A 144179-nucleotide genomic window follows, 5' to 3' on the forward strand; every position below is an offset into this window, starting at 1 on the left:
ATAAATATGCTGTGAGTACACCAAGTTATTGAGCTACCATTGTTTCTCAATTTCTCCCACATGGGTCCCATTCTTTTACGGACCACACAATGGCAGGAACCAGCCTCTGGACATACACGTGGACCAGATTTTCCCCACAAGCATGAGGAATCCCTGACAGTTTCATTTCTCAGCAGGATGAGGTCCTAGTTGCGCCTGTCACATGAGTCAGAGGTTCCTGACTGAACATGTTTCCCAGCACAGGGCATTCTGTGTGTAACACTCACTTTCCTCAGGATAAGCAGCCATCCAGCTCTGCAGATCCTACTGCATGCAACTTCTGGTGGGGTATGTGAAAAATCTGTGCTCTCCCTCTGCCTATGAGCCTGGCTATGAGCTTGAGGAAATGAAGAAAACACCAAGCAAGGCAGGGAGACTTCAAATGTCAAAGCATGCGGAGTCAGTGTCGCAGGGAAGAATGAGATCTTCTTATGCATCACAAACTGCAAATTGGCCCCTTGATATTTGCAAATTATGTAGTCTGCCTTGAACTGTCTCACATTTGTTGTAATAAACCATGGAGCAAAAGTTTCATAAGTGAAAAAAAATAAGTTTCTAAAATCCAAGGCTTTTTTAAAAAAAGTTTATCTATTTATTTTGAGAGACAGAGAGAGAGAATGAGAGAGCGAGCATGAGTAGGAGAGGGACAGAAAAGAATCCCAAGCAGGCTCTGCACTGTCAGCCCAAAGCCTGATGCAGGGTTCAAGCTCATGAACTGTGAGATCATGACCTGAGCGAAAAACCAAGTCAGACACTTAACCGACTGAGCCACCCAGGTGCTCCCAAAATCCAGGCTTCTTGATAAAAATATAAATGCATGAAACTGACCACAACCCCCCATCCCAGGTAGCTAATTCTAGTGGAATTTTGTCTTATTTTTTAAATCAAAAGAAGGGGCATTGATATATTAAAAAACCCAGAGTTTGGAGATAAACAGACCGGTTTCTAATTCTTCCTCTTCCATTCATACTTTTTAGAATGACCAGTGGGTTATTTAACTTGCAGGAGCTTCAGTATCTTCTCCAGTAAAGCATACAACAGTATTTACCTCAAAAGATTCTTACCATGGTAAGGTATATAAAGGGTAAAGGCTATATAGCACTGCACCATTTAAAACAGTAGAAGCTAGCCACATGTAGCTATTCAGAACTTAAAATGTGGCTTGTCAGAACTGAGATGTGTTGTATGAAATATACACCAGATTTTCATGTCTTATTATGAAGAAAGAATGTAGGGGCACCCGGGTGTCTCACTTGGTTGAGCATCCAACTGACTCCTGATTTTGCCTAGGTCATGGCTGTGGGATCAAGCCCATCAGGCTCCGTGTGGAACCTGGATCCTGCTTGAGCTTCTCTCTCTGCCCCCCCTCCCCCACTGGTGCACATGTGTGTGCACACATACCTCTCTCTTAAAATAAACATTAAAAAAATGTAAACCATCCCTTTACTTAAAATATTGATTACATGTTGAAATTGTATTTTGGATTATATAGAATTAAATAAAATATATTAAAAGTTTATAAACATGCACAATCAGATATAGATCTTATACTAGAGACCAACAAAACAAAAATAGTTTGTGTTGCCAGGTTAACTTATTTTTGTGCACACCTTAAAAATTTCTGCTGCTACCCATCAATCACTAACAGGTGTCCCCAAAGTGTTGACTTCATGTGCTTTTTAGGTTGTTTTCTTGAAAGGCTGTTTACTGTATTTTCTATTTTTACTTTTAAGAGAGAGAGAGCGAGCGAGCATGAGTGGGGTAGACACAGAGAATCTTAAGCAGGCTCCACACACCAGCACGGAGCCCCATGAGGGTCTCCATCCCACGACACTGGGATCAGGATCTGAGCCCAAGAGAGGCACAACTGACTGAGCCACCCAGGAGCCCCAAAGTTGTTTAAAATCAGCAGTCGCACTCTTGGTGGCATCATAACGATCTCCATATTAGAGAACTAAAAACAAAAAAGCAACTTGATGCAGACACTGACAGCTATGATCCATAGCCCTCATAAACTCCAATAGCAAGTATCAATTTTCACTGTTTAATCTTTGAAGAATGTTACAAATTTGAATTTAAAATGGATCTCTTTTCTCTGTTTTATATATTGGCATTCCACTGTTTAGGTTAGGTTGAAAATCCAACATAGACCTGGGCCTGGGAACATACAATGATTTCTGACAGTCTAAAGGGTTGACTAAATGCAGAAAGCCCTCTGGGACCACACAGCCTGGTCTCAGGTCCAACAGAACTTGCCTATTTCCTGAGGTGGGAAAGTCTGCAGGATTCATGAGTGGAGGGTGTAGAGTTCACTGGGGAGACAGCTGCATTACTGGGAAAGAGAAATCAAACAGGGTGTGCCTTCCACAGTAGAGGCCCTGGAAAGGGAGCTCTGTGGGGCAGTGAACACATCCGTGTGTCCTGGAGAATGTTCTTATCTATGCCATCACCTATCCCATTTCTGCTGCAGACAAGAGGAACTCTTAGGGTTGTTGCCTAAATATTTATTTGCTCAAAAAATCCATTCATGTTTACAAGGAGTGCCAAAACCATTTTGTTTGTGGGTTCAAGAATATTCTCAAATGGCTCACGGACTGTTAACCATTCTTGTATCTAGTCTCAAAACACCTCAAGTGATCTCCTCTACAACCCAATGAAAACAGCCTCAAGGGCATGGACTGGCCATCCATCCAAGGTGCCCATTTTGTTCTCCTGGACAATTGTGATTGCGCCTTTCATACTGGAGACAAATTCTCTCTAGGGGCTCAACCCACCTTTTTTGGCTCTACCACCTGGCACCTTGCAGAGCAACCTATCCTCCATTTGTTACCCCTCCAAATAAATTTAAGTCAAGAAGCAGGTACCCCAAGTCTTTTCTTCTACAGGTTAATATATGTAAAAGTCCTTACAACAGGCTCTGTTTTTAGCAAATACACACAATGTATTTGCTATCATTGTTGTTAACCAAAACTAGAATAGATTGATTAGTTCAACAATCTTTAGATGTTTCTATAATTACTTCTCCAAATTATTTTTTGTTACCTTTTCTTTAAACCAATCTTTATGGGAACTTTATGGAGCCCTTCCCACCCAGGACCCTCACCTGTGCCAAGGGTGCAACTTGTCCAGATACCATGGCAAGTGTATCTAACCAAATGCGACCTAACCACAATGGGACCATCATCTTCTCTCACTTCAGTTTTATTCATACAGTCCAAACTCACACCAACTCTTTTGGCAGCCACATTTTTTTTTAAGCTAAAAAAGTGTAAATCTTTTTCATATGCACCATTACTAAAGGCCGCGCTTTAACATCTAGAGTACACTAAGCACCATTTTCAAAGTTGGCCCTTTAGACAACTTCCCTCCATTTCACCAAAGGAGCACCATACCTCAAGACTGCTCAGCACCCAGTGGTTGCTCAACTACCAAGTTCCCAGAAGTTACTAGTGTCCAGACTTACTCAACGATGTACACTGCAAGGAAAGTTGAGCGACAATTAGACAGCTTTCCAGGAGGCAACACTGAGGAAATGTCCTCGATGCCAGGAAGATACAAATGAGCTGCCAACAGGACAAGATCCTTTTGAAATGTGACAGTTTTAAGTATTTTCCCAGGACAAAACAGGGATCTGGCCCAGCAAGACCAGCTTTTGTGTCCCTTCCTGAGCACACAAAGTTAGAGGGACAGGCTGAGTACCCTGATCCAGGCCTTGGACATAAGCAGAACACCTACCAGTCCCAACCATCCTGGGGGTTGGACACCTGCTGTGAGCAGGTAGGAGTGCTTCCCAAACAGTCCTCTGTTCCAAAACTTGTCCGTCATGAACCTGATGTTTAGCATCAGGATCTTGTGGGGGAGGGGATCACTGCATTTCTAAGAGCTCAGACTGAAAGAAAACACATCTCAGCAGGAATCCATTTCTGAGCCCACTTGTCAGCTGCTTCCCCTGCAGGGTGGATGGTTAACTGTGCAGTTTTCATTTGAGGCTGGAACGCGGTTTGCTATCAGTGAGGTGGTTGGTTTTAAAGCTGAAGGGAAGGTACCAGTGACAAAGGTGAAGAACCAAGGATGCCAATAAAAAGAAACAAAGTACTGATATATGCTACAACATGGATGAATCTTAAAATATTCTGCAAAATCAAAGAAACCAGTCACAGAGGACACAAGTTGTAGGATTTCACTTATGTGAAATGTCCAGAAGATGCAAAGCCATACTGAGGAAAAGTAGATTAGTGGTTGCCTAAAGCTTCAGGGGGAGGTGGCGGTGGTGGGGTGACGAGGAGATAATGACAAGGACAATAAAAATGCTTAAGAATTGATTGTGGTAGTGATGTATGCACAAGTTTGGATAGGCTAAAGGCCACTGAACGTTATGGCTTTGTGAACTGTATCTCAATAAAGCTGTTAAAAAACAATCAAGGAATTATTTAATATCATTTATTGTGAAAAAAGTTATTTAATATTGGCTTCCAACGTTTGTAGTTGTGTCTGATGTCCAAATTGAAGGAAGGGATAAAATTGCCTTGCTCAAAAGCTCCACATCCTTCTGTGGGCATTTTGTGCTGGACCATCAAATTCAAATTTCCTATAACCAAGCAAACTGGGAAAGAGGACTTAGGAATGAAGGGTCCTACACTGTTATTACAGCTAGCCAGCTTGCAGCAACAGGGACTGGTGAATACTATAGTTATGTTAGGGTGCTGGGTGGCTTTGTGCCCAACAAGGCAGAACTCCACACCCTTCCTAGGACCTGTCTACACCAGCACACTTCCTCACAAGTCCCACAAGGCATACAAGCGCTGGCTTCCCTTTGGACTAACACCAGGGTTTTAATTTCATGCTACTTAAACAAACGATCAGGAATTTGTGTGTGCCTGTTCAGCACCAGCAACATGTTTGGCAGTTTCTGAGGAGCAGAGAAGTTAGGATTTAATAAATGGTTAACCCTGAGAACCAACTTCAGCTCATATGCAGACTCTGTATGCAGACAGAAACAAAGAGTGAACAAAAGCAATGCCACGTTCAGCTATCAGGGTATAGGAGAGGCTATTGACTGTAAGCACAGGGAAGTTAAGCAAGGCAGAGGCAGAAGTGGGACAGATTTTGAAACCTGGATAGAATCTGATTAACATTCAGGTGAAAGGGAAAGTGGACCAGGTATGAGAACCTGTATCTGAGTATGTTATTTCTCCCAGAAGAAAATGCAGTAATGACTTTTCCCAACATTTAATTCCTTAACTGGTTTTTTTTTTTTTTCAGTTTTACTTTCTAATAACTACAGTTGACCCTTCAACATGTTTGAACTATGTGGGCCCATGTGTTTTCCTTATAGCTTTAATAACATTTTATTTTCTCTAGCTTACTTTAAGAATGCAGTATGTAACACATACACAATGTGTTGACTGTTTACGTTATCAGTAAGGCTTCCAGTCAATCAACAGTAGGCTACTGGTAGTTAGCCTGCTACCGGGGAGTTGGAAGTTATACTGAGTTTAGATGGCACAAGGGGTTGGTGACCCTAGTCCCATGTTGTTTAAGGGTGAACTGTACTCTGAAAGTAAAGCACAGTATCTGTTGTTGTTGAAGTCACAGATGGAAAAGAAGGCAGCAATTTTACTGTACCCTTGAATGTCTTGAATGTGATGCCAAAACACAGAGCTGGTATCAGTTAGAGGGGCTGTTTTCATCTTGGTTGCTTGTTTAAGAAGATCCACACCAGTGGAGGACAAAGTAGGAACAGGAAGAATGAATGATGGTACCAAGACAACTAGCCCTCCATGAGATTTTTATTCCTTAATCATCCACCAGCTGTAACAAATATCACGTAGGAAAAGACAAAACATACTCATTTGGTGGCCTAGGTATTTACAATTTTATTTTCACCTTAGAGAAACAACATGTTTCTAATATGAAGCACAAAGGAGCTGGTTTATTAACATGTGAGTTATGATCATGTAGTGTGGCCTCCCCTTTGCAACCATGGAGGCTTGGCCAAAATGCTGGTCGCGGCAATGTGGTCCTAGATCTGTCCAATGGGGATCACGCATGTCAGATCTCTGGGGGAAATCAGTGACACACACCCCAGGGGCTTGGCCACAAAGACCTTCCAATTACTAGGCCTTAGTATTTATGATGCCAATTTGAGGAAGGGCCACTTCAACTGTCCTATTAGATACAAACATCATGCTAGTTTACTTTCTGATTCAATTCAGACTTGCAAAAATAAAACCTTATTTCCTCCTTAAGGATCAGCTTTACCCATTCTTGGCTTCAAGATCAAGAGCTCACCTTGAACAAACATTCCTGTTTCAGGAGATAGCAGGATATGGAGCCACCCTCTCTAGCCAGGGGTGGCACTGGGGAAGGAGGTGTGTATAAAATATGGATCCTCATGGGAAGGAGACATTCTGAAGGATCAGAATATATTTGAAACTCATGCCACATAAAATAGGTGTCATTTTTCTTTTATTTAAGGAGAAAGGTGGGGGGACAACAGTAATTTTCATAATACACAGAAGACAAGTTAGCACTTGGGTTGGGGGGGGGGGGCATGTACTTGCCACCAGTCTGCTTTGCAGCTGTAGGATTAGTAAATTTAATGCAGTCTGTCATTTGTACTACTGCTTAGCAAATTTGTAATTGGCAAAGTTAAGAATTATGAATCACTGTAAGTGGACTACAACTAAGACAGAAACCTAAATAACCCATAAAAAATCACTTAAAAATAAACCATAAATATGATGCACATTAGTGAAACAAAACCATTTTTGTAAACATTTTCTCCAACATAACATGTGCATGAGAAAAAAGTTAAGAACACTGCACTCAATACAGAGTTGCTCTGATTTAAATACAGAAAGGTATTACTTATTAAAGCTTTGACTATACCTAGAGACATCTGTATTTTGAAGAGCAGTGCTAAGTAGTTCAATGTTCCATATTTAATGGTATAATACTGTCTTCTTTTTATAATTTTGCCATCTTGGCACTTTTGTGAAGTCACTACCCTGTTACAGGAAAAAAAAGATCACCCCTTCTCTAGAAGAAGGAAATTTCACCAGCTCGTAATTTTTAATGGAGAAACCTAACTGGGTACCTGAATCAAGCTGTAGCAACACAATCTGGTGTACAACGTGCTGCAGCCAAGAAGGCAAGGACACCACAGCCAAGGAAAGCACACACCAGGAGCCCGCCCCATAAGGACAAACGGCAGTCTGACCTCAGTGAATTAAGCACACAGATAGATTTGATTACGTTCAACACAAACACCAAAAGAGTGCCAGGTGGCCACCAGGACAGGCACAATTCAGGCTTGAGCTCAGACCCCACTACCTCCGAAAGGAAATCCAGTTTTTGTCAAGTTCTAAATAGTAATTCCAATGAAAAGTCATGTGCATTATCTGTGCACCCCACCTTGACTTACAGACACCGAGCTTCAAGTCTGTTGGATAAGTATTTTTTTCTGTCTTCCTTATTGGTACCAGAAATTCACTCTTTTTTCAGATACCTGTTCAACTTTACCTCTCTCTAAAGTCATGGGAGAGGCTACAAAGCCAACTTGGATTGACCAAGCCATCTAGTTCTTTCTCCTCTCGGCATGCACACGTGTTCACTGTGGCACGTTTTATCTTACCCAAAAAAACTAAAACATGTAGGAAATCACCAGCGGTAATTTGATTTTGACTGAAATTCTGTGGTGATGGCATCTGGCCCATCTCAAAAGTCCCTTCCAAAGGTGGGATTAACTCTTCAATCTTCTCTGTGTTAACTATGAATCCGTAGAAAAGAACTAGTCCTTTCTGCTTTGGACATCAGCATCATTCCAAAGTCACACAGATGGAAAAGCCATTTCTAATGCCTTGTCCTTTTCAAAAGAGACTAAGGCTCGCTTACTTATCTGTCATTGTGGCTATGTACAACCAGCTGCTGTTTCTGCATCTGTGAGTATACAGATTGTTCACTAGGTTTTTATAATTCAAAGGAGAGCCTTTGGCAGAGATGCTGACCAGGAGGAACAGAATAACAGGGGTCAAACTGGATGCCAAATAGGATGAGAATGCTGGGCAAAGCCTTAACAAATAGGTGCAAATGATTGTTATATTTTCGGGAGGAAAATCTTCCTTTTTCATGTTATAAAAGAAACTTAATCACAAAGGAGTATTAAGCCTATGAAATGCCAAGTTCTGTTTGGTAAACAAAGTTTAAAGTAGCCATCACACAATATTCCCACTCGAAACTCAACAAGAGGAAAGTAAGATGGCACAGCCATGACACTGAGCATTGCTCCTTTACCAAGAGATTAATAGTCTCAGAGGAATTGAGTGACCATGAAGCCATGAAACAAATTATTACCCAAGACATTTATTACAAATGTCATGAACATATTCATAAAGTAAAATTGGTTTAAAAAACAGAGAGAGAACAAGAGAGCAAGTGAGAGGAGGAGAAAAGCCAGGGCTTGGATATTACACCTAAAACACAGGAAGATGCCATCTTATGAATAAGCAGTATTAACTACATTCTTAAAATAGTTTTAGTGCATTGCATTTTTAGAAAAGGGAAACTCCACCCCCCCACCCCCTGCCAAGAAAAGGTTCCTGCAACACTGAACAGTTTGTGTGACTATTCTAACATGACCGCCTGTCTGCCACCAAACCCCAAATTGAGAACAGTGAGGCCCCTTGTGTTAGAGGCCATAGTTGCCCATCAACCACTAATGGTGCATCTGGTGAAAACGAAGCATTCTGCTCTCTGAACTTAGAAAAACAGACTGCATCCATCAGCATGATGAAACCATGTGGCTATTTCCCATCTTCAGGGACAATTTCTCTTGTGCCTACTGAGACCTGTGACAAAATAACAGTCAAACTTCAATCTGATAGTTTTGGTATTAAGATTAAATTAAACATTAATGTTTTCCTCCAAAAACATATAAACTAAACCACCTCTTAATGCATTACAAACAATGAGGTAGGCAAAAAAATAAACATGTGGCTGAAACAATTTCTTTTCCTCTGCAAGTGCAGACTGTGGTAAAACTTGTCGTGCTTCTAGGTTTAAACAAAAATTAAACCTTTAGGCTGAGGCAGTGCTAATACTGTCACACAACAAAGTTCTGGCCATTATACAAATGCACACATTTTCTTTTTCCTTTTTTTTTTTTTTTTTTTTTTTTTTTTAAGAACCATCTGCACATGATTTAGGCAAAACCTGGTACACAGAAAAATGACGGAGTTTTTGGCCAAGCCAAAAAAAAAAAAAAAAAAAAAAAAATCCAAATAAAATGGGACCCCCTTAACCCACCCCACCCTGCCTCCCAAAGCCCCACCCACAAAAAAGTTATCCTAGTAACTGTGTCTTTCACATTTTATAAATATTAACTTCTTAAACCTGCACCTTCTTCTTTGACCACATATTGTCACATTACAAAAAAGAAATGTCAATTAAATACACTGTTAATGTTACTATATTAAATCTGCTCTCTGCTTCAGCAAACCGCTCATGAGACCACCATTTTACACCTCCATGTGCCCACTTCCAAACCAATGGCATGTTCATAGTCTCCACTTTCAGATACCCATAAGACAGAGTCACTCAGAGACAAGGAATTCTGGAGCTGAAGGAAAGGCATTTGCTTTCTGGTCTGATGCTCGATCCCAAACACTTATAGCACCTGATGGTAGAATGTGAACAGCACCAGCTGCATTGCAGCCTTGATTTATTTTTGAGTAGGGGAAAGAAGAGAAGGGGGATAAACTGGTAAGAGGTGCAGAAAGGAAATGAAACGAAACGAAACACCCCACACGTGGTGTCTGCATACACAGCTGTCCTGGACTACACCGGTGCAGCTCTGAGCTCCAGTTGCAAGGAATTCCAAGTTCTCAGGATCTCATTGAAGACTCTGGGGGCCAGCAATCCTCATCACAATGCTTCTACCAGCTCAGAAGGGAAGTCCTGCCTAATGTCATGAAATAAACCTGACTGCTGCCACCAGACCGAACGGAGGCGAAGAAGACCTGCAAAATCAAGAGAAAGAGGGAGGGAGAGATTTACCATGAAGACACAACACAACCCAGTCCTTTGGAGCAATCCTTCCTATGGTTCCCAGGCAGGTGACCTAGTGCCACCAACACCTCAATACCTCAACACCTCCAAATGCAGGCAGCCTAAAAGCCCAACGGCCTCTTTCAAAAGAAAATCTGAGAGGACATCAGTATCACTTGATCATAAGGAGATCATCTCTGTAGCTAATTTTTATCACAACTAAGAAGGTTATCACTGCCATATTGTGAGAACTGAAAAGAAAAACACTGATATTTCTGAAATTGAGTTATTTCTTTTTATCTCCACTGCTAATATCATCTAAAAGATAAATGTGTCTGGAAAACTCCTTAGCAACCTGATTTTTCTCTTTTAAAAAATTAAGCTAAAATATATGTTATTTCATATTACTCTATAGTCACAATACTGTAGTTTACTTTTGGGCCTTTGATTAGTAAACTTCAAAGGATATAACATAATAAATAATAAAAATATTTCAATGCCCAAGTTCAAAGAATATTATAGTTATGGCTACATTAAATATACTCAGGAAAATATAAGCCAAAAAGCTGGCAAAATCCTGGATTGGGTTGGGAAGTTGTATGGATTTCTAAGGTAAATGATTAGAAAACAATGTCAACACCGTTAGTAAACGAGCTACAGGATCACAGGAAAGGGGGCTGGTGGTGGTGCAACGTATTTACTGAGCATGCAGTTAGGCAGAAAGCCCAGCTGTCAAGGAGAGATCTAGAGCTCTTCTCTGTCAAGGTGAATTTTCAAATTTAATCTGAGAAGTCAATTAGTGGGCCAGTGGCTAGGGTATTTAATATATTTTAATGTGAGACAAGAGGTGGAAATGTTCTTAAGAGGGAAGTTTCTAAGGTTGCAACAGGCTGCCTCAGGTGGTAAGACATTTTCATCCAAGTGGAGGGAAAAGAGAGAAAGCTGGGCTTGGTAAAGGCCAGGCCCACCTGGGAGGTCCTTCTCAAAGCACGTGGGATGGGTCAACACCCTTGGCCATCCAGCTGCTCCACTCCAAGGCTGGTTTAGGGAGGGGATTCCAGGGAGTTGGTAGGCCTTGAAAGTAACAAGGATGTGGCCAGTTTTGAAAAACAAAGGTTTTTAGGTCTTTTGAAGACTGGGGGTCTCAGCTGCAGGAGGTGCTCATGCTTCTGCATAAAATGATTTATACTGTTAGGTATTTCTGACATGCAAACTATGAAGTTACTTTACTATTCAGAAGCAGACAAGTGGTATCCTTCTGATGCACATCAGGGTCTCGAGAGAAAACTTTTACCCTACCAAATTTGCAAGGGGCTTTCTTCCAATCACAGAAGAATCCCACTAGATTGGCAGTTTTAACCTTTTCTATCCCTAAACCAAACATAGCTCATACAGGTCACCTACTGGGGTTAAAAACAACCACTACAAACAACATACGATGATTTTGGCAGAAACAAGTATCTCTTATCCCTTCATAAGCAAACACAAAATAAAACAGACCCCAACTCCTATATACAGGTCTAAAAAGTCACTACTAAAATGTTGCTTGATGAATTTATTTCAGAATCTATCAAAACCTCAAGAAAAGGCTTCACCAAACCCCGTGGAAAGTAAACCATTACCAAAGCTAACAGCAGCTAAAGAGAAGTTGTAAGGAAACCATTACCTTGTCATTGCGTTCACATAAGAATTTTAGTCTTTGAGCCCTTTTGTGCATAAACACACCATCCAAGTGACCAGTTTCCACAGATCGGATCTCTATGGCCTTTTCTCCCCAGCCCATCGTCTGATTCGATCGAATATATGCTTTTTGAGAGGGGAAAACATGAAATTGTTAAAGATAAGGAAAAAGCTATGAAAAGATGCTGCTCATATAATACACACATTATCTGCATGTCTAGCATATGGAGATTTTTGTTTTTAAGGAACTTTTGCTTTTAAAGTTTATCCTGAGAAGTGGTAATTTGAATTCTTGAGATGGTTCATGCTTATTTTGAGCAATGACCCACTGGATATAGAGTTTAGTGCTCCTATTTTTATCAAACCAGTCATAAAGAAGGCAGGAAGAAGAAGTGATGAGAAGAGAAAATGACTACATTGAAACCAGAACAACTTGGGATATAAACTAAAAATTTCAGATTATCGAGCGGCACTGCCACTCGAAAGAATAAATCCCTTACCCTTTTTCAGCCTCCTTTTACTTTCCACAGATTAGTCAACAACCACATCTGTCCTACATCCTGGATGTCTTAAGGATTAAATGAAGGATTTTAAATGACAGAGTTTTAAAGTGTTAAATAATTACTTGGATTTTGTTCTAAAACAGACTATGACCAGTGCCATGGTCTACAATCTCCCTTTTCACCATCAATATTGCCAACCATTCTGGTTTTTTTTTGTTTGTTTTTTGTTTTTCTGCCAACCATTCTGCTAAATGGCCAAAATGTCTGAACAACAGGTAAAACTGATGTGATAACATGCAGTTTTAGAGAAGGCTCCATTTTTACATATGCTATCTTTTCCTCTGATACCTACCTACAGATGTTGGCATCTCTCCCCACTGCAGAACCACATCCTTGGTGATTCTTCCATAGGTATTCACATAAACCCCTTCATCTTCATAGCACACCAGAAGCTCCATGCCATCTGTGTTGGGGAGGATGATGATTGCATGGGGTTTGATGCTACACTGGATCTAGAGAAGAGGAACAAAGTACAGGGAAGTACGTTTGTGGTTATTTCTATCCTTGAAATAGCATTCAAAAAGATTGTCTTGGTGAATGCACTGGTTAATATTCCAGGTGAATAAATACAGCAATTGAATAAAATTTTGTAAAACTCATGCGACATATATCTCAAAGAATACCTTTTACAGGTCATGTACTCTACTAGTTCACATTTTCTGAGGCCCCTGGAACATATCTGGATTGTGGATTCTATTAAGAAATTAATTGAAACCACTCCCAACCCAGGGATATTCTGACCTGCCAGCAATTGCCCCAAATACATCCCATGTTAGTCAAAGCCAGGGCTAAGAGGTTTTCAGGAGGGCTTCACAGAGCCAGGAGAATGGATTTCCACTTGTCTCAGAGCATGCAGCTATTGAGAATGGCACATCATTTAAATACTCACCCCCACACCAAGGGGAAGCAAGGAATCCCTGCTTGTGTTAGTTCACTAAGCAGAGTAAAGAAAAAAGTCAAAACAAAATGAAGCCAGTCAACCAACCATAGAGTGTGGGTTCTTTCTTACGTGTGTTGGTAGATAAATGTCATAGACTGATCCTGAATCCACATCAACAGCATGAAATCCAGCACAGGATCCATAGATCACTTTCAACCTCTGGCCTTCCTCAACAGTGAGATCCACCAGTAATGGCTTATGTACCAATTCTCCAAATGACTACAAAGAAGTAACCGAGACAAAAGTAGTAAGACAAAGAAGAACTTATTTCTGATAGATCAAACAGGAGAAGCCAAACCCAAGGTACTCAGTTATTTAATTACTGAGCCATTCTGGCAACAACCATAAGCAAAAATACTCTATGAAATAAGTCTCTAATTTATTATGCTTTTGTCTGCCAATCAGCATCTGGGAGACATTTCTTCCAGAAGACGTGTCGCAAATTCCCCCTACCTGGCCCAAGAATTCCACCTTCTTGTCTTGGTGAGAAAAACATCTAAAGTGAAAGAACCAGGACTTTCTGTAGCACAGTATTCAACTATTCAATGCAGACAATGGAGAAAGAGGTGGAGTTGCAGGAGTCACATACTGAGAATTTTTAGTATGGTCATCATAGTCATCATAGAGACTTCTACTTTAATTTTTTGACTGGAGCAATACAGTGATGAAAAGCTGTAGGGTATTAACCTGGATGACCTGTAATAAACTAGATGACCTCAGTTCTTGATTAATATCAATACCTACAGCTCACAAGACAGACTTAAACAATATACTTATAAAAGCAACTAGGAGAGTACATCTGGCACATAAAGGATATTAAGACCAGATCTCAGAAGATACAACCAATTACTTTTAGTCAGTAACATGTGGATTTATTTCTTGAGCAAATATGGTAACCCCATTTATCCTGCTTTATTGGGGAATCAAGCAATAAGCAATCTAAATATGTCAATTTTCCAAATACTTGAAACTTACCCTTAATAAAATGTATCAAGAACAAGAAAAAAAGGTAAGTAAATAGAATCATTTTGGATGAAAAATTCTTAATTTCATGATATGCACTAAAACAGCCCCAGGAGCTATACTCAAAGTTTTGTGCCTAATACAAGAAATGATGTTAAGTTATTTATAATATCTAATGTCAGAGTAATATTTTAATTAAGAATTTCATAAATTTGTATCTAATGCGAACTCTAGAATTATAAAAAATATTAAAAATACTCACACAGAAAAATACTAATGTTTTTCTATAGTTTTTCCCTTAAACAAAAACAATGCATTATTCATGCTTTTAACTTACTTTTTCTATTTAACGCATAATACATATTCCTGTGTCATTAAGAATTTCTGTAATTTGTTTTTTAGTTAGTATTCTATTGAAAAGATATACCTCCAAGCTGCCTATTGTTGGATACTATTTATCAAAAACATATCTAAATCTTTATACACATGCATGACTTCAGGCAGATGGTCACGGTCTGCTGTTTTTGTTTTTTTTAATGCTTTTATTTATTTTTGAGAGAGAGAGCATAAGTAGGAGAGGGCAGAGAGTGAAGGAGACACAGAATGTGAAGTAGGAGGCTCCAGGCTCTGAGCTGTCAGCACAGAGCCCGATGCAGGGTCTGAACTCATAAGCCGTGAGATCATGACTTGAGCCGAAGTCAGACGCTTAACCGACTGAGCCACCCAGGCACCCCAAGATCTGCTTTTTAATTAGAGGTGGCATTACTTTGTCCTTTTTTCTGTTACCATATTGACATATCAATCAATGTCTACCAAACATTTAGCTCTTTCCTCATACTCTGAGGGCTTGGAAAGCAGACAGTGAGGCCTATTACATTAGAAATGGCCTCTCTTATAACAGAATTATACTCTATATTAGTACATAGCTTTTAAATGATCAGTTTTAACTATTTAGGGTTTTTAAACTGTCCTCTGGCTCTTTCTTGGTCATGCATGCATGGCTGATGCTACTTGTAAGTACACTTGATGCTGTTACCTTAAAGGCCATAAATTTGTGATATGGCTTGGGTGCCCACGCATAGACCTCCACAGAACTCTTCAAAGCAATTACCAGAAATTTGATTCTTTCATATTTTACTGAAAACAACAACATAAACAAGAGAAGCACAGGTCAGAATCAACATGGAACTCTAAATTCTGTTAGTTGTCTTTTGCAAACTTTATAAATAATGCCTTCTATTGAGTCATCTAGATCAACAGGAAAAAAATGCTGAGTGATCAAACCTCAGAGTTTCCTTTTCCAATACTTTTATGTATGATTCAGCCTATTCCCATATTTCTTGACTGATGTTTGGGACTCAATTCCAATACTCTGGTTACTATTAAGGAATACTTTCACTAATGTTCCTAATCTTCTTAGACTGAAAGTATTTACTAATCAAAGACAATGCCAGGCCTACCACCCTAAAGTCTTAAGGGCTCAGTATTGCTTCAAAAGGATAATGAAGTGGTTAATCAGCTAAGTATCACTTCAAACCGCTTCCTGATCTATATAGGCAGTGACTGCCTGAATTCTACCTAAAGTTCCATACAAAAAGAACAGTAGTAAAGGAAATCTCTATTCAGCTATATACATTTTTTCAGTTGAAAATGCCTTCTTTACATAGCTATTCCGGTTCTCTTGCAGCCAACCAACTCTGCTTAAAAACAGATGCTCTGAGGGGCTGTGCCCTCACATGACTTAGTGGTCTGGCACAGCTCTACCAGTTTCTTTATAAACTATCTAATGTCACAATACTACCTTATTCTTCCTTTGCACATGAGAGATGGCTTGTTAACTTGATAATTCTCCTTGTTAATTTCCAATATAGTATCACTATTCGAATAAATCACTGACATTAATATTAAGACACAAAGGATTATCAAAGGTTGTCCAAACCAGTGCTGTTTAACAGAATTTTTTGCAATGATGAAAAGATTTTAGATCTGTACTGTTAATATGATAGCCACATTGGGCACATGGAATGGACTAGTGCCACTGAAGAACCACATTTTATAGTTTATTTCATGTTAATTAATTTAAATATAAATTTAAGTAGCCCCTATTCTTGATGGAAATCATATTGTACAGCACAGGTCTTGATAAACTGAATATAATTTCCTAAAAGTATAATGAATGAATGGTACCACACACTCTTACCGCAGAAAATGCTTGTGATTCATTCTGTAAGAATGACAGACCTGAGGATAACTGTTTTATTCCAATGAAAAGCCCAGCACAGTGTAACACATCTGCCTCTAGTTCCCCCTGTAGGATAATCTATTCATGCACATTTCACCCATTCTGAATGATTTCATTAAATTTAACCTTAGATGATTTTAGTTACCCCGCAAAAATTATTTCACATAAACACAGCACAGAAAATCCCAATCCCAAAATTTCATCAAGTATATAGTACTACTTTTCAGTAACACTCAGAATCATGCCAAACTAGGGTGGCTTCTGCAATCATTATTAATCAGTGAGCTGAGAGTTGTGGACAGATTATATAAATAATAAGAGAATGTCAAGGACTGTAATATCCCTAGAAGCAGAGAGAATGACTATAGCATATACTTTCATAAACAGAAAAAAACAAAACATAGTAGCAGAAATCAATATTCAATAGGACCCTTACATTAATCAGTCTTAGGTATAATACAGACTATTTGCTGATCTTCTCAAATTCCCATTTCAAATTCTATTAGAATATATTATCTCTCCAATAAAGTTTAATTTGGTTAAGCTTCATTATTTCCCCTTTACTTCCAACATTAGTACCAGTATTTTAATTTTTTTTCATACATAAAAAAAAAATTGTTTTGGTTTTGTTCTTGCAAGCTCTTACTTCATAAGAACCAAAGCATGCGTGCCAGCAAGAGAAAAAACAAGACAGTTGCTACGAAACATTGGCTGGCCGACTAGATTCGTTTAGTAGTTAAGAGCACAGTAGCTTTGCACAGTGCGCTTCATTCAAAACAACAAGCCATACAGCTCTTTGGTCAAACTCTCAAACATTCTGTCAATGACTGCCAAGGACCCAAAGTCCTCTCAATGGAGACGAGGCCTGGAGCACAAAGCAAGAATCCAAATTGGCTGGCTTTCCTTTGGCAAGGTTTCCTTAGAGAGGTTATTGTGACCACATCTTACAGAGAAGAATCTGGACTGTCAAAGAGGAAGGGTAAAAAGCCTTGCTCGCAAGATGAATGTGAGCATGAGATGGATGGAGGACAGAATGAATGGCAGGAATGAATGGGGTTATGTTAAAAGGTGCATTGTGAGTCAAGATGACACTTCGGGATTAGAAGATGCCTTAGAAAACATAATCGCAGAAAACATCTAGGTGTATCAGAAAGAACCCTGTGGAACAAAACCCTGCAGAACAAAACCCTCATGACCCTCCTGGAACTTACCAACTTTATAGTGTACACATCCTTCCAAATCCCCCACGGTTGTCCATCCCTGCTTCTTCTCAACTTCTGGATCATTGTGAAGTATTTTATTTCGTAACCAAGACAAATAGTAGACACGTAACTTATCTTTTTTGCCTAGCAAAACAAATATAAATATTTTATATACGTATTCAAAGTAGGTGCCATCTATTAATAACAATAGTAACCAAATGAGCAATAAATATTATCCTCCTAAGGGAACCATTCTGTATGAGTTTTACTAGAACCTCAATTTAAGCTATTCAAAATGGATTTTGAAACTCCTATAGAATTATCATCAGGTATAGGCCTGATTAGAAGGGAAGGTTTTAAAAGAAAAAAGAACTCACACTTATGTAGATAGCCAGTATCCATAAACCACAAAGTAATACAAACACCTGCACAGCAATGCAACCAACAGACCTTGTAAGATGCTTTCACATGTATTATGTGATCTGATTCTCAAAACTCTCTGGAGTAGCTATTAGTTCTCATTAGACAGCATAGGAAGATTAAATAGATCAACCAAGGCAGGGAATCAAATCCAGCAAAAAGCCATAAATTGAAGATGTGTGCAACTTAAAGGGCTGACAGAGGACTCACAACCTATAAATCACTTAGAAGAGAGATAACCCAACTGAAAAAGTGGGCAGTCGACTATAACAGTCAAAAGAAGTTAACTCATAGATACATAAAAAAGTACTTGCTCTCAATAGTCAATTAGTGAATGCATATTAAAACCATAATGAGATACAATTTTATGCATCTATCAGAGTGTCTAGAATTAAAAAGAACAATAGTACTCAAAGTAGGGAAGATGAGGAGTAACTAGAAACTCAGAAACCAGTGCTATAAATTGTTAGAACCATTTTAAAAAGCTTGGCATTATCTATTAAAGTAGGATGCATGTATATGCTACTTATGATCCAGTAACTTCTCTCTTCATATTAATGTGTGTGTATGAGCTCCCAAAAACATGAATAAGAATGTTCACAGCAGCATTGTTCCTAAGAACTGAAAACAGCAAACACAAATGTTTATCAACAACAGAACAAATAAATGAATTGTGGTATAGTCATACACAGAAATGAAGTGGAACAATACACCTCTATGAGCAACAACAACAAAACAGGTGTTGAACAAAAGAAACTAGACACATTGACAAGCTTAAGAAGAAAAATCATATGATCTTATCAACAGATGCAGAAAAAACATCTGACAAAACCCAACATTCATTTCATGATCAAACATTCACAGCAAATAGGAATAGAGGGAAATTGCCTCAATTTGACAAATAACATCTACAAAAAACTTACAGCTAATACCATACTTAATGGTGAGAAACTAGATACTTTCCTCTTCAGATCAGGAACAAGGGAAGGGTGTCCCCACTTACCACTCCTATTAAACATCATACTACATGTCCTAGCTAATGCAGTAAGACAAAGGAAATAAAAGGTATGCAAACTGGGAAGGAAGAAATACAGGACTGTTTACATTGAAAATGACAAAGAACTGGTAAAAAAAAAAAATTCCTGCAATTAATAAATAATTATATAAGGTTGCAAGCTACAAGGTTCATATATAAAAGTCAACTGTTTTCCTATATACTTGCAACAAGCAATTAGAAATTTGAAATTAAAATACAGCATCTGCAGAAGTACTAAAAACCAAAAAAAGATATATTTAGTTATAAATGTGACAAAATAGCCCTACACAACATCTGTATGAGGAAAACTACAAAACTCTGAAGAAAGAAATTAAAGGAGATCGAAACAGATGGAGATGTATTCAATGGTCATGGGTAAAACTCAATATTGCTAAGATGTAAGTTCTACTGAACTTGATCTATGTACAATCAATGTAATCCCAATCAAAATCCTATCAAGTTATTTGTACATGTTAATAAACTGACTCTAAACTTTATATGGAAAGGCAAAAGAGCCAAAACAGCCAACACAGTATTGAGCAAGAACAAGTTTGGAGGGCTGACACTACCTGACTTCAAGAGTTACTTCAAAGCTACAGTAATCAAGACAATGTGGTATTAGCAAAAGGAAAGACAGATCAATGGAACAAAACAGAGATCTAAACCCACACAAATGTAATGAACTATGGGGGTGCCTGGGTGGCTCAGTCAGTTGAGTGTCCAACTCTTGACTTCAGCTCAGTTTATGATCCCAGGGTTGTGGGACAGAGCCCCGCATTGGGGTCCACACTGAGCATGGAGCCTGCCTGAGATTCTCTTTCTCTCTCTCTCTCTCTCTCTCTCTCTCTCTCTCTCTCTCTCCTTCTGCTCCTCTTCCCCACTGGTTCTCTCTCCCAAAAATAAAAAACAAACAAAAAAATATAATGAACTAATCTTTGACAAAGGATCAAAGGCCATTCAACAGAAAAAGGATGGTCTTTTCGACAATCACTGCTAGAAGGACTGGACATTCGTATACAAAAAATAATGAATTTATAGACTTTGAACCTTTCACAAAGATCAAATGGATCACAGACCTAAACATGAAATGCAAAGCTATAAAGCTTCTAGAAGATAACATAGGAGAAAACCTAGGTACAACCTCCTTGGATTTGGCAATGCCTTTTCAGATATAACACCAAAAGGATAATCCATGAAAGAAAAAAAAAAAGGTAAGTTAGACCTTATTAAAATTAAAAACTTTTGTGGAAGACACAGTTAAGAGAATGGACAGACAAGCCACAAACTGCAAAAAAAAAAAAAAAAAAAAATTGCAAAAACCTATTTGATAAAGAACTTGTATCCAAAACGTACAAAGAACTCTTAAAACTCAAGAGAAGAAAACAAACAACCCGATTATAAAACAGACAAAAGACCTTAACAGATACCTCATTAAAGATGACATACATAGATGGCAAATAACCATGTGAAAAGATATTCAACACCATTTCATCAGGAATTAAAAATTAAAACAATAATCAGACACTATACTATACTAATCCAAAATACATCACCAAATGCTGATGAGGCCATGAGCAACATCTTCATTCATGCCTTGTAGGAACATGTGATAGAGTCACTTTAGAAGACAGCCTAGCTATTTCTTACAAAGCTGAATGTAGTCTTTTTTTTTTTTTAAATAATGTTTTCAAATTTATTTGAGAGAGACAGCAAAAGTGGGGGAGGGGCAGAGAGAGAGAGAGAGAGAGAGAGACAGAGAGAGAGAGAGAAAGAGAGAGGGAGGGAGGGAGGGAGGGAGAGAGAACCCCAAACAAGCTCTGTGGTGCGGGCGCAGAGCCTGACGCAGGGCTTGAACTCATGAAAGTGCGAGATCATGATCTGAGTGGAAACCAAGTGTCAGGCACTTAACTAACTGAGCCACCCAGGTGCCCAGTTGAATGTAGTCTTACCTTATGTTCAGCAATCATGCTGCTAGGTATTTAACCAAGCACATAAGTTGAAAACATGTCTACACAAAAAACTGTCCACAAATATTTGTAGCAGTTTCATTCATAATTGCTGCAAATTGGAAGCAACCAAGAGGTCTTTCAATAAGTGAATGGATACACAAAGTGGCACACCCACACAAAAGATTATTCAGCAATAAAAAGAAATGCACTATCAAGTCATGAAAAGACATGGAGGAAACTTAAATGCATATTGCTAGAGAAAAGATGCCAGTCTGAAAAGGCTACATACTACACATGATTTCAACTATGATGTTCTAGAAAAGGTCACATAGAAAATTAAAAAAAAAAAAAAAAATCAGTTGTTGCCAGGGACTTTTGGAGAGAGATGAATAGGTGGAGCACAGGGGATTTTCAGGGCAGTGAAATTAGTCTATAATTGTGGATAATTATGTGTTTGTCAGAACCCACAGAACTGTACAACACAAAGGGTGAACCCTAACGTAAACTACAGACTTTAGTTAATAATAATAATGTGTGAATACTGGATCATCAATTACAACAAAAGTACTACACTAATGAGGCTAATTGGGAAAACTGGAGGTGGGGGGTAATACAGGAATTGTCTATATTTTCTTTCCAACTTTTCTGTAAACCTAAAGTGCTCTTCAAAAAAAAAAACAAAACAAAAACAAAAAAAACCCCAGCCAGACACAAAAGAATACCTACCATTTTACCATTTCTGTAGCTTTAGTTCAATGAAGGTAAAACCAATCTTAGGTATTTAAAGGACAGTGCTTCCCTCTGGGAACATGGGGGGCAGTGACTGGGAGGCAGCAAAGTGGGGACTGCAGGGAAGCTTCTGGACTGCTGGGATTGTTCGATTTCTTCACCAGGGTATAGGTGCTACATGGATGGATTCTAACTGTGACAATTCACTGGGCTGTATACTTATAATCTGTGCACTTTTTGTATTACGTCTTATACTTCGACACAATCTTTTTAAGTTTTGAAGACTTTTTTTTTTAAATAAAAAAAATTTTTTTTAATGTTTATTTATTTTTGAGAGAGAGACAGAGTGTGAGCAGGAGAAGGGCAGAGAGAGAGGGAGACACAGAATCCCAAGCAGGCTCCAGGCTCTGAGCTGTTAGCACAGAGCCCCACGTGAGGTTCAAACTCATGGACTACAAGATCATACCTGAGCTGAAGTTGGATGCTTAACCGACTGAGCCACCCAGGCGCCCCTGTTTTGAAGACTTTTTGAATGTGGGGAAATACTCAATAAAATATGTTAAATGAAACAAAACTATGTACTTTTATGTATATAGTGTTCCATTTCCATACTGTAATATATACTTACAGATATGAGGAGAAGGAAATATAAAGAAGTGTCAACAAGAGTAGTCTCTGAGATAGGGTAACATTTTGTTTTATTCTTCCTAAGGTTTTCTCATTTTTTTAAGCTTCCTACAATTAATATGTATTACTTTCATGATTGTAAAAAAATCATTAAAAGCTACAAAAGAGAAATAGAGAAAAGTAGACCCCAAAAATTACTGGTGTCAGCTGTTTAGTGATTCCCATAAATCTTCTTGTTCAGTGAATCACAAAATGAAGCCCAAGCCATTTTTAGTGGCAGATTCATTTCTCCTCCAATTTTAAAACCTACTCCACATTAACACTCAAGTTGTAAATGGTTGTTTTCTCATTTAAGTATGAGATGGATGGCGAAATTTTTGCACTTCAACAAACATCTTTTACTTACAACCAAAAGCGTATCTCAAAACTAAAATAACTGCAAGAGATGTTACATATAAACAAATATAATAAGCTGGAGCTAGCAGATGACTAAATCAAAACTGCTGTGGGTTATTATAAGACCTAAAGTATTCCAATTTTGCATACTCTTGACTCCAGCAATCATACAAATTATTAGGAAACCAGTACCCACGCATCACAGGCATGTGTGAGCAATGGTTAAGTCAACTACAAGATATATGCCAAAAATATCTACGTGAGGGGAAAAAAGGGATAAACTAAAAGATTTACAAAGAAGTAAATACATTTTAGAATATCTATACAAAAAAACACTCTATAGCCATATAAAATACAACTGTTTATAAAGAAATGTTTAATGACACAGAGAGAGCAAGTACCTGATTTGGTCAAACCAGAATGAACATTGTATAACTTCAGGACAGTGGTTACAGGGGCAGCTGAAAGGGGAAGCTAGGCTAACTGCAGGTACAAAAGTGTATCTAACACCTGTTAAAACTAATCAGTACATGGGTGTCATTATTCTGTAATCATTCTCTCATTATTGTCTGTATGTTTGAAATGTTGTATAACCATTTAAATGCAGATTTTCCCCCCTTTATGAGTGTATTTTAAGTGTGTGTATGCTTAAAAGATTAGAAGTTAAAAATTGAAGTCAATAGTATCTCTGGATGATTTTACATTTTATTTCTCCTACTTGCTTTTCTACAGTAGTGTTTTTCCACAATGCACATATATTACATAATTTATACTAAAAAAAACCTCTTTCTAAAAAGAAGCTTATAGTAAGTGTTAACATATGTAAAGAAAAACCATAATATGGTACTTGTGCCATCATGGCAGAGCACAGTCCCTTCTGCATGCAAGAGTCCTATGGGTGGAAGCAGACACAAACCTCCAAGCCAGGGAAGCCACATTAAACCCAACGAGCAACGGGGCAGAGAGGGTGGTTGTGTGGGAGAGGTCAACTAGAGAGCGCATGCCCCTGTGCTTTTCAAGACTGCTCTTTAGAGGAGCCCTACAGATTCAGTGTGTACACGTGGGTCACATCTTTCTATTACCTTACTATGAGACCATGCTACGATTGTACCTCATTCAGCCATTACTTCAAAAAATGAGCTAACAGAAGTTTTGTGCTGGGAAGTAATCTTGCTTTATTAAATGAACACTTACCAGATATTGTCACCAAGACATTCAAGCCTTCAAGGACATCCATTTGCTGAAATCGTCTTCTGTTGATCAGAGGATATACCTTCCCTTGGCCACTTCTGTCCAGCAGCATCAGGCCACTCTCTGTACCCACTAACAAATTCACTCCTGTTTTAAGAACACAGAAAGACCTGAATTTTATGCCGTGCTTGGCAAACAGTCTGGTTGTATGGAAAGGATAACACCAGCTATCTGGAAAAGAGTGGTTTTTAAACTCATCCACAAAAAGAAATGCTTGGAATAGCCAGAGGTTAAAGTAACCAAATGGCAACAAATCACAGAGGAGTGAGGGTGAAATACTTACTTAAATCTAAAAAAAAGATATGAGAGAGATGTCTGTTTTCATGATCCCTTCATACTTCCTTTATTGTCTTTATTTTGATTGCCAAACTTCTGGCATGAGATATAGCTACCTCAAATCCTTACCAATTTATGACTCACCTTGCCATTTTCTTAAAGACCATTCTCCATCATCATCAAGAAAGCAACAATATTTCTTAGGAATATTAAAATACTGTGACCTCCCCATGGGACCAATCCTGGCTTCTCTATTTGCTACCATGGTCTCCCCCTGCTCCAGCTCCATTCAGCTCCAGCTCTTGGTTTTCTCTGCTCCCCCCCACCCCTTTTTTAAACCTTCTCTGCTTCTTAAAACACAAAAGACATCTCCTTTGCTTTCTGAAGGAGCACGTCAGAACCATCAACTCCTAATTTCATACTCTACCTGCTTTTCCACACCTGCTGTAAATTTCTACTGAAACCAACTTCTCAACTTTTGCCATTTCTGTAACAGCACCACCACCCATTCCACACATCTAGCTAAACTGACCACCAGAACCAGAGAAAACCTTCCTTTCCCTTTCCTCTGCTCTCACCTTACATCAGGCTTTGGCCTCCTTGTAAACGATGGATAGTGACTTTAACTCAGGTTGTTATAACATCCTCCCTCTACTTGCTCATGGCAGCAGCCCAAACAATCCTCATCTTCCGACAATATTCATTAGGTCCTACTACATCTTCAAAACTACACACCCTATAGGGCAGGGTACAAAAGCCTCAACTTGGCATTCAAAACTCTCTGTACCTTGAGTCAACTTACTTCTCCCTATCACTCACTTATTTCCTTAAATGCCTTCATTCCTTGGTCTATAACCTTCCTTGTCTAAACCAACTTTGTAACATGTAACACAGATCACTTTATATTCCTAAGCAGTTAGGCACATACATGTTTGCACTGATTCCCTCAACTGGGTAATAAACTCACTGAGACAAGGAATAAAGTATTTGTGCTTTTAAAAAATTGCCCAATCAATATTTACTGGTAGATGGAATGATAGGGAAGAATACCATGTATTTTCCTGAACCACACAATTCACGCGTCCAATTACACAGGAACACACACAGACATACACACATACCCTATTTCCAGAAAACTTCAAGTGAACAACTGTGAAGGCAACAAGTAAACACGCTCCCGACCCTCTCTCAGCTCTGTCCCTGTTCCATTGAGCAAGTAAAACCCAAGACTTGGAGGGACAGTATCTATATCCAAGCAATCCTTGTGAGGAAACTGGACACACTTTTTGGGGTCTAGGGGGAAGCTGGGAACCTGGAATTTACATATGTAGTAACTATCACTGCCATTCAAATGCAAAAAACTTCAACTAACAGAGTGCAAGGCTCACAAGGACAACAGTTACAAATGTGCTGAAACACTGTAGGCTCTAAACTAATACAACACTATCCCTGGAGTCCTCAAAAAATGTAAAATGTGTAAAAAGGTCCTCATGAATTCTAGACATCTACAGTTTCTGATAATAGCGTGACATGAGGAAAGCCCCCCATTAAAAACCTATTAGGCATATGATACAGGTTTCCATCTTGCCCTTACAGAAACTGTGGTACGTTTCACAAGAGCATCCCTGTATGTGCTGTCCCACATATGCTTCCACCAAATCACAGGTGCTTTCCATCTACTATTACTGTAATGAGAGCTTGTTAGAACCTGACATACTATGAAATAGCTTCAGAAAATGTGAAGGAAGAAAAACCTGAGTATTCACTACCCATTAAGAGTAACCATTAAAAGTAAACAAAACTCTCAAAGTATGGTCATTTGAAGAGCTTAAGTAAAAGGCTTATGAATGCACATGACTTCGTCTGTCACTTATAATTAAGATTTTTAGAATGTACCATCCAGACCAGCCTTGTCCAACAGAACTTATCTTGATGTCAATGTGTTAGCCACACGTGGCTACTGAGCCCTTGAAACATGGCTGGTGCAACTGAGGAACTGAAGTTTCTATTAAATTTAAATAGCCACATGAAATATCAGCTATGGCTGATACTACCATTTTATTCATCAGGTAACACTGTGGCTTTGAATTAGGGTTCACAGCCTTACACTTTATAAGGCTTACAAGCATCATGTTTTTCCATGAAAAAGTTTTTTAATAGAAAGATGACACACATCAGATCATTACTTAATGCTAAGAAAAAAAACACTGTCCAATTTAAAAACACACTTATCATCACTGCAAGAAAAATTAATGCTTATGTAATGCTCCATTCATTTTCATACAATTTCACTTTTGAGGTTCACCATTTTGTGGTGACCATCTCCCTATCAATGCAGAACTATATTTGGACATTATCCTTAGTGTTTTCCCTCCACATACCTAGGTGAGATAATTTTAACTGGCTTCACAGGTAAACAGAAGAAAAACAAAACATTAACTGATAGAGCTGTTTTCAGACAGAGTCCATTCCAAAGATTCCATTTCATGTAATATTTCAGTATTTTCCCAATCTTCAATATCAAGTAGCTGAAAGACCCATGTCAAAAGTCTGGTAATAACTACTGAAATATAAGATTCTGAAACCTATTATTTGTGGTTTCCAAAAACAAATAGCATCCAAACATCAATCAAGATTTTACAGTAAGAAATAATAAAGGAATAAAAGACAAACTGAAAAAGTCTTTTCATAAACATAAAAAATACAGATACTTTGGTACTTATACTCTACCTCATAATTCTCCATTATGTATTTCCAAGAACTATGTCATTCTGTAAAGTACTGAGTGTTAGTACTCAGAGGAATATTGAGTCACTGGAAAATAACCACCCTGGAAATTATGGGACGATGAAAAAAATCAAGTTGCAGGCTGCAATAACCTTTTATAAATATCCTTTTTAAACCTTTCAACTGTTAGGTATAATTAAACTTTAAATATTAATTGCTCAAAGGCAAGCTGTATTAGGAACTGCGACTGTATTCATAGAAATCTGGTTTAAGATGGGGAAAAATGGCTATTAACTCTATAATGTGTGATTTAAAGTTTCCTTTAAGGGCTAGTATCCAAAATCTATAAAAAGCTCACCAAACTCCACACCCGAAAAACAAACAACCCAGTGAAGAAATGGGCAGAAAACATGAATAGACACTTCTCTAAAGAAGACATCCGGATGGCCAACAGGCATATGAAAAGATGCTCAACGTCGCTCCTCATCAGGGAAATACAAATCAAAACCACACTCAGATATCACTTCACGCCAGTCAGCGTGGCCAAAATGAACAAATCAGGAGACTATAGATGCTGGAGAGGATGTGGAGAAACGGGAACCCTCTTGCACTGTTGGTGGGAATGCAAATTGGTGCAGCCACTCTGGAAAACAGTGTGGAGGTTCCTCAAAAAATTAAAAATAGACCTACCCTATGACCCAGCAATAGCACTGCTAGGAATTTACCCAAGGGATACAGGAGTACTGATGCATAGGGGCACTTGTACCCCAATGTTTATAGCAGCACTCTCAACAATAGCCAAATTATGGAAAGAGCCTAAATGCCCATCAACTGATGAATGGATAAGGAAATTGTGGTTTACATACACAATGAAGTACTACGTGGCAATGAGAGAGAATTAAATATGGCCCTTTGTAGCAACATGGATGGAACTGGAGAGTGTTATGCTAAGTGAAATAAGCCATAGAGAGAAAGACAGATACCATATGTTTTCACTCTTATGTGGATCCTGAGAAACTTAACAGAAACCCATGGGGGAGGGGAAGGAAAAAAAAAAAAAAGGAGGTTAGAGTGGGAGAGAGCCAAAGCATAAGAGACTGTTAAAAACTGAGAACAAACTGAGGGTTGATGGGGGGTGGGAGGGAGGGCAGGGTGGGTGATGGGTATTGAGGAGGGCACCTTTTGGGATGAGCACTGGGTGTTGTATGGAAACCAATTTGACAATAAATTTCATATATTGAAAAAAAATAAAAAAATAAAAATAAATAAAGTTTCCTTTAAATTCTATGATGATATTACAGGCAATGCTCTGTAGTAAACTGCAGATAGTTTACTGTTAAGAGTGGGAACAGGGGCACTTGGCTGGTTCAGTCAGTAGACACGTGACTCTTGATGTTGGGGTTGTAGGTTTCGAGCCCTGTATTAGGTGTACAGATAACTTAAAATTTAAAAAAAAAAAGAAAGAAAGAAAAAGGAAAAGAAAAGAGAAAAGAAAAGAGAAAAGAAAAGAAAAAAAAAGCTGGAACAATCATGTTCAAAATGTGTGTTAAAATAATCCTGGCTGTGAATGGGAAAACCGTCTTATTACAAAAATATAATAAATAGGTAGCATCTTACAAAGCAGAAGTCAATTATATAAGATGATTAAAAAAGAATGCTTGAAGCTAGCATTTTCTTTTTAAAAGTTTTGTTTTTAAGTTTATTTGTTTTGAGACAGAGCAAGCAAGGAGGGACAAAGACAGGAGAGAATCCCAAGCATGTCCGTGCTGTCAGCACAGAGCTCGACACAGGGCTCCATCCCACGAACTGTGAGATCATGACCTAAGCCAAAACCAAGAGTAGGGTGCTTAACTGACTAAAACACCCAGGTGCCCTGAGGCTAGCATTTTCTAAGAGGGCACACAAAAAGCCTGTCTAACCTATCTAACCCTGGTCAGCTGACTTTCAATGCATCAATGTCACCATTTCAAACTAATACTCTAGAGTCCTCTGAATTTTCTCCCCTTGTCAGGCTACCACTCTCAAAGTACATGTCTTAACTTTTCTGTGTCTTAAGTCTTTAAAAAGCTTATTTTTAAATTTAACTTAAAAGGCTTGTTTTTTTAACTTACTTTTTAGCTTAGCAGGCAGTTTAAGGAAACCCATCACTGATGTGCCCCGAGCCAAGGAGCAACTCAAATACATGGATTTATAGAAATGCATTTCAACTTTAAGTCATCTTGCCTATCACTCCTTTCCACATACTGATAAAATGGAAAGTTCTACCACATTTTTAAAAACACAAGCTCAGGATACTCTTATTCTCTGAGGTATTAAAGAAGTTCATTAGAAGGAGGATTTTCATTAAATCAGCTAATGGCACAGAACAGAGTCCAGCACTTTGTAGGACATTAGCGTAAAATCAGTGTAAGAGTGCTACCAAGTGCAAACGTTCCAGATAAAAATTATTTCACCAATTTCCAAGAATTAACTTACTTAACACTATTTCTACACTAAATATAATGTATCAATTTTGATGATATACACACCCCCACAAAAGGCCTTTAAAAAGAAAGGACATGATGGAACTCCATTCCATGATGTGATCACAACTGGCATTCACCCAGCAACACTAACAGTGCCATGCGGTGACAATGCTGTGCCAGCTGCTTTCACATGATCCTAGTAATCCCCCTCCAAGAGCCTACTGTTACCTTTACCTACAAGGTCAATACAGAAAAGGCCTTCTGATATAGGAGACTTAAGATACTCAGTGATGACAAGGACAGAAACCCAGAATTCAAAAAGTGAAAGAGAAAGCAGGTGTGTCTGCAAAGGGGAAAGGACTCTCCTAAACCCCTCGGGAGAAGACCGAGTAGGAGCTGGTGAAAGGGGCAGGAGAGCAGTCAACGGACAGACGTGCTGCGCATTCAACCAAAACGGATCGCATGTCTTCTGTCTACTTACATTTGTAATGTCAAGGGAAGGAGACACTGTTCTGATTAGAAACAGGGTCCCTACTGAAAATAGATTTTGGGGTTCAGGCAGGAGAAGAACAAAAACACAGCATGGGACTAGAAGACAAGTTCTAAGACAGGTTCTGTCTGTGGGAGCAAGGAAGGTGATGACAGAGAGGCCAGGTTCAGAACATGAGAGGGTGTAGTCCTGCGCATGGCAGACTTAGTCTCTCGTGGCGTCTTAGGTTGTGAATATGCTACACCAATACTGCAGACAGGCAACGGAGAAAGTCAGTACAACAGTCTGCTTCTGCAGACCCCGGCCAGTAAAAAACTGCTTTTAAAAACTTCATTTCCATGTGAGGCCCAAGTCATGAAGGGCAAGGAAAAACATCAAACTGCAATCCAACAAATTTCTTCATTCTCCCTATAAATAAGGACCAACAATGTCTTTCTCATCTTTCTAGTTATTTCTTTATGTGAAGAGACAGGAGGTTAGCCGTTGACTGAAACAAGTGCATGAACATACACATGCCTGCATGATTCTTTAGGAAAAGGTTACAAGGGTGGGCATCGCAGAAGTCTTCCCACCAGGGGCACCTGGTTGGCTCAGAAGGTTGAGCGTCTGACTCTTGATATTAGCTCAGGTTATGATCTCATGGTTGTGAGATCAAGGCCTGCCATCAGGCTCCATGCTCTGCCTGGGATTCTCTCTGTCTCCCCCTGCCCCTCTCTCAAAATAAATAAATTAATAAACATAAAAAAAAAAAAAGTTTTCCAACTTATCTGTTAACAACTCTTTAAAAACTCCCCAAACTATCCAAAATAGTACTTCTCTAAAAGACCAGTCCACCCTTCAGAATTTAAAAAAAAAAAAAAAAAAAGGATAGAGAGTCATAGTAGCAGTACGATACCTACCCCATAAGGCAGCACACAGAATCTCGGAGTTAAATCTCTTCTTATATTTACGAATCTCTGGGGTGTCACTCTGTGGCCTAGTGTTGGTGGGATTCACATTGACCACTGAGCCCTTCCGGGTAGGATCTTGCCTTATGGCTTCTGGTCTCATTCCATCACAGGAAAATCCCACTAGAACACGATACACTTTAAATTATTTTCTGTACACACAAACAATGCGCTTGCCTCCCTCCCCTGCTACACCTCAGTAAATATTCACATGTTGTAACGGACCCTTTGTCAAGAAAAAGAAATTTGTAAGAAATGTATATGGGAAAAGGAAACTGACTATGCAGCTCACTGCAAATAAGGCAATGCAAGCGGGATGGGTGTTTCTGTATCCGAGGTCTGTGCCTGCAAACAACCACCATGCCATGCCTCAGCCATCAGAAAGACCAATACAAAGTGACCCAGTCCTGTTTGTCAGCTGCTTTCTTGTTGCTCCTTTACTTACCCACAGAAGTCACTGTTGTCCCACTAGATGGAGAAATCTGTAGTAATCTGGGGTCTATAAAAGGTGTAAAGGAGGAGGAAGATTTGTGTTTCTGGAGTGTGCTACTAGCGGACTGAGTCTGCAATGTAAATTTCAATTTTATTAATACAAATGACATTAAAAAGATGAACATACAACATTTCAATCCATTTCTACACTGCATGATTTCCCACTAGGAAGGCCTATCCCTCCTGCATCGTTCCCCCCAAATGCTCTCAGGGGTGCCTCTGCATGTGCATAACACAGCCTGACAATAGGCTGTTCGACCTGGAACCACCAAAAAGCTACATCTCTCTTCAGAAGTACTGTTCATCTAACATAGGAATGCTGTGAGCTACCAACAAAATCTACACTTCATGCTCCAAGTTGTTGTTGTTTTTTTTTTTAATAAATAATGATAATAAAAACTCCTAAAGGACAGGCTTGAAATGTCTATCTCAATTCATCAATTGCTGACATTATTCTTCTGCCCAATTAATATATGTTGGAATACTGGCAAATCTTTGCTTTGTATTATTTATTTTAAAGTGAGCCTCTTGCCAGAAAGCTACAGAAGCTTTGGCTACCACCGTTTTAGGTGCATCATCAGTAAACCCATATCGAACAGGGGCTCATTAGTGAAAGGTGCAAACAACAAGATATGGCACATACTTTTGCTCTTTTAGGAACGCTAGTGTTTTGGTTAATAGTGTAACTTAAGACAAAAAAAAAAAAATAACAGAACACAAAGAAAGTGAAACAAAGTGTTAAGTGGAAATGTAATGACAATTAAAAACAAAACAAACGGAAAAATAAACTTGCCAGTTTAGTGAGTTAAGGGTTATAGTAAATATTGGACATTAGAGCAAAATGGAGCAAAGTTTAAATATAAATATAAGGAGAAATGTGAGTGTAGGTGGGATATATCGCTGGAGAAAAAAGAACACTTCTGATCAAGTGCTTTAGTCCTGAAACCTTTCGCCCTCCACAGGCAGCTGAGAGCCACTATGTCCTAGAGCCCAAGACTGCCTAGGCTCCCAGGCTCTCTCCTCCCATTTCACACAGCTGTCTGCTGGCAAGCTTCCCACCCCATCCTGTGATCAATGGCCAATCCATCCGATGGCCAATCTGATGCAAGCCCACCTTGGAAGCAGTTGACTTGCCCCTGCTCCTCAGGGGGAGAGGATTATTCTGATTCTTTCTAACAAGGGAACCAAAATAGAAGCAGGTAGAGACAGGCTGGCAGTTAAATGTTTACATTAACAAGATTGGCTGAAGCTACATGCCACTTTCAACCTCCTTTCGACCATTAGACAAATGCATTTAAACCAAACCTCCCAAGAAATCAAACCACTTGTTTAATTTAGTACAGGGTGCTCAAGGTGGACTATGTCACTGCACCTGGGGCATAATCTTGTTCCAAAGAGCAAAGCACCACCCAACTAGCACCCAGACTGAGCACCACAGCCAAGCCTTCAAACGAGCACACCAGATTTTCCATTCAAAAATTTAAATTAAAGCATGCTCAGACCTTTGCTCTTCTTAACATCCTAATTTTCTACATTTCCCTAAAAATCATTTGGCCTTTTCTTAAACTCTGAATGAAGGTGGATTTCAAGGAAAGACATCCTTTTAACAGGGTTGGTGAAAACGAATCAGTAACCAACCAACGATCTACCCCCCATCAAAAACAAAAAGCAACTCAGCCCTGTTTGAAGGAGATTCCTGTACAGGATAACAAGTGTGTCCAGATAAGGCCAAGTCTGCTTAACCAAATTTTTCTATATTTTACTTATCAGATAAAAAGAATGAAAAAGGCAGATTCCACAAACGGCTACAACAATTTCATGCCAAATACATATGGATCTGAGAACACAGCAATCATTTTATTTAGACTTTTAAAAAATAAACTGAATAAAGAAAGCCATGCAACTACACTCATCTAGAGAAAAGTAAACAGTGAACTGGCAAGTTGGAGGGACATTGATCTAGGGTTAAGGGATTTGTATGCAGATCTGAAACATGTTACTTGGGGTTGGGGAGAAGGGTAGGTGACAGAAGAAAGCAGGGGGAAGGGAGGGGTGAGGGGTGTGGGAAAGGTCTCCTCTGCAAACTAGCTACTAGGCAGTGCTGGTCAAACCCTATGAAAGCAGCCAGCTGTGGTGCGAGACATACCTCATTAGTAGTGAGCTTGTCCTGGGGTGTCTGTGGGGACATGGTGGGTGTCGGCTGGCTGGAGGATGGGGAGGAAGAGGTGGAGGAAGTGGAGGAGGAATGGCTTTGCTGTAAGAGATCTGGCAAGAGGTGAATGCGACCGGCAAAGCCATTGCTCTCATGATGGCTGGCGCGCTTTTGGTCAACTGTACTCTGTAGAAAAAACAGGCACACTCGTCTCGCTCAAGCGCTGCTGAAATTCCCTATGACCCTACTGATAACTGACTTAATGGTGCTGTGTGACTTTTCAAACTGTTAAATTATCAAGGAAAGACCGGAGGAAACTGGCCAAAATTGTTCACACTTCCTCGCCGAATGCCTACATTGAGCCAACAGAATTCAAAGTACCTCATCTGGTGGCCACAGGACTTGCGCGGTGACGGCTTAATTGGTTTATCTGCCACACTAGCTGTTGTTACCAAAACCACTAGCCTTTTTTGTTTCTTTAAATATCTATCTAAAGCCCTAGAGAGTACCCTGTCGCTTCTCTGAATCCTGGTCTTTTCCACCTTCTTCCCACTTTCCATCCGAATGCATTGCCATTGCATGAAACACACTCAGGAAAAGTCCAAAACACTAGAAAGGCGCCTGTTCTATGTCATGGGAAGTGCATCACTTCTCTGTCTTCTAAGCTAAGAAATGAACAGACAGTTGTAAAACTGAGTAATCCGACACATTTAATATTCAACAAGTGAGGAAACTAACGTTTTGGAACACACAAGCGAGACCTCCCAACCCTTTTGCTCCACGAGGCCCTCCTGTGACTGAGGAGGCTCATCCGCTCTTCAACTGCTCCTGCCAAAGGGCTGCTCCTGCTGAGCACTGTGGATACCCAGAGCTGGGAGCTCTCTGCAGAACCTCTGCGGCTGCCCTGCTACAGACCGGGGTCTGCCTCCTCGCCCTGCAAGCTTGCTGAAGGACTCCATGTGGCTTTTCTACTGCTCAGACACAGACTGTGAGAATCGGCGTGGTGCTTGAATGAGGGCTGCCGCAAAACATGCAGAGGAGCAGCAATGTGGGGTGGAAGACCGCTAGCTACCTTCTTGGCATGCAGCACATACCTGCCTCCCTAGCCCCCAATACTCTACCCTCTGGGTCTTGTTAACATGAAAACAGATGATGATGTAGAAACAGCATGAGTGAGTGAATGAGCAAGTGGGTTAATGACTACAGGAGAAGCTCTGCCTCTAACAACAAAGAGAAGACACAGGTACCTGGCGGACGATTAGAGTGCCCTCCTTGGATGGAGTCATGGCTGGTTCACTTTCTACATCATCATGGACAATCATGGTTTTCACGGATTCTGTTTCACCATTGCTCAAATTCAGAGATGACCTATTGGAACAAAATTCAGAAGTGAAGGGCCATAATAATCCCATGAGCAGAAAACATCCTGTTTAAGATTTTTCATCTTCCCAGAGTGCTTGGGTGGCTCAGTCGGTTAAGAGTCCGACTCTTAGTTTCGGCTCAGGTCATGATCTCACAGTGTGAGTTTGAGCCCCGCATCGGGCTCCATGCTGACAGGGCAGAGCCTGCTTGGGATTCTCTCTCTCCCTCTCTCTCTGCCCCTCCCCTGCTCACTCTCTCTGTTTCTCTCTCAAAAATAAACAAATAAAACTTTAAAAAAAACAAAAAAAAACAACAACAACAAAAAAAAGATTTTCCACCTTCCCAAAGGCGTAAGATGAGGTCAGGCTACAGATATAGTTTCCTCAAGGAAAATAAATGCTTAGCTTTTCCCTTTCAACAAAGACCTTTCTGCCAGTATTGTCTGTTTTTAAGCAAAAAATTTAGGATGAATTCTTATGGTTAACATGGTTCAATCAAACTGAAACTTCCCTTCTGTCATTTCCTCAAATTAAAAAAATAAAATAAAATAAAATACACGTCGGGGTCTTGGGGAGAGGCACACACGTGCCCACGTGCCCAAGCGCACGCGCACGCGCGCGCGCGCACACACACACACACACACACACACACAGAAGAGGGAAAAACATGAAGGCTGTCTGCTGTTGAATCCAGGAGAACTAAATGTTAAATGGCCATAGAATCAGGATAGGTTTAGAAAAAAACGGTTCCAAATGGAAAGAAAGCTCAGTGGAGACATTCTCAGCCTCTCTAAAATACACCAAGGACTGACGCTGCTCTGGTGTCCTCTGGTCCAGAGGTGGGTTCCTCGGCTCCTTCTTGTTCTACATCATCATCTTCTTCATCTGTTGTCCCTGACTCTTCACTGGATGAGGAGTAGTCTGTCACTTTGTGTGGCGGTCGCACATCTTCCACTGCTCGAAGTTCTTTGGCCAGTGCAGTCAAATCCTAATGCACAGGACAAAAAGGAGTAAGGCAAAGGGGCACACGCAGGGGGCAGTGGGAAGAAAACAGCAAATTATGAGACATTCTTCATTTTAACTACTGATAAGATAGCCACAGTATCAGTTTTGTAAAACTATTTTGTATTTACCAGTATAATTAATAAGAAGGTGAGCTCTTCAAGCTTTTGATAGAAAAGAAGCTAAAGATGTTGCACACAGTTCAAATCTCACAATAAAAAACAATCTGCTTACAATAAGGTAATAGTGTTTTTTAAAAACCCTAATGTAAAATTCCAGATCAACAAATGTGTGAAGGCAAATCCCTGGATTTCTGCCCATATAACAAAGTCTTCTCTCGAGAAAACTATCCAGAAAGCAAGATTTTAGTTAAAAAGGGCTGACTGGGGGTTTTTATTTGGTGAACTCATTATTTTTAACTCTTTTATTTTTAACAATTTCAAAGCTAAGAAAAGTGAGTATGTTATTCATGTCTCACTTCACAGAGTGTTAACAATTCGCCACATTCCTAAGAGGGTCCATGACACAGAAAGTGAGAAAGTGCAGGCAGTGTGTGCTGCTGTCGGCAGGAGGTGAGGCCACACTTCCCTGGTGCCATCTTACCCACACTTCCCTGCAACGCTGCCAACAAATACGAACATCAGACAGAACGGAAATCCACGTTCAAAGATATCATTCATAAGGAGCTTCGCTTCCCTTTACTCTTCCATACTGAGATATTTTAATACTCAATTATCCAAATATAATTTTTAAGTGTAATTATTATTTATACTCTACATTTTCATATAAAAGTCTGAGGTTTCTACTTGGGAATTACATTTGGAAGTAATGACTTTTTTTAAAAGCAGGCTATGTAGTCACTTTTCCTTTTTCTTTTTAGCAGTTCCAACTGAGTTTCCTTCTCCACAGGTAAGAAGATCTTGTTCTTTTTTGAGCTTAAGACTCTGAAATAACAGTGTATTGGACCTTGGGTCTTAACTATTTCATAATTACAACTGTAGCTTTTTAAGAAGTTATTTTTAGAAGCTGTATTTAACAATAAATGTATGCAGTAAATTCTGTGTTAAAAAGATAAAGCAGAAGTCTAGGACTTTTGAATTCTAGAAAAGAACAAAAAGGGAAGTTGAGGGCGGAAAGGAAATGTGGATGGATTATAAGCTAAAATGAAGAGGCAGCTGGAATGTTGTTCTGCTGCAGAATCTTTCAGAGATGGGGCTTACCACTTCACCCTTCAGTGCAGTAGCAGTTTCAGTGAGCCGGAGAAGCCATCAGTGATGAAGAATGCACAGCACAAGGAAGCACGGGAGAGAGGGGAGTGAGGGGAAGTACAGAAATCAATTCAAGCAAGAAATCAAAATTCCAAAAGGCTTAAAACCCCCAATGGGCACAGTTACATGGTCAGTTAATGCAACAAGGATTAAAGACCAAGTATGAGGAAGTCAAAACCGTCATTTCTGGTACCAAAAGGCAGAATTTAAATAATAGGTGAATTGAAGAAAGAAGTTAATGTAAAAAAATTTAGTCTAAAAGCCAGTTTTGGGGCATCTAGGTGGCTGAGTTGTTTAAGCGTCAGACATTTTCAGACAACACTTTCGGATTTCAGTTCAGGTCATGATCCCACGGTCGTGGGACTGAGCCCCACATAGGGCTCTGCACTGAACGTGGTACCTGCTTGAGATTCTCTCTCTCTCTGCCACTCCCACTCAAAATAAATTAAAAAAAAATTTTTTTTAAAGCCACTTTGTAAATGCCCAACTTATCAAGAATACATAAAGGTTAACGCTGAGCAAAGAGGTAAAAATAAAAAGGCTTTTCTTTCTTTTGTACTTTTTGAAAAAAAATTACTATAGTGGTGGGGTATGAGTGTGCACAAATGTGTGAGGACACGGCACTCTTTCTAAGTCCTGAAATCTGTAAGAGGGCCCCATGAAAAAGACTGTAAGCTTCTCAACCACATATTTTTAAGAGATCTCACTCAAGCTTGGAATAAGTAAAACTGATTTTGTAGAATTCTTACAGCAGGCTTGAGAGGTCTAAAAACTTCCTTCTTATCTTCAGATTTTTTCACTGCATTTTCGAGGCGCTGAGATGGAGAGCCTTCAGATTTGGATGACGCTGTGAAATTCAAGAGCAGAAATGGATAAACATAGAGAAGTGCGTCACATAAAGCTGACCCAGCCCACCCAGCCTCTGCCTCTCTCCCCTCCTTCTCCCTCCCACTCCTGCTAACCCTACTCAAGGCTTCACACTCAGACCTGACTCTGCTTAGCATGTATTCGTAACACCTTGTTACATTATGTCAATGACATACTGGAGGGAACCTCCACTAACTTAATATTTTGACAGTTAAAATAACCAATAATGATGACAGAGTGGATGGGAGCCTACATTCTAAGAAGTGGGTTCAAATCCCAGCTCAGACATTTAGCTAATCATCTTGGACAAGTTTATCAATCTCACTAAATTGCAGTTGCTTTAATCTGTAAAATGGAGACACAATACATTTTTCTCTCTCTCTCTCTCTCTCTCTCTCTCTCTCTCGGTCATTTTAAGGATTAAGTGAGATTATGCATATAAAGTGCTCACAGTGAGAGGCATGTGTAAGCTCTCAAAAGTGAACTCTTTGTTATTAAAATTATGGTAGCATTAGCAACCTGTACTGAAACATTGCTTTGTGGTATGCAGCTGTGGAAAAACCATAGGTCTTTTTACATGATTAAAAAGAACCTCCAATACACTATCATAGCCCAATACTGTTAACGAGGGAAGGGAAAAACAAAGGCATCCTACATCTCACTCTGAAGCGCTCCCCAGAGCCGCTCTGAGACCCAGGGTGGGACCCAGGCTGGGATCCTGAGTTGCTGGACCCCGAGGAGCTGCCACTGCCGGGCCTGGGCACCAGCTTCTCCACTCTCTCCCACAGCAGCCTGGGCTCAATACTGCTGTTAGAAAAGAAAAGAGAAAAGCTAATGCATTATGCCAAGATCAAGTTATAAACATATGCGTGATGTGTCCATCGATGTCTTTGAAATCTAGGTGAGAAAAAAATGGCAACATTTAACATTAAAACAGCATTTAACATTAAATTCACCAAAAGTTAATTAGGTTATTCATGGATTTTTATCTCCCAGATCCTTTTTTAAATTCAAGTATAGTTCACACACGTCACATTGGTTTTGGGTATACAAAGTGTCCCAGATAATCTCATATCAAAAATGTTAAATGACAGGCTACCATTAGCAGACCCCACATCTTCATCACAACTGACAGGAAATGCTACTGTTCAGTCTAAAAGTGTTACTATTTCTGTCACAGCTACAAACTCAGTTTATTATAAAAAAGTCTACTTATGTAATCACACACAAAATTATACTATTCTCACTGTCCATCAGTGCCTTCAAGGGCCAACACTTATGCAGCATACTCCCTTGTATGGGCTGTGTTAGAAACATGACAGAAAGCACAGGTTGTGATGTACCCTGGCCACGGATGCAATCAGAGCACAAGTTTGCTAGGTTACAATTAATACAGAGACTCAATCACAGGAGAATCCCACAGTCTACCCTGATCATTTAAGGACTAAGAAGGCTCTCTGCAGCTTCTGGCCTGTCTTCCATCTTAGCACTTCAAGTTCTAAAAGGCTAGATGTGCACAAGGCTAACTTCAGAGGTTTGGCGGTGATCAAGTACACAATAGTCAACATAGTGCCCTTTCCTTCTCCTAGGACGGCACTGGCCAATGGAAATCACAGAGAGGATGAAAACACTCTGTAGCTGAGTAGTATAACATGGTAGTATAACATGCACGTGGCTCCTGAGCATGTGAAATGGGACTAGCACAGCTAAGGAAAATAACTTTTAATTATATTGAATTTTAATTAAGTGAAATTCAAATTTAGATAGCTGTTTAGCTATTTTAAGTAACAGAACAGCTCTATAACCTGAAAATATTATTTGGTTAACTCACTAGTTTATTACAGACTGCAAGTCAACCCCGCACTTTCTTTCGTTTGTGATTTCCATACCACTCCCAAGGCATTAGGACATCCTTTAGAGGATAAACTCCCTCAGGTTACAATTGTCTCAGACTCTCCCCTGCCTTCCCTTCCACTTGCCCTTACACAGACAGGGAGTTTTCATTTTAAAACTGCCAAACATACCATTGGATTCAGACTCTTTTTTCACTATAGACCAGTTTGCTATTATTCATGATAATGGATTTCCTGGCAGTTTTTCTTTTATAAACTGATGATTTCTTTACCCCAGATGGTTCCATGTTTATGAGCATTTTTATGAAAACAAGTATGATGGAATATTCTGTGCAGTAAACCTATTCTTAAGGTTCCCTCTTCTCTTACCTGGTGGAGTTTCTTTGACCTGCTTGGCTATTTTGCTGTCCACTGCCTTGCAGTGGGGAATCCCGACGCGACAGAACAGGAGAACGAGATGTTGTCCTCACAGGAACCTTGGGGTAGAAAAATATAGCAATTAAATTATTGAAAATGAGAAGAAAAAAATATTTCCCTACCAAAACATATTTTTACAACAGTCTGAATTATGTGAGCCTTACTATCACTACCCCTCTCCCTGATCCTTCTATGCCCTCCACTGATTCAATATGATAGAGAAAATTTAAGTCAAAGGCATCAAAGGAGCCAGGACAAACAGCCTTTCTACACTTCCGTAACATTTAAATGATGTTTGTACTGAAGCTTAGTGGCAGGGGACATACAAAGCATTTTGCTGAGATAATGTGAGAATCAGAAAAATAAGCTCAAAGAAACCAAACAATGGTCTACAAACGGATCAGTAGGAAATGAAGACTGGTAGGAAGCAAGAAAATATTCAGAGGAAGCAAATTCCAAGTGGAGGGAAAAATTAACGAAATGAAAAAGTGCCTTTCATTTAACTTCGCCATTAACTACCAAAAACAAAACAAAAAATTGAAAAACAAAAATCCCTCAATTTAAAAAGAACAAAATCATTTTTTTGGAAATGTTTATGTTAAATTTTTCTTAAAAGACCTTTTCTGAAAATTTTGATAATCATTAATGTTGCAAAACAATTTATAGCTTTTGTATAAATGTGTAAGACAGCTGCTAAAATATACTTTGATTCTTTTTGTTCTAGAAGTATATTCTTTATAGACTTACTCATATATTATTCTGTTACTCTGTGTTTAAGTATAGCACTAACAACAACCATAAAAAGCTAACTGGCCACTGGCTGAATATAACTGCCTAACTATGGAACTTTCCCCACTGTAAAAAGTTCCTTTGAAGTTTCATTGCCCCTTCATTCTGGTGAAGCCATCATACCCTTAATTAAAATAAATATTTTTTTAAATAACAAAATGGAAAAAAGAAGCACACATCTGTCTTTCTGCTTCTTACCCTTGGAGGCACCTCGTCACTGTCTGATCTAGACCAAGCCTTTTGGGTGGGGTCAGGTACCTCCGACTTAGAGTCAGAACTCTGACTTAGCACCTCACTGCGGGAAGGTGGACATGGGTCCTGAGAGCGAAGATGGTGGTGTGCAAATTTGGGAGGAGAAGGGTCACTGAAGGAATGGGATCGCGAGACAGGGGAAACATTGTTCTTGAGAGATGCCAGGTGGGACCACTGTACCTTACAAGAAAACAAAACACAAAACATTCAATGCGTTCTGCATAAAACGCTTTTCTGGTCAATACCAAATCCAAAACAAGAAGTAGGGGAAGGCAAACTGGGGCAATACAGTACTCGGTAAGCCAAGCAGTGGAACAGTTATACTTCTAAGGGACGAAGCAGTCTGGGGAACACAATATATAGAAAAAAGCAAATTTACATTTATAAAGAAAACTCTTTTAATATCCAGACTAACATTACAGATAGGAGTAAACACAAAGATTAAGGAAACAAAACAAAATCACACAAAAAAACCCTCACAGAGTCCTAATCCTAAAAGGGAGGACAACATGCTACATGCACATCCATGTCAAAGCAGAGAGTGGACAGGCAGAGAGAGGGAGAAAAGAAAAACCACAAGACAGACACTGCCATACATGCAGACCTATCTATCCATCCTCACATCACCTGGTCTCGTAAAATTTCAGACCAAATAACCACAGAACACATTTAATGAGCAAAGACAAACCCCTATGTGTTGGCAGATTACAGCAATACAACTTAAAAACAGCCAACTTTTCAAATACACCGATTTTCTTTCTTCTCTCAAGTCATAAAACACTCATGCTTTAGAGATTGCTATCCATGTTCATAGTAGTTACAAAAAAAGGAATTTTGGTTTCTTTAGGAATATTCAATACTATCATTCCCTCTGCTGCTGCTACTGGAGTATGCCTTCTACTTGACAATTGAAAAAAATGTTAACAACAACTTGTCACCTGAGTTAATCTGGTTGCTTTTAAGTTGGGAAAATAATCTCTGAAATAATCTATATTTTATTATATTAGATTGCAATTTATATAATTCCAGCTATGCTATCTATTATATCAACGCACTTAATGAGAACTAAAAATACCAAATCACAATTGGCTCAACCTTTCTACATGCAAGATTCAGAATAAGTCCCATAGGAGAGGGACAAATTCCATTTACTGGCATAATCCCAGACCGCTTAAATGTTTAAAATTTTCAGGTGGAAAAATGTGAAACAAAGCATTATCTACAACTATAATAAAAATTGGGTTTAAAAATAGAATCCTATGTGAACAGTCTCCTCAAAGAATTTTTTCATAAGCATAGGTTTCAGTCCAAAGCAACTTTAGGTAAAAAGAAGAAAAGGGAGGCTATAATCATTAATATAAAAGTAGCCTACATAATTCAGGAACTCCTATTTTCTAAATTGTTAGTGGCCAAATAGATAAAAATTTTCTATTTGTTGTAAGTTTAACTTTCAGAATAAAAAGTTTAGTCCTAGACTCTTCATCCAAATGTTGTTAAACAAACCTACTGTACTAGTCCCTCTTCCCTTCCCTCTCCCCCCTTTAACCTGTACTGTTTTCTTCACAATCTGGCTTGTGGCTCAGCTCTTCTGTGAATCAACACACTGCTGACTGCATGTAAATTCCTCCCTGTCCCCTAACACCCCCCAACCCCACAAACACATGCTTTGCTTATTAGGTCTGGTCCTTCTTTTTTCTTTTCTTCTTCTTTTTTTTTTTTAAACAACTCCTCCATACTGGGATTATTTATTGTAAAGCATGTTCAAATCCTCCTTTGGATTTTTTTTTTTTTCCTGAACACCACAGCTACTTCAATCACAAGAATATGAACTTTTGTCCCCGAACACATGCAAGCATCCGTGACAAGTCAACTCAGGCTTCAAGGTGCCAAATGTCTAAATGTTACTTATTCTCAGTAAGAGAATAGGAATCTGTATTTTAAGGACCTCTCAGATCTTTGACATGGATAATCCCTGCTATTAACTGTTTTCTCTGGACAGGACAGAGGGTTCTCTTTTAACCACATAGCACTCAGCCCAGGGGTTCTCCCTCACCTAGACAAGGCAGAATGCTGTGGTCAACCTAATGAAAGGACCTTTCCCCTGGCCTACTTCAGAGAAATGCATACTGAACCTACTAGATCATATCTTCTTTTGGATCTTGAACCTTTTGAGAATCTAATGAAAGGCCCTTTTCTCCCAGAAAAAATATGTACATTTGGACAAACCAAGAAATTCTATATGTAATTTCAACTGGGCTGTCACTGGATTTCCAAAAGCCCACTCATGCAACTGGCCAGGAACCAAGGATCAAAGGTTAAGAAAAGGTTCTGGTTCTCCCTCTATGTACTTTCTAAAAACAAACCTGAAAAAATTTTGAATTAGAGAAAGGAGGCATTTGTTTATGAGCATCTGAGTTAGGAAAGACAAAAAGACTAAAAGAAGAAATCACTGAATCTAGATATCCTTAATGAGTATAATAAAAATCTTTTTAAAAAATCCTTCTTTTCTCTATCAACTAAGGGGATATCACCTGTAAGTTAATTTAGAATCACTCCTGTGAATCTCTTTTTTTCCTAATGTGGTAACAAACCAATCTGTGAATGTTACAAGCAGGCCCATGGCTTAGTGAACTACCGTGTGAGTCACCTCAGCCCACAGCCACCGGGCTGTTGCTACCTGTGGCTCAGCTGGTCTCTGCAGGGCAGGATGCACAGACTCGGAGTTGCCATTGGAAAAAGACTCTGATCTGGAAGGCACTGGTGGCTCCAATACTCTGCCTGTCTGCTTAGACTGGGCTTCAGGGGAGCTGTGGTTAGTTTTCCTAAATCTATCTTCCACCTGCATCAGAGAATTAGAAGACATAACTCAGTGTTAGTAGGGAAAAGCAGAGATCCCAAAGAAAGCTTGAGTGGAAGGGCCCTAGAGAGAAATTTTCTCTTTTCTCTAGCTACAAGGAAAGAGAGGAGGCAAATATAATAGGGCTAAAATTCAATTTGAGATAAAGAAATATGAAGATAAAAATTAAGCCTTTAAAATCTCCTGGCAAGAATTCTAAGATTGTACATGATGATAAAAAACTAGAAAAAAAATGAACGTCACAACTAACTACACCAAAAGATTAAGATTAGAAGATTATCATCAGGAATTCAAAACACATTTCATCGTACCCAAAACAAAGGCATTCTAGGATACGGAGAACACTTGTTCCTAGAATCTACTTTCTGTGAGGGTGAGACGTGGTGGAAGGGTGCCACCTACAGGCCAGGTTTCAACACACTGCAGAAGTCAACCAGCTTCCAGGATTCCTAGTATTCCAAAAGTTACCGCTTTGCCACATCCTCACCAGGAGGCTCTGGGTGGCCCAACTGCACCAATTTCATTAACAAATCACAATCAGTGATTTGTTAAAAAAGTCAGTATAATTGGGCTATAGGCACTGTTCATTTTCATGGTGGTTTTGGAAAAATAGTTAACCAGGACACCATCCCCTTATGTACATTTTAAGAATGATTTTGCCATATAATCTTCCCTCTGTTTAGTGCTCACTTCACCCAAGAGTTGTTTACAGAGGCACTCTGGTTGTCTCTGGAGAAAACACCAAGCAGATAAGGGACCGCAGGCAAGTGTCCTTTCACTTGTCTGAACCACATTTTCTTGGCTAGAAAACCAAAAGACTGGCTCTGATCTGCTCTCTGTGTCCCTGTCTAGGCTTACTATTACACAGCTCCTAAGAGTCATTCTATAACTTCCCAGGGAATGAGCAACACCGGATCAATATTTAAGCAACAAAGGAAAGAAAATACCTCTCGGGTTCTGTCAGTGGGCTCATAGTGGGGCTTAGGCTCTGGAGCGTGATAGCTTGGCTTGCTCCTTTCCTGCTGCGGTGGCTGCTGCTGCTGCGGGTGCGGCCTCCTGTGGTCATGCTGTAGAGACAGGAGATATGCTTGTTCTTGTTGCAACTGCCTCTGGAGCCTCTCTGCCTGCCGGTGCTCCTCCATCTCCCGCCATCGGCACTCCTTGGAGAGGGAGAGGAGAACACTAAATCTATGGGCCACCGCACAACTCGCCTCTTCTCTGGATTCATTCTCAACTTTTCACAAAGACCATGCCTCCCCCCCCACCTTTTTTTAATCACAGAGCAAAATGACTGGGATTTTAAATAGCGTATTACCTGCGGAAAAATATGACAGCTTGTTGCTAACCATAATATCACTGGACAGAGAGAGAATTCAATTAAAAGTTGGTTTTGGTGGTTTCAAAAGTTAGTGTATTAGGCAAAAATCCTATGGCATGTGCTTTGAACTTTCAGCCTTTGGCATTCTAGTTTGTTCACTGAATGCCAAGTTCTGTTCAAACCCTTGCTATCTACCAAAGAGAACGGTTAACTCTTCAACAGGAAATAAGTAAATAGAAGCCACCTCGAAATGTGCCCAAAGCAGCATGACCACAGAGGACATCTCCATTTGAGCCTGTCAGCCCACAACGCTAACCAAAATGGTCTGGTAATCACCACGGCTATGCCCAAAGCTCAGGGGAGGGATAGAGAAATGAGCCCTAATGCTACGGAACAAGACAGATACAGGGCGTTACCAGTAACATGGCCTGCTCCTGGAGCAGCTGCTGCTGAAGGATTTCCAAGTGCCGCTGCTCCTCTTCTAGCTGTCGCCTGATATACTCCTGTCACACAGAAATTACCCAGCAATCAATTTATCCCAAAGGAAAGCATCAGAACCACCTGAATGGAGCACCAAGAACCATTTGCCCCAATGGTCTTCAGTGGTAATTCACTTAGTGATGGATATATTATGAAACATATAGTGAAAGATTGTCCCCAAGATCTTCAAATTGGTCAACGAAGATCTAAAGAGTCTAATAAATGATGATATACACTCTACTGATATACACCAAAGTATCTGATAGTTCTTCTGTAAGAACGCAGCTGTTAAATACAATTGCAGGATTTCAAAGAACCAGGATATTCCTCTTAAGGATGGTAGACCAGAGAAATCAAGTTTAATTAGATAAGAAACCAGAGGGTTCTCATTGCCCTAGAGGGTTCCGATGAATCATTTAAAACAAGCATGGATTGCCAATTTTTAAAACCCCAAACCAAAATCCGTTTTAATATTAAAACAGAACAAACATGATTTGTGTTTTCTCTGATGACACAGAAGGTACCTGGAATGACTATATTCTGAAAGCCATGATCTGTGAACACCAGACTCAGGTGGTTTCTCACAAATGAATAGGCCCAGGCTCTTCAAGAAGAGACTGAGAGTGTGTGTGTGTGTGTTTGTGGGGAGGGGGCGGGGAACTTATTTTCAAGGGGAAGAGAATGACAAGCCTCTGGATCAATGAAAACAGGTACATACCCAAAACATGTAAAGAGGAGAAATCCAACCTTGAAGTTGCATGCGTATTTAATAGACTAGGAAATCAAGAGACGTTTGGAAATCTCAGACCTTTAGAAAACCCTCAACCTTCCATTTTCTCAGTATCCTCATTTGAGAAATGAGTATCAAGAATATTCTTGGGGCACGTGGATGACTCAGTTGGTTAAACGTCTGACTTCAGCTCAGATCATAATCTTGTGGTTCGGGAGTTCGAGCCCCGCGTCGGACTCTGGGCTGACAGCTCAGAGCCTGGAGCCTGCTTCAGATTCAGTCTCCCTCTCTCTCCCTGCTCCTCCCTCGCACTCTGTCTCTCTCTCTCTCTCAAAATGAAACAAACATTTAAAAAAATTGGGGCGCCTGGATGGCTCAGTTGGTTAAGCGGCCGACTTCGACTCAGGTCATGATCCCGTGATCCGTGAGTTCGAGCCCCGCGTCGGGCTCTGTGCTGACAGCCCAGAGCCTGGAGCCTGTTTCAGATTCTGTGTCTCCCTCTCTCTGACCCTCCCCCGTTCATGCTCTGTCTCTCTCTGTCTCAAAAATAAATAAATGTTAAAAAAAAATTTTTTTAATAAAAAAAAAAAATATTCTCTTGCAACTCTCAAGATTTTTTGTAAGGCTCAAATAGGACACAGACATTAAACAACTCTGAAATACAAACAAAAGAAGTTTCCTTCCTTTTCAAGAAGGAAAAAAGCTAACTGTTCCAAAAAGGGAGTAGACTAAGAGATCTAAGAAGAGAAGTTTTATTCTGAAATTCAGATTACGTCTTTACAGTGTCTAATGCTGACCATCCACTTGTACCATGGCACACATTTTAAAATAAAAATAGCTATACATCTGAGCTGGACAGAAGTTTTAGTTAACCAATAATTCTGGTTTAGAGAATGCAGGATAACACAAATCATGACATATACATTTCCTCAGAAACCTTTATCTTATAAAATAAACTTTACCCAAAAAAGCCAATCTGGGAGAAAGTGTATCTAGAAGGGCATTTGCAAAGACACTCTGATTCCAACCTGGGCTCCAAGTCCCATTCCTCCTAGCCTAACCTTCCACGGCACATGCTATGCCAAGCACTGACCTAGCATGACATGTGGCCTTCCCCTGTAACAGCTGAGAAAGGAATCTGAGTTCCAACTCACCTCTTCTTTGAACTAGACTGAAATGAACCATAACTTGAAAGACCAAATTAGTACAGTCGTTTTGTCTTTTTGCCTTCAAAACACAAGGACAACCAGGAAAGTCACGTCTATCCAAACCACAAATGTCCTAACATACAATGAGCATGCAGAATACAATCATACATGTATACAAACATGCAGAAGTGCAGTTTCTTACAGCACTGTTAACACGAAAGATTTTGCAACAGAATAAGGAAAGCAGAATAAAACTACTTTGATACCTATCTATTTTCAAGAAGAGGTAAAGGATACTTGCTATACACTGCTAGGAATTTGCCCAAGGGATACTGGAGTGCTGATGCATAGGGGCACTTGTATCCCAATGTTTATAGCAGCACTTTCAACAATAGCCAAATTATGGAAAGAGCCTACATGTCCATCAACTGATGAATGGATAAAGAAGATACGGTTTATATATACAATGGAATACTACCTGGCAATGAGAAAGAATGAAATCTGGTCATTTGTAGCAATGTGGATGGAACTGGAGGGTATTATGCTAAGTGAAATAAGTCAGGCAGAGAAAGACAGATACCATATGTTTTCACTTATATGTGGATCCTGAGAAACTTAAGAGAAGACATGGGGGAGGGCAAGGGGGAAAAAAAGTTATAGAGAGGGAGGGAGGCAAACCACAAGAGACTCTGAAATGCTGAGAACAAACTGATGGTTGATGGGGGGTGGGGGAGAGGGGAAAGTGGGTGATGGGCATTGAGGAGGGCACCTGTTGGGATGAGCACTGGATGTTGTATGGAAACCAATTTGACAATAAATTATATTTAACATAAAAAAAAGAATACTTGCTATACATGAACGTTAATGACTGTCACTAGCACATTAAAGATGAAGTATTACTGTCACATACTCCTCTCACCATCACATTGTGAGAATTACCCCTAGGAGACTTAACTTTCAAAAGCTTAATTACTTTTACTCCTCTTTGCAATCCCTAAGTATAAATCAGAATGTGGGGAAAAACAAAACAAACAAACCCAAAACACACCAGTGCTGACTGGCCAATAATGTCAATAGTAACAGAAATATCCTTAAATTCTCAGGAAGAAATAGTACATGTGCAAAGAACCTGAAGCATATGATCAGTTTCAAGGATAGTAGCTGAATACTCAACTGTGGAAGTTAATACCATAGTTGATAAGTATTTTAAGTACGAATTTCAAGTATTATTTAAATTGGTCTCCGTTCATATCTTTCCTCCTTTACCCAAAGCTCATAACAAAGAGCGATCAATTCAAAGATGTGAGAGGTGAAGAGGTTCTGAGGGGCTCACACTGACAGCACAGACACAAAAGCACAGTCAATTCAGGGAACAGAGATTTCTAAAGACAACTATAGCTGGCATCAATAAAATGCTCTAAGTATTACCAAAATATCATCTTTTTTGGCTAAACAAAACCACGATGTTATTAGTTTTTCTAATGCTACATAGGTATATACTGAGTTATATACAAATATGTTTATTATGATATTCAGCCACTGGATAATTCAAACATTCCTTGTGGTTGGTTTTTCAGTTCATTAAAGAAAAGGCTAATCATCATCCAGATATTTGAGGTTCAAAGCATTTAAGCCAAGCCCAAAAAGAAATATTCAGAAATCTTTTGGGCATCACACTAGTTGGAGACCACTCAACTGACTTCAAGAGGTTTCTAAATGTAAAAATTTATCCATCATTTTTAATTTCAATTTATTAATTCAATTTATTGCTGTGCTTCCAATTGTGCTTCGGCATTTTCAAACCTCTGAAGTCCTGAATATGTGTGTGTGTGTTCGTGTGTGTGTGTGTGTGTGTGTGTGTGTGTGTGTACATACATGCGTGCACACGTGTCTGTACTTTGAGTCCCAAATCCCCCAACTCTACAAAGCAACCTCACATATGACCTCACATATGCATGGTCAGAACATTCTTTTGTGACCTAACCTGTTCTCTTTCAACTCTCCTCTTTTCTTCCTCTGCCCGTCTCCTCTCTTCTTCTTCTTTACGTCTTCTTTCCAGTTCCTCCAGACGCCTCTTCTCTTCTTGTTCTCTCCTTCGCTGTTCACGTTCTTGCTGCCTTCTAGCTTCACGTTCTCTCCTTTGTTGCTGCGCAAGTAAAGATATGTAATCAGCAGGTATCTTCTAACTACTGCTCTCATGACACTTTGCTGACCATTTACAGGTAGGTGCTGATGAGGGGAAGTTCACAGACCCCATCTCGACTGGCCAGTTATTTCCACACTGCTCCTCCACCCCACATGTACCAGCTTCCTCATAAATATTGGTCAAAGGTGGGGTGCTTCTGTGAATCCTTACACAGTTTGGTTTCGTTTGATATCAATTCCCCATTCTTCACTATACTACGCAACTAAAGGACAGGGAATTCTTTATCCATGCACATCACTAACAGAATTATCCAGGGCCCTTAAATCAGAAGAAAAAGACAGAAGACAAAGGAATAAAGGAGAACGGAAGTAAAGCAAAGAGGAAAGAAATAGTTAAAAAGAGGAAAAAGAAAGGAAAAAGAAATTGACAACAATAAGAATAAGAATTACCAGTATTATTCATAGTAATGAATTTAAGAAACTGCCACAGCACACATGCATACTATATGTCCTGCACTGTGCTCAGTGTTTGATATTCTTTATTCCATTTCCTTTATCTAATAAAATTTTCAAAACAAACCTGGAAATAAGTATTTCAATCCTACTTTACAGATGAGCAAATAGGTTCAGAAGAGTCACGTGATTTGCACAGTGTCACCCAGCTAGCAAGTCCCAAACTAGAAGGGCCATTCTGCCTCTAATGCCTGTAGTATTAACCATGTGCATCCTACTAGCAGGTAGGTAGTAACAACCGTTACTCTAACAACCGTTCCTAATCCAGGCTGTTCTATATAACCCCTAAGTATAGAGTAGTGGGACACAATGGGCACCTGTCTGGCTGCTTTTCTCATCCAGCCCCAGACATCTGTTAATAAGGCACTTCTACAGTGTAAAGTATAGAATTAACCAATTCTTCCCACAAATATGAAAAATGCTAGCCTCTAGACTAGGGCCATCTAATAAAACACTCCAGGATGATGAAAATGTTCTGTCTCAGTACTATTCAATAGAGTAGCTACTAGCCACATGTTGCTACTGAGTACCTAAAATATGACTAGTACGATTGAGGAACTTCCTTTTCAATTTTACTTCAATGAAGTTAACTTAAGTTTAAATAGCCATATATGGCTAGTGGCTACTGTACTGGACAGCACAGGTCTAAAGAATACACACCCATCGAATTTCTCAAGACACAGGAAGCTGACAGTATTACCACAAACTTCAATGTGGCACTAAGATTATTAAATAAGAAAGTTTGGGATAAAGTTATTGGGGATATTAGACATAAATATTTGTAATAGGCATAAAAGTAGGTATTTATTATAGTCTGAGTATTAATTTCTACCCCCCCCCCCCAACACACACACACAAGCATTCATTCTGAAGGTAGACACTTAAAAAAATGATTTCCTAAGAAATATAAAGAAATGTCTTATATGTGGAACCCTTGCACAGAGAGGATTTCTTGGTACCTGGTCTCTCTCAGCTGAGTGTTACATGACCATTACTCTCAATACAGTTCTGAGTTAGCTTCTGGCCCCATCTCCTCTCTCATTCCATATATTGCATGGTTTATTTTTCTTTAAAAATTTTTTTATATGTTTATTTATCTTTGAGAGAGACAGAAACAGAATGCGAGTGGGTTAGGGGCAGAGAGAGGGAGACACAGAATCTGAAGGAGGGTCCAAGCTCCGAGCTGTCAGCACGGAGACTGTGAGATCATGACCCAAGCTGAAGTTGGACCTCAACCGACTGAGCCACCCATGTGCCCCTCATGCTTTATTTTTTTCCCAGCAATGTCTGCTCTTAGAATTCAACACACAAAACACACAGTTTCCCATGGGTGTGGGTAGGGTCGTAGAAATAAAAGAGTTCCTGTCCTGGTGTTTAGAAACTACAACTTTAATGGCCAAGGCATCTTTATTAAATTGAAACATGTACACTGTCCCCACACAATGTACTTGCTGCCTGTCATTTGCTAGCTTAATGCCCATACAGGTACATGTGCCATGGTGTGGGGCTTGCATTCAGGGCACCTGGCCCTGAGCACTGTGCTGCACCTTGGGAGGAAAGAGGCCTTTCTTTTTAAAAACTAGCTACCGAGGGGCGCCTGGGTGGCTCAGTTGGTTAGGCGACTGACTTCAGCTCAGGTGATGATCTCACAGTTCGTGAGTTCGAGCCCTGCATTGGGCTCTGTGCTAACAGCTCAGAGCCTGGAGCCTACTTCAGATTCTGTGTCTCCCTCTCTCTCTACCCCTCCTCCTCACACTCTGTATCTCTCTGTCTCTCAATAATAAATGAACATTAAAAAAAATTTTTTTTAAACTAGCTACTGATAAATAAAACCCACAAAACCACCTCACCCTGCCCCAGGACTTCACCAGCAATATAACACAGACACTTGAGGAAAGAAATCTGAGAATCTCATCCAAGCAGTGTTACTGGAGCCTTTCTACTTCAAAGCAAATTAAGTTAAGATCTCTTATTTTACAATTTTTGCTTTTTCCATTCAGGAACAAAAAGAAGAGAGTGGCTTTTACCAGTACGTTACTTATAACAAATATAAGCTCAGAATACAACCATTTCTCTAACACTGGTAATAAAAATCCTCATATTTTGCCAATTGGGAAACAAGTTTCTTTGCTTTAAACAGAAATTCTTTAATTCTTTCAGATATTCCTGACTAGCCATGTCTTCCAAAGGAAAGCATCTTCTGAGCTTCTGTATTGAATATAAAGACATTCAAAATGAAACAAAAAGCCTTCTAATAAACCTAAAACATAAAGAATCTCATTCGATCAGTTTTAAAGCTTAAAACAGTTGTGAGTATTTTCCTCTAAGAGGTGAACATGGAAGCTCTGTGGAAGTTTCTGTCCTGAGGAGTGAGAGTGGTTTTGTGTACTCTACTATTTTTACAGACTCAGCACTGCTTAGTTCTGAGAACAACCATGGGCAAGGCTGGCAACAATCAGGACACTTTCAGGTTTTATAAAAGAGAAATGACTTGCTAGAATACATTGGGTTTAGCAAACACCTGGCAGGCAAGGTAAGAAGGGCCTCACCTCTGGATGAAAATAAGAACCCACAATCACAACAAAGGAAGACAGAAAGCTACCTGACAAGATATGTAAACAATTTCCCTCCAAATCTGTCAGACAAAAGGAAAACAGAAAAACAAAGAAAAGGGAAACAAAATCAAAGGCAAGCAGTATCTACTGCCCTTAAAATTGCCCCTTAGCTTCAGAGAATTTAGGCTCCAAGTATATCGGATTAATATGAACAGGTCAGAAGAGGCAAAGAACCTTATGCAATGAATTTTACAACTTTTAGATAACAAAAGTAGCCAAAATGGGCTAGAGGGGTCCTTTGAAAAATTTTAGTACACACCATGGAATCCTAGAAAGACAAGTGAAAGGTCTCAAGGGACAGAGGTTGTGGTCCTGATTCTGCTCAGCTTCCCTGTTACAAGCCACTTCCCCTCTATGAGCCCCAGGTTCCTGACTTGTCAGAACAGAGTTATGTGTGGTGGGGGTGCGAAGGAGGCAGTGTGCATCAGAAATCATCATGGTGTGGAGTTTACAATGGTTATTATTTTGAAGAAGTCAATAGTTGGTGTCTACAATGAGAAAAAGTGTTTAAAAAGTCTTATAGGCAATGAACTCTAAGAGAATCATTCCTCTGCAAAAGATCTGCCCCCCACACCATCCTGTGGAGGGCGCCCTGATGCACTGAAATTAAGAGAGGAGAGAAGTGAAGAACTAGCATGGTAGGTGTCTACATCAGCAGTCTCTAGAAGTGAACAAGACCATCGAGTGAAGTCTAGGAAAAAAACACTCAACTCTTATTTACTTGTATTTGTAGCTCACCCTTTTTAAGATAGCTATTTCTGCATGTTTTATAATATACATACTCAGTGCAAAGGTATGTTAAGTAGACATATGCGTCAGATATACGCCTTCAGTTTCTCTTACCCTCCATGCCACTGCACTATGCTAAGCAATGCCACATGACCACAGAGATGCAGACCCACAACAGCCGTAGAGATGATGTGCTTACTGCCATTTCCTTATACACCATGCAAACTACTAAAAATTCCTTAATTTTTACATATGATGTTGAAGGTCACAGTAACAGAAAGAAAAGCAATAGCCTGCACTTGTTTCTCTCTTATACTAAAACAACAACAACAACAACAACAACAACAACAAAAAACTTTAATGAAAGCAAAGCCATCCCCATCTCTGCTGACACCTCAGCTATCATCAGCAAGGACTCCTTCAGGAAAGAGTCAGGAGGGGACACAACTCCAAGGAGAGCCCTGGAGGTTGTCATGCTGAGGTCTGGGAGAAACGACCAACCAGCAGCCTGCTACTAAGCCGCCACACAGCTGGCAGCCAGATGCGGTCTAGCATCCAACTCAAACCAGCCTCCAGATGCAAGCTCCAGAGAAGAAAAGCGGAAGTTGTGGAGGAAAAGCAGAGAGGGAGCGAACCAGGGTCAGAGCTGACTTTCCACATGCTAGGCCTCTCACCTGGAGCTGCTGCCTGCCCCAGTGCACCAAGTACAGGTGTGATCTCAGGCCACCCACTCCCCAGACCCACTTCTCATCTCCCCTCTCCTGAGCTGTTGTCACCTTGACTTCAGGAAATGGCAGGACCTCGGTGCACATCCTCTGGTCACATGGGCTCTAAAGTGGAAGCACTCATTCTCCTTCAAAGGAGTAAGCCTCCAAGTGGTAAGACATGTACAATCCATTTTCTTGGTTGTTTCCAACTACACTGAGGGCAGGGCTCCTAGCCCATTAGAAAATCTTGACTACTTTCATGTAACTAAATGCTACTACTAAGAGGCAACTTTTAAGTGATTTTACAAGGAGCTTTTTCCACATTATTTACATTTAAAAACATTTTTATTTTTTTAATTTAAATTTTAACATTAGGTGCAACACTGGTTTCAGAAGTAGAAGTCAGTGATTCATCACTTACATATAACACTCAGTGCTCATCACAAGTGCCCTCCTTGATACCAATCACCCATCTAACCCATCCCCACCCATCTCCCTCCATTTGTTCTCCGGCATTTAAGAGTCTCTTGTGGTTTGTTTCCCTTCTTTTCTTTCTCCCACTTCCCATATGTACATTTAAAAAGTTTAAATTAAAGTACGAAGTACTTTAAAAAGTCAAAATGAATTATAAGGTGTATGTCAAAAATAAGGTGCCCCATTTCTCCTCACCCCCAATTCGTGATTCCCAAGGTAGAAACACTTCCAATGCCTTTTGTTTTTCTCACAGTATTTGCCTCCTGATTTTTAAATAACACTTTCATAAGAGCTATTTTTAAGAAAATTTCCACTTTAGACACCATCTATTGATTTCTCCCCCAAAGAATATCCATCCACATCACCATTCCATGTTCCCAGTCTAGTCATGTGACAATTTCTGATTAAATGAAAACCACATTCAAGGCAAAATTTAGTGTTTGGAGGAGCTATTAATTGCCTTATTTTTGTTGTTGTGGTCTCTTTCACTGGTTTTCTATGGGTCTATCACAAAATCATCTGTAAAGTCTCTTGCACCACCACAGACCTCCTTCCAATATGGTCAAGTCAATCAGGCATTCTTTCTTCCTAGAGATTTAACCTCTCACACCCCTTTCTTCCCCTACACCAACCAAGACTGCTTGCTCTCCAGGCAGCCTATGCTTGGCCACCAACTTCCTAGGAATTCTTTTGAACTCTCTCCTGTACAGGATCCTGTTTCCTGTAGCCCTTGCCACTTTCGTCCTCATTAGCTGGAACACATTCTCCAGTAGCTTCCTGAGAAGTGAAAACAAGGCAAAAGGCTTTAGGGACTTCGCAGGCCACAGAACCTTTACTCTCACAAGGTACATATAATTTTGACTCAGGCTAGTAATTTTCCCTCAGATTTCTGCAAGCACAGCTATGTCATTTTCTAGTTTCTGATGGTGCTCCTGGAAAATCTCAGACCATTCAGATTCCTGATACTTAGTACAAGACCCATGCACACCCCAACCCTCTACCTACTCCACCCACCATGGCTTTTAGGATGTTCTTTTCATCCCAGACATTGTGAACTGTCAAGACGACATATGTACCTTTGTATGGGTCTTTTTTCATTCATTGTGCAGGAGACTCAGTACATCTTTCAGTCAGTACAGAAATTCGTATTTCTTAGCTCTGGAAACTTTCCTTGAATTAGTTCTGTAGTTCTCCCTACGGTAATTATTTCCTACACCATCTAATTAAATGGTTGTTAAACCCCCTGAATTGATTTGGTTTTTCTTCTGTTCATCATAAACTTAACCCCTCCGCCCCCCACAACGTTCTGGGAGTTTTAATTTATAAAAACTTTTCAGAGGCGCCTGGGTGGTTCGGTCAGTTAAGGGTCTGACTCTTGATTTTGGCTCAGGTCACAATCTCACAGTTTTTGAGTTTGAGCCCTGCACTGGGGTCTGCATTGACAGTGCAGAGCCTGCTTGGGATTTTCTGCCTCCCTCCCCCATCTCTCTCAAAATTAAATAATTAAAAGTTTTTAAAAAATTTAAAAGCTTCAAAAATTCTTAGTTTCTGAACATCGTTTCATGAATATTATTTGTTCTTCTCATTCGAGGGATATTAAGATCCTACACATGTGCATGTGTCTGTGTGTGCAATAGTTTCTGTTCCCTACACTATTTCCTTCAAGATTCTTTTTCTACTTGTCTTTCATGTTAAAGGTTCTTTTCAGTGCCCACAATCTTGGCTGTCCATTCACATTTAAGACACTAAAAAGGAAATTATAAGGGCTATGGAGAGTGGTTGGTAACTATTAAGCTTCACAGTAAGATGATGGGAAGCAGCATGGGCATTTCACTGGCGCTTTTTGTCCCTTGGGCTAGTCAGTATCTCCAGAGAGGAATCTCTGCAGTATTCTCAGAATCCTCCCCATCTCCTGCCTGGGTTGAGCAGAAGGTGTAGGTAAAGAAGATGGCATCTGTAGTAAGTGTGGCCGCCAACACTGTGGGAGCTGAGGTGAGTGTGCATGCAGTCATACTGGTGAATACTTAGACTTCCAATTAATGCCCTTGTTTTCACTCTCTCTCTCTCTCTCTCTCCATATACTCAGTTGTGCCTGAATTCTTCATATACTGAGGCTCTGTTGTTCACTTTTTCTAGGAAGTCTGTATCTGTTCCCACAGGGGAGAAGGAACAGAGTAGCCTGGCTGCCTGGGGTGGGAGAATCTAACTCTCCATATCTACATGCTGTTAGCCCCACCTGTTGCCTCTCATTTTTGACTCTTCCAGAATTTGCAGTACTAGCCTTCTTACAATCTTTACTCTCCCATGTACTATCTAACTTCCACAATTTGGTTTCCTTTCTTGTTCTCGTTGTCCTTGTTTATACCATTTTTCTCAGTCACTTCACTGGGATTTCTCAACGAAAGTGAGGTAAGCATTGGGGTGCCTGAGTGGCTCAGCTGGTTAAGCATCCGTCTCTAGATTTTGGCTCAGGTCAAGTTCTCACGGTTTGTGAGTTCGAGCTTCACATCAGGCTCTGTGCTGATAATGCAGAGCCTACTTGGGATTCTCTCTCTTCCCCTCTCTTTATGCCCCTCCCCTGCTTGCACTCCCCCTCTCTCAAAATAAATAAATATTAAAAAAAATTTTAAGTGAGGTAATAAGCATCATGTTATTTTTCTTCAACTGTTTTCCTAAATCAGTGTAACGGTTATTATGTAATTATTTGCCATAATTTAAAAAAAATTTTAAGTTTTATTCAAAATGCACATCACAAAATAAGAGTAAGCAAATATCTTACAAACACGAATAGGCTACAACTGATGTTCTCAACTGTCAAATGAAAGCCTCCGAAAAGCTTTTTGTTTCCTATGAAAGAAACTCTTGGTTGCTAAATCAACACACACACACACAAAAGACCATAAGCTCCTTGAGAGCAGGAATCCTGTTTCACTTATCTTTTCTGCTCTGTAGTAAATATCACAATAAATACTTTTTTGGGTTGAATCCAACCCTCACACCGAACACACGGCATCCAAGAGAAAAACTGCTGTGATTTTATCTCCAACATTTAGAGTTTAGAGTAATAAAGGACTAAAGAATCCATTCATATCTCTAGGTCCCAACAAGATCCAATCAAATCATAACGCCATCTTTTCAAGATCACTTGGAAAGTACATAAAAGCTTAAACAAGAATTGTTACATTTGGTTAGTGCCTCGTACTTTACACAACACACCTTTTATGCCTCAGAATAGTCTACAAAATCCTTTAAAGTTCTCTAAGGTCTCTCTGGAACTCAAATTAGAGATCTCAAACCCAGAAGTCCATTTAAGAACAGGCATAAATTTCAAGAACAAGTCCCTTCTTTCCAGAGATGCAAGTAGGACTACAAATGATTGATTCATGCATTTGAGAAATATTAATAAGCACCATGGTGAGTATACAAAGATAAACTAGACAGAGCCCTCTCCTCCAAGTCTTGTACGTAACATAAGTCACATGCTTTTTAAAAATCAACAAGACAATGTGGAAAGTGCTGTATTTCCTAGGACTGGCCCACTAAGCAAGTCCTGGTATGAAAACCAACTGGCTGACAAGACTGATGGCTAAGGCAAAAAACAATGCAATTACTGATTTCTTCTTCCACATTATGCTCTAACATTTGAAACTGTAAATTGGACTAAGAGCAAGAATTTAAACTATGAACCATAAAAACCACTATACTCAGAAGAGGCTCTTAATTTAAGGGAGGGGAGACAATTAAAACTAAAAGAAATCCCTTAGTAAATATACCTTAATAGATGATTAATGTGAAAAACTGGCCTCTTGCAAAAGAACCTCAAAAGAAAACAGCCCAAAATAAAACATATGCCATCAACCATCAATTAAGTAACATCAATTCATACTGGATTAACCTTATGCCTGTGATTTCAAATAACAAAACCTACGAAACTCTAATGAACATGCCTTTTCAGGCTTACCCCACTAAGAATGAAAAACATGACATAATCCTTTGAAGCATTTGCAAATTGATGTCATCATTATTTTCTTAAATCACTCTTTGAAAACAAAATCAAAGAAACTAAAAAACTGCATGATGCTATAAAGTGATTTCTACATCTCTCAAATTATAAAGAGAATTCCTTATTATTTAAATTTTCCCAAGCATGCCCAAGTAAATATGTACTTTTCCAGCTATGCTTTAATTAGGCTCCCTTTCTAGTTTGGTACTTAAAAGTAATGCTTTCATCTCACAATTCTAAAAACTTTTCTAAATAGATCACGTTGATAATGGTGAGGTCCATTTAAACACACTTCACTGGACTTACTGTTGTAGAAACTAACGGACTTTAATAAACCAGTCTGGTTTTCACATTCTGCCATTTCCAAGCACTTCCGGGGTCATGTTACTCCACAAACATACCACCACCAATCCTTGAGGTTTTTTTTCCTGCCAGTTCTGATGAGGCCTTAGTAGAAAAATTATTTGCTTCTCCCCAAAGACAACTCTTCCCCACCTTTAGGCAACAAGCAACATTTGGTGAATTAAGCTAACTCTTACAAAATTTAACTGTAAATATAACCAGATGCTAGACTAGGATGTCAAAAGAACATGTGAGAACTTATAAGGAGGCTGAAAGACAAGACAGCTACCCTCTGCAAAAAAAAATGGAGCTGCTGACAGAGAAGGCAGGGCGTGGGCTACAGGGGCACCTGCACACCCAGATGCATGTATGTAAAAAAAGGTAGCCCTGTGCTAATATGTACTTTTGATGGGAGACAATCATGATCTGCCAAACAAAGGCCTTCATGTAAGCAAAGTGGGGTGAGGAAATGGTTCCTATTCCTTTAAGATATGTGAAGATCCGGTTGGGGTAAAGGAGTCCACCATGCCTTCCTTCCAAGATCTCGCAGCCAACAAATACATGGGGCAGTTTATTAACTTTTTTTCTTAGAAACGTTTACATTTTTCTAGTGTTATAATTCAGCTTCAGTACTGATCTCACTTCACACAGAAAAACTGTTTTTCTCTTGCTTTCCTTTATCTTTAATTTCTTCCACTTTCACCCACCCCTCTAAGATTTTAGTCACTTTGAAATTTGTAGAAATGACAGGAATGAATATAACCATGTGTCCTCTTGGTGGAAGAAAAAGCAAAGAGACCGCTGGGGCTGACACTAACATTTACCCCCAACTCGAGGCAGCCCAAATCACCAAGTGACAGCTACACCTCCAGGGCCTAAAAAGTCTACAGAGCATAGGCACTGCGGTCATCTTCCCAAAGGGGAAGACTGGAGAGACAGGAAATTGGTTTGTTGTCTTTTTCTTTTTTCTAAAGGAAAGGATAAATTCTAACCTTAACTGAGAAGTTTGATTGTGACTCTTCCATACTAAAATAATCAATTATGCATATTAAAAAAACAAAAAAACCAAAACGAGAATGTGCTGATGGCACCAAAGTCCTGCTAAAAAACAAATCTTCTCTAAGAAATTTCCTTTTTCTGAAGTTTACTAAAGTAGCACACCAAACACAGACAAATGTATCTTGCTTTTACCAATAATTAGGTAAGTTTTCTTGAGGTCGAAATGAAGAAGTATCTACTAGCAAACAGAAACTTAGTGAAATATGTAACAGGTTCAAAAAACATCTGAAGTACACCAACTAACATGGCAATCTTAACTTAGACTGCTGATCAGATGTTCTCTTCATATTTGTATTAAAATTAGATGAAGAATGAGAAAACATGCTAATCAAATATGTGGATGTGGTGGGAGTAGGAAGACATAGTTAATAGGTACCAAATCCAGACTCAATGCAAAGAGAGCACAAACCATTAGGATAAGACAACAATATAATCAAATATTCATTTGTGCTCAAAGAAAAAAAAAAAGAAAAGAAAGAATGGAAGAAAAAGCTGGCCTGTGAACAATTTTTATGGGGAAAAAAAATGAGCTAGAGGCAACAATTCTATTTGAGCCAGAGGTGTGATGATGCATCTAAATATGAAAAGTAAATGGTAATATTAAAATTTTTGAGGCTGGGTCATTACCACACGGGGTCTTGAATATGGATGAAATACTTAGAGTAAGCGGAGAAAACCCTGAGTGGATCCTGATGAGAAAGACTAAGGAGCAAAGTCAAACACTAGAGGAGCTGTGAGGTCCAGAAAAGGAGTGGACGAAGCTGCCAGTACAAACTTGGCTGCCTGAGCTCAGCATTCTCCCCTTTTTAGCCTGGGACCATACAAAAGCAACAAGGAAAATGGAAAACAGAAACAGAAACCTCATTGTCAGCAAAACTGAGAGACAAGACTCAAAAATATCTGCAAGGGCTTCTAAGATCTCCAGTTCATGCAGAAGCCAAGGAAGAGGAAGCAGAGGAAAACAAAGGAGAGAGATCCTATCAGCACATTACAAGGAGCAAAGGAAGAGTGGAGTATATACACATACAGATTTCTTAAAGATGAAGAACTTACACAGGGCAAAAGCACTAACCTGCAAAGAGAGCTCAGAAATAGAAATGGTGGTGTGACAGGAGTCCTTAGCACCAATAAGCCTGATCTTATGGCAGTTGCATAGAAAGGAAAACCTATACTCAGTTTCCCTACAACCTCGACTCTTGGGCCATTTCTTTTTGCCAGTCATTGCCAGATATTTGTCATCTCCTTTCAGTTTTAACTGTCATTTATCTTATGACTGAGGCTAACCATCTTTACCTACTTTGTTAATAACAAAAGGAATCCCTATTCCCCACACAGTTCTGATTGAAGGTTTAATGCCAATAAAGGGCTACAAATCATTTATGGGCTCAAATATTCCCAAATTACCTTCTGGGACCTAGAGTATAGACAATGCTTAATTACCCTGGGCTAGAAAAAAGGAGCTAGATTACCAAGAATCCAAATCAGTGGATTCTATTCATGCAAATGTGCCCTGTTTCATACCTAGCTCCATCTTTTCTGATTAAGAGGTGCCAAGAGGTGACTGTGAGTTTGAACTTTTACTAAGAAGCTGAAATTAAATGGCTAATTAAAGCAAGTAAAGTGCAAAGTTCTCACTTAGCAGACATCCTTAATCCTCAAGTCTTTATTTTAACTAATAAAACAAAATGGCTGTAAAACTTTAGTGTCTCTCCTCTAGCCAGTGCTGGTCTTCACTTTGTAATCCTCACTCCCTACTGGGCACAGAGGCTGGATAACGAACACTTGTCTCACTACCACTTGGCCCGAAAGCAATTTCTGTAGCAAATTCTGTGTTACAAATGGGCTGGAGCTAAAGTTACAAACCACCAAACTAACCTGTATCGTGTCCTCAGGGAAAGTAGAGCCCAGGATTTAAATGGACAGTGGAGAATGTCGCATAAAGACACAATTGGAAATTGAGCTTCAAAACTCAAGCATTCTCATATACGAAGTCCATGGTCAACAGGCAACCTTGAAAAACCCTGGACTACTCTGGGTTTCTGTTATGTTCAAAGAACATGGAGAAAGTCTTAAAAATACTACAAAAGAGTTTGCAAAAAAGCCACAAAAAGAGTTACACAAACAGCAATATTGTCCCTCCTACAGAGGAAGGTTATGTCCTATGTTTTTTTCTGCAAGCCCAGGCTGAACATTTCCATTCTCCTTAGCTAGACAGACACTGGTTTTCTAACTCAGGTAAAAGTATAAGTTTTGCAGAATTCAGACTATAAAACACACAAAACAAAGATTCCCCCCAACCCAAATACACTCCTAACTAACTTGTGTAATATGTGCTGTTATCTAAATTAAATTCCACTGTTTAGTATCAATACAGGGCTTTTTTGTTGTTTTGGGTTCTTTTTCTGCCATAAGAAACGTGAAGCGATAAGGTGTATGCATTAAGTGGAGACTACTATGAATGAGAAACTGGGAGTTGTACTATTATGAATGAGAAACTTGGAGCTGTGAGACATATTATGAAAGGTAGTTAGGAAAATAAAATCAAAAGTTTCTTTGAGCCCCAAGTGAAAGAGAAATAACACTTCTATGAATTACAAACGAACAAGTTGTGGGTAACCACATCACCAGTGGTGCTTAGTATTAATGAATTAAATGAGCAGCAGGTAGTACAAAATGTATTTCCCTATCACAGGATATAATTAATCTCACTAGATAACAATTAGATTACAGAACAGCATTTGTATTATACCCAATGTAATTCTTTTTTTCATCCCTTATTATAGTGTGTGCCTAAAGTTAAGGCATTTATAAAAAACTAAAGTTAAGGTGTCTGTACCAAAAAAAATGTTTTTCCTGTGAAAAAGTCTGAAGTTTCAAAAAAATATGTACACATGAACTTAGATCCAGAGGCCAAGAGAAGAAACTAAGTCAGGTCAAGCTTGAGCTGGCCAACTTAAACCACAAACAGAAACAGCCTTTCCAGAACTGGTATGATGCGGTCTCTGGGACCCTGCTGCTCTGCATCTAGCACAATGGTGGGGCAGGTCCTTCAGTTTTTACAAGCAAGGAAAACATTTCAAAGACCTCAAGGAATGTGAAGACCTGACAGTCCAAAACCATAGACAGAAGCCTTCCTTCTGAAGTTACCTGACTAGCTAAGCCAGGGGAAAGGTATCACATCAGGAGGCTACAGAAAACATTCCTTTGAGTGTCTGGCTACCAGTGTGAATAAAGAAAGAGAATACCCACTGGACATTTCCCTCTTCCTACCTCTTCCAGCCTCCGCCTCTGTTCTTTCTGCTGCTCAATCCGTTTCTGCCTCTCTGCCAGCAGCTGCCTTTTATATTCTTCTTGCTCCCGGAGCTGTTGCTCCTGCAGTAGCTGCTGTCTCCGAAGAGCCTCGGAACGTTCCTTGTTCTCCTGTTGCAGTCTCAAGAAATCCCTACGAAGCGTCGACTCACCAGGCACGTTGACAATGGAGCTGTAGGAAAAGGCAGAGCTTTCAGGAGTACTCACAGATCACTCTGCCCTCCGGATGAGACAGCGGCCTCAGCACGCTATTCCATTTCTCATTCATCCTCTTAATGAGTTCCTTCCACCCTGGGACTCAACTAAACATGGGAATAACTGTATCTACAACTCAACAGTATTACATCCTTTATCTGTTTCTGTCCGGGATGTCTGCATGACAAGACATCTCTAACTTCGGATTCTCACATCAACTCAAACTCTATAAAAGGAAAGTTGAAATCCTCTTCTCCCACTTCGTTACCCCTCTCTGACCACCTTATTTCCCACCAATAAAAGCAACATCACGTTCTGAGTCTACCACAATAGAATGATCAGAGTAATCTTCAGGACTACCCTTCCCTTCTTCTTCTGGTCCACTAAGTCTTGTCACGTATGCCCTCCCACTGCCTATTTCCAGAGTAAGCAGCTGAGCCCAAGTGGGTCCCAAGAATGAGCCACTGGGAGATGAACAACATCATTCCTAGCTGGTCTCCCTGCTGAGAGCACCACTCTACTTCCAATGCCCAGAAATAACATGGCAAATCAATCTCCTGAAACCACTCTCTCCTTCTATCATACTCCTATCCAAAACAATTATATTTCTCATGAAATCGATTCAAATTACTAGAAAATATTTAGTCTCAGATGGATTAAAAACATTCTCCTATGTATGAAGAAAAGGATATTACGGAGTTTTATCAAAAGATTTTCTCATCTCTTCATGTGCTCTCTTCAAACCCCCACCGCCCACACATGGGTCCCCACAGGTCTCTCAACACGCCCTTCCAGCCTCCTTTTGTTCAGTAAGTTTTGTGTGGCTAAAGCACAAAGGACTGCCAGGCAAGACCATTATTAAAATTTCAAAATCTCATATTCCTTGAATAGTTACTATAAGGTTCATACTACCAAACCTTCAACCTTCTGCTTCACTGTAACTTGGGAAGCCACAGGTAACCAAAACATAGACTAGTAGATGGGTCAGGACATTATATACACTCGTAGAAAAAATGCAAGACTGGTAACCACACTTGTGGGAAAGCAAAACAAAACAAAACAGAAAACATTTTAGGAAAGACTGCAGTGTTTTTCAATGGAGGCCCTACTGGCCCATGAGCAGGACAGTTCTTTGTGGGTAGGACTATTTAATATGCAGCACAGCATTTACCATCCATGCCTTCTGGAGCAGTAAGTGCCAGCGGCAAGATCCCTTTCCTCAGAACCAAACACAACACTCTACATTTCCAAATAACTGGGGGAGGGGAAACGGTGCAATCTTGGTAAAGCACCAATGAATAAGAGAATCCAGAGGGGGAAAAGTGTTCATAAGAATCTTTTGAAGAATGAAGAAGAATGAAGAAGAATGAAGAGATTAAGGTACTTTCAAAGTACTTTAAGATTTCTTTGAACTACGCAGGCATCTTTTGAAATCCTGGCATTAGCATGAAACAACCTCTTCATAAAGCAGGAAGCTGAACAGTGGCTTCATCATTATTACCTTGGCTCTCCTTCCTGCTCAGGCACTTCCTCCTCTTCTTCCTCACTCCCGCTGTACTCATATTCGGTTTCATCTATAAAGGACAAGATAAATGGAACAGTTCACAAATCATGACACATGGATGTACATGCAAACATCTCTAAGAGCACTATGGCAGAAAATAAACGATACGTTCTTTATGAAAATGATAATGTATATGGAGTACCTGGGGAAGGAGGGGGGTGACACCCAATTCCCTGGGCCACCCTTACTCCCCATGGAAGAGCAGATTTCACTGTATTCAAGACAGTCCCTTATGGGATACACTGGTGAGGGGGTACAGGGCTGTGAGAGGGGTGCTCAAGCTCTTGACACTCAAGAAAAGTGACTCCAATGCATCAGCAAATTGGCAAAATCCCATTGATGCCAAAAGGCTAAAGAAAGAGATTAACTGCCCAAACCAAGGCAACGAGGAGATGTCATCTGTTTACTGTTGGCACTCAGGGAGCCACTCAGAGTGCAGCAGACAGAAAGGTCTGCGGGACTGATGAGTGAACTACAGGAAGTACTTGGGGCATTGAGAGACAAAATCCAATGTCCCCACATATTACAAAGGTGAAGCCAGGGAAAAATCGGTGCAAAAACAATACAGCAAGAGGAGGAGAGAGAAGGTGCTCTTTCACCACATCAAGCAAAAATGTCAACATGAGCAACCTGTTTTCACATCAGCAGGTTTTATACTACGTCACCCCAAGCAACAGACCTTGTACTTAAGGTCAGTACCTAAACTTTGAGTGAACAATTTCACTCCAGAGAGCAATCAAAACTAGAAAGGTTGAAGAGATGTGTAAAACAAGTCTATTTGCAAACAAAAACCACATTTCTAACTTTTTTCAGAGACACAGGAGTTGGAAATCAGTATCTCGGTAAGAAAAACAGTTCTGAAAACTTAAAATGGGGTCAGTCTATATTATATATAATTCTAGATACACATATCTACAGATTCATCAATCTATATATACAACATTAGTTCTTTTCACTGAGAAGACCATCAAAACTGTATAATTTTAAAGAACATAAAAACAGGTTAGTTTCCAAAGGAAATTCTAACCTAAGTAATCTTTTAGACTCCTTTAAGTAGTACTCTGTTATGTTTACAATTTGGTACTATGAACTATTATTGACAAGAGGCTGAGGGTATCTGAAAGGTAAATGAATGTAACTTGAAAATAAAGAAATGAAGATAAAGTGCTCCATAATTCCCATCCACAAATGTGCACGAGAGTCCAGGCGGAGTGCTCAGAAAACGCCTGGCACGGAGCAAATGCTCCATGACGGTGAGCTATTATTAAGAAAGTACATACTGGGAAAATGACTCAATATACAAATAACCTCCCTCTCCCACCCCCAAAAAAGCTTTGTTTTCAAATTTCAGTTCACTTATTGTAACTGCATAGCTTAACATACCAAACTTAATTACTTTTATAACTGAATATATCAGAGGACCAAAAGTAGTTGTGAGCATCGCTGATAATGTAGCTCTGAAGACTGAAAAGAACATGTAAAAAGCTCACTACAGACCTCCAAAGAGGACTGTGACCAAGTCATTTTACTGCCTTGAACTTGCTCTTCTTAGTTTCTCTTTTGGCCTTGAAATTTGAACGTCAAAAAAATTCACCGTCAAGATGCCAGTTATCAAATGTTCTGTAAAGTTATGATAAGAATTCATAAAACAGAAAGATCAATGTGAGCTGGAGGCCTCGGTGAAGGCGGAAGACGGTGGAGAAGCCTGGGCTCCATCTTGCTGGACAGCAAGGAGACAGATGGTGCTCCGGACAGGTAGATACAGACCACACAGAGATATAAAACCAAGACACCAGGAACAGAAAGAAACATTAAATAATTAACATGTTCACGTTGTGCTATGGTGACAGAAAAGTAGTCAGGCACACATGTGGCCCAGGCCTGGCCACACCACCTGCACAGAGTAAAGCAGTAAGAAACCCAGAGGGTTCTCAAGTAGGAGAGACATGCAATGAACACACGGATGGTGACGTTCGCAGCTGGTGCTCAATAAACCTTGAGTGACTTATTCAGAATGCAAATGCACATAATGAAGTAAAAAGAGCAGCAACAAAGACATGTTCCTGAGGAGGAACAAGAGAAACATCCCTTCATGCTGACCAGCCACAGTGGCGGTTTATCTGGTGTCAGCTTGGTGACATAGCATGCAGCTCCGGTCTACTCCACCTGAGTCGGGCTGGCCCTGAGGCTCATGGCTGACCCGCAGAGCAGAGACAAACTATGCCAGCACCGGCCAAGGGAGCACAAACTCCTGGGTGGAAAAGGAGTAACCTATTCTGGTGGGCAAAAACCTCAAATATTTTTTTTTTTTAAGATGAAAATAAAAACAGATTAATACCTTTCTCTCCTCTCTTCTTTCTGGTCCGGTCTATGTGGTCCTTAAGCTGGATTCTAACTTGCCTTTCATTTGGCTGATCCCTTATAAAAGGATGTTTCAAAAGCTGCTCGGTGGAGGGCCGCTGCATGTAATTCTTCACCAGGCACCCTTCTATAAAACTAAAAAATTTCTTTGACCTGTAAGAGAAAGTAAAAAAGATCATCGAATTTCTACTGCAAAGAGCAAAGCTCCAAAATATCAGTAAATTATTAGTCTGAAAACATACAAGAGCTTCATAATTCACTGTGAACATTCTGCAAATGCACAGGGAAAGTATGAGGAACCCAGGACCATTGTGGATAAGGAGCATCACTTAAACACGGTTTAAGAATTATACCACACCACCACCAATACACCACAGAGAGCTCTGAAAGCAGTCAGCTTTAAATGAACTAGGTTTAAATGTAATGTTGTTTATTAGTCATTTAATCACAGGGGTTTTTGTGAAAATGAAGGCAGACAGGATAGTAGATGTCTGGAACCTGGAAGACAAGGATGGACACAAAGATAAGGAGCTGGTAAATGACCAAATGCTTTGGCTCTTGAACCTGTTAATACGATATTTCGATCAGTTCTCTATGCTTAATGTACAGAGACAGAAATACATAACAGCTCTGAGGAGGGCAAGGACTCTGTCACAAACATTTACCCTACTAGCTACTTCTACTTTTCCCCTTTCCTCCATGCCTGGCTCATGATGACCCCTATCCATGGCCTTGGCCAAGACACTTACCTATCCTATCTTTTGAGACTAAGATAAGATATGGTCTCCTTAGGTAAGGCTTTCCTTGGCAACACTCCACCCTACATGCCCAAAATTAGAAGGCTTTCCTCTAAGGTTGTTTGCATTTAATAGACTATACACTTCATGTTTATGTTTGTCTCCCTGCTGGGGTACAGGTCAGGAACGGATTTCTACTTTTCAACTTGTCGGCAATGCCCAGCACTGAGCATGGCAGACCACAAGAGGTATATAATAAATTTTTGTTGAATGAATGAGTTGTTCAGTCTTTCGTTCAGTTCTTTCTAATTACTTCACTACTTTGAAGAATCACTTCTATTGTCTTGTATTTCCATTCAAATTTGCCATTTTTTTCAATTCAACAAATATTTACATTTCAATTTACATTTGTTTATGCTAGGCTCTGTAAGAAATACACATAGGAAATAAAGTGGAGGAAATCTATGGACGCACAATAGCAGGTATGTACTCAACCTTACAGAGGAAGAAAGAACTACTGCTACAGGGGGTTAGCCAGCATAAAAAAGTAGGATAGTTGATACTCTAGAAATGGGAGAGAGAAGCCACCATTCCAGAGTGAAAGGAACAACATGAACAAAGGGAGAAAAGTATTAGAGAGTAATGAATCGTTTTCTGATGCTAGTATAAAAAGTGGAAAAGAACAGAAAAATAGGTCAGAATCAGCTCAGAGAAGGGTCCTCAAAGTCACACAGCAAGGTTGTGACTTTATTCTGTGGTCTTTATTCTTTATTCTGTGTAGTGAGGAACATGGTAGATTCTACACAGTTGTCGTGGAAATTGCTCTAACACAGAGATTCCTAAACTCCAATGCCCATAAACTCCACTTTGAGAGTTTATTAAAAATACAAATACCTGGGTCACTCCTCAGACCTAACAAACAAGAAACACTTTGAGGTTGGAACCCTAAATTAAGATTCCAAAGGGATTCTCACATTCCATGTCTACAAATTAACATTTGGGAATCAATGATCTACAATATATTCTTTAAAATCAATTGTCGGGGCGCCTGGGTGGCTCAGTCGGTTGAGCGTCCGACTTCAGCTCAGGTCACGATCTCGCGGTCCGTGAGTTCGAGCCCCACGTCGGGCTCTGGGCTGATGGCTCAGAGCCTGGAGCCTGCTTCTGATTCTGTGTCTCCCTCTATCTCTGACCCTCCCCCGTTCATGCTCTGTGTCTCTCTGTCTCAAAAATAAATAAAAAAAAAAAAATTAAAAAATTAAAAAAATTTAAAATCAATTGTCAAGTTCTGCTAGAAGAGAATTCACTGATCACTTCTCTAAAACCAGCAGGAGAAATTTACACTGGTGGATAGGAAGACAGCAATCAGAAAGGGAAAAAAAACACTATGTTTGCAATCATCTCATTCTTTCAGAATACCTGGATAAAATGACAGCAATGATGTAAATGGATGAAAATGCATCTAATCAACTTTGGAGAAAATGTGGTGTAAGAAAGCAGGAAGATTTGTTGCCATCTACAGCTGTCTCTTTAGATCACTGTATTATACACAGAATGGTTAATCCCAAACTGCAAATAACAGACAGAATAATCAGAGTGGGGCCAGCTGACAAGACTTGTGAATTGTGAGGTACCCTAAAGACAGAGCATAAACTCCCTTTAATAAGATAGCATTATTTGATTTAGCTAGGTAGTGTTACCCCACCCCCAGAACTTACTCCTTGGTGATGTCCTCAATACACAGTTGGTTTCCCTAAAGTTGGCCACCCACCATTGATGACTACAGCTATCATGCTTCAGTACAAGAGACCAAGTGGGGCTAAAATCTTGACAACTGTACAGATTTAAAGAACTCTCTAAAAACTGGTAAGTGGAACTAGATAAGCTCAGTTATCTGGAGTTGAAGGTGGTTAAAGACAGTGTAAGTAGAATGAGAAAATTCCTGCCAGCAGACAAAAGGTCGGTAAAGACAGTGAGGAACGGGGAGAAGTATGAAAGAAACAAGAGTGAAAACACGTGTGTGCATGTAAAGCCCACAGATGGGCAAAGAAAACCACAGGACATCAGAAGATGAGCAACCAAGAAGAAAAGAGCACAGTAATGGCTAAAAGACCAAAACCAGAACAGAAGAACGCTTGAAACTGAGATGTTTCACATACTTCAGAATTAGAGTCAAGAACCTAAGAGGAGATAACACTCATTGGAAAATAAGTGAGAATAGTTTCAGAAGGGGAAAAAACCACCATAGTAGGAGGTGGGCACCAGTGAGACAGACATGCCCCAGAAAACAGGAATGGAAGAAGGGGAGAGGACCCACGTGCATGAGGAGCCTGAATGGAGACAAAGTGAGAGGAAAGGACTCAAAAAAAAAGTTCAAGGAGAAATAAGGGAGCAACATTCTCAGGTGAAAACAAAGCACTACCCTCTCCTGTAAAGACTTTTAAAACTAAACCAAATCAACACTTTTCCACACCGCTACAATTCTTAAAGCTTTCACGAGGAAGGTCACCATCATCTCCCTTCACTCATAAGCAACTTTGGCTTTGCAAGTATGTGAGCTGCAGGGAGAAAGAAAGGTGGCAGCCCAAAGAGAGGACCATTCCTCTCATTTCTGGAATGAAAAAAGATACAAATAATTCCAATGTTTTGCAATCATTACAGTAAATGCCTCCATTAATGTTCAAATCCTATCTTACCCGAGGAACTACAAAGTCAGTACAGCTATGCTTTTTAATGTGAAAATGCTTAGAAATATACTTAAAAGTGGGCTTAAATATTAAAGTGAAACTTTTTTTCTTCAACCATGTTACAGTATTTCATATGGTCACTTGTTACTATTTTGTAATGAAAAGAATTTATCAAGAAAAAAACCAATTTAACTGGTGTTTCACAGTGCTGGCTCTTACGTTCTTTGGGAATGAAAATGGCTAGAATTTTGTCTTGGAGCGAAACTGAAAAGGAACAATTTGTTTTAAAAAAGGAAAGAACAACAACAACAACAAAAGCATACATAGCTTACCATTTTTTTGACTTCAGCCTGGGAGGAGGGTTTCTGGGAATGAGAAACAGTGCTCTCATTGGATGCATGTCACAGAGAGCTGGGGAAAGGAGATGGTTGTGTCAGTATGGCACTTATTTTACTCATTTTTAATTTCTAGGGCTCACTCAAAATATCAAATGCGCTGTCCCATCATCTGATAATCTTTATGTCAAGCAGTTTAGACATCCAGCTATCAACCCTAGGATATACCTTGAATTTGCCCCTTCATAAACATAGCAAAAGATAAGGAGGTCAAGAGCAACAAGAAGAACATAATTTCACAATTCAAATTGACATTGGAAAGTTTTCATAAATCAAAGATAAATATGGATTCAAAGTCTTAAAAGAGTGAATAGCTTAAGTTTCTATACCATCTATAAGATCTCAATGAAAATAATTTTATTGTCATAGGGTCACTGTGAGGATTAAATCAGATACTGCTCGAAAAGGCATTCACAGAGTGCCTAGACATAGTAATAAGCCCAGTGAAGCCCTCCAGAAATGTTAACTGTTCTTTTGCTATAGCCAGTGTTACTAAGAAGGAGCAAAGACGAGAGAACAAAATGGATTGATTCTGTGCATTTACTGTTTATACTTCTTTCACTTGTCCATAAAGGCATAGCAGGTGTAAATGCACATATTAATATATCAAAAGAGGTAATGTGCATTTTTGTATGTTTATTTACCTTCGTAAGAATCTTACAAGGCAGCTAAGAAATGGGGGCAAAGAAGACAATCTATTCCCACTGTGAAAAAAACCTGAAACAAAGGATCTGGCAATACATCCCTGTCTCAATTCCTCAGAGGGAAACATGAAGAAACATGGTGTTCAAGACTGACATCCATTTCTGTACTGTAAACTAATTTTTAGCCGTTGGAAATTTTTTTCATTCATTCAACAAATATTTATTCAGCAGCAACTATGTAGCATGACATGTATACATTCTTTGTGTACCCCTTTTTTTAGGGGGACCAGCAGATAACGCTGTTTTGTCTCTTTGTTCTCTGCAATTCTACCCGTCTCTGCTCAAAAATCAATTTTATGAAGTTGTCATTGATTTAACTGAAAGGGAGAAGCAAATTTCACAAGTATCCAAAAAAAGGAAAAAAAAAGAAAAAAAATTATTCTACAGATAAAAAGTTAGGCCTCTATTTGTAAAGTAATAACATAAGTATTACTAAAATGTCACGTGTTAGGGTTTAGTTTCACTAAAGTTTAAATTGTGAAAAGAAAAATTACTGCCTATTATCTGATGTCAGCATAATTTCAGGTCACACATCTAAATACAACTTACATAAAAGATAAAATGTAAAATGTAGCCTACAGACTTCAGGGATCTTCAAAAGAAAGAGTGGATGCCAAGAATCCTTTTACATCTAAAACTTCACTGTATTTATGATTCCTTCCACTAAATGCCCCACTAGGAAAGGCTTTATCCATGAAGTTGTTCTTTTTGAAGGCTTGAGACTGATTTTAACTCACACAGAAGAGCTGGGCTAAAGAAGAAAGTACATTACTTACGGGGAGCACCTTCTGCCATTTCAATGGCTGTAATGCCACAAGACCAAAGGTCACTCTGCAAAAATAAAACAGTATGTTACAGCTACTGGATTAGATATGAAGCCACTAACTTATCACTGCTGACTAGTCACACAAATGATTTAAAGGCATTTTTTGGTATATAAACTGAAAAGAAGTTGCCAGAAAATTAAAAGCACAAACACATACGTAAGAATACTTTCCAAATGAATGAATGAATGAAAAAATAAATATAAAATCGACCTGTTAACTAGAACCACTCCCATCTATGACTGAACAAGAGATGGTCCATGTAAAAGCTTCTCTAGGCCACTGCATGCCTGCTGTTCAGTGTGTCTCCTCATTTCTTTACGTTCAATAATTTTGACTCCTGGCCCAAGTTATGTTTAATTTTATGATTTATGTCACTATCTCAAACTTAATTAAGATGTTAAAATTTTAAAGGCTAACCTGAAACTAATATACACTGTATGTTAATTATACTTGAATTAAAAAATAAATTAACTTTAAAAAAAAGTTTAAAGGCTAGAAAGCCTTCTTTATAAAAGGCTCCGAGTTGAATTCACCAACTGTAATCACACCGCTGAGCCTCTCTACTGTCCCTTCAAACTTAATAAGGAGTAAGCAATCAGCTGCCTTTCTAGGCCTGGAATCTCTTCTCAGTCCCCTGAAATATTAATTGTAAAATTTGAATTTTAACTTTATTCCCCACCCAAATACAAGTTTCATGAGGGCAGACATTTTCGTCTGTTTTATTCACCTTTGTGTCCCCAAAATTGTGACTGGCATGTGGTAGGCACTCAATAAACATCGGCTGATGAATGACGGAAGTAAGTTTTATCAGCCAATTTCTTAAAATCCAAAACAGATTTTTAAAAAGCAGACAATTGGGTAGTTATTATCATTAGCATTCTTTTGTTTATATGCTATATTCTAATGAAAGATTTACTTAAAGTTGCTCAGTTTTCTAAATAACCTATAATTATGTTACACAATTCAAACACATGTTTGATTCCAAGAAGGACAGGCCCACAAATTTCTCCCTTATTTTTATGAGGTTTTCCATACTGTCGAGTGCAAAGGAGGGGCTTCACCCACCTGGACTCAGTGACTAATCTTAAGCATCAGTGGCGGGATATACAGATGTTCACGCCCCCCTGGTGTGATATAACACAAACCATACCCATCTCCTGAGGCAATCCTGCTTTAGGTTTTCTGAGTACTAATGGAATTTCTCCAGTTTATAAGAAACAAGGAAAATACCTTAACAAAGATTGCAAAGTTAAAATTTAAAAATGGTAAGACAAATCTATATGGTGGAATACTGCCTCATCAACAAATCAGTGTCATGAAAAAAAGAGGAGGAGGGGCAGTTTGTTAGCCTTGATTAAGAGATACACAGTAGCCAAACAACCAAATACAATGTCTTGTCCTATATTAAACACTCATGTGGATAAGCCAGATATAAACCAGTTGGGTTTATTTACAAACTCTGTACTATGAAATTATTTTTAATTTACTTAAGCATCATAATATTTTGGGTATGCTGGGAAATATTTTTGGATATGTAATAACATAATAAAGAGTGAAAAGTCACCTAGTCTATAATTTATTGTAAAATACTCCAGCATGTTTAAAAATAAAATAAAAATTTCTTGGGGCGTCTGGGTGGCTCAGTCGGTTGAGTGTCCGACTTCGGTTCAGGTCATGATCTCACGGTCCGTGAGTTCGAGCCCCATGTTGGGCTGTGTGCTGACAGCTCAGAGCCTGGAGCCTGCTTTGGATTCTGTGTCTCTGTCTCTCTTCGACCCTCCCCCGTTCATGCTCTGTCTCTGTCTCAAAACTAAATAAGCATTAAAAAAAATTTAAAAAATAAAATAAAATAAAATAAAATAAAAATTCCTCCATACCATATACTTAAAATGAGCTTCATTAATTGGGTATTTATAATAAATACTAAAATACACTGGAGAGTGTGAAGATATGAACTCAATTTTGAATACCGTTAACAGATACATAGACACTCTGACTCGTTTAATTACAGCAAGAGAACTTTTTAAAAAAAATAATTTTTGTAAACGCTCAACCTGAATCTGATGATCAAATATGGGCTTTACATTGAGATCAAAAAAGTGCATTATTGATACAAGTCCCTAGAGGTCACTCTAATAATTTAAATATATTATTTGTAAGCCAAATCAAAGCTGTAAAGCTCTTTAGCAATACTCTAAAATTTCACATAGATGAAGCTATTGTTATATATTCTGACAGTATTTTTAAAAGTATAATAAACATCTGATTATATTCTTCAATTTTACAAGGATGGCAAACAGGGCAGAAGCATTTAATTTACTCGTGACAAAAAGTTCTATGCACAAGTCAGTGACTTGCATTGCCCTGAAAGCAGAATATTACTTAGTAAGGAGAACAGAGGTGATGGGGGATGAACAATAACAAGACAGCATCTCAATACTGTTCCAGAAAATTTGCACTTGCAACAAAGTTTCCAAGTCATTCTCATTGAAAAAGCAGTAAGCTTTTTGTAAGCAGTGCCCCCATCCCTCAGGAATGCCAGGGACCCAGTAAAGGCCAAGAAAGTAGGCGCCTCTTACTCTGTAATCGTAGGTGGCATCTGGGTTCTCATCACAGGCAATGACCTCAGGAGCCATCCAGTAGGGGGTGCCTATGAATGTATTTCTCCTCCCAACTGTCCGGTCCAGCTGAGCACTCACACCGAAATCAACTGTGGGAGGAAGAGAAAGGAAGGAGTAGAACATAATTAGCAAATAAGTAAACTATCAGACGAAGAAAGGTGAGGAGGAGGTGTCTTCAGAGTAAACTCAAGGAGTAATACTTCATGGATATACAAACTCCTCAAGGTCACCAGCACTGATAAGGAGCAGTCTCCTGAGCAGAGCCACTAAAATGACAAGATCCTCTACCAGTCTATCTACCGGCTCCTGGGAAGCCTGAACCCAGCCACTTCCCTGAGCTTCCAGGATAGTGGCCACCAGAGGGACTTTTGGATGAATTAGGACATTCGGTGCTTGAAGGAAACATGCCTGCGACAAACAAGATCAAGTCATAGAAAGCTCCAAGTTCAGGAGAACTGACTAACACCCACATGACCTAGCTTCTGAGGCAGCACTAACCACAGAAAGAGAAGAAAGCCACAAAGGTTTTCTGGAAAGAACACAGTAATGAATTCAATAAAGAGAATGAAGCTCTATCACAAACATACTAAGAAACACCCCTCAGAGTACCTGGGACTTCCGATTTTTCAGAGTGACCCCTACATCCTACTCAGCCGAACGATGATGGTAGTCTAGAGGAAAGTTCAAGGGTGGGAGGCAGAGCTGACAGGAAGATCAGGATCTCTAATAGAATGTTCACCAATGATACCACTACGTACATTGTCATTACCCCTAGGAGGACTGCACGATGCTGAGGTCACTCACAGGAATGGGGTTATAGACTCAACTTGTGTATGTACATCTCCTGAAGCCACTCGGGCAACGACATGGCCAAGAGGTGGGCTCACAAGCTAAGGGCTCCTGAGAAAGACACATGTGCCAAGCAGTGCATGCCATTTGCAGCAACTCAAATAGCAGTCCCAAGTGATCACCAAGCGATTATTACGAAGGGAGTATCACAGGCCTGGCACCAGTGGGCCAGTACAGGGGACACACACAGCTTGCTGAGTCACTGGGAATGAGAACAATTCAAGTGTCTCCTATCTTGGTTTTGAGGGAATTTCCTAAATGGGCACCCTATTTCTCCACAGACGACCGATAAATGGAGGTATTATGCAAGAAAGCAATAATGAAGATTTTAAGGTAGAACTACGGTGCGTAAGATTTTTGAAAGATGGAGTAGATCCTTGTAAGTAGAAAGAATTTTTTTCTGTGATGCCTTAGTGGAAGAAAACTTACTGCTAATTCTGTTTAAAAATTTGACAGAACCATTATATAAAAGTGGGATTGAAAAAAGTTCAGGGGCGCCTGGATGGCTCAGTCAGTTAAGCGTCCGACTTCAGCTCAGGTCATGGTCTCACGGTCCGTGAGTTCGAGCCCCGTGTCGGGCTCTGTGCTGACAGCTCAGAGCCTGGAGCCTGCTTTGGATTCTGTGTCTCCCTCTCTCTCTGCCCCTCCCCTGCTCATGCTCTGTCTCTCTCTGTCTCAAAAATAAATAAAAACATTAAAAAAAAATTTTTTTTAAAGGAAAAAAGAAAAAAGTTCAAATTCAGGTAAGGGAAACAGGAAATATAGAAGAACCATTATAAAATCATCTCCAGGAAGATACTTTGGACCTCATCCATTCAGGCATCCACACATAAATTTACTGAGCACCTACTACATCTAAGCCACTAAGTTAGGTGCCAGATTAGAATGCTTTCATAAGGGGCACCTGGGTGGCTCAGTTGGTTAGGCAACTGACTTCAGCTCAGGTCATGATCTCGCAGTTTGTGAGTTTGAGCCCTGCGTTGGGCTCTGTGCTGACAGCTCAGAGCGGAGCCTGCTTCGGATTCTGTGTCTCCCTCTCTCTCTACCCCTCCCCTGCTCATGCTCTGTGTTTCTCTGTCTCTCAATAGTAAACAGACGTTAAAAAAAATTATAAAAAAAAAAAGAATGCTCTCATAAATAAAACATCCTAGTTGCTACAGTCCTAGAAATTACATTCCAGTAAATAAGTCAGAAATAGAGGCAAACAAATAGCTGTATAATTATAAATTGTGATCAGTATTAATGAGGAAACAAGTGGTGGGACCCAATACAGATCAGAGGGTCAGGGAAGGTCTCTGAAGATGAGGAAAAAAACTGCAACTTCAGAACTGTTCCCAGTGGGGAACAGTGTATGTGAAGACGCCAAGGGAAAAGTCTAAGAAATATAAAAATGAGTGAACTGAAGAAGAGAGAAGTGAGGATGGTCACAAAGTAGGGCTGGAAAGTAGTAGGAGCCATGGCTTTTTATGGGCCATGGTAAGAAATGTACATTTTATTCCAGGTGTAAAAGGAAGCCACTAACGGGTCTTTAAGAAAGAAACTGATGTGATCTGATTTAAACAGTAGTCTGTCTATTATATGGTGAGCAGAGCAGAGGGGAGAAGCAAGAGGGAAGGGCGCTTGGAGCCAGACAAAATAATAAGCCCAGTTCTCACTTCTTAGGTAGAACAAAAGAGAAAATGTGGGTAACAGACTGAGCTTTTAGCTAAATGCCAGTGAGGTAGAGAGTGTCGCTGGTCTGCACCAGGGGCCAAGTATTAGATCATGTGGCACATGCATCACATACCAAGTTTCACCTCTGCATTCTCAGTCAACAATACATTCTGGCCCTTGATGTCCCGGTGAATCACGTGATGGATATGAAGATGTGCCAGTCCCTGAAGAAGACAGACAGATTTGAATTTTAGTTCTTTGTTGCTGCAAATAGCCAGGAACACACTTTTTATAACAAAATGCACATGCACGCCAATAGTTTTATGAACCATATTCGGAACGTACTATAATTCAATCTTAGTGCCTTCCCATGAAGACAGCACCAGTAGTACCACACAAACAGAAAGAAGTACCCATTCCCCAATTCCAGTGGGTTAGGTCCCTTGTGTGAGCAACATTACCCGTTTCTAGCTGTTCCTTGAAGATACGCTCTAGATTACCATCTGTAGTTTCTCTGCTGTAATTTGTGCTATTTGTGTACAGGGTGGTTCCTTTCCCACGCTACATGTCCATCTTTCAGTGGGTGACCCCGTGGGTATATCTGAACTAGACCCATCCCGGGGGAAAAGCAAAGAGCCAGAGAGGGTTTTAAGTCTGGCTGTTGAACACTGCCTAGTTTTCCCACCACATAGTGACAAACTGCTAACTGCTGATCAATCCCACTTCCACCCCAGCATAAAACAATTCTGCCACTGAAACAGCTTTATGTTCAAATAAAATATCCTTCCTTCCCAAGGATATAAACCCTACTGGGCATATAGCACTTTCTGATGACCTTGTATCTGGAGCAAAGCCCAAGAGCATGTCTCTTAAGAGAGGTGGCAGAAGAACAAAAACACATTCTGCATCCAACAGATGCCCAACAGACAAAAATGTGTCATTCTCACAACTCCTGTACTTTTTCTATCTTTAGCTAGAGAAGCCAAATCTATAGGCTGCCTCCTTAAGATACAAGCAAGCTATTTATTCTGAAATGTCTCAATTCAAAAAGGCCAGATCAGAAGAAAGGTTTATTTCATTTTCCAGTTTGATTTTTTGTGTGAGGTTTTATTATCATTACTGTGTAGGGTATGTGTTAAATATAACAGCCGCTCTAGAATACTAATTTTTCTAGCACAGGGGGTTTCTAAACAACAATTTACTAGTCTGCTTATAAAGCAGAATTGAGCTTACTTGATGGCCCTGTTTATTTTCCCCCCACACAGGATGTGCAGTGTTACACCGCAAAGCACTGACTAGGGGAAAAAGGCACTAAAAATATATGGTATGTTAGTGCTATAGTTAGGAAGAAAGTCTCTCCTTTCAGCATGGCATAACTTTGAACAGCAAAGAAGAAACAAACAAAAAAAGCAGCTTCCCTAATTCTTTCATAATTCCTACTTCTATTATTTCAGTTCATTTTATATTCTCTTTCACAACCCCCATCTTATACTTTTATAGGATTATCTTAGCAACAACAAACATAAGTATTCACATCTTCTCCAAGAAATGTGGCCTGCATGCACTCTTGTTTCTTACAAGCAATAAACTTAAGAAATATCTACTTCCTGTCCCTACTGCTAAGGGACTGATGTGTCTCCAGGTGAAACCACTCAAGGTGTGTCTAATAGCTCGCAGACAGTGTGAACTTGAGTTATGATTATTCCAAATGAGTACATCTTTCCCTATATGAAGAGAGAGAATGCATGTTCAACTACTACCATGCCAAAAGTTAAGCCACAATTATTCCTCCATAGCAAAGATAGTCCAAATACACACTAAATACTACCCTAGAGCAAATGCATCAAAGTTTCAAAACCAGAAAACATTCGTCCTGTAACTCTCATTCATGGACACAGAGCAAAGGAACATCAAAGGTTGTCCTTCAGTGTTGGTTATGAAAGGCTCACAATGAATATCAGCTTCTACTAAAATGCATCAATAGCTGTGCAGACTATAAACATGGAAGTGGGCTGGAATGAACATGGCTGGCTTTGTTGGTAAACCTTTGGTCAAGAGTCTCAGTGGGCCAGCCCGAGAGACCTTTCCTACTGATGTCTGAGGCCTATATGCTCATGACTCTCAACCTTCTGAGGATCTTAACATAATAACAGCATGTGAATCTAACATCTTCTAAAGAAGATAGACAAGTTTCGCTGCTGCAGAAATTAGCTAACCCAGCAGTGTCTTTGAGAACCCAGGTTATCCACTTGGGCTGGCTGGGTGCCTTCCTTTTCCAGGACAGCTCACCTCCTTCTTACCATATTGCTTTCTCTTTACCAAAGTGGACTCTCAGTGGTCCCTGTGAAAAAACACACACTAGCTTGTGACACACTGACTCTTCCAGAGACTTGTTTTTAGTTCATTTAGACTTTGGTTATAGAAAAAATTGCCATCCTAAATGAAATGTAAATGAAGGGAACTCTTTGTTTCAGGTACCCACTGAGGTGGAAAACATTTGGTGTATCTCAGAAGGATGTCCATTAAGCTATTATGATCATTCCAGGGCCTCAAACAACCTGGGCATCTTTGAAATAATGTCTGAGATCAATGGAAGTAAAATAGCTAAATATACTTATTACACGATCAGTAGAAAAATGCTTGCCTGCGTACATAAAAACACGTTAGTTGTCTCTGATAGGTGAAATACATTTGACACCTAGGGCATTCATACTAAAACCTACATCTCTGCTTGAGAAATCCTACACTGGAATTATATACACAAAAGGTGTCAGTAAGTTTAATATTTACTGACAATTCGTTATATACTCACATTACATTAAATAATTTCATATATACCAACTCATTTAATTCTCATAACAGTGACACTTGCTTCATAAGGTTGGTATCTAAAATTTACAGATGAAGAAAGTCCTTAAAGGGGAGTAACTTTGCCAGGGGTGTGTATCAGGTAAGTAGCAAAGGCAGGACTCAAACCCACATCTGCCTCACTCTAACCACTGTTTTCTCCTGCAGACCACGCCAAGAGTTTTAGTTGTTAATATAATGAATGCATTTGCCCACTTGGTGAACTCTTTCACAGCAGTACAGGATGGGATACTTAGTTTTCCACTTTTAGACTCTGCTTCTTACAATAACCATAAAAGACAGGACTCTCATGTTTTCATAATGAAATCTGAGTGTGATTATAAAGAGAAGGTAAGGTTCTTCCACCTCAGCCCCTATGACTAGTTTTCTTAAGGGAACTGCTTAATTTCAAGGGCTTCATAAAATATCTAAATAAAAAGGAATTAAAATTCATCTCTGTAAATTCTAGGTGGTGTTTTTTAAACCTGAAATCCTCTAAGAAACTTAAATATAAAAGTAGGGTAAATTTACCTATAAATAAAAAATACAGCAACAGTTTATTTTATTAGTGAGAGAAGCACAAGAATTAGATTCTAGTTTAACTCCACAGTCTTTATTTTTTAAATGTGGTGGGTAAATGAAATCCAACAAAATCATCTAAATGTGTAATTAAGGGGTAGTGACACTGGGACAGCTGGCCAAAGGGAAGAGGCCCACTGCTAACCCACACGCACTTTCCAAATGCAATCTACACAGGCCCTCTGCCCTTGGCATAAGTGCAGCACCACTACTGAACGCGATCATTTAGAATCTGCTAAAACAGTAGTTCAGAAACGTTAACATAATAAACTGGCTTTCAATCAGCTGTAAATAACATTAAACATTAGAACTTCCCCTCGTAAATATTGCAACAAATTCTCAGAGTTAATACCAAAGTCCACAAGATGATTCTAAAAGCCAGCGATTGGCATCATTGATATTGATTCATAAGCTTAGACACAGGATTCCTATAAAAACAATAGTTAGAGAGGATTTCTCTTCACTTGCATTTTCTTTTTAACACCTGGAGGGTGAATTCAGGGAAATACAGAAAACTATTTTTGTGTAAGTCTACTTTCTTTAGATACTTGTCATAATCAAAACCATGATGTAGCTTAATCAATCAAAGCCAGCCAGTTATACAGAGCCCTTGGCTGTCATGAAAAGAACATCTGTACAGTTACAGTTAATGCAAAGAAATACTCAGGGCTAGGAAAATGAAAATGGAAACACAAGACCTTGTACCGGGCATCACAGACTCGCCCTTCTCCTTACCCTCAGGATTTCTCTGGAGATGTAAGCTATCCAGTCTTCCTTGAGTGTGTTCCCTTTGGTGTTCTTCACAAGGTCTGTAATGGACCCAGCCCCGCAGAACTCCATAACAAGCTACGGGACAGACAAGACACACTGTGACTAGCACATCCTAGCAGTCAGTGAGAGCATCACAGCTATTAGTACACACTGGAGGGAAGTCAGGAAAGCAGTCTAACCCCCCTCTGCCTTCCCTAAAGATCTGGGTACATGATCATCTTGGAAGCATCCAAATTACTGAGAGCTCATTTCGCCATTCAATTTATTCACTGTATATGTTTGATCCAGGAGATTTAAGAGTTTCTGATATTTAACAGCACATCCCCCAGTGCAGAGATTCTGAAGTGTTCTTCCTCTCTCATATGGGCATGGGAAGACCATTTTGTCCTTAATCAGTGACTAATTATCAGAAATCTGATGGAAATACTCTAACATCTTCTCTCATTTGCCAGAGTCAAAGATATTCTATCTTCCATACATTATGATTCTCAACCTTTTATATTAACAGAAATGCTATTTTAAAGCAGTACATAATTTTAAAAATACATTTTTTTACAACACCTAAATGTTTATACAATATGAACACAAGTATATTTTTTAAATACCTAGAAAATGAACCGAGCTATTCTAAAATTTTAACTTTGATTGGACTTGGGCAATGAAAATAAAGATTAATTGCTTCTCTTTTGCCTTAATTTTGCAAATTTTCTATGATGAGTTTTAAAAAATTAGAAAAAGTATTTATTTTCCTGCTTTTTAAGTCCAGTGCCTTTGGCATAACATGATAACCACAGATCTGACAGCATGTCAGTGTCACTATCTTCAAGACAGACGTGGCTCAGTAAGAGATAAGGCTGAATGTTTACCAATTCTAGGAATATCCCTGGAATTTAATACTTTCAATTAATTGTCATCATTAATATTATTAATAAATACTGTTATACTGTTTTCTTGTGACTTGTCCCCTTCCAGATGTCAAAGAAGATGCATTTAGTTGAGCTTCCGTATTAATCTCCATAAATAAAGTTTTTATTGTTGGTTTTATTTCCGAGCTCCTAATTTCCTTGCGTTCTGGTTACATTACTTTTAAAAAGTGCCATTTTATTCCTAAAATATGAAGTTAACTTTTTTCCACGCAAAGTGAAGCCAACATAAAAATAAACATTCAGCCAAGACTGTTTAACCTTTAACCAAGAAAGCCAAGGAAGATACCAGGCAATACCCACTTTGTCTTTGCTTTTCTCTCCCCTCCCTCTGGAAGGTCCTTACTGTCCTTTTTAGTACAACTAAAGAGGAAACCTCACAAAACCTTCGGGAAATATTTGCCTACCCAGAGCTGGTCATCATGTCCTGGAGGGCTCTTCTTAATGAAAGCACCGTAATATGTTGCAATATTTCTATGATGAGAATATTTCTTCAGCATGTTTATCTCCAGTTTGATTTCTTCCTCTTCATCCTTGAGAAAAAAATAAAAATAAAATGTGTGGCTTTTGAATGATGTGCATTTTACCTTCCCCACCCACAGGCAATAACACGAGTTCCCAGCCCCTCCCACAAGGGAGAGACATACATTCACTTTATCCTAGTGACAAGAATTGGGGACTTGAACAAGACTCACCCTTTGAAATGTGATTACAAGCTATGCAAGAAATAAGTAAGTACAAAAGTTACAGATGTATATAAGATGTAGCATGGAGCAGTTATTCCATTAACTATGACCTTTGAACCTCAATTTGCTCATTTGTAAAAATGCGAGGAAAAAAGAGAACTGACTGATACTATTTCAACTAATCACAAGGAAAAGTTGTTTCTTTTCTAGAAAAGATTTGTGCATGTAAATCATCTGGCACACCTAAGGCAGAGAAGCTTCACCTGTAACAACCTTGCAGAAAGCATTACCTTCTGGTGTGGCCACAGGCAGGTTACCGAATACAGACCAGCACTGCAGGCCCTGGACGGATGGCATGCTTAATGAGATCCACTACCCCGAAAAGAGATCCAGGTGAGTCCGGCGAGCCACAGTAATAAAACATCATTCAGCGACAGCAGGTTGTTTTAGACTTGGCTCACCCCCCAGACTCTTGCTTTATTAAAATGAGATGAACAGAGGAAGAAATGTAGAGTTTGTGTGAGAAGATCAGAAGGAGAATGAAAGAAACAGATGGTGACACAGGTCTGGAAAATAAAAATAAGTTGTCCTTGTGAATGGTGAGGGCTGCCAGTCTCCGCCTTTCTCTCTCATACACCCCTGGGGCAGTACCTGCAACAGCATGGGCATTCTGTCCCTTGGTGCATACACATGACACAGAGAGAGTCTGCCAAACTACCTGCTGGGTTATGTTAAGTAAAATTTATGGATAGCATGAGAATGAGAGGAAAGCAGAATTAAAGTGATGAAGAGGAGAGAAGGTGGGGGAAAAGAGAAAAACAACCCTGGCTAGAAAAACAGCATCTGGGGGAGGATAATGATCTTAGAGAAACACTGGATAATCAGATCTCTAGAATTCCCTTTATTACATATATTTACTGACATGCTCAATCCACTTACAACTGATGTGCTTCCTTCTCCAGGGAAGACTCAGCATTTCTAAGTAGTCAAGGTGTGTAAGAGAAAGATAGTGCATGTGAAAGAACATGCATGCACACAGGCTGAAGAAACCTACTGTGACAGCCTCGCATCTCCAAAACCCATTTAAAAGGGCTCACGGATCTAAAGTTTGGTTTGAAAATACTGTTAAGATAAAAGCTACAACATTATTAATTAGATATTAGTGATGACACCAAATGAAAAAACAAAATTTCTTAAAATACAACTTTCAACTGTACACTACTGCTTTAGAAACCAAACATGTAACAAAACAAACTCAGTACAGTGATTCTTTTTTTATTTTTAAAAAAAATTTTTCTTAACATCTATTTATTATTGAGAGACAGAGAGACACAGAGTGTGAGCAGGGGAGAGGTAGAGAGGGGGGAGACACAGAATCTGAAATTGGTTCCAGGCTCTGAGCTGTCAGCACAGAGCCCGACGTGGGGCTCGAACTCATGAACTGGGAGGTCATGACCTGAGCCGAAGTCGGTCACTCAACCTACTGAGTCAAATCAGGTGTCCCTCAGTACAGTGATTTTTCAGATGGTGGCCTCCAGCTTGGTCCCCAGACATAAGTATATTAGAATATTACAGTATATTAATAGGCATAGTTGTCATGTGATTTTAGCAGATGGTGACTGCAAACACGGAGCAGAGTCACATGGCCAAGTACAGTCCATACAATAATCTGTGTACTAATTCTCATTCAAACCCTGTATCTATGAAAACACACCAAATATATCACTTCAATCTGTGATTTAAACATGGCCATGTTGAGAGTAGCAATGAAAACTGAGATACTGAATAACCAGGATAACTATCTTAATCCTAAACAAAAGCAGTGTTAAGCCTGGCTAGTATACACAAGAACACACTCCTACTTGGGACTTTTCTTCAAAGAAACTTTATACTAAAACATAAAAGGGTGACAATTTTTATTAATGTAAGGAAGGAAGCATGTCCAAAACACAGCTAGAAGGCCCAATTCATTAAAAGCTTTATCTTCTTGCTCTTTCCACATGCTCACATACACACGCAGAGTGTGTGTATGTGAGCACATACACACACAAGTGCCACAACTTGCTGGCACACAACGCATGAAGCCTCTCTCTCCAGCGTCACCACAACTTACAACTCACTCCCAACAGTATCTGGGAGCAGCCCAGAACAACCCTAATGGGACCTGTCAAGACCAATAGGTTCCTAACAAAAAGTGGCACATGACCCTATGGCCAATAATGTGCTCCTGACTGGAAAGGCATGCAGTGACTGTCACTCCTAGAACAAGTCCTATGGTTAAACATGTTGTGCCCTGAAAAGCTAAATATCCCACTTTCCTTACACTGGACCACAATTAGATGATTAGAAAGTCAGCTAAAGGTTTGATTTTTTTTTTCCTTTTATCCAAAATCATCAATGTATAAAGATCTGGGATATAAAGACTACACAAAAACAAAAAGAACAATGGTGAACTAAAATAGGAGAAAATCAAAATATTGATTTTAATTTTGTATTTGTAGCCAATCATGACATGCAGTGTGTGTATCTCGTTGGGTTGCACAGACTTTGCTTTTATTGATTCATCCCTACCTACCTCCCTTCCACTCCCCATATTGGCTAAATTATTCTAAGAGTCATTATTCTGTGTGATACTCTGCCAGTAAGTTTCACTTCTTGACAGAAAGCAAATGTTACCTACAATTCTCCCATGAGAAGCTTCCTGTGCAATAATTAAGGATCACAACATATTTTGATTAGTTTCAATATATTTTTTCTTTAGCAACATAAACCAGTGTCTTCTAGGATCTGACTTGTTCACCACTTTTTTTTTTTTTTAAGGTTAATTTATTTATTTTGAGAGAGACAGAGAGACGGGGGGGCGGGGAGAATCCCAAGCAGACTCCACCCTCAGTACGAAGACCAAAGCAGGCTCAATTTCACAACATTTGAGATCACTACCTGAGCTGAAATCAAGAGCTGGATGCTTAACCGAATGAGCCACCCAGGTGCCCCTTTTCACCATTCTTTATAAGAAGAATTAAGAGCTTCCAGAAGCACTTGATGTTTTCAGAGCTCATGGAATTGAAATTCTTATGCATTCTATATATTTAAAAATTCTCGGGGCGCCTGGGTGGCGCAGTCGGTTGGGCGTCCGACTTCAGCCAGGTCACGATCTCGCGGTCCGTGAGTTCGAGCCCCGCGTCAGGCTCTGGGCTGATGGCTCGGAGCCTGGAGCCTGTTTCCGATTCTGTGTCTCCCTCTCTCTCTGCCCCTCCCCCGTTCATGCTCTGTCTCTCTCTGTCCCAAAAATAAAAAAAAAAAAAAAAAAAAAAAAAAATTCTCATAGGCTTAAATTCAGTGCTGTCCACTGATGTGAAAGACACTTAATATGCATAATGGTAAATACTGTTGGCAGATTGTCATAGCACAATATATTTACTTAAATCCAAGATGCCACTAGATAGAGACACTGAAGTACTTCATGTAATGAAAGTATGATTCACCATCAACCATAAGACATACATTTTTGAAATTGGGCCACATATTAGAAACAATGAAATATGATATAAGAACTTAAATACAATCAAGTTTGGCAACAGCTTTTCTAATATAACTGAAACATCCAAGTATTATCCATAAATACAGTAATCAGATCAATGCCACTTGCCAGAGTATTTCCAAGGTTTAAGTAGTCAAATCCTGGAAGCATATGAAACTGAACTACCAAAAATTTTGAGAGGAAACCATACTGGCCTCTCAAACTAGTATTTTAGGAAATCGTTTATATATACTTTGGACCTTCCTTCTCTTGCTTCTATGATTTCAAAATAGATGACCATCATGCATCTTATAAAATAAAAGGGCATTTTACCACCAGTAACTGTCATATACTAATTAAGAATGCCCACCTTGGAGAAAAAGCATCAGAAATGTAGAATCTGCCAATGGCTTTGAGCCAACTACAACTGGAATCCTGAATATGACTAATGTGTATAATAATACATGTTGTCTTTGGAGTAATAATGAACCAACTTTTGAATTCAAATTTCCCTTTGGTCATTAGTTAAATACAAGTTTGGTGGTCTCGTTCCAACATTTAAATATGTACACACTCCCACCACCACACGCCCCATTTAGCCTGAGAAAAATACAGTAGAAAACAGTCGGGGCAGGCTAAAACTGAAAGTTAACAACCACCCTGTATATGAAAGAAAGTGGAATGGACAAAACGACATGACCTAAGATTATATATCCCATCTGTCTAGACCAAGTCCAAATGACCTTGCCCTTCATTCTTCTCTTTAGGAGCCCACAATCATACACAGATGAAAGAAAAAAAAAAGGTAACTACAGAGAAGAGAGGGTAAGTTTTGGTGAGAAAAGGAAGGCTCCCTCCTGGTTTTCTCCATGATGAGGCAGCTGCTAGGCTCCACTCAGCGATTTAATGCAGCTGATGCCAATTAGCATTTTGGACTCCAACCAGGGGAGCCAACTCTCATAGAAAAGGTCTTTGTCTCTGGCTGGAATAGGACTAGGCAAGGAATTTTCTGTTGCCTTCCTTGGCTGCTTAGAGGCTGGAGGAGGGGAAAACATCTGAATAGTGGTAATTTTCAAAAGCAGCTATGGGTTCATAAATAAGTCATAGGGCAAGCCCTGCCCACTCCACCATCTGAGCACAGAGGAGTGCATATGAGTAGTGAGTTTTTAAAAAATGACTCCTTAAAATATTTTTTAAACTGTTACCCAAATTTTCTTTCCTTCCACTGATGACAGTAACGATGTGAGGAGAGACAGGCAGACTTCAGATAAGCTAACTGGGAGGATCCAGGAGGACTGGGAAATGTTCTGAGTAATCATCTTTCTTCCCAGCATAATTCTTCATAGAATTAGATCTACCCATTAACAGCTGAACAAAAAAGGAAGGGCAATTCATTATTCACTGTATCTTTGCTAGTGGAGAGAGGGCTGATAAAATGAGATATGCAAATATCTGTTAGATTTCACCATCAAAATATACAAATGAATATACACTTAGAATGCAAATATCCATTTTTAAAGACTAGTTTAATCTTTTGTTTTAATTAACTACTACCGAACCTTCCATTATGTGACTGTAAACTGGTACAAAAATGAGAAGATATTACCTTTTTACCTGGCAAATCCCAGTTACACCTGAGAGTATTATCCAGTACCATACCAGTTGAATTAATCAAAATTATTATTTTTTTTTTACTCAGACACATGAAAAGTTATTTGACTTAAATTCACTGACAATTCAACCAAAGGTAAACAGACCAATGTATGAAAAATTCTGCAACAAAATTAGGTTATAAGGTGTGCCTGGGTGGCTCAGTCAGTTAGGCGTCCAACTTCAGCTAAGGTCATGATCTTGCGGTTCATGGATTCGAGCCCCTCATCAGGCTCTGTTCGAATTCTGTGTCTCCCTCTTTCTCTGCCCTTCCCCTGCTCGTGCTCCATCTTTCTCTCTCTCAAAAATAAATTTTAAAAATTATTAAAAAAAAAAAAAAAGGTTATAGGATCTGGCTCTGTAGGACCAGTGAAGGAATGGCATGTTCTTTAAAATTAATCAGCCCACATCTTCCAAGATCCATCAGTCCCAGAAAAAAACCCACAGAAAAATTATAAAATTAACATAACTAAAATGGAAATCAGACACTTGAGACATCTTATTCAAGAAGAAATGCTGTTTTGGACCCATTTCAGACAAAAAGACACACTCTCTAGTTTTATTGCTGAACTTCTTCTGAGACTCCAAAGTCAAAGGGAATGGCCCTGAAGCCCTTAACCTGCTCTGTCTTTTCTGTCTATAGGCACCATACAGAAATTTTACTAGACACAACAAAGTCCTCACAGAGCCCTTTAGCTCCTCTGTCTTGTACAAAGTCTGCCAGGCCACATTATTTGCTGTATTTTGATGAGATTTTATCACTCAACTGAGATCTAGAAGTATGTGGTAAAGAAGAGAATTAAACAGCACCATTCACCTGGATGGACCTGGTGGGGTGAGTGATGGGGGAAAACTGGAGGCTGTGACAAGATGATGTAGGATGGTGAATAAACTTCACTCCGTTTTCCTCCCCATGAACAACCTTGGGAGACGGATGCTTCCATGATTGATGCCAAGAACCACAAGGAAGCCAAAACACATCTCTGTGATAACCTCCAACCAAAAAGGACAACATGGCAAATGAACAGGATGATCCTTGCTTAAGGAATAAAGTCAAATAAAACAGATCATTATTCCTCTCGGATCTAAATGAAACTATTATAGCTTTCTAACATTTCCTGACATCGACAACCAGAAGTCCTAATAGTTGCCTTCAAGCCCCAATCTACAGGACATAACACCATGGATACAAGTGCCTTAGCACTTGATTTCAGAATCCATCCATTTTCTTCCTTCATAAGGGAGTTATTTACACACACACAGATATACACACAATTGGAATACCTGCTGTTGGGGACCCTAAAGTATGTCAACCTTCATAAAGCAGGACCTGAAACCTAGACACTGACTGAAATGGAAAACCAATCTGCTAGGTAAGTGTGTGGCCAAAATAAAATCCCCCAACCACTTGATGGTAATTGAAGGAAACCAGAATATGTCACCCCCAAATATGCTTTTAGACAGAATGGTTATTCTGAGCTAAAGGCACTTAAAAAAAAAAACAGCAGGTATAAGAAGGGCATGCTGACCTCCCCCATTTCTTCCTGAAAGCCAGAGATAAAACTCCCATGCGAAAGATGTCCTTCCTATACCAAATGGAAAAAAAAAAAACATTCTCATCACCAGAGACAGGGAGTTGAGGCCAAGAGAATTCTGTACAAGCAAACCTTGTTAACGTATCTCTTATCTTCCTTTAGCCTCCCCATATATTTTATTTACTTTTCCACTACAGTCTCTGTGTTCAACAAGTATGAAAGTATTTGGGTTTTGCAATTTCTCTGAGTCTTCATTTTTCTTGCAAAGGCTCCCACATATATATGAAATACATATTAATAGACTTCTGTTTCTTTCTCGCTAATCTATCTTATGTTACTGGGGCCCTGGTCAAGAACCTAGAAGGGCAGAAAGAAAGATTTCTTCCCCCATACATAATTAAACTTGCAGTTTTACTGAGACCAAGAAGAGATAAGTAATCCCAAATACTCAGAAACAAAATACGTTTTTCACAGCAACTTTTGCCATTCTCAACACAAGTATATTGCGATAACTACATACGTTTTAATGAGTATATACCAAGGAAAAAAGAAATGTTATCAAAGATTAACTCTGGATTATAGATATTTTCTTCTTTAAACTGACTTAATTTTCTATAATTGACATGTACTATTTTCCTAATTAGTAAAAGCAAAGTTAAGAGTTTAGGTTAGAGGAGACAGCTCCCTAAGAATCCAAAGTGAGTTTGTTTCTGGCAATTCACATGGCCTAGTCCCTCTGTCTCTCTGGAATAAGGGTCCTTACCCCTTCCATGCTGTTCTAGAATCACCGCCAATCTCCCTGCTTGGGCTGCTTCCACCAATTGTCAGCTGTGAGAAGAAATCGATGGGAGCCTGAAGTACCAGAACCTTGCTGATTAATTTGCCTTCCATGATGGTACCAATCCAGACCCATAACTTCTTGAGATTGAGAATTTCCAAGCTTAAGTTTTTCCTAGAGCAAAGGAGAAGGCGAATGGAGTCCATCAACCATCATACTATCTTCACCTTTCTGACCTGCCAAAGGATCGCTTAAAAGAGAATCTTACCTGGGTCCATTCATACCCTTCTCTAACTAAGCCAGTGGCAAACTCCATGAAGCTTCCCACAGTGCAAGCCAGAAAAGAATAGAATACTGTGCACACTGAATAGAGTCTTGCTTAAAACCCTAAAATCAGGCCCAAGTAATGAATGCCAACAAGGGGCACAGCTCTGAAGAAGGTACGGGTTTGCAAAGTGGTACATGTTTGTGCATTTCCTACTGGATCCATCTGTGTACTCACAAGCACAAAGGCTCCTGCTTCATATCTGACATGGTGAGTCACATAAAGGCTGAGCTCTGAAAAATGTCTGCAGTTAAAAGGAATGATGGGGATTTCTGCTCCTGGCCAAAATGGATTATCAAGGACCAGATTTACTCTCCCATTGAACAACTACAATTAGACAAAACATATGAAGAAGTTTTAAGGCACTGGACATCAGAGATTGAAGGACAGTGACCCTGGGGAGATGGGAAACATCAGGAAAGCTTTGTAATTGTCCCAGCTTACTACCTTGAGAGAGATTCCAGGCTTTGGCATAGGAAGAAGAAATCCAATCAGAGCCCAGACAATTCTCTGAGTTGAGAGGCTGGGGAGTTGATAGGACAAAGACCAGAGAGGAGAGAGAGCTTGCTGCACAGAGAACGCAAACAGGCTCTGGAGACCTGAGAGTTCCCCTTCAGTGTTCAGCAGAGCACTGCTCAACACATCCTTGTCGTTAGAAAGAGAACCTCCCAAAGCACCAGGGGGAACAGAACACAGTGCTCACAAGAACAGAGAATAATACCTGTTGCCACTGGCCAGACTGGGAGAGCTCACCATTCACCGGAATTTGGGTACAACATTCAAGAGGCTCCTGCCTCAATGGCAGGGCAAAATCAGGCCCAAACTAAATGCTGATCTGATCCCAACAAAAAAATCTAAAAAGGATCAAACTGCTTTCAAGTAAATAACTGTATCACAGAACGAAACTCAATAATATGGGAATATAAAATATCCAATACCCAATAAGGTAAAAATCACATGTTTGACATCCAACTAAAAATTACCAGCCATGCAAAGAAACAGCACAAATGCCCATGGTGAGTGGAGGGGTCAACTGAAATGACTCCAGAACTGACACCAATGATAGAATTAGCAGACAAAACCAGTAAACTACCTACTACCTACACCTCACTGTAGCGAGTAACAGTGATGCCTTTTGGGCATCTGTCTGTGAAGGAATGTGAGACAGCTTGTTTTTTATGGTCTATTAAATTAGAATCTAGTGCATTTAGAAAGCAACAACTTGGATTTACAGATGTCTCAATTCCTAAACCAGGGTGGCAGAATAAAAGCCCCTACACATCATACAGACATCTATCTGTTCCCATTTCCCCCCCACTGGAAGAATATAATCATGAGACCTTGAAAATTTAATCACACATGGGAAAAATCTTGAATAAAATGAATGTGCAAAATCACTCTACTTTGGTAAGATTAAAACAATTTTTGTTTGATCTCAATTTCTATAAGCAAGCTATTAGTTTATGCCTTAATCAAAAGCACAGAAATTGCCAGACGGAAGTAAGTATTCTATAGAACATTCTTGGAGAAGTGCTCACTGCTAGAGTAGGGAGGGTGTATGGTCGGTATTTAAACAGCTCAGTAAGTTTCTAATTTGGTCTTGAGGATATCAATGGCCAAGTAAAGATTTTTGGTATGTCTCATGGTTTCATCTTACTCTTCTCCTCACTTTTTCTGTCTCCCCTCCTGGCCCCTTCATAAACTATCCTAATTCCAGCTTCCTTACCCTGACATATTTCACGGTACACCACTGTAGGTGAGTGAAAAAAGAACAAAGAAGAAATCAAACAATGATCATGTAGAGAAAAGTAAAAATCTACCCTTGGTAAACTGTCTTTCAAAGGTCATGTTGTTAAAATCAGTGGTGCCTTCAAAATAACTCTTGGAGCTTGCTGAATAACAGAAAATAGCTAGATTGTGCCAATTATGGCAACAAGGAAATAAGCTTCAGTTCAAAGGTGTGTATGTTACCATTTTGTTATTTTCAAACAATTCCCTTCATTATGAATAATGTGCACATCTGCAAAGGGACTTCCCTCTTTGTTCTGAAAGGGTAGTTTCCATTCAAATACAATTGAGAGACCCTCTGACACGTATTTCTCACACCTCTGGAAGATCCTCGTGGAAACCACATAGGAAGAACCATTCCCTTAGCTCTAAGTATTCAAAGATGCTTACCATAGAAGTGATTCAAGAAGACAATGACTAAGTTCCACATATCTTTGGGCAAAACAGAAAACAGAATCAAGATATTCTAACTGCTGAGGGACATCACCCATTTAAGAGCTTTTAGGTGACAATTCAGGTACGATCATTCATTTGGGAATAGCATACCACATCCACTCACATTCTGGGTAAGGTGGGACTTACCATGTACATGGAGACCATTCCAACACATCTCAAAACTTCTTAAATCTATGTGATCATTTCTCACTACTGTGGAGCAGAGAAAAGCTACAGAATGGCACCAGAAATAATGACTTCAGTAATTAAAACTCACCTCCTCATTTTTCAGTTCCAACTAGGAAAACCATTTAAAGTGTCTCTCCCTCCCAACTTTTTAGAAAACACACCAAATTATGTGAAGAGAGAAAATGAGAATATGGAATCAGAAGCTTCAAAGTCCCAACAGGAAAGGGGGACATTTAAAGAAAATCTTGCCTCAGTCCATTTCCATTCATACCCTTCTCTAAGCCAGTGGCAAAGTCCATGAAGTGGGAGATCTGATTCCACAGTGCCACCATCTGCACTGTGCTAGATATACAAACTGACCTCACATCACTTAATAAAACCCTACAGGGAAGTTTTACTCTGAACCAAACACCAGTATATTCCAAAAGAGCCCACTATAATAGCCACGGAAATTCATCAAAAAGTGTCCCCAAGTCTCCCAGCTGGAGAAAGCCCATTCTCTTCAAAAGCCTCACTCTAGTTCTGCCCCAAAGCCCTGCCAAATGCAAGTCTCGAGCTCCAGAAGAATCCAGAAAAAGCAATGAAAACATTAAGTACCATAAGAAACACATGCTCTAGAGACAGATAATTGCTTTCCATAGCACTCACCGCCCCACAGTGATTAGTTTAAAACCTACCTTCTCTATGAGAACACAAGCTCCAAAGACAGGGACTCTATCTTGTTCATCTCTGTACCCTGACAGTGCCTGTCACACTGAATATGTGGGTAAGACAGTTGATCTTAAAAGAAAGAGAGAGAGAGAGAGAGAGAGCGAGCGCACGAGCACAACCCCAGAGCCTCAGTGTCTTTATGTGTAAGTGGAGGAAACCCTAATCCATTCTTGGCCAGTGAGTCACAAGCCAGGATGAGTGAATGAAAACATCAGTAACATGCAAAGACTATCATGGTGCCTAGCACATAGTAGATACTCAAATATTATGTTTGGGAAATAAACTATAATTATCTTTTGCTTTATAAATAGAGAACATTTAATACAATTCTAAACAAAAAGCATTCCTAAACTAAGTAGGAAGTAGTAGGAGGTAAAAGAAGTAGCCCAGGTGAACTCAAACTACACGAATCTCTGGCATCACCTGCCCTCTGGCTGCAGGCAGGTGGACAATCAATAGCACACACTTCGCCTGGCTTACTGACTCACTGCTGTGATGGGCTAAAAGGGTCTAGGCAAGGGTGCCAGCCATCACCTAAACCAAGAACCAGCCACCAAAACAGTGAACACCACTGTAGCCTATTTTCTTTCTGATTGCTATCGTTAAATTAGGTCTAGTGCTAAAGAATGATTAGCACCATGTTTCCTGAACTACAGATGCTGTTACCTCTGTTCATATAAGAATACAGTGTTAAACTGCAGGTGCTCCTCTTGGAAAAACATGGAAAGATACAAAAAATCCAGATTCCGAAAAGACTAAAGGGAATGGATAACCAATTATCTTCAATATATGATATCAACCAGAAATCAGGTGATTTGTTCTGAGATTGAGTTTTAATCAATGTATCCCAAGTCTTAAGGAATGTTACAACTACCACTGGCACTTCAATCTGCCTCAACTTCAAGTATTTTCATTCTAAGACATGTTCTGAACACAATACATATTATTGCTGATATGGAGTGTTTGTATTCTATCAAAAATCTTTCTTTAAATGTGATCTTAAAAGATCACAGGATTATTTAAAATGCAAATTTTACATGCATATAGGAATAAAAAGTGTTTTCCAGGAAAAAAATCCTTAAGTATAGGGTGGAAGGCAATAATACAGGATTAAAGTAATCCAATTTAAACAGCCCAACCAAAATAAACTCTCAATATCAATTCTGAAGACATAAGTTCATATCCTACCTTAACCTTGCTCCTCTCACCTCATGTATCCCTCCACCACCCCAACCGGCAGCAAGCCAGCTGTACAGCAATTATTTAAAGCAAAGGAAAAAGTGCAGATTTTGTTTTTTAGAATACCAGAAAGATAAGTGAATAGCAAACTTTTTGTTATAATCACCTTATACAGAACTTTAAAGCAATCTACTATGTATGTATCTCACAAAACTGTGTTAAGTCATTTTGGTCTAAAGATAGCTCATTAACTTGAGATCATGTTCCTTAATCCATTTCCCTCCTTCTATAACACACACCCACAAACACAGTGAAAAATTAAGATACAGGCTGGAGTCACTGGAAAAGAGATCTGAGAGGAAGGCCTGAGGACACTCCAGATGCTCTCTGACAAAAGTCAAACAGTGCCACTCCCTAAAGAACATGGCAGTCCTCCCTTTCTTAGGATCATCTGCTCCCTGTATTCTGAATGCCACAGAAGCAAAACACATGGTGTTTGTGTGGAGCCTCCCAAGTCAGGCTGGCCAAGTCAGAGTAACCATTTAAAACTAGAACTCTCACTTAGGGCAAGAAAAAGGACCACCAATTACCCCATGCCTACCCCTGAGATAAGGTGGGTATGCGTGTGTGTGTGTGTGTGTGTGTGTGTGTGTGTGTACGTGCGTGCTGGATTTCTGCACAAAGGAACAAAAGAAAGTAAATCATCACCATCAGATCACACAAAGTACCCAAAATGGCATCCCCTCTGAGAGGAAATACTGATTTACAGAGATCAAAATACAAACCAGTTAGTTACATGTCCAAATAAATTTCTCCAGTGAAGACCCTGAAAGGCTGTTTGCTCACCAAACCAAACTCATAAGAACAAAGAACGATATTACCATGTTGGAACCTGCCCAATTCATCCACCCCTAACCAGCAATATAAAGTGCTAAATTTACCATCTACCAATAACCCAAAAAAATGGAAGGCCAGGAAGTTGCTATGTCACTTTGACAGCCTTTTAGCAAGAACCACATCCCTATCTATGCACATCCATTGGTACCAATGTATTCAATCAGCATGTTGAAGGTTCACTTCAAAACAGACACTGTGCAGGCACTGGAAAGGGAGAGAGCAGGGTAAGACACAGAAATTGTAGGCTAGTGACAGGAGTCAGGAAAGGGCAACCAGTTGCCCTGGAGGTGAGAAGAGATCTCCCGGGTGCATGTGGGCAGATATTACAGAGCTAAGGGTGTTGGGAAGCCAGTTTAAAAGAAATCCAGACAAGAGGAATCACTAATATACAGAATGAAGTAACAACACTCACCAGCAAAACTATTTTCCCATTCTCTGAGCCTAGATTAAGTTACTGATAAAACAAAATCTGTAAGAGAAATCAAGAAAATTCTCTTTTCCTGTCAGGTTTAGTATAAATTGGCAACTTCATATCTGAATTCATCAACAGTGCTCGTTCACTGTGCACGGATGTTTACACACTGGTGCATATTCAATAGTTAGTCTTTCTACTGAATACTTAAGTCTTGAGCTAAAAACTGACACAAAAAGAGCATTGTAGCCTCTGTTTGCAGAATTAATTAGGTTGGTCTGTTTATCTAGCCAAGCACAGATACAGAGTGGGGGACAAACTGACTTTAAAATTAAAGGTTCTCTAAGAAAAAGAAATGTTTCTTGACTTAAGAGTCCAAAGTAAACAAGGGGTTAATTTGAGGCTTGCTATACAGAGCTCAGTTGCCCTCAGTGGTTAATTTTAACTAAAGATAATGATATGCTTAATTCCTTGGGAGAAAAAAAAATCATAAAATCTTAGAGATATAATAAGTAAATTCTGGAGAGCTTCATGTTTTCAAAACGGTATTCTGACCTCTTCAGATATTATAAAAACAAGTGCCAATCTTGACAAAAGACTTCCCCAGAAGGGCCAATGCAAGAGCTAATGAGGTTAACTGATTACACACTAATTATGTAAATGAACTATAGTATGTATAAATGTAATAATATATAAGATAAATATAAACAATACACACATTTAATACCTATATAAAGGAAAAACCTCACAGCGGTTGTAATCTTCCTTAAATAGCCTCACTAAAAATGTATAGGAGCTGCTAAGAAATGCATCTCAGACACAGCAATTCTTGTGGGATTTGAATCAAACTAATTCACTCTGTTAGGCCAAAGCCTTCACTGCTGTTTTTGCTACCTGTTATACCAAAACAAAAATTTCTTAAACTTAGAATGAAGAAAAGCAGCACGTATGCATCGGCACTGGACTAAGTGATTTATAGGTACATACTCAATAATACTTTCAATTCAATATCTTCAAGTCTGCAAAGAACACCATCTTGGGCTCTTGAGTCCCTTGTGACTTCTATATCGAGTAAGGATGCTTGGCATTATTCCACTATGCACCAAATAATTTCCATAAGGTTGCAGGAGAAGAGAACTACATTCTTAGACCAGATGTTTCTGGTGCTGGTGCTGCCAAGCACACATGGAAACCCCACAGCTGTGTCCATCGATCACAGACATGAGGTCACAGTCCAGCTTAGAGACGGGCTGGCAGCCGGCTATCTTGCCTTCCATACAAATGAAGCAACAGATGCTGAAGATAATATGTAAACAAATACTGAGAATGAACTACCTCAATTAAGCAACTGATGGAAAATTTGAACCAAGTATCAGTAGAAATACACAGAATCTATCAAAGATATTTAAAACAGTACGTTAGTTTCAAACAGTCATCAGGCTTCTCCTAGGTTATATACTGCTTCCTTTCCCTAATTCCAGTTTTCCTTATTTTCAGATGAGCTAAAATAATAATGTCAAATACCCTGTCATTTAAGAAGCAGAAAATGTATTAAGATTAAGTAACCATGTTGTACAGTAGCAATTAGTGCCCGCCTTTCAAGATCTTATAGGCCAAATAGAAAAACAACTAAAAGTAAAAAGTGTTTCCAGTCACACAGTATTATGAAATTACTTAAACTAGCCTGCCCTGTAATATTTTACAAGCTAAAGACTACACTGTCCAAACAAAGTATATGGACAGAAGTAACCACTACATGAATATAAAGAGTATATACACAACATTAACAAGCTTAAAGGTACAAGTGTATTGTGAGGTAGTGACTTAAAAAAATCTATACGAAGTTTATGTTTGAGACTACATAAGACTAAAGCATTGATCTAAATTATTTAGGAAAAAGCTTAAAATAAATCTGAACTTATTTTTAAACTAAATGCAGCCATATAAATAAACACACATGTTCAATGGGGAGTTCCTTAAGTGATTAGCAGCAATAAGAAATAGCTTTAATCTGCAAAAGATTGGAAACACACCAGTCAACTACACTTATCTTGGGGGGGGGGGGGGGGTAGCGGTAGAGAGAAGAGGGCAGAGTAAGGAAAAAAGGTTTTCCATCTTTCAACTTTCTAAATAAGTACATGACTTTTAATGTTAGAAAAAAAGGCTATTTTATCATGTAAAAGATAATTTTATATGTACAGGCACATATGTATCTAGAATATATGAAAACAGAAAAATATACACTAACATGTTAACAGTAATTAAGCCAAGGTGACAGAATTATGAAATGCTTTTTCATCTTTTATTTCTCTGTATTTTCTCCCTAGATTATCTATATTTCATAAATAAAAAAACAAAAATACTCCAGAAGTCACTTTAACTTTTTGTTCCTACTGTTTTATTGAGCTATAATTAACACACCACAAATACATGTAACTTATAATAAATGTTATTATAAAATTATAACATAATAAATATAAACATATACCACTGTCAGTGAGCTAAACCTTTCTTAGAGGAAGAGGAGGATAAATTTTCACTTTCTTTCCATCGAGAAGATAAGAATTAGCAGTAAAACAAAAAGGCCCCAAAAACCTTGAACTTCTAAGCTAACATGACAAGAGTAGTTGAGAAAACATTCACCGTCTGTAATGACCTCAGCTTTACCTGAAGCAACATCAGCTATAAGTTTTGCGGTATCCAAACCACAGCGGTGGCCACAGCCACGGTCTCCATGGGTTAAGAGGAAGATGCAGAGTCCCTGTGTCTGTCTGCAGAAGCCAGCAACCTCCCTCCATGAGCTAGCTCCCAGGCCACAACCCCTACACACACTTCACCAACACCATACAGCACTCATCTCGAATTCTCTCCAACTCTATTAGCAAAGTGAGGAGAAATGGGCAGCTACTCCCCATCCTCCTCATGCAGAAAATGAAAACACACAGAGGAAAAGAACTAGAACCTATAATCACTAGTAAGGCAAGGGGCTTATCTTGAAAGTAACAATTCACTTTCCTGGACTTCACTATGAAGATGCATCTTTGACCACAAATGTTACCACTTTCCTGACCCTTTTGTCTCTGGACTAAAGGATCATGACAGTCACCCTACACACACACACACACACACACACACACACACACACACACACACCCTATGAACCACGGTACCATTAGAAGGCACTTATACAAATATAGCAAGACACACTGTTAGTCTACTTACTCAAGCTATCATAAAGAAGTGCCATGTTAGGCTAAAGAAGGTGGAAGGGAAAACATAAGAAAAGGCCGCTGGAACTGTGTGAGCAATAGCACTCCAATGTACTAAGTCACACAGAGGAACCAGGTCCAGTATGACCACGGTTCTCACAAAGACCCAGAGAGGCTGCTGCTTCACACTGCCATTCCAAATTTTAATCTCCTTTGTCTTAACAACCTTCTTCTTCCTTTCCCCTTTGAACAAAAACATCTTCTTTCTAAACAACTTAAGGAAGAACAAATAACCAGGGAATCTTCTTTAGTTCTAGCCTCAGAAAGGAAAAAAATCCAGCATCTTCAATAAGTGAACAAAAGTGAGAGGAGACTCGATGTAGCCCAAGAGCATTAAAAGTGAAACAGCGACAAACAAGTGTTCATCCACTCTTTTCTCAAATGCACACCTCCTCTCATTTGGGGGCTCATGGGAAGGTGATTCACCATCAGGAAATACCACATAATGACACATTCCCTCATTCTAACAGTTACTACTGTTACTGCTGCTCTCTTAGTTATGACAGAATGTCACACCGAAGACTTTGTGGATTTTAAACCATCCTTGTCCTGTAGAAATGAGAATGAATAGAGCCTGAGAGATTTCTCACCTGAAGATATGTGAGGAACCAAGGTAGGGAGGGTGCTGGGCAGGATAGGGTGGGACAAGAACACAGGCTTGCTTGGAATTTTATGTTGGGTTTCACCTCCCTATCTTTATTTCACCCCAAACCTCCACCACCTTAGAGGAGGCAAGGAGGACATGTTCCAAACAGCAAGGTCAGCAGAAAAGCTAACAAGCCTCACAAACAGGATGAAGACTCAAGAGCAATATGACATCACTTCAAAGACTCAAGCCAAATAAGAATCCCCAAGGGTGCCGTAGAGAAAACTCTGCTGAAGACTTGTGACAGTGGAAAAAATTCTGACTCTAGTGAAGACAGGAGTTCTGAAAGTTCCTAAGTCATAACTTTCTTTGCAGTCATCAAAAGTTAGCACATTATCCACTCTTTCTCATGACTCTTGCAACTAGTTAAACAAATAATATTAAATCAGTAGAGGTCAAATATTTAATCATGTCCAAACATGAGAAATAAAGAAGTGACAGTTTTCCCCATAATACGGACCTCAGCATCTATCTATTAAAGGAGAAGGTCCTACACTGGGTAAATTTCCTTCTATTTCTGCACCAAGTCAATTCAACACCTACTATGTGCAAGATGGTGCTAGGCTGCATGGCCAGCTCTACAACCCAAATGGAGAGATGTGATGTATTCATTTAAAAACTAGTGGGACACACTGGAATAATAAAAGAAATGAAAATAAATAAAACTATCTCCCTATGCAGCAAAATAAATGGATCTCACAAACATAAAGCGAAAGATGCCAGACATAACTGTACCGTATGGTTCCGTTTATACCAAGTACAAACACAAGCAAAAATAATCTTTCGTGTTAGAAATCAGGATAGTGGTTATACTTCTGGGGAGGAATTAAGGGGCACAAGGGGCACTCCTGGGGAGCTGGCACTGTTCGGTTTCTTGATCCAGTTGCTGGCTCATGAGTGGAAGTGTTCACTTTTTGGAAATTCACTAAACTTATAACGTATGCCTTTTTCTGTATTCACGTTATACTTCACATACAGACAAATGCAAGTAGACACAGTTACCCTTGAGAAGTGGCTTCTTCCAAACCTTTCCAAACCTGAAAATACATTGCTACAGCACAGGTATATATATTAAGGACAAAGGGAAAAAAAGGTATCTGAGAATGTCTAGATATAAAAGAAACAAGATAAAGGAAAACTGGCATGGGGTTCCCAGGCCAGGAGAAAAGCCTACTGGACTTCAGAGCCTCCAGACACCGTGACAACCATCAGATCACAGATCACAGTAGCACTCTGGGTTAAGAGGCAGGTTTCCGCCTAGTCAGGGCTTGTACTCTGCATCAGAGTGGGAGACCAATTAGCAGCAGTGAGTACTAGGGAGAGGAGCCAGCACATCAATTTCCTTCACCTCACCATGGTTTTTGAATAGAAGCTGAATGATTATGATGATCCTAAAGATCACTGAAAACCTCTAACATACACCGAACAAACATAATGCCCAAGGTTCAAAGGGACAAATTTGAATCTGTAAAAATGAACAATTAAAACAAACACAAGCTTTGAGGCAGGATTATAGTTATAATATAATTTAGGCTTCGTCATGGCACATCAGCATATAGAGTTAAAAATCCAGGGGATTGAGTCCCATCTGTGGCACAGCTGAGATGGCATGGGGAATAATAGGAAGAAAGGCTGCTCTTTCAGGGTCTGCTCTTTTGTCAAAGGAGTTTTCCCACCTTGGAGTAGAGAGAGCCTAGCTTCTTCCACTGTTTCAGGGCCATGTATGTATGGATTAGTAATGCACCCACAATATTGCAGATGTGGATGCTAAAAACTTAGCCGATCAAATAGCTGTCTCTCTAATCTTGCTTTAGATAATTCCCACTGAAGTCAACACTCTTTTCTATAGTTAGTACAAAAGTCAGAATAATTAGAAGATAGGGAATTCTGTCACTAGAGATTTCTCACTCTCTTTCTTCAGGGTATAAAGCTGAGGGGAGGGGAAGCAGTGAGGTTTCTCCAATTGAACAATTAAAGCTTTTATTCTAAAAGCTCTTTCATTGTCATAGCAACTTAAGACACTGTATGTTCTTACCATAGATTTCACCGGACATTAACAGAGTAAGAAAACAAGAAATTCCACTAAGTTTTATTATATGGGCAATTTAGTTTAGGCTATGAATTTATACATAGGACGTACAAACAGAATTTAAACTGGACAGCATCTATTGGCATTAAATTTAGAAAAACGTAGGTGGGGGTGTTAAGGAGTTCTTTCTTAAAAAGTTACCATTTTAATGTTTATTTATTTTATTTTTATTATTTTTCAAAGTTTTTTATATATTTATTTTGAGACAGAGACAGCATAAGTTGGGAAGAGGCAGAGACAGAGAGACAGAGAATCCTCAAACACACACACACACACACACACACACACACACACACACACTCATACAAAATCATTAACCAACTATACAGAACTTCTTTGAGCTTTGGGTTCTTAACACAGAAAAAGAAAGAAGGGGCACTCTAGTAGATTTCTAATATGTGTCCCAGCACTGGCACTATTTGTTCATTCAACGAACATTCGTGAAATGCCTTCTATATGCCAGGCACTGAATTGGTGCTTGGGATTATGTATCACTGAAAAAAAACAAAGATCCCTGTCATCATGGAGTTTATGTTCCTGGGGGAGAGGGGTGAGTGGAGTAATGATAGAGGCAGTTGATATACACTAAGTATAATACATAGGCCAGTTATACAATATGGTATGGAACTGGAAAACTAAGAATAAGATAAAGGCATTAAGAGTAGGAAGGTAAGGGAGCGGGCCATATAGTCTTGAAAGAATGGCATTCTAGGGGAGGAAACAATAGCAAGTGAGAGGTGTTGAGGTCTTTAGGCAGGAGCTCCCTGGCAGGTGGAGGAAGAGTGAGCAGTTTTGTATAGTTGGAGGAGGGCAAATGGGAAGTAGGAGAGGAGGTCTGAGACAGAACAGGGCAGGGAGCCAATCAAGCAAAATACTATAGGCCACTTTGAGAGCCTGGGCTTTTACTCTGAGCTAAGTAAGGAATCAATGAAAGACTCCAATCAGACATTTCTAAAGGATCGCCGAGCTGCCATGCTGAGAAAAGAAGGGTGGACGGGGTGGTGGTAGTAGTAGCAGACAGGTCCACGTGTGTGATTGTTTCTTATGATGGTTATAATTTGTTATGAGTTTCAAATACACCAAAGTTTAGAAAACGGGATAACAAACTCTCCTGTACCTATCTATAATCTACATTCAACAGTTATTAACTTGTGGCTCACTCCCTCCCACTGTCCACCAATGGCCATGATTATTTTGACAGAAACTGGGTATCATTTGAAGGAAGGATGCACTAACAGATCTCCTAACAAATGAGGTGAGTATATATGACAGGAAGAGTAGTCACCAAGGACTCCAAGGCTTTTTTGGCCCAAGCAAACAGAAGGCTGGGAATGCCAAATGAAAAAGGGCAAGGCTACAGGTAAGACAGGTTTATGGGGGAAGAGTAAGAGCTCACATGACATATGTTAAGTGTGGGCTATTAGACACCCAATTAGAGACGCTGAGAAATGAATGCAGAGTTCAGAAGAGTCTGGTCCCAAGTCCTGAGAACACTATCCCCAGAATGGCCTCCTTGCGAGGTTGGCCCTTGGATTTCAGGAGGGTTTCCCCCACTCCTAGAACTGATAAGAGTGGCTCACTGTTCCTAGATGGTTTGAATAAAGAATACAGTTTATTGCTGAACACCTGTTTTCCTGCTTGTAGTCTGAAATTTTTGGTACATGCCAGACAGATGTGCTTATGTGACCAGTTCCGAATAAAAAATGTGGGTACTGAGTCTGTAATGAGCTTCCCTGGCAGGCAACAACACTTCACATGACAACTCACTGCTGGGGGAATGAAGCATGTCCTATAGGATTCTAGCAGGACAGGACTCCTGGAAGTTTGTACCTGGCTCCCTTTGGACTTCATCCCATGCACCTTTTTCCTTTGCTATTTTTGCTTTGTGTCCTTCCATTGTACTATAAATAGCAACTGAGGGTAAAACTACATGCTGAGTCCTGTGTACTCCTAGTGAATCATCAAACCTGATGATGGTCTTGAGAACCTCCAACACACCTTTTTTAATAAATTTGCTGGGAATGGAAACAGGAAGGGAGATGTCAAGATTTTTCACTTATAGCCGCCCCTCCCCCCGCCCCCGCCAAAAAAAAATGGTGGAGAGGGAAGATGAGATTTTTAAAAGAATAGGGTCCATATTTTATGTTTTTAATGTTTGTTTATTCTGAGAGACAGCATGAGTGGGGAAGAGCAGAGAGAGGGAGAAAGAGAAAATCCCAAGCAGGCTCCACGCTGTCAGCACAGAACCCAACACAGGGCTCGATCTCACAAACTACATGTAAGATCATGACCTGAGCAGAAATCAAGAGTAGGACACTTAACCAACTGAGCCACCCAGGTGCTCCCAGGGCCTATATTTTAAAACTGGCAATTTAGGTTATGCAGAATTTGCTGGGTGACTTTTTTATTCAACTATTTACTTAGAAAAATGCTTTTGATTCATTAAGCAATGGAATTAAACTAAGAAATTATGGAAGCTGCCTGGAGAGTGCTCATTAACAATCACAAAGAGCATCCCGTTCACAGCAAGTTTTGTTTAACCAACAGATCAAGAATAGCTCCTTCTAGAGCATAATTAATTTTCTATTTCACCCCAGATCTGAGAATAGTAGGTATTAAAAAGACCAGGTGTTCAGGAATGGTTTAAATGAATGAATTAGTGCAACTTCATGAACAGCATTTAAGAAAAATTAAACAAAAAACCCTGCAAACTATGGTTGATATTTGCCATTTCCAGTCCCAAATAAACCAAAACTGCATCTGGCCAAAGTGATTAGAACTTTGTCATATTTTTGGTAAGAATGAATGACATTTTTCTCTGTTCCTTTTTAAAACTATCCCACAAAGCAAGAGAGAAGACATAGGATTTTAAAGTACAGTAATATAATAAAAATATACTAGTACACACCTATTAAGAGCTGCCTCTAATTTACAAGAGGGAATCTTTATATATTTTATGTCAATGTCCATAACACTTTCTGAAATTCTCCATTAAAATTGCCAGGACAGGGGCGCCTGGGCGCCAGTTGGTTATGCGTCCAACTCAGGGCTTAGGCTGACTTTGGTTCAGGTCATGATCTTGTGGTTCATGGTGGGTTCAAGCTCCCTATCAGGCTCTGTGCTGACGGCTCAGAGCCTGGAGCCTACTTTGGATTCTGTGTCTCCCTCTCTTCCTGCCCATCCTCCACTCGTGCTCTGTCTCTGTCTCTCTCTCAAAGATGAATAAACATTAAAAAAATCTTTAAAACTGCCAGGACATTCTTTAGAAACAGCAAAGTAAGCTAAGCATCATCCATGTGAAGGGCTCTGTCATAAGCCTAGAAGGGCTATGAGAATCCTAAGAGTTAGCTTCCTGTAAAGAGTTTCTAATCTAGTAAAGAATAACAGAAGCAAGAAATGAATGCATGGAAATTATTCCCTAGGCAGTCATTAAAAGAGCACTAGAAAACTGCTCATAGGGCACGACAAAAGCAATCGCCAAGAACCAGACAGCGATGCCTATAACCAGAGGGGACAAAGAAGCCACCTGATGCAGAAACCTTCAGGAGTGAAAGATACAGAAAGAACAGAGTCATGAGTATCAAAGGAGAATAACAATAGTAACCAAAGTCCAGGAGTAACAGAAGTCTTCAGCAAAAGTGAGTTATTTTATCTTGGTATCTTTAACCCAGCGAAGAAAACAAAGAAACCCTCATTTACTATGTAAAAAATTAATATACTAGACACTTTACATCTATTCTAGAATTCTAATTCTGACAAAAGCCTATGAAGTAGGAATTATTATTTCATTTTACAGATGAGGAAACTAAAAGCTTTAAATTAAATTAAATTTCATTCTAGGCCCTACTCTAACAAATGGTGTTATTACTGTCTTGGGGTAAAAGCCAGGACATGACTATTAAATATAATAGAGGTGGACTTTCTATGAGGCTCATAAACTATAAATTCACCTTGAAAAATATATATAGGCTTCAAATTTATGTTCATAGGAAAGAGGAGAAAAAAGATAAATCATTTGTATTAGTTCAATGGCAATTCTAAAAATAAAACCCAAAAATGAACTCTTTCTAAACACTAATAATTTTAAAACACTCTTATTTTCTTTCCTTAGAGGGATGAAATTTAAGTGTGAGGAACAGATCTTAACTTATTTATGACTAATGTATAACATCTATGATTATTAATATTTATTACAAAAATTGAGAATGCTATAAAATAGGATATCTTCAAGAGTCCTCTATTTCTAATATATTACTATAATGTTCTTGGACAATGAAAACAATAATGTAGATCTATTATAAGTTTCTCCAAGTATCCACGAGAAACAGACCATCCTATACAATTCACCAAAGATTTGAGCTCCTACAACTCACAAGGCATGGCAACTTGTTACTGGCTACTACATTAGAAGACAACTACAGAACGGCACTATACTATACTCCTAATGTGAACTAGAGATATCTCAGGGCAATGAAAAGAAGATTGGGATGCTATTCTGGCAACAAGCTATGAAACCAGATCAACTGCCTTTCTGGGTATCAACTATTGTCATCCATAAATAAAATGAAGGCTTTTCAAAATGAAAGACAAAACATTTGAGGTATACAGCTGACCTAGTTTTAATCTTCCTTTGCTTATTTATCTATTAAATAGATAAGAACAAAGAATTTTGGTATTTTGTAAAATCCAGTTGCATTCTTAAGTTAGAACGAATTAATCCAAAATAGAAACACATTCTATCTCTGCCAAAAAACAAAAACTAATCCTTTAAAAAATTTCACTGTCGTATCACCATCAGCAGTTATTTTTAAAACACTTCAACAGTTACCTATTTGTTGAGAAGTTCAACCTGTGCCCTCCACATTACTTTGGGAAAAGAAGGACAGACAGATTGAAAAGAAAGAGAAGCAAGCTTTACAATCAGAAAAGCTTGGATACAAGTCCAAGCCTTTGTTCATTCTTTCTAGAAAGAGGGGATGATAATATCGGTCTCAAAGTCTGCTATGTGAATTCAAGCAAGTGCCTTTACCATACCCAATGCGATGCCTGGCACAAGTCAAAATAAAAAATGTGTTAGCACTTCATGCACTCTATACTTTCCCAGCTAGTAGATCTTCTTTATCACTTTAGTTCTAGTATCTGGTAAATTTTTTTAAAAAAAGAAAATATTGAAATAGCACAATACTTACTCTAGCTCATTTGTCTAAGGTCATATGTTTATCTTATTCTATACCAGGTAGTCTCAATTTGGGTGATATCATTCCCCTCCCCAACAGAGGTGAAATGTGATTTTTGGAGGTGGAAGAGAAAAAGTTTAAGTCATTTTTATGTATAGAGCATAAAGATATACATACAGTACATGAACAGATGTACAGACATTTTAAAATTTCACAAAGGGTAATTAGGAAAAAATATCTGCAAAGGTTTCTTCAGGAGGTGATAATGAAAATGAAGCTGAGAAATACTATTGTATTCTTTGAGGGTACAAAGGATAGAACTATTAGTTCTCAAAATCACTGTCATGCTTTTTTAATTAAAATAAATCAAAATTTAATCGATTTAAGAGCTTTTCTTCAGACTTGTACCAGTATTAATAACAATAGTAATAATAATAATAATAAAGAGATACAACTTGTGATCTTTATCTATAGAAAAGCTGAGTAAGGAAAACAATCCTAATTAGGAATTGCAATCTAGAATCAAGGTCATTTAAATTAAGTCAGAAGTTATCAAAGGTAAGAAAATGCCAGATAAGAAATCTGGCATGCCATAAACTTGGCACATCAGTTTCTCTCTCAGTAGCAAAGAGACAGAAGGCAGCTTGTGAAGGTAAAAAGTAAAGGCAAAGAAAGAAAGACTAACTGGGGCAGGGGTGGGGGAGGGAGGTAGAGGAGGACACACAACTGCTGTCAAAACTGACAGCTGCCCATGGTCTCACTGATGCACAGGCGGCTTCTCCTGACAACCCTCAGTGAGCGATGCTACGGTGAGTGGGCCAGAGCCATGGAAGGGCAGGGAGAAAGTGCCACCCGTTGCCTGAAATGGAAGAAGCCAGTACCAAGCTGTAAGGCCTGCAGCATTTAACTGGACTCTGAAGAACAACAGGATGGAACAATAGGTCACACAGTCCACAGAGATCTCTCCCTTGCTTCCTTTTGTTCTTATGTTCAGTCTAGACAAGAACAGCACATTCATTACATTGTGCTCCCCTCCAAATGAAAAGAGAGAAAATTGTCAAGCCTGACAGGGCCTTGCTTTGTCACTGGAGTAAGTTTGTTTTGCTCCCTACTGTCAGAGCATGAACTCCTTAAGAGCAAGAAATTTGTCCTGTTCCTCTTTCATGGACCTAGCTCAGATGGTGCTCAAACACTGTTCTACCTACCAGATATGAGCTATGCTGCTTTGCATTGGGCTGTTTCTGTGGCTCTTGCCTCTTCAATTTGATGATAGGCAGAGGCTAGGTTTTTACTGGCTATTCCAGGCAAGGCTGTGTTTTTACATACCTTTTATTCTCACATCCCTAGAACACAGTGCAAGAATATGGAGGGTACTCAATAAAATCTGCGGGCTGGCTTCCTGTCCCCCAATGGGCATCAGGCCCGACATCTTCCTGTCCTCTAAGGAATAAGTCACAACTACCAACCACAAACATTTTGATCCTAAGACAAAAAAAAAAAAAAAAGTCTGCTCTGGGTGATCTGCTAAAAAACTTTGGAAAGGAGAAAAATGGTCAAGATCCATTCATTCTTTAAGGTCCAGATCAAATCAGGTCTTTCTACAAGCCTACTCAGAACCAAATGTTTGAAACTGTGACTACTTTCAAAGGCTCATTGAGAATCAAGGATCTGGGTTTTAATCTCTGTAATCTAACTAGCAATGTACTCCTGAGCAAGAGGTGCCAGTGTCTCTGAGCTAGAAATCTTCACTCGTAAATATGCGGGGGTAGCTTCTTTCCTAAGATTCCGTTAAAGTAAGGGTTTTCAAACTTGAGTGAACATCAGATACCTGGGAGGGAAAAGAATGGGAGGGGCCAGGAGGACACAGAGGAATGGATGAAGACAAGAAATGAGTTAAAAGATAACCAAATGTAATGTGCAAACCTTGGCAGGACTAGGATTTGAAAAAATGGTTGTAAAAACATTTTTGGCACACTTGAGGATATCTGAATACAGACTGAACATCAGGAGAAATTCTGAAAGCATTATTTAATTCTTTTAGGTGGTATTAGGATTATGTGGAAGACTGTATTTTAAGACAAGTACACTCAGGTATGGACAAGTGAAGGGTCATTGTGGTGCCACAACAATACACAATACATATACAAAATGTTAACAACTATTGAATCTAAGCAAAGGAGAGAGTGTTCATTCCTTCAACAGTTCTGTAATTATGAACATTTTCATAGTAAAAAGTTTGGGGGAAATTACTAAAATGAAAACGTAAAATTTATTTCTCAGAGATAAATCTTACTCCAAGAGTTTATGAACCCCAAGTTGAGAATTACTGGTCTAGCTAATTCACCTTTTTATCTTCCAGAGCATTAACTCAAAATAATGGGATATCCCCAAACTGCAAGAAACAAAGTACCAGCCCCTCACATATAACAACAATTAAGACACAGGGATTAAAAAGAAGGGGTTTATCAAGAATTCAAACAACCAATTCAATCAAGTTTCCCTGAAAACACATACGTGCATGTCAAACTGGGGAACTCTAAACAAACTCTGTGTAGTGGATCAGTGCCAACTGCCAGTGGCCTGAACTGGTTCTAAGCCATGCAGGCAGACACTGCGTAATGGTGCAGGCCTGTTTGCTATAACCACACACTGGAGGCCAGGTCAAATCCTTAAGTTGTAAGAGCAACTGTTTGCCTTGCTTGGTTTTGTGCAAGGGCTTCAGTTATAAAGATGTTACCACTGGGGAAAACTGGGTGAATGATACATGGGACCTCCCTATATACTCCCTATATAATTTTCTGCAAATTCTTCAAATCTATAACTACCTCAAAAACAAAAACACCACATTATAGATCTCATGTCCTGGTCTTCTCCAGTTTGAACATATCCTTAACCTGCTCTTAAACCCTTCCCACAACCAATCTGAGAAATGATAAGCTTTCTTTAAAAAAAGCCCTTCAAAACCCTAAAGATAGTCAATTCTTAAGATTGTTAAAGTCTGAGAAGAGAAGAAATACAGAGAGATCTGTACATCTCCTACAAATAAACGCCTCCCATCCAGGCCCCTCACTTTCCTACACAGTACCTTTGCTTCACCTCAGGGTGCAATCTGAATTCTCAGTTGGCTCAGTTGTCCAGGATCACAAAATCAAGTACAGAGGTGACAGGGACTCAGTGCAGCCAGCCTAGAGCACATTCATTCAGGGATGCCAACAGCTGACAGCTGGGGAGAAGAGCAGCTAGACCATTTACCTCCCCACACCTACTACTTTTCTGGCCTTCTGAGTCTGAGGAATAACTAGTACCCTGGTAACTGCCTCTCAATTTCACCTAAGGAAGAGGCTCAAGAATCAGGACAAATCTATTGTTTTCCTGAAGAATAAGCATTCACACTTTCTGCTCCTGAGTAGAAATGGAGTAGAAGTCAGAAATCATACCGAGGCATCTGGGTGGCTCAGTGGGTTGAGCGTCAGACTCCTGATTTCAGCTCAGGTCATGATCTCACAGTTCCTCAGTTCGAGTCTCACCTTGGGCTCTGCACTGACAGTGCACAGCCTGCTTGGGATTCTCTCTCTCCCTCTCTCTTTGTCCCTCCCCCTCTCCCCACACAGAGCAAATAAATAAGCTTAAAAAAAGAAAGAAAGAAACCATACAGAAGCCTGCTCTCATCAAAAGGACCACTCCAACAGCCCCTCCTGCTGGAGCTGAAACCAGAAAATTCAGCTGCAAATTCCCCCTCATGCCAGCCTGCTCCCAGATCCCCCTTAGGCCAATGCCCAAAACTTTACAAGAGCTAGGAAGTTCTTGATGTGAGGAGTAGCAAGGGCATGTTTTCCAGGGTGCCAGCTGCATGACATCCTCTATCCATAATCACTACTTGCTCTGAGCCCTGACTGTGCCCCAAGTTATAGCACAGAGGTCACTGTATGAAAACAACACACAAGAAACATTACTGAGACGCCAATATGGTAAATGGCTGATTGGGTTTGTATTTGTTCTGAAGACTCACCATCTGGTTTTCATTTTACCTGAATACATGGGTTCTGTATAATTATTTTTAAAGGAGTCCTGAAAATGCATTTGTCCAACATTGCCTGATTTTACAGGCAAGGAAGTACCTTTTGTATACAATTCAAAAGTAGAACACAAAAGCATCTATTACACACATAGATATGTATTTCATAGCCATGCTCATAAAAGATGAGTAAAACAAACCAAAGCACCAATAGTGGTTATTGTAAGGTAGTAAATAAGAATTTAACTTTTAAAAATATTTTCCTATAGGGGCGCCTGTGTGGCTCAGTCAGTTAAGTGTCCAATTTTGGCTCAGGTGATGATCTCACAGTTCATGGGTTCAAGCCCCATGTTGGATTCTATGTCTCCCTTTCTCTCTGCCCCTCCCCCACTCGCACTCTCTCTCAAAAATAAATAATAAACATTTAAAAAATGTATTTTCCTATATTTTACACCTTTTTTAAAAGAGTGTTCACATACTGCAGTTATAATCAGAGCTGAGCTTAGAGGAAGAGGATCTCTACAGAGAAGATGAGGAAGGGAGCACAGCCTGGCTGGTGACAAAAACTCTGTCAGCCAGAGCAGCACAGGCTGAAGTGAGGAAAGAAACACAATCCTGAGGACTTTCAAAGTGCTTCGTAAAATTCCAAAAGCTTACATTTAAAATGGTACCTTGTCTGCTCGTACACAAATCAGGAAGTATGTTAACAAACGCCAGAAAGTATAGGCTTTGGCTACCCCATTTCCCAATGCAGCACCCGCAACATGCACAATAGCAGGAACGGATGCTTGACAGGAAGGTGCCATCCATCATTCCATTCACAGAGGGCACTTCATAAATAACTTGACTATTGTATTTAAATTACAGTTAAGTTAGAATTTCTGCTCCTTTCACCACTCTATAATCTTAAAAATAACATTTAACTGGAAAGCATCCAATTTCCCCCTAAGATGTGCACCAAGATAGGGTCACTCTAGCAAGAGAATAGTCCACGGGTACTTTTTCATTATAAAGTCTTCAGTATTTTCTTTGGCAGAAAAAGAGCAGCCATCTCATAAAATGTTACGTCTTCAAATGTCCTGTACTCCACAGACAACAATATTTTCTAATTCTTACTAACAAATATTTATAGTGGAGATAAGCATGTTCTTAGAGACCAAAGAGAGAATAGGGCTGAGGAGGAAACCTCTTTACAATACTCAATATCGCACACCTGAGATCAGTTTAGCCATGATCTCCCTAGATCAACCCCAGATTTGGAGATATGGCTTGATTTAAAGATATCCCAAATCCCCACAGCTGCTGGCTAACTCTAGAATCTGTGATGTTATGATGGTAAATTTCATTTACAATTAGGCAAGTCAGAAGCAATCACAAGAATGAAAAGTAAAATTTCAGATAAAAATAATTTAAAGTAAGATGGATTTAGTTCACTACAATCTAGGGTTATCTTTAAAAATTAAATATAGACTTATGCATGTATATACATCCACACATACAAGAACACATACACTTACTTTTTGTCTGAGTTAAACTCTCCTCTTTCCCATCTAAAGCTACAGAGTAAATCCTCATGTGACCATTTCAAGAACTATTTTTTGCTACTAAATTTTGCCAACAATCTGCTCAGCATTCTAGCAGATGTTTCTGTTTTCAAACCTCTGGGAACTTGGCTGGATCTGTTTTCTTTCCCCATGTTAAAAATAAAAGAAATGGCCCAAATGTGGCCTAATACCCTAGAGAAGCTTTTCCCCTACCCCACATCCCTCAATCTCCCTATTCATGTGACCTCCATGATCCCTTCTCAAATCTTTCTTTTCCATTAGAGAAGATGTTTCCAATTATGGTCCATTAAGTTGCCAAGGATGACATCACCCCCCCCCCTTTTTTTTAAGAAAATGCTACTGATTCCTAGTTACTTGGGGACCATCTGCAACAATTTAAACCAACTAGTCTGCTGGACCTTATAAACCCACAATGTCACAGGGGGGTAATTTGTTCAAGATCGATTCTACAAACAGAACAATACTCTTACAATGGGGGTTACAGGGACAGGAGAATCTTGTCTTTTATATAATGATTTCTTTAAAAATATCTGTGCCTCAGGGCACGTGGGTAGCTCAGTCAGTTAAGTATCTGACTTAGGCTCAGGTCATGATCTCACAGTTCGTGAGTTCGAGCCGTGTCGGGCTCTGGTGCTGACAGCTCAGAGCCTGGATCCTGCTTCAGATTCTGTGTCTCCCTCTCTCTCTGCCCCTCCTCCACTCTCACTCTCTCTTTCTCTCAAAAATAAGTAAACATTAAAAAAAATTTTTTTTTAAGGGGCGACTGGGTGGCTCAGTCAGTTGAGTACCCGACTTTGGCTCAAGTCATGATCTCACAGTTAGTGAATTTGAGCCCCACGTCTGAGCTGTCAGCACAGAACCTGGAGCCTGCTTTGGATTCTATGTGTGTGTGTGTCTCTCTCTCTCTGTCCCTCCCCCACTTGTGCTCTCTCTCTCTCTCTCAAAAATAAACTTTAAGAAATTTTTTAATAAAAACATAAATAGATATAGAGAGATAGATAGATTTGTGCCTCAATCTTACCTCAGTGACATCCATAACTTTGATGGCCGCCAGCTGACCAGTTTTAACATGTCGACCCTGAAAAACAGAAAAAAAGAAACACAATTGGCACCACTGTTTTGCATGATCATTACAACAGAATGGCTGAAGTTTCAATGCATCATCTCTTTTGTAATTTTTCTCAAAAGTGATAATGAAATTAGTCCCATGCTCCCCAATAGAACAATACGGTTTGTAATACCAATGAACCACACTTAATAAACAAGTAGTAGAACAAACTGAGTTTCGATAAAGCATCAATTCCTTCTTTCTGTCTTGGGTTCAATTTACACATCATTACCTCTCAACCTAAGCAACTTAATATTTTCTTCTATACAACAGGATAGTCACTTTTTCTTTCTTAACATCCTGCAAGAATGAAATGACCCAAAAAACCTCTAGGTATTTATTGTCAAAAAATGGAAAAGTCATTTTTCCCCAGTATACTCTCAAGACCCATTACTTGATTTTATGAAAGTAATACTGAGAGTCTTCTTTGAAGCTTTCCTGCAGTCCCAAGGTAGAGACGTTGGAAAATAATTACCCAGAACAGAGGGAGATAGGGATGATGCAGAAACAGAGAGTGCTTTCTTACAGCTATAGTATAATTCCTGACTTAGGACCTAAAACTCACTATTTCTATCCCTGGCATTTCAAACCAATGTGAGGTCATTCTCCTCTCACCCAGATGAACAGGAATGGATTTAATTCCTGTCAGTCCTGTGCTTCTCCATCCACTCTTTACAGTGCTCTGCCGGCCTTTTCTCCGGCGAGTAACATAGAGCTACCCAGATATCCTGAGCATGATCTACTTCAGGGCGTTATGAACAACGGTCTGCAACAAATGTAAAACACAAAGAATGTCCCCATATTTCCCAAGAGCCTGTCTCTCTTGTGGTCTCATGATGAACAGTTAGGAACTTTAGAACTTGAAACTTGAGGGAAGCTCTCCATTTAGTCTGGAAAGCTTACCCAGGAACTCAAGTTACATCTAGGACAAAACGACTCCATGAAAATGACACTGTATTACAATTACATCTCAACAGTATGTGGTTGGGACACCATGGATTCCTGCAATGGCAGAGCAGTTCATGAGCAGTAAGTGCACAATAACAACATACAGGAAACTAGGACAAAATCCATAGGCCAAGAACCTCAACCCAATTCTCACCAATCCGCAGACATCACCACCTTCCTCCAAAGTGAACTACCTTCCTGGTCTTCAAAAGTGGGGACACCACCTGCCACAACACATACACCTGCAGTTCAGTCTCAAGTTCTGCTTCTGAGACAAGAAGGGTTATCCCACATTGGTCCATGATCCAAGAAACAACACCTCCTGCCCTTTCCGCCATTTCCCAGCTACCAGTCCACCAGCATGCTCTTCCAGCATACCCAGCCTCAAAAGATCTGAACCGCTACCTCAGCTGCTGCGTCAGTACCCCATTAGACACCTTCCCCAGCATTCTCACACAGTTCTGCTCCACAGTCTGGCACTCTTTCTGCATTAAAAGCTACGTAACCCACAATCCTGAATAAAAATGCTGCCCTATATGTATGTTACCATAAGGCACACAAAATGATCTAAGAAGTCATGTAACATCTATAGAAGCTCCATCTCAGAGATGCTTGGCGTGGAATACAATTGTGTGTCAAGAAAGTTCTAATTTATGAACATTAAATGGGCTCCTATATTTCTGATTTGACTGCCATCTTTTACTACCTGTCTGTCCAAGATTCAGTATCTTTTGATAGTGTCCATTCCTGAATCACTTATTTAAAATTTTTGCCTATGTGTGTCATAGGATCTGTAACTTCAGTCTTTTTTTTTTTTTAATGTTTATTTATTTTCAAAGAGAGAATGTGCACACTAGTGGATGAGGGACAGACAGAGACGGAGAGAATCCCAAGTAGCCCTGGGGCTGTCCACACAGAGCCCATCATGGGGCTCAATCCCACAAAACAAAAGATCATGACCTGAGCTGAAATTAAGAGTCAGATGTTTGACTCGGCCACCCAGGTTCCCCTAACCTCAGTCGTTTTTAAAAGTTTTGTAACCCCAGCTCTGTGCTAAGCATTAACACACAGGAAACTTAGTTGTCCTTCATGTCTTGGGCACTGGCAAGATCCTAAAGCTACAGGATAGTGATCCAGAGTATGGACTCCAGCATCAAGACTGTGTCCACACCTCATGTCCTCCACTCTGTAACGTAACAGTGCCTCAGTCTCCCGTCTGTATAAAAGGGGTAAGAGTGATGCTCAACTCACAGGTTTATCATGAAGAAGAACTATAGTGCAGGGGCGCCTGGGTGGCTCAGTTGGTTAAGTGTCCAACTCTTGATTTCAGCTCAGATCGTGATCTCACGATTTGTGAGATCAAACCCTGTACTAGGCTCTGTGCTGACAGCGCTGAGCCTGCTTAGGATTCTCTCTCTCCCTCTCTCTCTCTCTTCTCTGTCTTTTCTCTGCTCATGTGCTCTACCTCTCTCTTTCAAATAAACATTTTTTAAAAAAGAAAAGAAAAAGACTTAGCAGTCTGACAGTGGCATAAAAGCTTAGAGTTATGAATTCACTTAGTATTTGCTTTACCAAGAACTTGAGTTTCCCCTACTAAGGGATTAGAGAATCAGGACCTAACAACTAATCAATTATTTGTGTCAGAAGGTGGACCACACAAAGGCACTAGTCTTCATTAACACATACCAGGTCTTCCAAAATTAGGTCCATTTTAAATTTAAATTGAAATCAGAAAATGGTCCAAGAATTCTGTCTCCCTCCTCTTCAAGAAACAAGACAACACTGAAAGAAATGAAATTTGGGACTCTGGCAGCATTGGGCTTTCATTTTTCTGCTACCACTTCATTACTACATTTCCTTGGGAAAGCTGCTTAACTTTGACAAGCTTCCTAGGATCACTGGAGGATCCCAATGTTCTTTTTAGAATAGACAGGTTATAAATAAAGTGCATACAATACATAAAACCCTTGCCATCGTATCTGGCATATAGTAGACTCTCGCATGACAGTCTTCCTCTCTACACTTTCACCAGAGGCCCATGCTAACCTTTTCTCTTAATTCACCTTGCAACTACCTTACCTAGTCAAGTTAGGCCCATTTCTCATTTTCAAAAGGCATGGCCAATATGAGGAAAGGCAGTGGGGTGCTAAAGTAATATACTTCTCTATTTTTTTTTAAAGAAACAAACAAAAAGACAACCTCTAAATTTGAAACAAATAATTACCTACTCAGATGGATCATCTTTGCTTAAAAGAACCAAAATGGTGAGCATAACAGTCCCAGGAGAAAAACTACAGCTGGGGCTGAATGTACTAAACATCTATATGCATGTAATTGTGTGCTAAGGAGGTCATAGGAAGAGTTGTTTGAAAGGATAAAAATTTGTCTGTGATTTACTCAGTATTAACCAAGAGAGAATACAGTCACCCGCTTAGGGTAGCTCAGCTATAAGCTTAAGTCTCCAAAAGTCAGATGCCCCCACCCATCAGAGAAGCCCTACCCATGTTCCCTTGGCATCACTCGAGAGTGTAACAAATGGCCCTCAGTGGTATAGGAAGAGAAAATACACATAATCATAACCAACTGCCTGGTGCTGGGGACTCAAGAATACAAGAAAAAGCATTATTTCACTGAAGTTTGAGGCTACTATAGCATCTACTATAGCATTCCACGCTGACCTCTATACCGTCTCTTAAAGGCTGCTTCATGTAGTCTGCTCCCTAAAGATGACCAATATGACCACTTTCCTTCACCTGAGTCTGAACCCAGAATTGTGTCTGTCACTAAAATGCCTAGCCTGTGCATGGAGAGATTTGGAACTTACTAGTAACAGGACCCTTACATTGTATCATCCACTCTTAAAACACCCCAGTATATGACTTGGTCAGTATTAAATATACATACCTAATATCCATTTATAAACTTGACTCTTTTGTCCTATTGTCTGCATTTCTTGGACACGGTGTCCCATCCAGTGTTATAAAATGCCAGGAGGAAGAGACTAAAGACCCCTGGCTTTATCTATGAGGCACCATATAAACATTAATGCACTAATGAGACATCCAATGAAGAAAAGCCCCCAAATACTATTCAATAAACTATTTTCTTAGTAGCTTCTAAAAAACTTTATGAGGGCCAACAAAGCAGGTCATTCATTATCTTACTGACAGATGAAGAACTCTAAGGTAAGTTTTATTATTCTGCTGCCCAAGACACAACGGTAGCAGAATTTCCTTTCTACAACAATTGTATAAAATGTGAGGGATGGACTCCCCATTTCTACCAACTTGTCAAATTCCTGCAGTTGAGGTTTTTTTGTTTTTAAAGAAACAGCTTAAATTATTTCCCCTCAATGCCCTCAAAGGGTTAGCAAGATTTGGAATTAAAATTGCTACTGCAATAAATATTATTTCACACAAAGTCAGACTGGCTCACACTAACCAGACCTATCCCCTTCAGTAAAGCAAACTTCAAGGCATTTGATTCATTTTTGGTCTGTAAATGGGGAAAACGAATGTTTCTTTTTTTAAAAGGAAAATTCAAACTATTCTTGGCAGACATCCAAGCTAAGGAAAATGCCCTAATTTCTGACTCTCCTTCATGATTCTAAGAGAGTCAAAATTGCCACCTTGTATCTGCAAATATGCATTACATTAATGATACATGTTCCAAGAAAAATACACATACATACACACCACAAGATTTTAAAATGCAAGGGCACTGTGACAGCCTGTCTGTCTGCCTCTACTGAATGAAGTCTGTCCCTAACCCACAACGAGGAACCTAGCGGCAGAAGATCAGCATTCAGTCAAGGGAAGCTTTTAAATCCCAAGAGGAAAAAGATGGCATATCACCAAATAACAGGTAACTAACTCATGCTGCATAATCTTTACCTAGACCCCAGGTGACTCCATTAAAATACGTTTGATGAATACATATGTTTATTGAGAGACAAACTCTGGTCACAGGAGAAAACTTGGAGTGTGACTGAATCAAAGAAATGAAAGCCTGAGTCCTTTACTCAGGGCTCCTATCCTAGGGGATGGTCATGCTTCTGCTGAGACACCAATCATCCCTCACATACCCTTGTCATTGTATGGCACCAGTACCTCAGACCTGAACAAGGATGTGCACTGCAACTTAGCAGCTCCTTTTCTGTTCACAGAGCTTCCTACTAAAATCTCATCTTTCTGCACAGAATCATAAAGCTTTTGTACTCATTCAGCCTGAGAAAGTGGACAGACTATTAGAGAGGAAAATTCTATCAGGTTTATGACACTTTAAAAGGTAAGTAAACACAATTCAGGAACAATAAATATTTTCTCTTCTCCACAACCCAAGAGAGCACACTGACAGCCTGAACTCCAGCAAGCATGGCCCTTGTGACACCTGGACAGCATTCTAATACTACATATAGGACTGTAAGAACAGGACACAAGGCACCAGGATGCTCCCACTCTTAGGGCACGTAGTGAACAAAGTGCTTCCTATGCATTTTCATTTACTCCTGATACAACCCAACATATGTATGTGCCGACGTCCCCACCTCATAGAGAAACTGAAGCTTTGAGAGGGTTAAGTTAATCAGATCAAGATTGACACCCAGACAGGCTGTAAACTTCAAAACAGAAAGGACCACAAACGCCCTATTAAACCAACTTCCATACGAGCTGCCAAGTCTACTATTCTACACACAAATATTGTAAGTGATTATAATCAAACATGCGGATGTAGTAACCAATAATGAAAACTTACTCTCAATTCCTGGCCTTTTCTCTCCTGTGATTAATCAGAAAAAGCCAACAAAAGAACATCCCAAAGGAATTCTTTAGGGAATCTGAAGGCATATGTAAGCACATTCAGAGTGCCTCATCCATGGCTTTCTAAAACTGGTAACAGCCTTTTGTTTTTCCTTCCTTTATCTCACCATAAATTTTCTTTCAATAAATACTGGAGATCAGAATGTTTTTCCTTTCTGCTGAGTTTAACCTGAAACATAAACTTCAGAGATTAACTTCCTGACACTGGCTTTCTATTTGCTTAATAGTAAAACCTATCAATGCTCAGTAAACTGAAGACTGACTATATTTAACCAGTGCTCAAGACATGCCCTATACACTCCCAGGGGAGATAAAACACTGGATCCGCCTTCAGGGAGCTTATAATTTAGAGGGGTGTTAAAAAAAAAAGATCCACAAGAAGGGACATTAACATTGTGACAGAGAAACACTGTACTCTGTATCAGAAACACTTAGGAAACAGGACAGTGTGACACAAATTGCTCTGCCATGGTACGAGGTGCAAAAGGTACTACTGTTAAGGGGACCATTGCTGTGAGGCTAGTAGTGTAGACCCACCACAGAAGCTGTAGTGGGGCCTTTAAGGATTGTCCTAATGCTCTTGAAGATCACCAAAGGACAAGATGTGGACCCCTTAAGATCTGAACTACAAATAGTCCAAATCCCAGGCCAGAAGAAAGAGGGAGAACTCAGTGACTCACCCAGGACTAGAAGCTGTGTCACAAACTGCATCACCTCCCTCCAAACATGCAAGGACCTTAAAAGGGGGTTTTCATACACTGCACTGGACCAAGAAGATGCCAATCTCCCACTGAGTCGGGAAGGGGACATTCCATCATGGGGTGATGCGTGTGCTTGCTGCAGAAGGGGCTGCTCCTCATTCCCTAGCCAACTTGGAAGCTGTTATTTGATCTTAATGTTTTTAGTGGTGTTTTGTTGGTATGCAGATGTAATATCTTAGGTATAAGAGGTTTCTTGTGGGAAAGAGAGATGTTAAGTCTTTTTTTTTAAGCATGTAAAATTCAATTACAAAAATCACTAACTTTCACCCATGATGTGTAGAGTTTCAGGCTCCATTCATGAGAATTCCATAAGTGGGATACAGGAAATCGTGACTTTTTAAAAGCCAGTCTCTAGTGATTCTTATGAGTTCTGAAGTTTGGAAATCACTTTTCCAAGCTTGTATTAAAAAGCCCAAATTCACGTTCTCATATCCTTTTTGGACTATACAATATTTACTGACAGTAACATATGCACTCATCATCTTAGCTAGGGGTTTTGATGTGTGAAGGTTAGATTTATAAATTCAGGGTACCTGGATGGCTCAGTCGGTTAAGCATCTGACTTCAGCTCAGGTCATGATCTCACGGTTTGGGAGTTCAAGCCCCACATCCGGCTTTGCGCTGACAGTGTGGAGACTGCTGGGGATTCTCTCTCTCACTCTCTCTCTCTCTGTCCCTCCTCCACCTGCATATTCTCTCTCTCTCTCTCTCTCTCTCTCTCTCTCTCAAAATAAATAAATAAACTTGAAGATTTTTTTAAAAATAAGTAAATTCTAAGAAGTGACAATTATGTTTATAATAAAAACACAGAACTTCTGTTCTGAAATGTTCAGGAGCTCAAAGGGCTGGCAAGCCTAGTTAACAAACTAGCTGATTAAATAGTCAAGAAAGTACACCCAGAGAGCAAGGAGGACACACACTAGTGAGGCCAAGTCCCCAGTGTGTCAATTCTCTCCCCAAGATGTCTTACTCACATCACACATAGTTCAATTTAAAAACTGAACGGGGGAAGGAGGGGTGCACAGGCGGAGCACAGAGGATTTTAGGGCAGTGAACCCAATCTGTACTACACCATAATGATGGATACAAGTCATTATACATTTGTCCAAACCCACAGAACAAACCAAGAGCAACCTTACTGTAAACCATGGAACCCTACATGTCAAATCAACAAAATAAAAAAAAAAAAAAAAAGAAAATGTGCCACTCTGGTGCAGGCTATCATAATGGGGGTGGTTATGTACATGCAGGAGCAATGTACATAGAAATCTCAGTACCTTCCTCTCAATTTTGCTGTGAACCTAAAACTGCTCTAAAAAAAAAAAAAAAATTAAAAAAAATTTTTAATTCCAATATGTTCCCCCTTAGATTTCCTTATTTTAAATGCCAAATATGAACCCACATGACCACATGGTGAATGGCATGAGGCCTGCACTGGGCAATCAATCCACTTACCACTCTAAGGTTCTACATCCATCCACCTCCAAAGGCAAAGACCAGTTTCACTGGTTCTGTTTCATAAACCCCAAACCACAGGCCCCACTCCTCAGTGCTCTTTTCTAGGAAGTGTCTGTGAAAATTTCAAAATTCAACCAAAGTGGGGAGGCATGTTACCCAGACAGCACCCTGTGAGCCATTTAAGATAAGGAACCATATAATTAACTTGAAAGAGACAGCTCAGAACACTTCAAGAAACACCTCAGTCTTCAAAACCCTCCTTACAACAGAGCAGGAATAATGGCAACATGACCCCACCAACACCTGCTTTTCCCATCACACTCCTCCAAAGCCTAACCGGTGTGAGGTGAGCAGGGTTGTGCTGTTGCACATCTCATGCTTATAACTAATATCTCTCACTTTAGTAACTGTGTATCTGCCTCTTATTATTAGCCTGCCTTATTAGCCTGCCATGATCAGGCTATGGATGAGCAGGAAGGCAGAGAAAGCACAGGAATATGTACATGTTATAACATCAGTGCAGACTTGCAATTTAATAAGAAGACAGTGCAATTTCTATTCCCTCAAGAGTTTAAAATTAAAGACCTCAATATAGAATTATACCTTTCTTAGGTTGGAGCTATCTTATCTGGAACAACAATCCCTTTAAGGAAAATTATGCCTCAGTAGCAGAGAATGTACAGACTTAACTTCCACTAAGAATCATAGTCAAAATAAACAGCATGTAAAAACTTTTACCTTGTGCCCAATCCCCAATAAATGAGTCATTCTGATGCTTACATCTTTTTTGAGAGCCCAATCTGAATGGAAATCTTTCCAAACCCTGAAATCTTGAGTACATTAAAGTAACTTTTCTTGGGGCGCCTGGCTGGCTCAGTCGGTCAAGCATCCGGCTTTGGCTCAGGTCATGATCTCACAGTTCGTGAGCTCAAGCCCCGTATCGGGCTCTGTGCTGACAGCTCAGAGCCTGGAGCCTGCTTCAGATTCTGTGTCTCCCTCTTGCTCTGCCCCTCCCCTGCTAGTGCTCTGTCTCTCAAAGATAAGTAAACATTAAAAAAATTTTTTTTAAATAAATAAATAAAGTAACTTTCTTTAATGGCTCAGGGAAATCATTATGAACATCAATTACTATCCTGTCCTTGTAATTAAGTAACAGCCCCAGGGAACGTTACATAAGGCGGTGTTATTCTGACTCCTCTGAAGAAGGCCCAGTCACTTGGGTTCTGTATGCTTGCTCTGTCATTTTTGGATGTGTTCTAGAACAGAATTGGGGTAGAAGGGGTATTGGCCAGATAGCAAGCAAGTTCCAGTCAGGTGAGCTAGCAAAGGAGCAAAAAGCACCTTCATGTTGAGAAGTGGAGACAATTTGGATGAACATATACATGAAAGAGTGCAAAAAAAGAAATACTGCCATGAGAGCTTAGGCATAATTCCTTCAAAGCAGGAGAGGGATTTGGCTGGGCAGTAAGTAAGTTGGGAAGAAAGGGCAGCTGCTTTTTAAAACACCTGGTGAAGCTGCATTAAAAAGGGCAGTGCTCCTTTCAAAGGAGGCAGAGTAGCCCCATGGTATGGTACACACATGAGCCAGTGTCTGGACCACAGTAGTAAGTGTGAGGAATCACGTTTTAAGAGGGAGATTGGCAAATTAAAAAAGCACCATGAGTAAAGGGTCCAGAAAATATAAAGGAAAAAAAATCAGCATATCAATTCTTATATTAACAGTAAAAGACATGGCACTGGCAAGTCTTCAAATCAAAGTATCTGAAACAACAGAGATTTGGGATTCTGCAAACAAGCTATCATTAACATTTAATACACATTTGCAACTGCCTTTTCTTCTACTTACTTGAAAAACTGAACTGACCAGATTAAGCAATTTTAGTTTAAAATAACAAAAGAATGTTTAATAGCATAACAAATACCAAACCCTTTATTATAGGCAAAAGTAACATATAAAGTTATTAGCCACTATGAGACATGGTATATTGCATTCAACAGCTAAGTAATAGTCAATGTGGTAACACTAGACCTGACATTTGAATCCGTGACTGTCAAGGTACATTAAAATAATATACTCCTAAAGGTAATTTAACTCACCACTGGACAAAATAAAACTGACCAAAGGAGATAACACAACTCATAAAACACATACTCCCTATTTGAGTGTTCTCATAGCAAGAACTGCACATGAAACATGTTATTTTCATATTTGTTGTTACAAAAAATAGTGAGTTCACCTTTCTGTACTTTTCTAAATTGTTGATATTGTTATGATAAAAATTTCTATTATTATTTTTAAAGAAAAGAAATCAATATTTAAATTAGTTCCTTTTATTTCACATATTAAGATACTTAAATACTGAAGAATGGTACCCAAAGTGGGCACTAAAACCAGGAGCCCTAGACTGGAAGCCCAACTCCACCACATGCTAGGACGGTGATCTTGAGCCAGTCTGGACATCGTTCTCTTCCTCTGTAAAATGGTGATAAATCACAACCCTCTGCAACAGGTCCTGCTAACTTCACGAAGAACACACTGAGTGAGACAGGAACCCTAGTCCCAGAAGACAGCATGGTAACTGGGAGCGCTGGGAGTGCAGCAACAGCATCAGCAGGAAGAGATGGGTACAACTGACTACAGTATCTGAGAGATGGCTTTCAAAGCAGGGGGCAGGTCCTCCAAGGTCAAACCTTCCAAAGTTCAAAACTACCATGGGCATGCTAGATGTTCCCTCCAATGGGAGATATCTGTGCAGGACAGGGTGGGTAGAGATAAACCGCATCATACACAGAATAGTGAATTTTAATGAGAAGTTTGTTTATTGCAATGTCTAACCATTTACCCACAACAAAAGATAACACAGGATTCTGTGGGTTCCCTTCTTTCTCCTCTGATCACTAACCTCATGTCCACCAAGAAGCTCTCCTACATTTCTCCCCATTACCTCACATGACACTCAATTTTCAGTATTCACCCATGGCACAATTTCAATATTGAAATATCACTTGATGCAACACTAAAGCACTCAAACTTAATAAAAAAGCAAGAGATTAGGGGTGCCTGGCTGGCTCAGTTGGTGGAGCATGTGATGCTTAATCTCAGGGTTGTGAATTGGAGCCTGATGTTAGGTGTAGAGAGGGAGGGAGAGAGGGAGAGAGGGAGAGAGGGAGAGAGGGAGAGAGGGAGAGAGGGAGAAGGGAGAAGAGAAGAGAAGAAGGGAGGGAGGGAGGAAAAAAGGCAAGAGATTAAATGATGCAAGGATTCGAATTCGATTCTGGGCTCCTCATCTGCCCATCACCAACCCAACCTTCAATTAAGGTTTCCAAATTGTTCCTTACCTTTTCTCAGCATTCAGGAAGCTGATTCTAATACAGTCCTTGAACCCAGATACATTTACAGTATTTGTATAAAGTCATACTGTAAGCAGCTTCGGGTCTCCCGGAATGATTTCTAAATGCAAATATAACCTAGTTTCTGAACCTCAACTACTTCTGCTGCCATGTCCTCAGCACTGATACAGTTTAGAGGGCATAATTCTTTCCTCATGTGATCTGTAACATATTTGTTTTCCTTCTGGTTTTCCAAGTCTGCATACACCTCTTAATACGCTTGTGCTGAATATTCATAAGCACGTTCATGAATTTCATTCACTCTTCATAATACCTCAATTGTTTCTTAAAAAAAAAAAAAAAAAAGAGGTAAAATAGAAAACCCACCCTTAGAATTTCCCTTTGAGGTCTGTTTGATAGCATCCCTTACCAGAAATGATGCATGCACACCATCAACTCAAGTTTTCAAAGTATCCTTATGCAAACTCATACCATGTCCATCTAAAATTTAACTTGGTCAAAATGAAAACAATAGTTGATAGTTTAAAAGGTATTTCCACAGCGGATGCCTAGGTGGCTCAGTCAGTTAAGTGTCCAACTTCAGCTCAGGTCATGATCTCACAGTTCTTGGGTTTGTGAGTTCAAGCCCCACATCAGGCTCTGTGCTGACAGCTCAGAGCCTGGAGCCTGCTTCAGATTCTGTGTCTCCCTCTCTCTCTGCCCCTCTCCTGCTTGTGCTCAGTCTCTCTCTCTTTCAAAATTAAACATTAAAAATTAAAAAAAAAAAGTTTAAAAGATATTTCCACAGAAAATAGGAAGAGCTCTTGCCTTGGTATTTGAAAAAGAAAATTCCTCAAAGCATCTTTTGTTAGAAATCATGATCTACTACAAAGAACCATAATATAAAAATTGGTGAGTTTTCCTCACTGTTATATAGCCACTTCTTTTTTCAGTTGTGCACACCCATTATAGCCTTATCAGAATAAGTATCAAAATGAAAGACTTTGTGAGTAAGTAAATAAAATAAAAGAACTGTTTTAGAACTTTACTAGGACTTACATAAACTCAGTGGGGCTGGCTGATTGCCCCACTGGCAATCACTGCCCCAAAGGCAGTGTTTTGACCACCTTCCCTGAGCAGTCTGTAAGATGAGACCATGCAATGAGCACATTATATAACTCAATGAAAAGGCAAAGTGAAATTGTGATGAAATTTATGCTTCCCTCTATTTTTCAGTTTCCTCTTTTCCTACTTTTCCTACCAACAAATCTTTCCCACCCCACAAAGGAAAGGATGATAGAGAAGCACACACTGTGTATTCATTCTTGCAACAAATATTTTCAATAATACTGATTTTTTTGTGCTTGGCACATTAAGAAGTATACAATATTTTAATATAAAATACAGGAAGTCCTTGAAACAAGCTTGCAAAGAAGAAAATCATCTCTATTTTACAGAAAGAAAGTGGGGGGTTCCACGAGATTGGAAAACTAGCCCAAGGTCATACAACCAAAACGAGGGAAAAATGGCTGCAAAGCTCTAGGTACCTGAATCAGTGATTTGGAACAGCACCTCTCCTCACAAGCCACTGCAATTGAAAGCTAAAGGTCTAGGGGGTGCCTGGGTGGCTCAGTCAGTTAAGCATCTGACTTCGGCTCAGGTCATGATCTCACAAAATGTGAGTTTGAGCCGCACATCAGGCTGTCTGCTCTTAGCACAGAGTCCACTCTGGATCCTCTGTCTTCCTCTCTCTCTGCCCTTCCCCTACTCACGTTCTCTCTTTCAAAAATAAATAAAACATTAAAAAAAATAAAGCTAAAGATCTGCATTCCAGAACCTGCTTGCATCTCAGGAAATGGACAACAGTGGGCAGCAGGAGTCAGTATGTGAAATGTGGTAAGAAGTATCTATGGTCAGTCAGGGGATGGTGTGTGCCTTCATACAAGCTTATTTGCTTCCCTGCCTGTCCCCTCACGTGGAGGAAAGCTTCCAGGGGTTGTTTCAGGAAAGCCTTCTCAACTCTTCTTAATCCTTTTCAGCCAACCCCTTACTCATTCCACAGCCTCAGGTGTTGCAACCAAAGTACTTTGAGAAATCTGACAGTTGCCAAGGAATCACCCTAAAGTTCTTTGCTACCCCCATAAGACACCTCCCAGCCAGTGCCCACCCTGCTGAATTCTAGGAATATTACTGGAGTCTACAAAAAGCCTGGGACTATCAGCATAAAAGGGCAGGACTCAGAAAATGATACAAAGGAGAGAAAGCAAACTTTGAAATTGCCTAGATCAGAAGCCATGGCCCCACAGAGCAGGCTGGCCAAGCAAATCAGGGATAAATGAGTGTGAGCACGCACACATCTATGTAACTGCCTAATTAACTCTGCCCTCCAACACACTTAACTAGAGATGGCAGGAAAAACGCCCAGCACCACTCTTTCAGTGCCTTTCCCTTTCAACAACCACTTGATTAAACCTATGAGTTCATGAGACTATGAGACTCTAAGCAAGCAATGCATGTGCTGCTCCAGGGAAGTCATTCTCTTCAACCTACAGCCACAGGCATCTCAAATTACCCTACAGAGCTGTAGGTAGAAAGAGAACACTGAATTGAAACGCTTCAAGCCACAAATACACCAAAATTTGCTTTCCCAAGTAAAACCCAAGATACTAAAAGTAAACAAAAATTCTGATCATATGACTCAACTGCTCACTCTGCCACTAGACAAGATATATGACCTTGAATGAGCCACTTAACTTCTCAGAAGTGTGGTCATCTCAGTATAAAATGTTCAGGGCTCTGACTCCCCAGGCCAGCATATTAATTTACCAGGCACTGGTCTACACACCAGGGATACAATAGTGAACAAAGTAGAGAAAGTCTGTGCTCTCATTCTAAGAGGGGGGCACAAGTGAATACTTTTGCTGCTGTTGTGAATATGTTCTGATGCTTAAAAAAAAAAAAAAAAAAAAGTTACAGGGAAAACCTACCAGAGAGAAGAGGAGAGGGAGTGCTGGGATGGGGTGGTTGCTATTTTATACTGGTAGTCAGGGAGGCAGGCCCTTTCTGCTCTCCTGTCATTTGTGCAGAGCTGAAAAAGGTGATGAATACTTGCCCTGCAGGACCTTCTGAGCCCCAATTAACCTACACAGAAAAACTCACAGGCGCCGCAGGGTGTGCCACACTAGCCCTACTAACTTGGCCAGGGCATCATCCTCCGCGGCTTGTAGGCAACATGGTGGTTCTATTCAAGCTCTGATAATGGTAACGTGTTCCACTCCTTCATGCCAACAACAGACACAGTGCCCCAAATACACCTCTGTGAAAACAGGCACTGCCCAGCATACCAGAACAGACCACTTCTCTGGGCAAGCCAAGCCATTCTCAACACTGACTGCTTCCTCGTGCAAAGCTCAGGCTTGGGTTAGAGAGAGAGGGCTGCAAGAGGCAAAGCCAAAGGCTTTGGACAAAAAAAGCTTCCAGACTTGTCCACTTTCCACCTGACTGCACAGTTTCTCTTCAGCAAAACCCCATCCTCAAGGTTGAGGTATGAGGTCTCTTTTGGCAGAGCCTAGTTATGACTTTATAACCTAGCACTCAAAACAAAGTCTACCTTATTTCTGTAAGGACAACACTCAGAGGGAGAAAAAACAACATGTTTCATTGAAAAATAAATCCCTAAAACTATGGTGCACATCGTTGCATATTAACATTTGGAATGAGGTTACTTGGGCTATGAGATGACAAAATTCGATTGCTGAGTAATAACAAAAGTCTATCACCAGAGCCACATTTAAAAAAAAAAAAAAATTAACGTTTACTTATTTTTGAGAGGGAGAGACAGACAGAGAGTGAGCCAGGCAGGAGCAGAGAGAGAGGGAGACACAGAATCCGAAAGAACTTCCAGGCTCTGAGCTGTCAGCACAGAGCCCAACGCGGGGCTCGAACTCGTGAACAGCTAGATCATGACCCAAGCCAAAGTCGGATGCTCAACCAACTGAGCCACCCAGGTGCCCCTTCCAGAGCCACATTAATAGCTTGTGTGTGCTGTCTTTGTTACGGCTGTACTTCTACCATTTCAGATGATCTTGGCATCTTATAAAGCCAATGCTTTTGAATTCTAAGGCCAGCAACCACTCTCTAGATGCTAATATAGCAAGGTTCTTCTCCGTGGTAATTCACTGGCTAAATTGGACATCGTATTTCCTATAGTGGAGGGGGGGTGCTTTTTGCCCATTTTTCAAAATTGAAAATTCCAAAAATGAAGAGAATGCACATTTCTAAAACCCAGATTTTTAAGTTTTAAAGTTTCCCTTAAAAAACAGATTGGTTAAAGCTGGGTCTCCAGGCCCATGGAAACCAGGTGTAAAGTTGAACTGAGCAGAGGCTGCCCTGGGGGCCAGCAGGAGTTCTCCAGCAAGCCCCACAGCCCTCACTCCTCAGAATACTCACACATGTATGTACTGGCATGGGCCAAGAATCCTTGATCACAGGCCACAGCAGTGGTTCTTCAACCCTAGATGACAATCAGTCCACCAGGAGGGCTTGTTGTTGTTGTTGCTGGGTGTTTTCGTTTTGTTTGTAATTCTACATCTTGGGCTTCACCCAGATCTACTGGATCAAAATCCTTAAGAGTGGGGCCTGAGCATCCATACTTTATAATCTCCCCTAAATAATCACAATAACCACAACTATGGTCCCATGAGAAATAATGTCAGAAAGACTCCAGTATGTACCACCAAAACTCACATTCTTAATAAAAATTTAAAAAGCCCCCAAAATACCATCACCCTGGATCCCATGTTACAAGTTTTTTCCCCCATATTATAATGTTAAACATCATGCTGTAGCTAACAAATGCATGGTTGTGCACGGTTGTTATCTCATGACCATTGAAAACAAACTGGTGTGGCCCCAACAGAGTGGGAAAAGCCCAAACAGCAGATGCCATATAACACTTCAACAAAAACACTAAGTAGCAGATGACCACACAAGTGCCCCCCCCATTGGGGGTGACCATACTAATTTATTATCCAAATAGGACACTTCAGAATGAATGAGGCACTAGAAATAAGTATGCCAGGACAAAAGATGTAAACCAGGACTGCCTTGGGCAAACAGAAGGTATGGTCACCCTCCCCCTCCCACCCTTAAAGAATTTTTAAAGGACCAAAACACTGCCCTAAGTTCCCCCAGCCCACACACAAAAACCCACTACCAATGAAAACAACAAACATCCAGATGGTGACTCCTTTATTATCAAATTCCAAGTTAGAGGCAGGAAAAGTAACACCCCCACCACAGTGACTATACCTGGCAGGCCCTCAATAAATGGTTTTTCAATGAATAATCAGGAGGCCAATGAAGACCATGAGTGGCAGATGCTGGCATGATGAATCTATTCAGTGATTTGCAAACGCAACTTTCAAACAACCTCAAAGAAGAGCTACAACCTTCAAACCTCTCAGGTGATCTCTCCCGCAGGGGCCTTCTGGCAAGACTAGCATAGCAGTCCTTACTTCAACGGACCACACAGGAATAAACTTGGTGAGATACAGATATAATTAAATGGGGGAGGACAAACAGGACCCAAGAGCTGATTCCCTCCTAGGATGCAGACTCTCTCCACCTGCCTCTGGAGTAGACAAAGTTCTTCCTTTTCCAGGATCAGGTACCCCGTGTTGTTCCTTATGGCTATGGGCCAGTTGCTCTCCCAACTCTCCTAAACTGGCCTTGGAAAACCACTCAACAATAGGCAGGAAGCTTGAAAGGTTAAGATGGACAGGGGAGGGGCGCCTGACTTCAGCTCAGGTCATGATCTCGTGGTCTGTGGGTTCGAGCCTCACACTGGGTTCTGTGCTGACAGCTCGGAGCCTGGAGTCTGCTTTGGATTCTGTGTCTCCCTGTCTCTCTGCCCCTCCCCAACTCGTGCTCTGTCTCTCTCTCAAAAATAAACATTAAAAAAAAAAAGACTAATGGAAAATCCTGACATCAACTACAAAACCCATGAATGCCTACAACCGCCATCATTCAGACCTTTTTTTTTTAAGATGAAACTCTAGTTCATTAGAAGGATAAGCAGCACTGAAGTGTGATAACATGAGCAATGAGACTGAGAATGGCCACACACACACCATCACAGACCCCTGGGGAGAGGTCTTGGGCCTGCGTGAGAGCACACTCCAGGCTTCTTGAGAAAACCTGAAGGCTACCCATATTCTGCCATACCTGTGTGCCCCTCCACAGCCTCTTTCTGTGCCCTTCCAAACAGCCCTCCTTAGGAAGAATGCAAGTCTCTTCAGCACCAAGACATTCCTTCAAAATTTGAACTGAAAGGGGGGCTTTTTGGGGTGATGGAATTGTTCTGTATTCTGACTGTGGTTAAATCTATATATGTGTTAAAATCCAAAGGCTTATACACCAAAAGAGAACAAAGTCAATTTTACTTTATGACAATTTTTAAAATAAAATTTAAACACTGAAGGGAAGCAGGAATGAGTCAAAACCCAGGACACCTCTAAGACCTTCAGCCTCTTTTCCTGTTTATTCAGTGAGGGGCCCCTCAGACAGACACATCCGCTTAGGGATTTTTGCTCTGTTGGCATGATCTTCCCTCCCTCCCTCCCTCTGCTGGTGTTCACTTTTCCTAGTCTTATGACATTATCATGCAACAAATTACAAATTAGCATCTCCAGTTAGGAAATTATCAGGGAAAATATCAACACTGAGACAGGTGTAATTCCTACTCCAAGAGCTACAGTCAAGGAGAAAGAGCTGAGCCACCAAGGCTCTGTAGAGAACAAAGAAGCACAGGAAAGGAGATCACAGATTCTGCAGCATTTACAAAGAACTATCCCACACCAATGTGAAGGTGTACTCATTTTCTGAAAACCCAGTGCAAAGAAACTGAACCTTGCCAACCCTGATAAAAACAAAGCAGAGTAATAAAGCTGTGAGCAATGTTACCAACTTCAGGCACCCAGAGTGAAGTCAAGGACAAAGTGAGGATATGTATGGACAGCCCAGCACAGTGCCTAGGTTATGCTAAGGTAAAGAAGCATGAAATAGCATGACCACACAAGCAACTCATTACATTACATGAAACTGATGAAACACCCTGCATCACAAATGCCAAACAGGACTTCATTCGCTAAGCTGTGCTGCGTGCACCACTTTTCCCATATAGCACTGAAAGTGAAACACAGTTCTTCCAGACTCGGGGGAGACCTGAAAAAATTCAGTAGCAACTTTTCTTTCCTGTCCTTTCTTGGATGGAATCACACAAAATAATCTTCTCTGGATCTTTGGAAAGGGAGTCGCAACAATCCCTAATTTAAAAGGAACAAAACTGGTATACATAGAAATACTTCTATACTGTGTTCTCAATCAGTAGGTGTGTTCCTAAAGCTGGTACTTAGATCAAAGAATTTTTTGCAAGTCACTAAAGTTCACCAAGTTTGAAGAAATTCTATTGGGTGTCCAGTTTCTCACACATGTGAACTACAACTTCAAGTACAGGGTTTGTTTCAAATGGGAGACACCTGAGGTGCGTGGGTAGCTCAGTCAGCTAAGCGTCCAACTTTTAATTTTTAACGTTTATTTATTTTTTGAGAGAGAGAGGGACAGAGCGTGAGCAGGGAAGAGGCAGAGAGAGACACACACACACACACAAAATCTGAAGCAGGCTCCAGGCTCTGAGGTGTCAGCACAGAACCCAACACGGGGCTCAAACCCACAAACTGTGAGACCATGACCTGAAGTCAGACACTCAACCAACTGAGCGTGGTGCCCCAGCATCCGACTCTTGATTTCAGCTCAGGTCATGATCTCACAGTTCATGGGTTCGAATCCCTGGAACGGACTCTGTGCTGACAATGCGCAGATTCTCCCTCTCTGCCCCTCCCCCACTCATGTGTGTGCTCTCACACTTTCTCTCTCAAAAATAAACATTAAAATGGGAGACACCTGACTGTAAGCCCTGGGGAGACAATTTGCCCTTTCAGGAATAAGAAACAAGACTTTGTTTCTGAATGATCTGCAGGTGGTTGAGATGCTGAGTACAAATCTGTGGGCCACTTCCCCAGTCCTCTCCATCAGGGGGTCACACTTAAGAATTGGTCAAGGGCAACAATTTTATTTGGGCAATATTCTTTCCACACTCTCAGCTGACAGAATTTTGAACCCTAGCAGAGCAACCACATAGCACAGGGACAGTAGGTCTTGCCCGAGGCCTGGCTTTTACTATGCTGAGGGAGATTAAAGAGGCCCAAAAAGAAGCCCTGCTGACAGACAATGAACCACACAGTTTAGGACCACCAGCAATTAATTCCAAACCTTCAATCATAAGACATCAAACTATTGTGTTTCAGTCTTAGGATACTAGTAAACTATGAAGGGATTTTGCTTCTATTTAAAGAATGACAGTGAATGGGGTCAATCGGGCATCTTCTCATCATAGTTTCAAATTCTTCAAATGATCACATCCATCCTGGAGCACTGTGCATTTCAAATCATCATGTGAATGAGGGAATAGCAATGGTGAATCTGACCTCATTAACTGGAGCCATTGTACAATTAAACTACTCAGCTGCCATCTGCATGGCCTCTGCAGTTAAAAATATAGGGGTAGGAAAAAAATTCAGCCAGAGAGAAGGGATAGGTACAATTTTAGGTGGAAAATGCTCCCTATTCTTTCCAGCAGGCTCCTGAAATTCACTGGAGTTTGAGCAGCTGGCACAGAAGAATATGTGAATAAAAAATGAGCTTGAGCAACTGGATGGGGCAACAGGGGATCGGCTGGTATGCTTAAAGACAACCTGGACCCAAGTGTAAGTGATACAGCAAAGGGGATATAACTTGAAAATGGCCATGCCATCTTCTCATCTCACTGCAGATGCTGGTGGTTCTCCCCACCAAGGTAATCATGACCATCATGACCCCAGGAAGGTACGAGAAGGTTTGCTTTTGCTCCTTCCCCCATGCTACTCACTCAATTAAGTACCAGCATCTCCTCCTTATGAAAGTAGGAGGGGAGAAGAGAGGGGCAATGTATGCAACCTACATCCATCTTGGATCCTGCCACAGTTTGGTGCCACCTGATAACAGTTGCCTGCTCTACCCTAAATACCCACTGGGAATTCAGAGTCTTGTGGCTGGCTGGCTGCCACACGAGACAGCAGCAGCAATTCTAAGAATCCCAGGTTAGACTGCTTAGTGCAATCCAAGATTAGGTAAGGAGACTACTGGGACACAAAGACCCATCCTCTATTTAAGAAATAAGACCAGATAAAGAGGCAAGCTATTGCTAATCACATTTAAATGAATTTAATGTGTTAAATAAATTCATTAAATAAATGAATTGAAATGAATTTACAGAGTTTAATAATGTAATATTTTTATTCTACAAAAATTAGAATGTACAAAAATGTAATGTTTTGTGAAATTTAGACCTAAAACATATTTTCAGATGGTTGCTTTAGAGTGCTCTAACTACATCTATGTTAACATGTTGTTAAATAGGAAATAAACTACCAGCAACTTCCTAAAGTAAAAAACTTATTCGTTGAAGTAAACAAGTGATATCATAAATCAACAGTAACTAAGAGATGTGAATGCACCCAGTTCCTCCTAGTATATTTATGAAATATAATTCTGTTGATGACATATTAATAAAAGCCAGAAATCTTTTATCTCACTGGTATCAGTCAGCTGTTAAGAGTTGTAAGTCATCCCCTAATTCCCTCCAGACATGCTTTAAATATGCAACCCCCAACAAAGTGTTCAAAATCATGACTCAAAAATCTCAAGACATTTCTTGATGATTATCACAATACTACAATCTTATTAAAATGCAAACATGAGAACTTAATTCATTTGTAATATAATGTAGAAGCACATACCACAAAAATCTTAAGCAATTTTCCCATCCTAATCCACTCCCATTAACTTATCCTTGTATCTTCTCAAAATTCTATCCACCATAACCACCCTTCCTTTTATTTAAGAACAAACTCATGCATCTGTAAGCACCAGGAGGGCAGGGACCTTACCTTGCTGACTTTTCTCTACTGCAATTCTAGCACCTAGCTGATACTTAGTATTTGTAAGGAGCTGAAACTCTGCTTTTTTGTTTAAATGATAAGATAGGAATAAATAAGATTTTAAAATAATCAAAGTTAATTTTGCCATAAAAAAAAAGCCAAGTCACATAATACCACTTGAGATTTTGTGAATTGCGGCTCCTGAGTGGCTCAGTCAGTTAAGCGTCCAATTCCTGATTTCGAATCAGGTCATGATCTCATAGTTTGGGATGGGAGACTGAGCCCCGCGTTGAGCTCTGCACTAATAGCACAAAACCTGCTTGGGATTCTCTGTTTCCCTCTCTCTGTCCCTCGTGTGTGTGTGTGTGCGTGTGTGTGTGCGCGCGCGCGCGCGCGCGCACACACACACGCACACACACACTCTCTCTCAGAAATAAACATTAAAAAAAAAAAAAAGATTTTGTGAATTATAATTTTTCCCAGAAGGCATATGTCAAACATATGCACAAGATTTTGGCAAAAGCAAATTTTTTCATTATAATCACAAAATTTGTACATAATAAGTAAAACTCCAGACCTTCACAGATTCTTCACTTAGTTTTATAACCAAATACCATTACAGTTAAAATTAGAAGGGTTTGAGCAAGCTTATACCAACTGTGGCCACTGACATCCTGTACCTATTGAGAACTGGCATCTTTTCACCATAAACAAAAGACATTTGTGCCTTATGCTAAAAGAAGCAGCAACACTGAAAGGGCAGTAGAGGGTGTTTTCTTATCACTCAACTGAGTTACCTCCTAAAACCCTTAGATTTAGACTGCCCAAGAAATACTAACATCAATGACGTTGCCTAGAAATACTCTTTGCTATGGAACAGATCTATCTGCTCGTCTAACCCCATGCCTACCTACCTTTCCACTAACATAGGAAAAAAGCACACAGTGCCATATATTTTTATTTGAGGAGTGGGCAAGAGAGGGGTTACTGCACTATCTCAAGATTTACACAGAAAAAAAGTGGACTATGTATGTGGTTTGTGCAGACACTAACATTAAGTAAAAGCAAACAAAACCTAAAATGTCAGGACTACAACTGAAAGCACACAGTATCAAAGCCAAAACCTGGACACTGAATGAAGACCCCACTGTGGGTTTCAAAAATGAATGAAGTACTTTTTGCTCCTCGAGAGGCTAACTTTGTCTTTTCTAATCCAACACGTAATTTTTTGGTAAAAGCAGTTACCAGTATTAAAAGAAAAGAAGAAAGAGAAATTAGTCAGAGAAAGACAAAAATCCTATGACTTCACTCATACGAGGACTTTAAGAGACAAAACAGATGAACATAAGGGAAGGGAAACAAAAATAATATAAAAACAGGGAGGGGGACAAAACATAAGAGACTTAAATATGGAGAAAAACAGAGGGTTACTAGAGGGGTTATGGGAGGGGGGATGGGCTAAATGGATAAGGGGCATTAAGGAATCTACTCCTGAAACATTGTTGCACTGTATGCTAACTAATTTGGATGTAAATTTAAAAAAATTAAATTAAAAAAAAAAAGAAAAGCAGAATATACTAAATATAGTAATGTTTTCTATCTCCCAAGCCCAGTGGTCAATTTTAGAAGAAATAAATCAAAATCTTTCTGAAAAGCCCAAAGAATACCCCCTAATTGGATGTGGAAATGCAATATAATGATGTCCCAACTCATTATATTAAAATATTACTATGATTATGATGCAAGATAATCATATACTTAGAGAGGCAGCTTAAGTAATTGCAGTAATAAGCCACATATAAAAAGGAAGCATACAAATAAGTAACGATTAAGGAAAAACATAAAGAAAATCTGTGTTTCCATCAGTTTCTCCAAATCTTTTATTTAAACAACAGTACTGCTTCAGAGTAAGCCTCCAAATCCAAAAGGCAGTTTTATTTACGGGAAAGAAAGAAAAAGGGAAAACAAAAACAAACAGAAAAAACAGGTCTGAGTGCAAGCAACAGAATATTATAGCTCATTCTCACCCAGTTATTAGCAAGCCCAACTATCACAGCAATTATTAAAGCAAATTTCCTGCCTAATTAAAACCAAAGTCAACCTGCCATACACCCCCACAAACAGTGCCACTTAGAGGAGAACACCTCTGGGAGACCAGTCTGGAGCCAGAGCAAGAGGACTCTGCCCAGTGAAGACTCTGATTTGGATAAAAAGAGAGGCAGAGGCATCTCCAAAGGTGAGATGTTTGCTTACACCAAACACATAGCATTGGTATACTTTCCTGAGGTCTGAAAGTTAAAGGACAAGGTCATTCTAGAGATTATGGATTACGGCAAAATCAAAAGTCAAAGACACGCCAAAGCAAGATGCCACAAGGACAACCTTCATGTTCAAAGAGCAGCTTACTTCTCTCTGAATTCCAAACTGAGGAGCTTCTGAAAACCGATCTGTGGGAGAGGAGATAAGCTCTTTACAATTTTGAATTTCAAAGCATTTCTAGCAAAAACCAGTTTAAATTCTAGGACCTATCCATCCAACTTCTAGTGAGGTAACATGTTTGCAAAGTATGTGTGGCTGTTGGTTTACTCTTCCGAAAGGAGTATCCCAAATATGTCTCTGTGGCTTTTCTCACTAGACTGAGCCACATACCCACTGTTCCACTTAGCCATCCTCTATTTATTGTCAACAAGTCTCTCTGGCACAAAGAAGATACCTCAACCTATGTAACCAGAGTTTGAAAGAATTATTTACTAGTATAGGAAACATAAAGGGAAATAAGCTTAGATATCTTGAAACTGGAAACAAGTTAGGAAAAAATATGCAATGTTTAACTTTTTTTAAAGAAAACGTCAAACAACTCTTAGACAGTAAGTCTATAAATGAGATTGTGGCTGGAAATATGAGGCTTAAGGTTACTCTCCTTCAAAACTACCCAATTAATTCAAACTGCATCTGTATTTATACAGAGAATTAACTTGGGAGAGTCCCAGATTCTACCCCAAAGGCTGAGCATAGCTACCCCAAGTCTCCACAGCTCTCCCACAGTCCAACTGTAAGACTTTTGTGCTTATTCTATTACATACTATTTGATAATATATGCTATATATTTTTATACTTTTATAATTTTATGATTATAAGAACACAAAAATCACATCAATTTACCTGATTTATAAACCCCACACATAACTTCCTTCTCACTAAGCTTGTGTGACTACCACCAGCTCTGCCTCTGATCCAGGCCCTACTCACTCAAAAAGAGAAGACACAATCACTCCAATAACTTCATTTTTCTATCATTTAAAAGACTTTTATAGCATAGAGGCCAGGTGCTCAACATTAATTTAATTCATCAGGTAAGGGAGAAAGTCTCCCCAGAAAACAGTAGAGGATAAGGAGGGGCTCAACTACTCAGAAGGCAAAGGTGGGCCTGTGAGACAGTCACAGGGCCAGTGCCAAGGGCTGCCAAGAGCATTTACAAGCACTTCCCAAATCACCCATGCCACGCATATGGTATGCAGTCTTTCATTATTCAAGATTCAACAAGCAAGCTGAAAAGAGGCAAAAATCAGCATGGCAAAAACAAAAACAAAAACAAAACAAAACACCACTTTTAGAAGAATTCATGTGGGCCTAACATTTTAAAATATAACCTGAAGAATGATTGCCTCAAAAATTGAAACGTTGTTTTTCTACTTTTAATTGTGAAATTTCTAGACATACAGAAAAGTGGAAGAAATACTTTCAAATATACTGAATATCTAATACCTAGAGTCAACATGTAACATGTGACATATATATCTATTTCTATTTTGCTTAATAAGATAGAGGTCCTCCTGAGCCATTTCAAAATAAGTTATGGACATCAAAAAAGTTCATTTCTAAATACAGTTAAGAGTATTCTCTTGCCATTATCACACACCATTATTACAACTAAAAAACAAAACAAAAACAAAAACAAAAATAAAACCAACAGTCCCCAAATCATCAAATATCTATATTTAAATGTTCCTAATCCCCTCTCCCCATTTTTTAGATGGTTTCTACAACAATCCCTCCCAGCATTCCTTTGATAGCCATGGCATTGACTTTTTGAAGAAATCATACCAGCTGCTTTATAGAAGGGCTCACATTTTGGATTTATCTGACTATTCCCTGACATTGTTTTATTATTATTAACTCGTTTTTCTATCGCCAGCTTTACCTTAGATTCTGATTAACATTTTTTGGAACAATATTTCTTAGATAACACTTTATATTTCCAAGCCATCTAGGATTACACTGTATCAGGCTTTCCAACTATTAGTGATCCTAAATTTGATCACATATGTAGTAAAATGAATGTTTTAGTCTTAAATGATTTCACTTAAAAGCACTTAGGATTTCTAGCGATGTTTATAAATAAGTAAAGGAGAATACAGGAAAAAAGAAAAAGGAATAACAAAAATAAGGGAAACAGATGAGCCAAAATGTGGAACTGGGGTATTGGTTTACTTCAAGGAAAGTAGCCTAAGTTATAAATGACAAATGTGACCAGAAAATGAGAGGTTTGTAGTATTCATGTATAATCTCCTTTAGAATACTCTTAAGAACTTTAAAGCAAACATAATCCATTGGTGATTAATACAGCAAAACTATCCACACAGCTAATTCCTTGGGTACCATTAATATACATTTAAAAATGATATATGTATGGAACACCATCTTCCAAGTCACTACATACTTTTCAAACATGCTTTTCCATATACATACACCGTGGATCATCACAACAACCCCAGAGAAGTAAGTAGGGCAAGCATGTTCACATCCTCCTTTTACCAATGGGAATTTGAGCTCAAGGCAAAGATTCAGCCAAGATCACTCACAGTTAGTGTCAAAACCAAGGTTAAATTCCAAGTCACCTGACACTTAGTACAATGAACTTCCCAACAAGATCAATTATGATTTGTCGGCAAGGTTCAACCTGGGTGCAATTTTTCAGAAACACCTTTATGTAGGCTACTACAGTGCAAAGCTATACAGGCAGGACACAGATATTTTGTATACGTATAGTTTTATGCAAATACATATAAACATGTACTACATATAGTTCTTTTAATCTCAATGTTCCTCTGAGTCAACAATATAAGTATGGTAAATCCTCTTTAAGAAACATTGATCCGGGGCGCCTGGGTGGCACAGTCGGTTAAGCGTCCGACTTCAGCCAGGTCACGATCTCGCGGTCCGTGAGTTCGAGCCCGGCGTCAGGCTCTGGGCTGATGGCTCAGAGCCTGGAGCCTGTTTCCGATTTTGTGTCTCCCTCTCTCTCTGCCCCTCCCCCGTTCATGCTCTGTCTCTCTCTGTCCCAAAAATAAATAAAAAACGTTGAAAAAAAAATTTTTTTTAAATAAAAAAGAAACATTGATCCTACAAAGATTTCCCAACATAAGTTGTGTCATGTCACTACAGTTGCACATGACAAAGAATAAAAGATATGACAGCACTGCTGAAAATCAATCCCTATTCCTCAGGCAAAACAGCATTTAAAGTCACACTGTATGCAGCCTGGACTCTCTGAGTCTAGGTCTTTCCAGCCTCCCTCTATTCACAGCCTTGTGCTGGCACACTGACTGGCACTGATGTCCTTAAGTCGGATTACATTTTAAACGCACCAGGAGAGCTCTTTTTAAGTGAAAAGTATATCCCAAATAGAAAATAACTCTATTTTACAGAAATATCGCAATTCTGTGCTTCTCACAGAAATTCTGAGGAAACATGTTTCAAGTTCGTTCGTCTCACTGTTAAGTAGTCTAGAGTCCATGAACCCTAAGACCTTTTTTGACAGAACTGCCAGTGGATTTAATTTAAAATTTTCTGAAAATTGTTGCTTTAGATAGAAGATGCAAGGCAAGTCTTGTGTACATTTCTGCACATTCTCATAACAACTCTGGTCATTCTCTGATCAAAAAGAAATTAATTGAACATTTATTTTATAAGCCCACCAACTTGGGTTACCTTGTAAAAAGAGTTAATACCAATAACCAGGCTGCACTTTATACTCTGCAAAGTCGTTCTGTCGTGACCTAACTCCTATCCAGCTGTACAGCAGCCCTGAGAACAGAGCCTTTATCCATTGGTGAAGTCGTAGGTGAGAATAACTGTTCTGGAAGTTCTGCTGCCTAAGTCCCTCAGTATACATGATTCTTCCTGGAGTTCTGTAGTAACTAATAAAGTAGACTTGCTGCTCCCTATACTGCCCAGGTTGTACAACTAGGTGGTAGGAAGGTAGGACTCCAACCCAGCTGTCTGGGACTACAAAGTCTGGGCCCTTAGCCACAACACTATCTGGCTTCACATCGCCAGGTGGTAGACAGATCCGCTGCCTCAAGGAACCCACCCAGCTACCTAACAATTGTTGATCAGATGCCTTATTTCCACAAATGGCAGCCACTAAAATTCTCCACATCAACCAACCCTCACAAGCCCAAAACAGCTGCTGGAAACTAGCAGAAAGCAGACTATTGCTTTCCATAATCCTTTCTTTTCCCAGTTCAAAGTACACCCACACAGGGAGAACCAAGCGCTGAAAAGCTAGGGAGGAGGGGATTTCATCAAGTCAGAGAGAGAGCCTCACAGCCCTCTGCTAGCCCCCAGTAGGACAACAGAAAGCTTTGTGCGACACATGCTTGGGAGGTTTCCTCACCAGCAATTTAGAATGAGGAAATTCCATTTACTGCAGACTTTTGTTAAAAAGTTCCCATTTAGATGGCCATGCCCTTAATAATCTTCCCCTGTGCCACTTTAGCCATTTTACCTCCACAAGAGCTGACAACTCAGCAGACGGTATCAAAAGTACTTCTGTACTCAGGCCTGAATGGGAGTATGAGGGCCTAGGCCAGACAGAAGTTCTATTCAGAAGGACAGCCTTTGAAAACTCCTCTGGCATTCTAAATCCCAGAAATTGAAATCACTGCAAGTGAAAAAACCTTCACTGCCCAGAGGGGGTTGGGGGCAAGGCCCATGACCAACTGTGCTACCTGTCCCAGCCGTAGATTCACCACAACAGAGAAGTCGGGGTAGACTCAGCATCTTATCAAGACACGGCAATCTGCCCGAGTCCGTATTCTCTTGGACAGAATTTCCCCCAGACATTTAAAATGAGGTATCTCTAAATGTAGGATGCACAACTCCTGGTGCCAAAGGTCATCACCTGAATCATAAGAACACCATTTAATGAAAGCTTAACTGAAAGTTCACTTTCCATATACCTTTTTTTTTTAATGTTTTTTTT

At 39.7% G+C, this 144179-nt stretch overlaps 1 protein-coding gene across 50 annotated transcripts; it reads right to left on the bottom strand.

The window, feature by feature from the left end:
• Window positions 1-8383: 8383 nt before the first annotated feature.
• MAP4K4 (mitogen-activated protein kinase kinase kinase kinase 4) lies at window positions 8384-116490 on the bottom strand. 50 transcript variants are annotated; one of them, XM_049651294.1, is made up of 31 exons: window positions 115472-115537; window positions 88996-89158; window positions 83992-84117; window positions 82626-82736; window positions 78598-78688; window positions 75921-76051; window positions 73291-73345; window positions 71748-71826; window positions 67969-68144; window positions 65568-65640; window positions 63833-64043; window positions 49960-50121; window positions 46034-46120; window positions 45247-45459; window positions 44120-44281; window positions 41389-41622; window positions 40354-40460; window positions 38787-38938; window positions 38014-38111; window positions 35807-35982; window positions 34881-35001; window positions 33628-33819; window positions 31435-31552; window positions 30942-31112; window positions 24028-24171; window positions 17686-17820; window positions 15269-15369; window positions 13315-13488; window positions 12622-12781; window positions 11753-11892; window positions 8384-10058 (listed from the first exon to the last, which is right to left on the bottom strand). In XM_049651294.1, exons 2-31 carry the CDS (start codon window positions 89122-89124, stop codon window positions 9975-9977), a joined length of 4113 nt encoding a protein of 1370 aa, XP_049507251.1. In that variant the 5' UTR covers window positions 89125-89158; window positions 115472-115537; the 3' UTR covers window positions 8384-9974. The 50 variants fall into 50 exon arrangements, with proteins under 50 accessions (XP_049507251.1, XP_049507282.1, XP_049507245.1 ...); XM_049651325.1 differs by lacking the exon at window positions 88996-89158 and having other exon boundaries at window positions 13339-13488; window positions 38787-38935; window positions 115472-116483; XM_049651288.1 differs by lacking the exon at window positions 88996-89158 and having other exon boundaries at window positions 13339-13488; window positions 115472-116482.
• Between the last annotated feature and the right edge of the window lie 27689 nt (window positions 116491-144179).

The sequence above is a fragment of the Panthera uncia genome, assembly GCF_023721935.1.
Source record: "Panthera uncia isolate 11264 chromosome A3 unlocalized genomic scaffold, Puncia_PCG_1.0 HiC_scaffold_11, whole genome shotgun sequence".
Lineage (NCBI taxonomy): Eukaryota > Metazoa > Chordata > Mammalia > Carnivora > Felidae > Panthera > Panthera uncia.

Excerpts from the sequence above, each read along its gene's own strand:
- MAP4K4 (XM_049651286.1), bottom strand. The coding sequence starts at position 115,747 with ATGCTTTATCGAAACTCAGTTTGTTCTACTACTTGTTTATTAAGTGTG. Across the intron at positions 38,939-40,353 it reads GGTCAAAGAAACTCCACCAG|CAGTATTGAGCCCAGGCTGC; the intron begins GTAAGAGAAGAG and ends CTTTTCTAACAG. Across the intron at positions 33,820-34,880 it reads GCACTCTAATCGTCCGCCAG|AGTACAGTTGACCAAAAGCG; the intron begins GTACCTGTGTCT and ends TTTTTTCTACAG.